Source organism: Mesocricetus auratus, unplaced genomic scaffold (genome assembly GCF_017639785.1).
Source record: "Mesocricetus auratus isolate SY011 unplaced genomic scaffold, BCM_Maur_2.0 Super-Scaffold_100003, whole genome shotgun sequence".
NCBI lineage: Eukaryota > Metazoa > Chordata > Mammalia > Rodentia > Cricetidae > Mesocricetus > Mesocricetus auratus.
Genome location: NW_024429188.1, coordinates 114,683,344 through 114,827,522, shown reverse-complemented (window position 1 = coordinate 114,827,522; position 144,179 = coordinate 114,683,344). Strand labels below are relative to the sequence as shown.

Below are 144,179 nucleotides of genomic sequence, written 5' to 3'. Positions count from 1 at the left end.
CCTTGTAAACTACCCTTGTTTAGCTGACTCTTGGGGATACAATACCTTGGACTACAGCTCACACCTTTAATCTCAGTGCTAGAGGGGTATAAAAGACAGCAGCAAGTAATCAGTAGGAGGCAGTTGTTCTCCAGCCACACTGAGGAGAGTCAGCTGTTTGAGTCTTGGTGAAGAGCTCGTGCATGGATCAGCCCTTTCAGCCTGAGCTAGAGGTAAAATAGTGGCCAGCTGCTTTGCTTCTCTGATCTTCAGATTGAAGTTTGAACCCCAATACCATTCTCTGGGTCTTTATTATTTCTTGTTACTTAGAACTCTTAAAAATCCAATAATGAAATAAATAAAAACAAAAATACTGTAAGGTTGTAGCCACCATGTCCCAACATTGCCAATGGAAAAATAAAGAAGAAAACCAAAGCATAAAATAAGCTGGAAACTACTGATAAGTTTAGAAATGTAATTTTCCCTCATTTACAGGTTGGGTGAATTTGATTGCCCTCTTTTCCATCAGGTCAGTATTTTCTGCTCTGGGTTTAATGGGAAGGTCTATAAGACCAGAATCATTGTCCCTTTCAAAATTCTAGTCTGTTTTTATTTTTGCTTTGTGTGTTTTCTAATGATTTTATTTACTGACCTTGTATTTCCTGTTTGGTGTTTAAGACATAATGGTTATCCAAAAAATTATCATTTTTCAATTTATTGTTAAGGTCATTTGATGCTGTTTAGGTACTCTTTCAATCTCAGCTCTGAGTTTGAGGCCATTCTGGTCTACAAAGTGAGTTCCAGGACATCCAGGGATGTTACAGTTATATCATTATAAAACGGTATATCGGTTAGATTAAGCTTGACAGAGACATATTTTTATTAAAAATAAACATTCACTTTATGACTCAGCTTCCTGATTAGAAGCCTGAAACACACTATACAAAATATAGGTAGTTACCTTGAGGAATGATAAAATTTTGTTTCTCATTGAAATTTTGTAAACTCAACAATCTTTTTAGTTTTTATTTTCATATACTTTTTGGTGACATACTTAAATTTTTGTTAATCTCCCTGTTTTGATTTTGGAACATCTTGATGTTAGAACGGAAATATATATATATATATATATATATGTATATATATATATATATGTCTGTTGCTGAGTGTTGGTGGAGCAAGACTTTAACCCCAGCACATGGGAGGTAGTGGTAGCTGGATCTCTATGAGTTTGAGGCCAGCCTAGTCTACAGAGCAAGTTCCAGGACAGCCTCCAAAACAATACAGAGAAACCCTGTCTAGAGAAACCAGAAAAATAAAACAGTCTGTTATCTAAAAACATTTTAAACATTTAAGACATAAAATCAATACTGTATTTGATGACCTAATTACATGCAGAAAATGTGTATTTGTATTAGATATCTAAGGTATTAATAAGGCAAATCAGGATTAATATACTAAATTTAGATTTTCTAGTTAATTTGTAACAAGCACATGGAAATTGCTTTTTATAGAAAACATTTATTCTCATTTGTGTGCATGAGGAAGGCAATGCAGGATAAAACTTCTATCGTTCTTGGTTTTGTTTTGTGTCTATTCCCTTCCTTTGTTTAAACTGAATCAGCAGGTGAGCATATTAGTTACCAAAAGAAAGCTGAGGGCACAGCAACAAGTTACTGTCTTAATCTTTAGGTTCTAAGAAGAGGTAGTCTTAGAGCACCATGCCCTAGAGGGTGACTTTGAAAGCCATCATTTCTTCGGAGCCAGCTTATTTCCCAAAGCAACAGGACTTTTTTAAACCTGTTGTAGCAGCATATTTGACACAAAACCAACCAGGTAATAACTTTACTAAGACATTTGGAAATATGTATTTAAATATTTTAGTTACATTATGAAGTAAAAGGAATTATTTAGGCCAATGTAGCTATGTAATTTATGTGACCATTTACTTGCAAGGCCAATTTTCTATATTGTAAACAACCTGTAAACAAAATCTGGGCTTATAGAAAGATGGCTTAGCTGTTAAGAGCATGTAATATTCTTTGGGGGGACTTGAGATCAATTCCTAGAACCCATGTCAGACAGCTCACTGCTGTCTGTCTGTAAAATCAGCTCCGTGGTATCCAGAATCCCAGAGCAAAACCACTCACATAGTATACAAGTTCACATAGATACACACACACACACACACACACACAACCAAACAAATTTTCAAGAAACATATAGACATAAATAGAATATATACATATGTATGCATATATGAAAATTTTTATAGCTTGCATTTAGATCAATCATCAGTTTTAAAGTTAGGCTGTTTGTTCATCTGTTAATTTTTCCTCTACAGAGTTAACAGATCGTTAATCTGGAAGGATAGCTCAGTGGTTAGGCATATTGGCTGCACTCCCAGAGGATCTGTATTCAAATCCCAGAAGCCATACAATTTTCTAATATCTCATGTTTGTAGTGATATAGATAACATCTTCTTCTGGCCTCTGCAGGTACTGTGCCTATGTCGTGCACAAATATACATGAAAGCAAAACACCCAAACACATAAAATAAATGTGAATAAGTCTTAAAAAAAGAAATCCCTACTATAAACTCTGTACTTCACACTTAGAATATTTGGGGTTTTTTGAAGAGCAACGAGTGATTTTTAACTGCTGAGCCATATATCTAACACCTAAACCCTAGAGTTTTTAAGGTACAGATTTCAATATAACTAAAACACTCTAGATCTCAAAGACAGAAGGCTTAAATAATTTTTGTTGAGATTCTAGGGCTTTAACATGTTTTTTAGTTACTATTAGACATAGGAATCTTGAAAAAGCTGTTTTTTTTTAAAGAGGAGTGCACTGCTATATAAGCCCTAGCTTTGTATTTTAATGTTACAAACATAGAGTAGACTTTTATCTTAAAATTTAAGATGTTAGCTATTATTATTAACAACCTAATGGCATACCTGTTTTTAGCACAGATGGGGTGGGTTTTCTTCAATTCTGGATGTTATTATTTCTTGAGATATTATTCTATGTACTTTTTTTTGGATTTACGAGACAGGGTTTCTCTGTATTGTTTTGGAGGCTGTCGGTCCAGCCTGGCCTCAAACTCACAGAGATCCTCCAGCCTCTGCCTCTCAAGTGCTGGGATTAAAGGCATGTGCCACCACCACATTTTATGTACTTCTGAAAATGAAATTTAACATAAGGTTATTTGAGAAAAATGTACCCTCATCATTTTACAATTATCAGTGCTTTAATTAAAAATTCAACATTTAATGCTGCACATTAATATTCTTGAAAATATACCCATTGTAATTATTCTAGTTATGTTAATGAAGGTTAAATATTTGTTATTAAAAATAAAATAAAACTAAATCATTATAGGAGGAAATCCTTATTAATATCTGGGTAGCCAATGTTAAATTTTGTGGGTTAATGTACTATGACTATAAGAAATGCTTTCTCCATATCTATAAGCAACAATTTTGATTTTATAAAACCTTAAAAGAACATTACATATCCTTTTAATAGGTTTTTCCTTTATAAATTCTTTGGGGGATTTCACATCATGCATTCTGATCCCACTTATCTCTCCATCTCCTTGAATCTGCTCTTTATCCTTGGAACCTTGCCCCTGTAGCTGGAGTTTCCTGTCCCAGTAGCCATTTCCCAAATAACAGACACTGAGATTTAATATTACTTATAAATGCATGTCCAATAGCTCAGGCTTCTTAGTAGCTAACTCTTACTTTTAAATTAACCCATAGTTGGTATTTAAGGCCTACCATGTGACTCAGTAACTTTTCTCAGTACTGCATGCTCACGTGGCTTCTCGTTGTGTCTACTGGCTATTCCACTGGCTCCTCCCCTCTTCATCCCACCATTCTCTCTGTCTCAGGTTGTCTTGCCCAATCTCTTCCTGCCCAGCTATCAGCCAAGCAGCTTTTTATTAAGAATGAGAGCAATACATATTTACAGTGTATAAAAGTATTATTCTATAGCACACCCCCAAATCAAAACCAAAGTTAACGAGAAAACGAAAATCTATACAAAGAAACAAAACAGAAAACAAAAGAAGAATGTTGTGGAAGCTGCAGTGTGACTCAGTAAGTCAGTCACACAGTTCACTCTTTAGTCCACTCATCATTTTTTCTCTTTTTGAATATTTAAATTAGAAACAAGCTTCTTTTACATGTCGATCCCAGTTCCCTCTCCTTCCCTTCCTGACCTGCTCCCCACCCCCTTTCTGCTACCCAGGGAAGGTGAGGCCTTCCATGGGGTAATCTTCAAAGTCTGTCATATTATTTAGAGCAGGGCCTAGGTCCTGCCCTGTGTGTCTAGACTGAGAGAGTATCCCTCCATGGGGGAGTGGGACTCCAAAGTCCATTCGGGTACTAGGGATAAATACCAATCCACTACCACAGGCCCCATGGAACTAACCAGTCCTCCAAACTGACATCCACATTCAGTGTGGTCTGCAACAGTCCTATGCTACTTCCCCAGATATCAGTCTGGGTTCCAGTAGCTCCACATTGTTCAGGCCAGGTGTTTCTGTGGATTTCTCCAAACTGGTCTTGACCCCTGTGCTCATCACTCCTTCCTCTCTGCAAATGGATTCCAGAGTTCAGCTCAATGTTTAGCCTTGGGTGTTTGCTTCTGCTTCCATCAGCTACTGGGTGAAGGCTCTAAGATGGCATATAAGGTAGACATCAATCTCATTATCTTGGAAGGGCATTTAAGGGAGCCTCTGGACTGTGGCTTAGATTATTATTTGAGGTAATCCTTGAAGATCTCTGGATATTTTCCTAGTGCCAGATTTCTCTTTAAACCTATAATTGCTCCCTCTATTATGTTCTCTATTCTTCCCCTGACTGGATCTTCCTGCTCTCTCCTGTCCTCCTCTCCCCATTTCTTCTACCCTCCTCTTTCTTTTAACTCCCCCTCCCCTCCCTCCATGTTCCCAATTAGCTCAGGAGATCTTATCTCGTTCCCCATCTCCAGGGCACCATGTTTATCTGTCTCTCTTCAGGTCATCCTTATTTCCTAGCTTCTGTGGTGGGGTGGATTTTAGGCTGGTACTCCTCCGTTCTATGTCTAAAATCCATATATGAGTGAGTACATACCATTTTTGTCTTTTTGTGAGTAGGTTACCTCACTCACAAAGGTTTCTTCTAGTACCATCCATTTGCCTGGAAATTTCAAGATTCTATTGTTGCTGATTTTTTCCCTGCTGATTAGTATTCCACTGTGTAAATGTACCACATTTTCTCTATCTACTCTTCAGCTGAGGGGCATCTAGGTTGATTCCAGGTTCTGGCTATTACAAATAATGCTGCTATGAACATAGTGGAACAGATGTCCTTGTTGTATGAACGTGCATCTTTTGGATATATGCCTAAGAGTGGAATTGCTGGGTCTTGTGGTAGACTGATTCCCATTTTCCTGAGGAATCTCCATACTGATTTCCAACATGGCTGTATGAGTTTGCACTCCCACCAGCAATGGAGGAGTGCTCCCCTTTCTACAATCCTCTCCAGCATAAATTGTCATTGTTGTTTTTTATTTTAGCCATTGTGACAGGTGTAAGATTGTAGGGATGTTTTGATTTGCATTTCCCTGATTTCTAAGGATGTTGAGTACTTTCTCAAGTGTCTCTCAGCCATTTTAGACTCCTCTATTGAGAATTCTCTATTTAGTTCTGTACCCCACATTTTAATTGGATTATTTGGTGTTTTGGCGACTTGCTTCTTGAGTTCTTTGTATATTTTGGAGATCAGCTCTCTGATAGACATAGGGGTTGGTGAAGATCTTTTCCCATTTTGTGGGCTGCCTTTTTGTCTTGTTGACTGTGTCCCTGCCTTACAGCAGCTTCTCAGTTTCATGAGGTCTCATTTATTAATTGTTGATCTCAGTGTCTGTGCTACTGGTGTTATGTTCAGGAAGCAGTCTCCTGTACCAATTCTTTCAAGGGTACCACCTACATTCTCTTCTAAGAGGTTTAGTGTGGCTGGATTGATGTTGAGGTCTTTGATCCATTTGTAGTTCACTCATCTTTACTTGCAAGTGTCCATTTCCAGAAGCAATTGATCTGGATTGCAGACTATGGTTTCTGCTAAACCACCAGCAATGAGCTCTCCCTGGGGCACCTCTTGGGTATCCTGTGTCATGGAGAACAAGCTGTTTTGGATCTGTAAGTTTGTCCCCTTCACATTCGTATATCCAGGCGATGTTGGAGTGGGCCAATTCATAGCCTGGTTCTGGGCCTGGGTAGTGACTGGATCTGCCAGCTCCCCAGCTTTGCCTCACCACTCACTACTCTGATGAGCTCTCCTCCCCTGTCATGGCTAGTTTACCCAATTTAGCCTACAGCAAGTACCAGGGAACAGTTCTCCTGCTCTAGGGCTCTAAGATCTGGGTCCCTGCACTCATATTGCGAGGACAGCGCTACTGTTTTGCCAAGACAAGGTGCAGATTCCTCTCTCTTGATTGCTATAGGAGAGCATGTGATGGGCAAAGGGTCAGCTATCCTGCTTTCCATGCCATGTGGGCTGGATCATCTGCAAACCCCCGACAACAAGATCGGCTCAAGTATGCGGCCCAGAGGGGGTACAGGGCCCATTCTTCTGTGTGCTGTAGCTGATGTAGGGCAGTTAGTTCTCACTCTCATGACCACTGGGCCAGTTTTCTCCCCTGCCACAGGTAGCAAAGGGGAGAATGTGGAGGGCATCTTTCTCTCACCCATGCCATGGCTTTGCAGATGGTGTGGGGGGGAGCGGAGGGGACTTGGGTCAGCTCTGTTGCTATCATGCACTCACGCCTGGTTTACCTGCACTCCTGACTACAGAGTCAGCTCTAATGTACTTCCCAGGTAAGGTGCACTCCTATGGTGTGGGGTGGAGCTGTCTTTCCCCAGTGTGGGGGTAAGCTATCCTTTGAGGGGTAGGACCAGCTTGTGATATCCAGCAATGGCCAGGCCAGCCATCCCAGGGCCAGTGAAGGGCAGGGCTGGCTCAGTACAACATGGTTCCAATGACCCTAATACTAACACAGGCAATGGACATCACCACAGATTCCAGCTGCATCAGGACCATGAACCCAGGCATGGCCCTCAAAAGCAGCTTGGGCCTGGATGCCACCATGAATTCGGTGGCAACATTGGCCACTCACTCAGATCAGCATGGCCCCTGTGGCAGCATGGTCCCCGGGAACCAAACTGGTCCCAGGTAGCTGACCAGACCCCAGTCATATGCATGGTCCTCAAGTAACAACAGGAACCATGGACATGAACTCAGATCCTGGCTGCTGTAGTGCCACAGCCCTAGACATTGTCCTCAGCCATATCCCTGATCCAGATGAGACCTTGGACACAGTTGAATACCATGGCTACCCAAAATTCACCTGGTCCCATGGACCCATGTTATGTGGGATTATGCTCTTGAGCATTATATAGATTTGTCAGTTGTATTACTTCAATAAAATGCTAATTGGCCAGTAACCTTGCAGGATATATAGGCGGGGCTACCAGACAAGAAGAATGCTGGGAAGAAGAAGGCAGAGAAGCAGTCACTGGCCAGACTCAGAAGAAGCAAGATGAGAATGCCTTACTTACAAAAGGTACTAAACCACGTGGGTAAACATAGATGAGAATTATGGGTTAATTGAAGTTGTAAGAGCTAGTTAGTAATAAGACTGAGAAATTGTCCAAACCCTTTATAATTAATATAAGCCTCTGTGTATTTATTTGGGACTGAATGGCTATAGGACTGGGTGGGACAGAAACTTCCATCTATACCCAGACATGCTTCTGCAGCATCCCTGGACCAGATGACACTATGGACCTGCATAACAGCACATGCCATTCAGAAAATTTTGTTCGTGGTGACAGCATGGCCTTCCAATGCTCTCATGGCCACAGATTGATTCCCAGACCCTGAATATCTGTGTGGACTTTAGTGGCAACATGGGCCACCTACATCAATGTAGAACCTGGATGTGGTAGGACCATGGACCCAGACATGGTCCTCGGCCGCAATCTAGGCATGAATGTCTCCATGGTACCAGGTGGCACCTCAGGCCTCCCAGACCTGCATGGCCTAAAGTCAGACTTTCTTTTGGCTGTTAGCTCCTGAATAATGACATGGAGACTTACTAAGTATGAAAGCTTAGCCTTAACTTAGGCTTGTTTTTAATTTGCTCTTTTAAATCAAATTGATTAATTTCCAGCTGCTACATTCTGTCATGTACATGTTCCTTGCATCTCTTTCATAAGCCTAGATTCCTCCTCACTCCTCTCTCTGCCTGGAAGTCCCGCCTACACCTCCTGCTCTGCTATTGCCCATTCAGCTTTTTATTACACCTATTGCAGAAATACTCCTCCACACAGTGTACAAATGTCCCATAACAATGGCCCCTGCAGCAGCATGCCACATGAACACTGTCATGGCCCCATGTGACAACGCAGACCCTCAGTATGGGCACAGCCTTCGATGGTCTCAGGAGCTATGGGCATTAACACAGACAGACAATGACTGGAGGAGGACCATGGACATAGACATGGCCCTCATCCACAGCCCTGCTCCCAGTGATATCATGGCCCCAGTTGACAGCCCATGGCCCCAGTGGTGGCACAGCCTTGGGATACCAACATAGTCACAGGTTGCAGCCCAGACCCTGGGCATCTGTGTGGTCCCAGGCAGCAACATTGTCCAGGGACATCAACCCAGACCCCAGCTGTGGTAGGATCACAGACCTAGACATGGTCCTGGGCAGCAGCCTGGGCCAGGTTGTCACTATGTCTCCAGGTGGCTGTGTGGGCCACCCAGATTGACATGGTCCCCATTGCAGTATCACTCTCAGACACGACTGTGGCCCCAGATGGGAATCCATATCACAGGCCCCTGCCTGACCACTGGTGACAACAGGAGCCACAGACATCAACATCATGGCCTTCCTCCACTGATCCAGGACCTAGGATCAAGACTTGGCCATTGGTCATAGCACAGGCCCAGGCATGTCTGATGGCTATCCGGCCATTCACATCTGCCCATTCCTCACCACCATCACCTCTACTTTTCCACCTCTCTTCCCTAGCCAATGAACCATTCCCCTCTCCCTCCCTTCCACCTCCCCAGCCTGTACTTTCTCACCAAAATGGTGCCCAGCCACCCCTTGCCAGGGCTCTTGGTTGGGTCACATGTGGTGTTTGGTTGAGTGCTGCCTGCCCCAGTATATGGGGTGACAGGAGCTGTCACCTTTCTCCTGGTTAAGTTCCCACACTCTAATAGGTTTTAAGAAATTTAAGAATATATTAGTTTATAACTACTTTTCAGGCATACATATATATGTATATATATACACATATGTATGTATTATATATGCATGCATACTGTATATTCACGTACACACACACACACATACTCGCAGACACAAAAAATATACTGCCGTGTTGTTTTGAATATAATTGCTCCCCATAAGCTCATTGTGAGTGGCATTATTAGGAGGTGTGGCTTTTTTGGAGTAGGTGTGGCCTTGTTCTAGAAAGTGTCGCTGTTACAGAGGGATTTGAGGTTTCCTATGCTCAAGAATCTCTGCCTCTCCCCCTCCAAATGTCTTGTTTTCTGGAGCATTTTCAGGATGACAGATTCATCTCACTAGAATGGAAATTACAGTTCCTTGTGAATCCAGCATTAATGAAGCCATCCTCCAATTCAACCCAGTTACTCCATAAGACTTTGTAAGTATATCTTATAAACTCCCATCCTGCCATGTGTCCCACTGCCCTGTCCCAGGTTACATAACAACACACATGGAAGATTTGTTATGATATATCATGAGAGGTGGGACCTTTGCAGATCCCATGGTGGGTGAGGAATGAGTACACCATACAGGCAGAACTTACATGGGAAGGAAGTTTTACTGGGGGAAGGGAAGGGAATTAGGAAAGGAGAGAGAGAGAGAGAGAGAGAGAGAGAGAGAGAGAGAGAGAGAGAGAGAGAGAGAGAGAAGAGAGAGAAAGAGATCTGTCTGCCTCAGAGAAATGACAGAAAGAGAGTGTGAATGGGCTGAGCTTTTTTCTTTTTTCTTTTCTTTTTTTAAAGATTAACTTATTTATTTTATGTATATGAACTCTATCTGCATATACAACTTTATGTGAGAAACGGGCACCAGATTTCATTATAGATGGTGGTGAGCCACCATGTGGTTGCTGGGAATTGAACTCAGAACCTCTAGAAGAGCAACCAGTGCTCTTAACCACTGAGTCATCTCTCCAGCCCACATGAGCTTTTTTCTTAAAGGGACCTTTGCACCTGTGTTCAGAGCCAGGATACTGCCTGCCATATGTGCAGGGTTGACACACTATGCCAGGTCCACAACGGGGTGGCCAAGATGTGCCTGGTTGATAACACAATCCACAATCCTACCTTAGCTCCAACATTCCAAATCTGTTGCTCTTTCTCCAGCCCAATGCCAAGTGCCTTACCTTAAGATCCACAGCTCTGCCCTGCACTTCTCCCAGGCCCACTCTGCTCTGGCACTGACAGCTTTGCTTTAGCTTTTGCTCATGTGGCAGCCTTGATAACGCCTTCCACCTCCTGGCTCAGCACACAGTGTTGGACCCGTCCCCCATAGGGACTGCTGACCAGCTTGTGACTAGGAGCTTATCCTGTTCCCCTCCTTCCTGTTTTCTGCCCATCCTTACTGTCTAAATTCCAGTTCCTGTTATCTGCCCATCCTTTGCCAGAGGGCCCTGGGAACGTGAGCTTCTCAACTGGTAGTTTTCCACCGTGCCTGCTGACTGGTTTATAATGCTGTGCTCTTGTTATAATAAATACCATTTTCCTTGCAAGCCTGAGCAGCTGTCTTTTGTTTTCCTTTAAATCCTCAGGCCTTCTCCCGGATCATTGGGAATTGTTGTAGCCAAAGATCACTACAAATGGAGGTCCAATCGAGATCAGGAAAGAAGGGCAAATGCTGAATTATCACACTTGAATGCTGGCCTGCAGGTGAGGTAGGAGGGTGTATTTGTATAGGGATACCAAGTTAGAGGTACTGAGTTAGACTCCAGCCCTTGACTGATGCGCAAGGTCTGCAAAGCTTGGGATTTACTGAGAGTCAGCACTGGCTTCTTGAAGGGTGGTTTGAGTTAGGCTCTAGCTCTGGAGTGACCTGCTGAAGTTGTGATTGTTATGGATTTATGCGATTTGAAAAGCCTTAGAATGGGCTCATTTTATTATATAGGCTATGGCCTGCCTCTACAATTGTTATTGTTTTGTTCTGCTCATGCTCCTACAGGAGTTTTTTGGCAAGAGAGTCCCACTCTTGGGTTCCTTCTCAAGACTCTGTCTAAATCAGTGGTGTCTTATCCTCAAGCTATAGTTGTGCTCCCATTTAAAGCACAAAAGTTTCGTTACAAGCCTTTGGCAAGGAGCCAGATTAGGTTAATTCACATTTGTCCTGTCGGCAAATAGAATGGCTACAAAGTAATAATTGTGATTGGATCATTTTACTCTCTGTTACCCAGAGTTATTTTGATAATTATTACCCATCTAATAATTTGGTTTCATTTTTTAAAAGGCATCCTTTGATTTTCCCCAAAATTGTAGTCTCTCAGCCTATTTCTGAGGGGCGAGTGGTTTTCACAGATGTTTCCTCTAAAGGTACAGCTGTAATCGTAACTTATCCCATCATTAAGACAGCCAGGATTCCTACAACTTCTGCCCAAATGGCTGAACTTTCGGCCCTGGCCCTGGCTCTACAACTATTCCCCACAAAAGCATTGAACATCTATACTGGTAGTCAATGTGTTGCTCATATTATCCATATCTTGGAGACTGCTGCCTATGTTGCTCCCATCTCCAGGATACAAGAAAGTTCATTACAGGTTCAAGGTCTGCTATGGCAATGGAGCGAACCTATATTTGTGGAACATCTTAGGACCTGCACCCCTTTGACAGCGCCCCACAGTGAAGGAAATCACATGGCTCACAGGTGTGCTCAAATCGGTGTGGTTTTATAAAGGCTCATTAGAGCACAATCCCTGCACAAGCACTTTCATCTCAGTGCAGGGTCTTTGCACTTTCATGCTGGGATTACCAAAGAACTGTCTGTTCAGATAGCTAAGGATTGCCCTCTTTGTGTAGAATTTCTTCCTGTACCTCACTTGGGAGTCAATCCCCGAGGACTTTTGCCCAACCATATTTGGCAAATGCATGTAACACATGTGCCATCCTTTGGTAAATTACAATTTGTCCGTGTTTCTGTAGATGCTTTTTCCCACCTGATATTCACCTCTGCCCACTCTGGTGAAAAAGTGAAAGATGTTAAGAGCCACTGTTTACAGGCGTTTACTTACATGGGGGTCCCAAAACAAATTAAGACCGATAATGGCTCCGCCTATATCAGCAGAGGTTTCAATCACCTTTGTCTAGATTTTGATATCTCCTCCAAAACTGGAATTCCTTACAACCCCCAAGGACAGGCTCTTGTGGAACACGCTCATCACACCCCCAAGGACAGGCTATTGTGGAACACGCTCATCACACCCCCAAGGACAGGCTATTGTGGAACACGCTCATCACACTCTGAAACCCTATTGAGCTAAAGTAAAAAGGGGGACTTTGGGGGTCACCTTGGCTCCCCTCACTCTACTCTATCACTTATCCTCTATATCTTAAATTTTTTAATTGTGGATGCTTCTGGCAACTCCTCAGCAGACCATCATTGGTGGTCTGCTGTACAGCAAACACCTCTGTTGAAATGGAGAGACCTGACCCCCGGCCTTTGGAAAGGGCCAGAGCTGGTTTTGGTTTAGGCCCCGGGGGTCTGTTTGTGTCTTTCCATGGGATGGTGAGTCCACAATTTGGCTTCCAGAGCATTGTGTGTGCTCTTTTCCTGCTGATACTCATCAGCTGTCAATAGACCCATTAGGCTTTAATGAGGAACTTGCCTATCCTGATTCTGGTGAGTCTTCTGAGTCAAGTATACCTAACTATACTCAGCCTCAGCCTTAGCCTAGGAAAGGCAGCTGTCAAGATGGATTTAGAAAAGGAAAATTTACTCCTGAGATACCTTGTGTTTTATCTTCTTATGAAACTTCCTCATATTTACATGGGTGCATAGTTTTAAGCAATTCATCCATTGCTGATTTTTTTCCAAATGCCACTGTTATTGGCCTTAAGATCACCCCCTTTTTGCCTGACCCTAGGTGTTGGCAGGATCTGCTTAATTGATCCTCTCTTGAGCTAGGTTACACCAACCTTCTCATTATGTCCTTTCGCAGGCCTTTTACCTGCTAAGACATTTGCTATATACAATAACACTCACTCAGGAGAAATGCTTAGTTATTTCCTCCAGGAATGCTGCTTGAGAAGATGTTGGAGTGAAGACATATCAGCCTTGGTGTTCCGTGTTCCTGGTATCATGTCTATGCTTGTTGAACACTCCAGAGAGAACCAGCTCATACTTACATGACACCGGAGAGACTTTGACACCATGGCAGCTGCAGTTTCTGGCTTCCCTATCTCTTAGCCAGTTGCCACAGAGGGCATGCTGGATAAATTCTCAGGGGATGTTACTTCTACCTTAAGTTCCCAAAATAATATTAATTCTCTAGTACAACTGGGCACTTTAAATCTTAATCAACAAATGGCAATTTTATAAATGACACAACTTAATTGTCTATTCTAATTTGGACCGAGATGCCTCCCTTTTCAGGAGACCCCATCTTAACGGGACTGAAGCTGATAGGTCAGTGACTTAAGGAATGGGGTTGGCCGATAGCCCTTGGGATTATGGCCATGGGCAGCACAGTCTTAGCCCTAGTCTGCCTTTGCCACATGGGAAGGCCACAAGCCCAGCACCGTTTTCATACAAAGCAGATCATGCTTTCCTTGGCAGCAGATACCCCTCAGTGCAGGCCTGTTTGAACCTGAAAGACAAATGAGCAATCAATGACAGGTAAGTCTTGGGGGACAACTGTTAACCTAAGACAGAGAGCCTGTCAGCCTGGGTAGGATTCTTGATGACAAGTACAACAGGTATTAATGTACCGGGCAACTTAAGCCAGATGCTCATTTGTATTTATATGAAAAATTTTGATTCATTGGACCCTTTCCCCATAGGGACTACTGACCAGCTTGTGACTAGGAGCTGTCATATCCTGTTCCCCTCCTTCCATTTAGACCAGTATGCAAGTTCCCGTTTACTGCCAATCCTTATTGTCTAAATTCAAGACCCTGTTATCCCCCCATGCTTTGCCAGAGGGCCCTGGGAACGTGAGCTTCTTTTTTTTTTTTTTTTTTTTTTTTTTTTTTAATCATTTTTTATTTTAATTTTAAATAGCTTGTTTCACATGTCAATCCCAGTTCCCTCTCCCTCCCCTCCTCCCGCACTCCCCTTCCACCCTCCCTCCCACCCTATTGCCAAATCCCTCCACATAGGGGATGTCTAGAGTCTATCATTTCACTCTTGGTAGGGTCAAGGCACTCCCCTAAGAGTCCAGGCTGAGAGAGCATCTCTCTTTGTGCCATAGGCACATGAAGACAGATTGTATACCAGGGATAGACACTGATCCACAGCTCAGAGCCCCATAGGTTGCCCAGGCCTTCTCACTGACACTCACATTTGGGGGGTCCAGATCAGTCCCATTCTGGCCTCCCCACTGTCGGTCTGGGGTCCAAGAGCACTCCCCTGTTCAGATCAGCCGTCTCTGCTGGTTTTGCCAGCCCATTCCTTGCCAATTTGCTCATCACTCCTCTCTCTCTGTCACTGGGTTCCTTGGGTTCAGTTCAGTGCTTAGTTGTGTGTTTGCCTCTGCTTCCATCAGTCCCAGGATGAAGGCTCCCGGATAGTTATAGACATCAAGTTCATTATCAGGAATGGGCATTCGAGGTGGTCCTTCCACTATTGCTTAGCTTGCCAATTGATGTTATACCTTTAGATCACTCGAGGTCACTCTGGTGCCTGATCTGTCTTCGATCCTATGATTCCAACGTGAGCTTCTTAACTTGGTAGTTTTCCACTGTGCCTGCTGACTGGTTTATAATGCTCTTCTCTATTTACAATAAATGCTATTCTCCTTGCAAGCCTGAGGCGCTGTCTTTTGTCTTCATTTAAATCCTCAGGCCTTCTCCCCAATCACTGGGAAGTGTTGTTGGCCTAGATCGATACAATATGGCACTAACTCTTCAAGTCTACCTGAGAAATCTCATCTAGGAGTTCCAACTCCTCCAGCAGTTCAGCTCCACGTTATAACCGAATTCAAAGCAAGGTTTACTCAAACTTTCTAAGTCCCATCCTTGCACTCCCTAGGTTTTGTCCACTAGATTAGTATTCACAACCCTACCTTGGGTTCCTATCTCACCCCTACAGCCCTAACCCCAGTCTGGCACCCCATGTGTCTGCCTACCTAGCTCAGGATTCACAGCTGTGCCTCCAATTCTTGCCTCAGAGCCCAGTTCTATTCTTTCCTCGGCCCTTCCAATTCTACTTTAGTACCCTCAGCCCCACCACTCACATCCTAGCTTTGCTATTCCTATCTCCTGGCCCCGCAGTGGCGACAGTCAGTGCCCCAACCCAGCTTCTTATGTGACCACTCAGAGCTCCACCTGTACTTTAACTCAACACACCTTTCAGGGCTAGTACTCCTGTTGTACCAGAACTTTTGGGAGCACTCATTGGTCTGCCTAGCTCCTTCCATAGCCCCACCTCCCAGCTCATTACGTCAGGCTCACATCTCTCTTCTGCATCTTTTCCAGGCCTTTCTCCAAGGCCTCATTACTTTCAGCCCCACTATTTCATGTCCTCACCCTGACCAGTTGAACCCTCTGATTCTTTTTCTCAGTTCTCTCCCCTTCCTGGCCCCGATCTCCCCAGCGTCTGAGGAATTCAACAGTGTCTCCTGGTGGCCAATGCAGATTACTGCATGATTTCATAAATGGCTTTCCAGTCCTTGATGCAGAAGTGGTAGCTTTGGGCCTGATTGACTGAGCTGGTATTGGCTTCATACATTCGCGTTGTGGATATGTATTTATATGTAGGTGCGGGTACATGTGTGACTGTGTGTCAGTGTATACCTCTTGTATAAGAGATGTCAGAGTATGGGTAACATTCAACTTGTGGAGGCTCCAGGAATCCACATCAGCAGTGTAACATGTAACCTGAACTTGGCTACATGTTCTCATCCATGGCCCTGAACTTTCCCTTACCTGGGTGAGGGAGCCACCCATCCTTGTACTGGAGATCTGACTCAGAAGCCTTGGGTGGAAGACCATATTGTTCATGGCCAAAGACTGACTGACCATACAATGTCCTCTTGGTAACTTTGTTTATAAATCTCTGTCCGATCTTGGTATTTCTCCCAAAACTCCACAGACAGACGCTAGTTATGTCGGTATCAGCCCGTTGCTTTGGACTCATCACCAAGCAGTTACCCATCGGCCTGTGACAAAGAGAGGCAGTGGAAGGTTAAGTTCAATGGAATTTCAAGTCACATGGAGAATGGCTATGAAACTGAAGTACCTAGTTGTGATGTGATTCTATGTTTGGGCCCAGGGTGTCTGAGGAAGATGGCGTTTGCTTGCCTCTCCTCCCAGCTGCTTTATGTTGCCTCTGTCTTAAAATGGATCAAACTGTGACTTGTGTTTGTGTTCTTTAGTGAATGCCTACCAGAAATGTACCATCAGCCATCACAATGTCCATGGCAAAAGCAACGCTATGAGAAAAGGTGTAGGAGGACATGCTGTGGATAGCCCCCAAGGAGAATGAGCCCTTGCCCTGGCAAGAGTGCAGACTTGACCGAGCAGTGACAGGGGCTCCATGAGGGTGTGCAGAACATGGTGCTGACAACTTAGAGAGGAGAACACATGATGATGCTCATTAAGCTGGCATTTCTGTTTTGGCATATGCTGGAGGATGTGTGCTGAACCTTCCTGAAACAGCGCTCCATCTAAACTCAACAGAAGTGCTGGACCAGGGTGCATTTACTCACACTCGAGTATTTACTGTTCTACTCTGGGTCTCTGTTTCTGTTTGTAGTCTGAGAGTCACTATCAGGAAAGAGTCTGTATACGGCATTGAAATGTGTTTGACCGATTATGTACAAATGGCAATGACTGCAACATGGACATTGAGTGACTGCAGTGGCTTCTAGAACTCATTCCCTTGGGGAGGAGGGTATTATTACTGTGGGCTCTGCAGCAGGGGTATAACGGTGCTGAGATGGCAGCTAAGTAATGCCCTCCCAACTCAACAATTGACCATCACAGTGCAGAATCTAAAGCCAAAGCAGCACTGAGCCACCATTGCAATGCTGAGGATGGCCCACTATGGGCTGTTCCCTGAACCACCCAGAATTCTACGCACTCATGAAGGACATGGCAGTGAGGGCATTCCTCCTGCAGAGCTTCCATGGCCTTGCTGAAACAGCCTCAAGTACCTTGACCTTCAGTGGAAAGGAGAGCTGCCCGAAAATTACTCCTGTGCTAAAGCTTATTTATCAGTAACAGCAATTGTTGTCTGGATTGCACAGATAAAAAGTCGTTAGTGTCTGGGGCCCTGTATGTGCTTTCCTGTGTCTGTGTTTCTGTGGAAACCCAGACAGTGCTTGAACAGTATCCAGGGGACTAGGTGGCAAGACTAGGGATAGGCATTGAGTGAACACCAATGCCCAGGCAAATCTGTGATGAAGAGGAATAGCTATAGAAGTAAACGGAGCTTTCTATTTCCCAACACATCCAGAAGTCACTTTTAAATAATGGCTCAGAGGCTTAACATTAATTACAAAATATTTGGCCAATAGTTCAGGCTTATTACTACCTATTTCTTACATTTAAATTACCCTACTTCTATTCATCCATTTATTGCCACGTGCCTGTTTCTTTTCTGGTCTTCTGGCATCTTGCTTCTTGGGTGGCTGGCTTGCATCTCTCTTGACTCCACCCTTGTTTCTCCAGGTGTCTCTGTTTGGCATTCCTGCCTAGATTTATTCCGCCTCCGCCTCCTCCTCCTCCTCCTCCTCCTCCTCCTCCTCCTCCTCTTTCTGCTCCTGGTCCTCTTCCTCCTCAGTGGACACACTTAGGGATATGGCTGAGAGAGCAGCTTTCAGGATGGAACAGCAAGTGTTGTATAGAGACATCACATACCCATACATGAGGTACCGTGAGGAGCTCCTGGGTGTATGCCCAGCCTCTCCCATGTTTACAGTAGCCAAAGGAGGGACAGTATCATTAACACATGTGCCCTTTCCACGTGAGCCACTGGTCTCCTGAGGTGGACAGTTGTCTGGGACACATACAGGCATGTTGCTCTGATTGAATTTACTAGAAGGCATATTGGAAATGTTGCCTGATGGTGACTGGTTGTTGGGACCCTCCTGCTGGGACTTCATGCCATCATCCTCTGTCTTGTGGAACCTTGGGGAATGTCTTGTAGGTAAAAGCTTTACCTTCTTTGAACTGGGCTCTTGTCCAACTTCACTTTTGACCGCAGACTGTCCCTTGCTCAGCAGAGCCAGATTTCTCTCTTGGTTCCTCCTAATACTCAGCAGGAGCTCTGGTTTGTCTCTCTGAAAGTAGAAGTCGTGGAAGATCTGAAACAAAATGGACTATGTTAGCCAATTGGTAATACAGAGACAGCGACCCCACCCCATTATACTGGTCATTTTTCTGATTGGGAAAATAACTGAAGCAGCCGGTGAGAGGAGTTAGGTGTAGATGCAGGACCCCAGGAAAGAGAAGTGATTCATGGGTGAAGTTGGTGACTATGTGTGTGACACTAACTGGCTGCTCAGGGACAGCCTGCCTGCCTGCTGACATCCAAGGGGCAGCTCCGAGTTGAATGTCAAAAGTCTGTTACTTTCACCAATCAGTGAACAGCATCCCCTGCTAAACGAGGAGTTTAAAGCACTTCACTCCTGGGGTGTGCAGATGGGAAGATGCTCTCATCAGCAAAAGTGGGAGACAAAGAACAACTTTGTACTTTACCATCATTTTACTGTTCTTTGCAGACTTGAACAAATCTTTCTGAACCCATACCTGTAGAGCTGGAGAATAAAACTTTCCGCATTTTCCGTTTCAAAAATCTTTCCTGTTGCCCTACGGTGAAGGATCTCTCCTGAAAGAGGTCTACCTTGATCATGATGCTGTCTCCGTTGTCACTCCAGTTCACAGACTAGAAGTCCTCCTTCTGTACCATGGTCCAGAGCTTCCTGGGAAAGGGCAGAGTGAGGAGGCCGGTATTACCTTCCTCCTTGGCCATAGGTTGGCTTTGTTCGTGGCTATCTTGGACGGCTTGACCTTGTGTCCTGACTTGGTCACCTTGCCTCACCAAATTTTCTCTTGTATACACCTGTGACTCAGAAGAAGAATTAGATGGGGTCTCTCTTGCTGGCTCTTGCCCAACAGATATGTCCACCTTGGAGCCAAAGTCCAAGCCCACAAAATGACTGGACATCAGAAGTCTTCTGGACTGAAGACCACTAAACTTCCCCCAAGATAGTCCAAGCTGCCTTTACTTCCACTAGGGATGTCCAACAAATAGTGGTCACTGAGTTCAAGCATTAGCAACAGTAGTCAGGCAACCATGTGCTGAAGTCATCATTACCTTTGTTTGTCATATGATGTCGCAGGTGGCCCACAGCCAGTGTAGGGAAGGAGTTTAGTCTCAGTGTAGGGGAGTTTTGAGAAAGTGTACAAAATTGTGCAGATTTCCAGAATAGTCTCCTGTGTCCTGGGTGGCACATTTGGCCCACCCTGCACCAGTTCAGAAACGGTTACCATTTATTTGTCACTCCTCGGGACAGGGATGCAGCAAGCTGTTTCTTAGGTCCCTGCCGGGTCTGTCCTGACTGTACCCCTGACTGTAACGATCTCTCTTGTGCTTAGGTTTATTATTGCTGTAATGACTCCCCATGACCAAAATCAACTTGGGGTGGAAATGGTTTATTTGACTTACACTTTCACATCCCTGTTCATCACCTAATGAAATCAGGGCAGGAACTCAAAACAGGCAGGAACCTAGAGGCAGTAACCTGGAGGAAGCAGCTGATGCAGAGGCCATGGAGAAGTGTGTAACACTTGCTCCCCATGACTTGCTCAGCATGTTTTCTTTCTTTTTATTTTAAATGTTTATTTATTTCATACACAGACATTGTACTGCATACAGGCAAGAAGAGGGCACCAGGTTGAATTGCAGATGGATGTGAGCCACCATGTGGTCGCTGGGAATTGAACTCAGGACCCCTGAAAGAGCAGTCAGTGATCTCAACCTCTAAGCCATCTCTCCAGCTGTATTCTTGTAGAACCCAGGTTTAACAGCCCAGGGATGGCACCGCTCACAGGGGATGGGCCCTCCAACATCAATCAGTAATTTAAAAAAATGCTCTACAGTCTTCCATGCAGTTGGACCATATGGAGACATTTTCTCAGTTGAGTTTCCCTTCTCTCAGGTGACTGGAGCCTGTGTACAAGTTGACTTAAAAGTAGCCAGCACAGGGCTCTATGGCTGCCTGCTGAGCTATTGGCAACTGTTGGATGGGCCATCATTGCTTTCAATGGTATATAAAAACACTGAGACCACCAGGCTCCATTGGATATTTCCAAACCTGTGACCACACAGAGGGGCCTGATTATGACCAGTAGGTCCCATAATAAAACCAAAGGGGCAGGAGTGTAGAAAAGGGACTCATAGGAAGGAGAGAGGGTGACAGAGATGAGAGGGAGATGAGGGAGTATACATGGGTGATGATCATCTGTAGAATATACATTATATGCACTTATGAAATTCCAGGACACATAAAATAAGCACTTCTTAAAATGGATGGCTGGAAGATATTTGACACCCAGAACATAGCACTATCTTTTTTCCCCCTGAGACAGGGTTTCTCCATGTAGCCGTCATTATCCTAGAACTTGCTTTGTAGTCCAGGCTGGCTTCATACTCAGAGATCCTACTGCCTCTACCTCCCAAGTGCTGGGATCAAAGGCATGTGTCAAGCCCATAGCACTGTCTTATGAACTCTGCTGACTACTCACATAGAAGGTTTAGTTTCTTGAGTAGGAAGGGATTGGTAGGGAAGAAAGGGATAGTGAAAATCACAGTTTATGAAGTGCCATTACCCATTTGGTGGATGTAGATGCATTTACAACTTGTCGGGACTGTGAATCTCTTGGTTTACATCCTCCCTGTTCTGAGGAGTCACTGAATGTACAGGGGACTAGGAATTGCAAACCACAACCCCCTTTACAATGTCTGACTTTGTTATGGAAATACTGATCCACAATGAAAAAGCTGGCACTTCCAGAATGAGAGAACTCAGCTTTATTCATGAGGTTTGAGGCCTAGGTAAAGTTTTCAGAAAAAAAATGTCCAGCGTCCACCTACAGTGTCTTACAGCTTTTGCAGCTTAGATAACAGTGTTCACTTCCCTGTCTATATGGCCTTCAGAGAGTGTCATCTCTGAGTCCCATGTCTTCCAAGGAAGATTTCTATCCCAATTAGCTATGTTTGCAGGAAAGAACATTGCAGGTAGCAGGTAAAACATCTCTTCCTTAGCAAATAGCATCTGTGATTTGCCCAGGTACCTGAGATAACTGTCTCTTAAGGCAGGTTCTAACATGTGTTTCCCATCCCAAGGTAAGAGGAGGGGGCTCTCGGCAATCTCTGGGGCCATGGGTAGTAAGTCATTGTTCACCATGGCATACAAATGAACTTTGGGAGCACATTCCACATGGAGGGATGCTCTCTCAGCCTGGACACATGGGGGAGGGCCTCGGTCATGCCCTGGATGAAATGACAGATTCTGGAGATCCCCTATGGAGGGCCTCCCCTTCCCTGGGGAATGGTGTGGGGGTTGGGTGGGGGCTGGAGGAGGGACAAGGGAGGAAGGGTGGAAGAGAGAGCTGGGATTGACATGTGAAAAAAGCTTCTTTCTAATTTAAATAAAAACATATATTGGAAAAGTAATGCCTAGGAAGACAAAAATAAGAAGAAGATGAGGAGGGAGCTCTAACAAGCTAGCTGATCTCAGCATACTTCCCTATTTCAGAAGTGCAATTTTACCTCCATTCCTACATAATCTTGTAGTTTCTGGGTAAGGAATACGAATTTGAATTTCTTAGGTACACAAATGCACCTAGGGTGGTATATATAAACAGACACACATTCATACACACACATACAGTGTCATTTTTATATGATAGTTTTGAACGTAATTAAGCAGAATGAGAGATTAAAGACAATGAGGCAACAAAATTTGTAAATTTGATTCATTTATTCATGTAAGTAACAAGTTCTTTCCTATTGCCTCTGTAATCCAATTAGAATTGCACAGTTTCTTCATACATATTACAAATTATACATAATCCTTCTCAACTATTTACAAAATGATAAAATTCTCCAAACCTGAATCAAAACAGTAGGTCAGTAACAAATTATATTCACAAAATTAAGGCATAGGCACTAGTGAACCTTGTGGTAAAAAAAAAAGTTGCACCATTTTGAAATAAGAAGAAAGCCCAAGCACCCAGTAAGAACAAGAAGAATGAAATGGTTCCTGCTGTCACTCCACCAGCACGCTGGTGAGGGTTCAAGTCCTTAGATCTCTGACTCTGCCTGATCTGGTGGTGTTGGTTGGAATCTGCCAGCTCCCTAGCATGTGTGCTGCTCAGGGCAGTAGTATCATCTGCTGGGCGATTCAGGCCTAGATCCTCTGCATCTCATCTCTCAAAGCTTCCGCATACCTGGAAGGGTAGGACCTCAGATCCTGCCTAACTATGCTGGCAAAAAAACTCAGTATTTTCATCTTGGTGGTTTCCGCATGGGCCCTGGGCCCCCACAGAAACTCGTAGCTAGCAGGATGGCTTTCTGGCACCTGCCTGTACTCCAGGTATCCTTCCTGTACAAAATGCTCAGTGATGAGTCTCCTGGGCTCCAGCCTTGGCTGCCACTGCAGATCTGATATCAATACTAGGAACAAGGTCCTCGTCACTCCAGGAAAAGTGTCACAACAAATCACACAGTCCCAGGAAGCCAGGCACCACAGCTCCCGACTCAGGGCTCCCTAAGGCATAGGAACAGGGGTCTCCATGCTTTCTACAGTCTTCTATTGGGGGAAGGGAGGCCTCTTCCGCCTTCATTTCTGACCCTGACAGCTTACCTGGATTCACCACGGAAAATGAATGCCTCCTATGGCGAGCAGGCTTGCTACCATCTGGGCTGTGATGGTTCCCTATGGTGTACAGGCTCACTGCCCTGAGAGAGGAGACAGAAGTGCACATGTGTGTATCTCTTCTGAGTCCCCTGGACCTGGGCTTCTGGAGACTGGCAAAAGGGGCAGGGCCCTGCGTTTTCTCACACATTCTGAAGCGTTCCTTCCTCTTCACTCCTCACAACACACTTGCTGGCTCTCAGATCTGTCTTTCAGGTCCAAGCCCACTCTGAGCCCCCTCCCTCCCCTTATCACCCCAGTCAAAGTCCCAGGTGACTCTCTGACTCGGGGTCTACAGTCGGCACCCCTAGACAGTCTACACTGACAGCAAGGGCCCTTGTGCTTGTCTTGGAACTGAGAACTCACTCTTCCCTCCTTGATGGCCCTGGGTCCTTACCACTACAAATCTGAGTGAGACCAGTCCCCCTCCTCCTACAAGCCATCCTACAGTCTGAAGCAAAGGCACATTGCACACGAGGAGAAGGAGGGGGAAACAGGTGAGCCCCTCCAAGTACACCACAGCAGAGAGAACCATTTGGGTGACTCCCAGACAGACCGGTGCTTCTTAAGTCCACTGGGTTCCCTTGCACATGCAGAACACAAAGCCCCTGACAGGTGCGACCACACCCCTTAAACATCTGCTCCTTGAGCAGGGTCATGGAGGTAGCCAGAGCTTTCCATCCCAGCACTAGGGCCTGGGCAGAGGCAGGGGGATCTCAGGGAGTTGGCAAGGCCATCCTGACCTGCAGAGTGAGTTCCGGGAATGCTGGATGTTACACAGAGTAACCCTGTGTCAAAAGGTCAAAACCAAAGGAAAGAAAAGCAGGGTGTTTGTCACACTGACCGACTGGGTTCCAAGTGCTGATTATGGCCACCGGGCAACCACTCGGCACAGGGCCCTGTGAAGACACACAGCGGAAACCCTGTGGGACCCTCCCTCTGGAGCGTCTTCCCCTGTCCACTCTCAGTTCTGACTGAGGCTGACCCTGGAGCTGACAGCAGCCTCTGTGTGGGATGCTCTAGATCCTGCTCCCAGCAAGAGGCTCGGGCCAGCTAGAGGATGAGCTGGGGAGATGCTAGGCAAAGGTGTCCACACCGGGGTGTCTGATGGCCTTGTATTCTGAAAGGGTCCCCTGACAACCCAGAAACCGGTCACCTCCTGCACTCAGAAAACGGGGAGACCCTGTCAGTGTGCCAGCCAGGCCTCCAACTGGCTCCTAGGGCCCTGGCACCCTGAAGCCGAAGAGCAGAGCTGGGACAGACTCCTAGGCTCCTCAGTTATGACTTGAGACCCCCAAGGCGGCCTGACCGCCATGGTTCCCCAAGCCTGAGGATCTCCATGGTGGGAACCCGCCACAGGGCTTAGATGGTTCTCAGGAGGCCTGGGCTTCGAGGCACCACAGGGAATGGCCCGAGGCCCCCAAGTGTCCAGATACAGAAAGGAGGGGGAGAAGGGCTGCGTCCCGGGAGCCCCCGCAGTGTCTCCAAGGCCCACAAGTCCTAGGCACAGGAGAACAGCCAGGCTCTCTCCCTTCAAGACCCTCACAGGACAGCCCCCAGCCCCCAAGTCCCGGATGTGGTGACCCTGAGGAAGCTTGAGGGCCTTCTTCCCAGAGTCAAGCTCAACTCTGGGGCAGGACCCTCAGAAACCTACAGACTAGCTTGAGTCGAGGCCTGTGCTCCTCAGCTTGTCTCCTGAGACCCTGTCCTTCCCAAGGACAGGAAAGCCGCATGTCCCCTCCTCTCTGGGCCGACCCCACCCCACGGCCCGCAGGGAGGGGCAGGGGCTGGTGTACACACAGAGACCGCGTCTGGGGGGCAGCGCGCACCCCCCGAGTGAAGGAACAACCCCCCCCCGGGACCCTGTCACCACAGCGACCTGCAGGGCCCTCTCTCCTCAGGGAAGGCTCTTACCCTGCTGCCTGAGAGAACTCCTTCCCTCGGGGAGGGAGGCCTGAGATGGAGCCTGGTCCCCAGTCAGCGAACCAGAAGAGGCTCCTGCCGACCCAGGGCCCTCAGGGAGGGGCAGGGGCTGGTGTACACACGGAGACCCCGTCTGGGGGGCAGCGCGCACCCCCTGAGGGAACGAACCCCCCCCGGGGACCCTGTCACCACAGCCGACCTGCAGGGTCCTCTCTCCTCAGGGAAGGCTCTCACCCTGCTGCCTGAGAGAACTCCTTCCCTCGGGGAGGGAGGCCTGAGATGGAGCCTGGTCTCCCCAGTCAGCGAACCAGAAGAGGCTCCTGCCGACCCAGGGCCCGCAGGGAGGGGCAGGGGCTGGTGTCCACACGGAGACCCCGTCTGAGGAGCAGCGCGCACCCCCTGAGGGAACGAACCCCCCCCCGGGACCTGTCACCACAGCCGACCTGCAGGGCCCTCTCTCCTCAGGGAAAGGCTCTTACCCTGCTGCCTGAGAGAACTCCTTCCCTCGGGGAGGGAGGCCTGAGATGGAGCCTGGTCCCCAGTCAGCGAACCAGAAGAGGCTCCTGCCGACCCAGGGCCCCCAGCCGCCCCTAGGCTGTCCTCAGAGGGCAAGAGCCTCCTCCTCAGAGGACCCCCGTCTCCTGAAAGGCTCCCTCTCTTTCCCCTGAAGGGCTCACCTCCACCCTGATGGGGCTGCGAGGCCACCTCCCTTCCAGGAGCCTCACAAAATGGCGCCGGGCCCCCTCAGTACCCGGATGTGGGAGGCTGGGAGAGCGCGTGCGGGTGCGCGGGGGGGGGGGTGGGGGGGTGGGGAGGAGGGGGTGCCCTTTCCTGCAAGTCTGCTCTGAGACATCCTTGATTCTCAAAGGAACCTCGCAAACAGGCTCACCTGGGAAGGCTGATGATGGCTCTGTGTGCAAGTCAGCACAGAGGAAGTGTCCTTAGAAGTCCATGACACTCCTAAAATGACCCTAGTCCCCTGCCTCCCTCCCTGATACCTGGGTATGGAAGTGTGTGGAGTGCTCCTTTTCACAAGTCAGCACTGAGGTCTCCTTTACACAAAAGGAGCCCCACCTAAGGCCTCTCATCCCCCCACCAACCCTGATACCTGGGTATGGAAGTCTGTGGAGGGCCTGCTTCTAACAGTCAGCACTGAGGTGTCCTTTACACAGAAGGAGTCCCATGTAAGGACTCTCATCCCCCAACCCAGGTACCCAGATGTGGAAATGTGTTGAGGAGCATTTCCTCAAAGTCCCATTAAGGCACACATTCAATGCTAGGAATCTCCCGAAATGGAGCCACTCCCACCCCAGGTCCCCAGATATGGAAGTTTTGTAAGTACTCTTTCCCTCAAGTCAACATCCAGGCAACCTTTAAACACAAGGATCCTCACTAAATGGTTCTGACATACACATGCCCCCTGATGTTAAATCTGGGACACCACATGGGGCTCCTAGGTTAGATGCAGGACCCCCAAAAGGAGAGAATGATATAGATGATAGTGTAGGAACAAACATCTACAGAGGTATCAGACTCAGAAATCAGCCCCTTGTGGGTGGAGGACCATCTGCGGGGGTTCTGCTGGGTCAGAACCTGCATTTCTCGGCCTTAGGCTTACAGAATCTACCATTTGCTCTGATCTTTTCAAGTCTGCCTCCCTCTTTTCCTTCTTTCTTTTTTGTTGTTGTCACAGAACGCTGTATAGTATGCAGATATTTTTTGAATCACATGTTTCTAATCCTCGGGTCTGTGTCTGCCATTGGATGCTCAAACTTTCCTTTCTCAACAAACCTGTGCCTAGCTTCTTTGCTGGGAGGAGGGGAATGTTCCAGGGTGAGAAGCAGTGTTTTTTTTAATTTTATTTTCCAGTTTGTAATAGCCTTTGGATGTGTGGCCGAATGTCTTCCCTAGCTTCCTTGTTCATAGGGCATTGTTGAATTATCACGGGGGAGGCAGATGGCTTTAAGTCTATAATCAGGGGCGGCTGATTGACAGCCAGCCCTATACCGGAGGTTTCTGCCCAGGCCTGAGGGAAGTCTGTTAACCATTTGAGGTCCAAGGAGGGTGTACCAGTCTGAGGATTCTCATGAAACCGATATTCATCTTCCAGGTGTCAATTGATTACCTGGAGTGGTTGCCCCTCTGAGCCGGTGACTGAGGCCCCTTCCTCCTGAAAATGGATCTGGGCTCCGACTTTTGAAAGGAGGTCCCTACTCAATAGGGGATAGGGACAGTCTGGTACTAACAGAAATGAATGGGTCACCTGCCCGGTGCTCAGGTGAACTTTTCGCTCAGTAGTCCATCGGTATTGTTTACCTCCTGTAGTCCCCTGGACCCAAAAGGTTTTGGAACATAAGAGTACCCTGATTGTGGTTAGGACTGAGTGTTGGGCCCCTGTGTCAACCAGGAAGGTCACCGGCTGCCCCCTATCTCAAGGCTTATCCTGGGCTCAGGGGGAGGCTCCTGGCACTGACTTGCCTATTCGTCCTCCAGTGACAAGACAGGAACAGGCTTTCATTTGGGGTTCCAGAGCCTCTTGGGACAGACTTTGACCCTGTGCCCTTTCTCCTTGCCGTACGTGGTCCACGTGGATTCTTCTCCAGCCTCCCGGGTCCCTATTCTGTCCTGCCCTGTTTGGCCCTGCACTCTGCACTATGGTGGCCAAGATTCTTGTTAATTCTTTCTGGCGCCTCTTATCTCTTTTATCATCTCTTTCTTCTTGTTCTTTTCTTAGCCTTTCTTCCTTTTCCTTGGGTGGGGTCTCTCTCTTGTTGAAAATCCTCTCTGCCTCTCTTACTAAGTCCTGTAAAGTGTAGCCTTACAGTCCCTCCAATTGCTGTAACTTATTGGAGATGTCAGGCGCAGATTGCCCGATGAAAGCCATGATTACTTTGTGCTCTCGCTCCTGGGGCTGGGGATCAAATGGGGTGTACATACTGTAACCCTCCATTAAGTGTTCGAGGAACCCGCTGGTGTCTCCTCCTTTCCCTGGTTTATTGCACGGGGTAACTTAGCCAAATTCGTTGAGTGTTTCCTTGATCCCTTGAGACCCGCTAGGAGAATCTGGCGATAGAAACAGTGTTGATCCCTACCAGCAAGTGTATTTTAGTTGAAGGCCGGGCAGGTCAAGGGGAACGTGTCCTTGATTGCATTTGGCAGCTGGGTCTGCCTGCCATCTGCTTCGAGGACATTTTTACGTGCCTCAAGGATGACACGCTGTTTTTCTTCATTGGTGAGGAGGACCCGTAAGAGTTTCTGACAATCATCCCAGTTGGGTTGATGAGTAATTAAGATAGATTCAATTAAGTTGATCAGGGCTTGGGGGTCCTGAGAAAAAGAGGGGTTGTGAGTCTTCTAGTTATATAAATCGGAGGCCACAAAAGGCCAATAATGTAATTAGCCGGCTACTGATTGGAGGGGAAAAACTTGCAATGTCCAAACGCCATCTGAACCTCCGGCTCTCTCCCTGCAGAGGCACAGGCAGCTGGACAGTGGGGAAGGTGCTGAAGATGCCTCCTCATGTGACTCAGTAAAGTTGGGAAAGGGGGGTGTAGGCTCTTTAGGGCCTCCGGTTGGCAACTGGAGATCCTGAGGGGGAGGGGGAGGAGGTTGTGGGTAAAGGGGAGGGGGATCGAGGAGTAAGAGGTCCTCCTGACAGCAACTGTTGTCTGGAAGGCACAGATAAAGAGTCATTAGTGTCTGGGGCCCTGTATGTGCTTTCCCGGATCTGTGTTTCTGTGGAAACCCAGACAGTGCATGAACAGCACGGGACCAGGTGGCAAGACTGGGACCAGGTACTGAGTCGGCACCAATACCCAGGCAAATCTGTGATGATGAGGAGAACTGAGATGGAGAAACCCAACAATGTCGAGTCCTGCAATAGTGCAAGAGCTCTCTGGACGATTTCCTCAGGAAAGGAAGGGTGTGTCTCCCTGAACCATTTCTTATTTTAAATGTCCTAATTCTATCTCTGATTACTTCAGATTGTTTAACGAAATGTTGGGTGGTAGACAATTTGTAGCAACTTTTTGCAGGTTATTTTGCAAAATTTCTAATGTCTGTCTTCTTTATGTGATGTACAGTCACCCCCCCCCACGAAGTGCTGATCAATGGCCTGTATCTCAGTTGCCAGAGAATAGCAGTGCTCATCTCTTTAAGATGTGCTTATACTTGCTTAATGGATACTTGGTAGAGACCTTCAGTTCATGCTCATATACTTCCTGTCAACACCTGCTGGGGGATAGAATCTTCTCCTTCAAGATACCTGAGTAGTGTGAGGTGACACCAGTAGCCGGTAGGCAAGTGTCAATGGAAGGAACAGATTTTCCCAGCCTTCCTCTCTACCCTACCTTTGCTGAGGGTATGGAAATGTAGCTGGTTCTCATGAAAGCACAAAGGGAATCCAAAGTTGGGGGAGCCAAGCATACAGAATGGTACAGATGGTCAGATAAGACACAGACTCCATTCTAGTTTAGATTATTTATTTGCTATCATTGGATTTATCTATTTTGATAGAAAAATTCGACTTAACCTTAAAACATTTTTTACTAGTTTTCATTGTCCTGTGATTTCATAAGTGAGGATTATTCTTTATGGGCTCACAGATTACACACTGTGGGAAGAGGAGAACCATTGGAGTACTGGACCTGCCTGCACTCACTGGAACAAAACCTTGGCCCCATGCGTACCAGGAGAGGGAGAGACCCCACCAGTATTCACTGCTAGAATGGATGGGAAGACGACAGTATAAGAACACAGTCAACAACAGAAAGATCAATATGACAACAGACTAGGGAATCCACAACAACAAGATCTGACCATTCCAATACAGATGACCTGAACATTGGGGAGCTCATGGACCCCAAACTGATAGCTGGGAAATCAACATAGGACTGATCTACAACCCCTGAACATGGGTGTCAGTTAGGAGGCCTGGGAAATCTATGGGGCCTCAGGTAGTGGATCAGTATTCAGCCCTAGTAGAGTAATAGAATTTCAGAGCCCATTCCACATAGAGGGATATTCTCTCAGCCAAGACACACAGGGGAGGTCCTAGGCATTGATCCAAATGATAAGGCAGGCTTTGAAGATCCCTATGAAGGTCTCACTCTCTCTGGGGGGCAGATAAGGGATGGGAAAAGGGGTCAGTGAGGGGCAGTAGAAGATGAGAGGGAGAGGGAATTGGGATTGTCATTTAAAACAAGCTCGTTTCTTTTTGTCTGAATTTGTCTTTACTGTGTATCTCTAATGCTTTGTGTTTGTATGAGGAAAAAGAAACGATATGGACTATGCAACTTCAGGCCATGCTCTGAAGCCCGAGGCTGACCTCTAAGGCCACAGGCAGTTACTAGCAGGAGTGTGTTTAATGTCATCCTTTGTAAGGGACTGTGAGAACCAGCCATGAGACTCAATTCATGGTGGTTGACAGCTGGATCCATCTCATGGGGAAGTTGTCTGGAGATATGTCTGTGTACTGTGGACAAGGCCCTGAGTCCACTCCCCAAAGTTAGATAGCTTAGCACACAGACTCCAGGCTCAAATTTTAGATGTTTATTTACCACTATGACATCTGTTTTTATTTAGTAAGAGCACACATTGGGCCCTTTCAGAAAAGTGGCGCATTTTCGGTCTTCAGTGGCCTGTGAGATTATGAACCTGTTTGTTTTTGAACAGTGCACAGATTATACACGTATTTTCTGAGTATTCCTCCTCCTCATCATCCCCTTCCTCTTCTTCCTCCTCCTCCTCCTCCTCCTCCTCTTGCTGCTCCTGGTCCTCTTCCTCCTCAGTGGACTCACTTAGGGATATGGCTGAGAGGGCAGCTATCAGGATGTAACAGCAAGTGTTGTACAGAGACATCACATACCCATACCCGAGGTACCCTGAGGAGCTCCTGGGAACGTGCCCAGCCTCTCCCATTTTTACAGTAGCCAAAGCAGGGACTGTATCGTTATCACATGTGCCCTCTCCACGTGGGCCACTGGTCTCCTGAGGTGGACAGTTGTCTGGGGCACATACAGGCATGCTGCTCTGATTGCATTTACTAGAAGGTACAGTGGAAATGTTGCCTGATGGTGACTTGTTGTTGGTACCCCTCTACTGGGGCTTCATGCCATCGTCTTCTGTCTTGTGGAACCTTGGGGAATGTCTTGTAGGTAAAAGCTTCACCTTTTTGAACTGGGTTGTTGTTCAACCGCAGTTGTGACTGGAGATTGTGCCTTGCTCAGCAGATCCGGGTTTTTCTGTTGGATCCTCCTAATACTCAGCAGGAGCTCTGGTTTGTCTCTCTGAAAATTAAAGTTGTGGAAGATCTGAAAGAAAATGGACTAGGTTAGCCAATTGGTAATATAGCAACAGCGACCTCACCCCATTATACTGGTCATTTTTGTGATGGAGTAAATGACTGAAGCAGCTGGTTTGAGGCTTTAGGTCCTGACCCAGGATCCCAGTAAAGAGACGTGATTCATAGGTGTGGTTGGTGAGTATGTGTGTGACACTAACTGGCTTCTCATGGACAGTCTGCCTGCCTGCTGACATCCAAGGGGCAGCTCCGAGTTGAATGTCAAAAGTCTGTTACTTTCACCAATCAGTGAACAGCATCCCCTGCTAAACTAGGAGCTTAAAGCACTTCGCTCCTGGGGTGTGCAGATGGGAAGATGCTCTCATCAGCAAAAGTGGGAGACAAAGAACAACTTTGTACTTTACCATCATTTTACTGTTCTTTGTAGACTTGAGTGCATACGCCTTTGCGTGAATCTTTCTGAAACCATACCGGTAGAGCTGGTGAACAAAACTCTCCAGGTTTTCCGTTTCAAAAATCTTTCCTGTGGACCTATGGTAAAGGATCTCTCTCTGAATCAGGTCTACCTTGATCATGATGCTGTCTCCATTGTCACTCCCGTTCACAGACTACAAGGCCTCCTTCTGTACCATGGTCCAGAGCTTCCTGGGAAAGGGCAGAGTGAGGAGGTCAGTGTTACCTTCCTCCTTGTCTGTCAGTTGACTTTGTTCGTGTGTCTCTTGGATGGCTTGATCTTGTGTCCCAACTTGGTGACCTTCCCTCACCAAATTCTCTCTTGTATACACCTGTGACTCAGAAGAAGAATTAGATGGTGTCTTTCTTCCTGGCTCTTGCCCAACAGGTAGGTCTACCTTGGTGTCATTGTCCATGCCCACAATCTGACTGGACATCAGAAGTCTTCTGGAATGAAGACTAATAAATAAACATCCCCAAAGATAGTCCAAACTGCTTTTGCTTTCACTAGTGGTCACTGAGTTCAAGCATTAGCATCAGTAGTCAGGCAACCATGTGCTGAAGTCATCATTCCCTTTGTCATATGATGTCACAGGTGGCCCACAGCCAGTCTAGGGAAGGAATTTAGTCTCAGTGTAGGGGACTTTTGAGAAAGTGTACAAAATTGTGCAGATTTCCAGAATAGTCTCCTGTGTTCTGGAAAGCACATTTGGCCCACCATGCACCAGTTCAGAAATAGTTACCATTTCTTTGTCACGCCTCAGGACGGGGATGCAGTGGGCTGTTTCTTAGGTCCCTGCTTTGCTCAGGTGTTTCACTACAACTTGAACAGCTTTTCCTGTGAGTAGCGCTGTGCCCAGTTAGGACTTGTGGGTCTACTATACTCTACACACTGTTATGTGATTGAGAGGTCACAGGTACTTTCAGATTCTGAGAGTGCCTAGGCTTGCCACCAATTCTCCTTGGCCTGGGAATCTATATAGAAGCGCCACTCTTTTCCATCTCTTCTCCAAATGTAACATTTTCATGTTCCAAGGCATGCCTGATTTTGAGGTCTGATTTAACCACATTCTGTAGCCAGGAAAGAACCCATTTGTTTAGCTATACATGACTATTGTAATTCAAACTTGAAAGAAACCAGGATGCATGTGTTGATTAGATATGTCTATGTGTATGAGGTAGGGTGCACAGGTTAACTGAAACTCACCTTCCAGAGGACTTGACAAACACAGTGGAGACATCTTGTCTTTAGTATCAATCTCCGAAGGAAGATATGGCGTACACTGCAAAGCCACAACCCAGACAGAAAGGGTCCTTTGTGCCTAGGCCCATTATGTGGTACACTTGGACCCCTCTGGAGGGCAGTCCATTGCTTCAAGATGGTGTGTGTGTGTGTGTGTGTGTGTGTGTGTGTGTGTGTGTGTGTGTGTGTGTGCGCGCGCACGCGCGCGCGTGCTCTGTTGGGGAATAGGGCAAAGAGGGCTCTTCTCTTTATCTCAAAGACTAGGATGAGAACTTGAAGAAGATCCTCTACAGATGTTCATCAGCCTAAGGTCTCTCTAGACATAAGGCATGCCCTGTGTCGAGATTCACACTAGCTCCATTGACTGTTACTTTCCCACACTTCCTAAGCCTGCATTCAAGAAGTGTGTACGGGGCTGTTGCCATGCGTCAGAAGGTGCAACGCAGTTTGGCCAACTCATGTTCTCTCAGACAGAACCAACTTGGTGAGAGTGGTGGGCAGAGTGTGTCAATGTACTGCCCTTTAATACCCTGCACTTGGAAGGTAGGAAATAAAGTGAGGGCCATCTGAATGTCTCTGAAGGTGGCTTCGTTCAATCTCTCCCCTCTTTCTCTTTCTCTTCCTCTCTCAACGAAACCTTGTCAATAAATTACAGAGCAATATCCTATTTCTTACACAAATTCTTGTTTCTTAATATATAAAAATGATTTACATTGAAATAGAATTACCTCATTTCTCTCCTCCCTCTAGCTGGTCTCAGTAACTCTCTTGATCTCATCCCAGCCCAACCACTCTCAAACTGATAAGCACTTTTTCTTGGATAATATTTCTACACACACACACACACACACACACACACACACACACACACACACACACTGAACAGGCACAAGTCCCCATGCAGTTGTATGTGCAGACATGCACACAAATATCCTAAAGACTGATAATCATATATTGTCCTGGCCTTACTGTCGGTGCTATTCTCCTTGTTGTCCCTGGAAGGAAATGCATGAGAGAGTGTCTGAGTACAATCACTTTATTTTGCTCCCATATTTGGTGTGCTATGTTGAGGGGTGACAAATCCTGACATACCTAACTACTCACAATTTAAAGCATGAAGGAAAAGACACACAATGGGCTGAGGGACCACAATTCCTCTCTTTAAAATCCCCATGTTTTAAAATATAAGGACGGCACCAAATTTCACTTTTGTATTTTTGTTTGTACCCATATGCAAACGCTACTCTCATCATTCTTAAGCAGAGAAGTTTCTCTTTGCAGGGAATGTCACTGAATATAGAGAGTCAATGCTCCTCAAGATGCCCAGAATAAATAGTTGTTGAATGTGCAGTCTTAAGCAGGACATTTATTCCATCCCAGCATTGGGGAGGTTGGGGTTGGGGGATTCCAGAATGGGATGGGACACTGAGGACCAGGGAAGACAAATGTCAGAGCCAGATGATGGTGGGAAGTACTGTCTTCAGCTTGTGACACAGCAATTGCAAAGAAGCAGCTGTGTTTGGCTGTCTTCCCTGGACCTGTATGAGACATGGCCTGTGAGCAGCCAACCTTGGATTGGGGTGGAGACCTGGGGCTTGTCTCCTTATGGTTAGGTTGCTACTGCTGGGATGAATTAGCAGGGAAAAGGCAACTGGTGGAGGAACGGGTTTATTTGGCTTAAGCTGCCACTGTTCATCATTTAAGAATGTCAGTGAAAGACCTGAGGTTATCAGGCTTCAGGTTGAATACCCCAGTGACGTCCCGAGCTCAATAACCAGACAGTTGGATGCAGACCGCAAGAGGTTTATTGTTCACACAGGCATCTGTGGGTGATTCAGCAGCCTTAGCTAACTGAGTGCGCTGGGCTTTAGGACAGTTTTCTTTTTATATACATAATTTTGGCAAGCAAAGCAATAGGGGTATTGTAAGAAGTGGAGCCACTGCAGGTGCAGATCTGGGCAAGCAATAGGGGATTGTAAGAAGCGTGGGCATAACTCATCCTTCCTGGAGAAACCACAAGGTCAAGATTAAACTTATCTTAACAGCCTGCTGGTGTCCTGTATCAGCACTCTGGACCAGATGTTCTTTTCAATTCGACCTTGTTCCCTGTCTAGGGAAAGGGGACCTTGGGGAATTTTTCACTGAGGCAACCTTCTGAGTCTCAAAAAAAGGGGGGGTGTTGAGGTTTTTCATCAGGACAGGAACTCAAGCAAGGCAGAATCCTGGAGTGGGAGCGGATTCTGAGGCCACAAAGGAATGCACCTGTCTTGCTCTCCTCTTAAATAAAAAAAAAGTTAAGTTCTTGTATTAGGTAGGGTTTCTTTGGGTGTGAAGAAACACCATGACCAAAGAAACTTGCGGAGGAAAAGGTTCATTTGGCTTTAGTTCTGTAGCACTGTTCATCATTGGAGGAAGTCAGGACAGGAACTCAAACAGGACAGGATACTGGAGGCAGGAGTTGATGCAGAGAACATTCAGAAGTGCTTGCTGCTTGCTGACTTTCTCCCCATGGCCTTCTCATCCTGTTTTTTTTTCCTTCCTTATTTTTTAGAAATTTTTATTTATTTCATACATATACAGTGTTCTTCATACAGGACAGAAGAGGGCACCAGATTGAATTGTAGATGGTTTTGAGCCATCATGTTGTTGCTGGGATTTGAACTCAGGACTCCTGGAAGAGCAGCCATTGCTCTTACCCTCTGAGCCATCTCTCCAGCTGTTTTCTTACAGAACCTAGGTGTAACAGCCCAGGGATGGCACCTCTTACAGTGGCTGGGACCGCCCACATCAATCAGTAATTAAGAAAGTGTCCTATAGGCTTCCATGCAGCTGGACCATATGGAGACATTTTGTCAGTTGAGGTTCTCATCTCTCAGGTGACTGGAGCCTGTGTACAAGTTGACTTAAAAGTAACCAGCACAGGGCTCTATGGCTTCCTGCTGAGGTATCTGGATGGGTTGGTTTGTGCTGACTGAGAGAAGAAATGGAAAGAGCAAACAGGTGATAGGCAGTTGCTTAAGAGGGAAAGCATGCACATGTGTACAGAGTCCTTATGAGTCCTTATGCAGCCAGGTAACACATGATGTAACCACCCAATGCAGGGCCCCTTGAGCTGTTTATGTATCTGCCTGAATACCAGTGTGTGTACCCAGCCAGTTGACAGGCGGCCTGGTCAGCATTATGCCAGGATATCAACAGGGTCATTCCCAGTGCTGGGAGCATCAGGGTTCCTGACCTGGTTAACGGGCTGCTTGTCAGCATGGCTAGAGTATGTGTCCTGTATGTAAAATCCCTGGAGCAAGTTCCTTGAATGAGGAAGAATATAGTGAAAGGTAGGACACAGGATAGCTAAGGAGCCAGAATGACATTTCATGAATAAACTTCACTGCACCCTCCCACTCACTGAACACATGTTGAAATCTGGGTTGCAACTGCACTAGAGATAAGTGAGCAAAATGAAATCTTATGACCGGTAGCTGAATCAGATGATGAAAGTGGTAGCTGCTCATGCCCGAGGATCTCATTTAGTTCCCTGCAAACCGCATACATGGGGGATGCAACAGGTGCACCTGTAATCCTAGCAATAGTTTGGTGAAATGGGAGGAGGCAAAATGGGCCAGAACCTCGAGGGCCAGCCAGCCTGGACGACACCACGCAGCAGCAATAACAAGGGAGATCCTGCCAACACAAGGTGGAAAGAAGGAGCAACTTGACTCATGCCCTCTGATATCTCTGTCAGCACTGAGGCATGCGTGCATCCACCCTAACTCTCATGTATACATAAAGGAATGACCATTTTTGTACCTAAATGTGTCTGGGGCTGGAGCTTTGACTAGGCACTTGCTGCTCTTGCAGTGGAAAAAGTTTCCGTTTCCAGCACTCACATGGAGACTTGTATCCATCTGAAACTCTGGTTCTGTGGAATCTGGTACTCTCTTCTGTCTTCTGGGGACACCAGGGTCAAGTGTGTTACACCTAACATGCAGGCACAACGCTAATACACATTATGAGCATTTAAATCTATCTTAGTAAGCAGTGCCCCCTCTCCTAACGAGAGATGCAAAAGAGGCCCTGTCTAGGAGTTCTAGGACTCACACTGCCATAATCCCACCACACGGGTCAGGAGTCCCTTGCAGAGGCTGGGGATAAACTATGCCCTGCATGTGCTGTGTTCATCTGTAACTCTAGTGCCAGCACAGGACTCCTCTCTGCACAGATGGTTTTTCTGTTTTGAGGTGATGAGGATCCAACCTCTGTAGTTGTGTTATCCAAGTGCTCAGTCACTGAGTGACACCCACCCTGAGTAAAGTATGATTGAACCTAAGGGCTCAATAGAATGAGAGGGTGGGGAGGGTCATTGGATTCTTTCCTAGTATCCAGCCATTTGTGTGCAAGTCCACCCTTACTGCATGTCACCTGAGAGGAATAGGGGTCTTGGCAATGGAGTACAAAGGCTTCCTAATCACGGATACATATAGTAAGAAATATATCTGAAACCAAGGTGGCTTCCCCAAGAGAAAATTGCAATAGAAAAATTAGTATGGAGCTGTCATGAATTTGCTGAGCCCTTTAGTGGGGCAGGGTCTTTATAAAGTAGGAGAGGCTTTGGCAGATCTAAGTGACTTCTACAAGCGTAGATATTGTGTCATTAAATGGAAGACTAACTTAGAGGAGTTCAGAAAAAGGCAAAGCAGAAAAGGATATGTCTGGGTGACTTAGAGGCAAATGTGGCAGGATTTGTGTCAAGCCCAAGTTCCTAAGTCTGAAGAGCAATTAGTTCCAAGAAAGTATCCATAATAAAACAGTGTAGATGAAAATGGCCAAGCCTGTCCCAGAGTGTGCCACTATCCATTCTGGGACTAAGCAGGGTATAGTTCCGTTGGCAAAAAGTTATGCTAGGAGTGGAGATAGTTTGACAAGCTAGGGTATTTCTCAGCAGCTGTATATGGTGAATTGAGAGGCAAGAGATGTAGGTAAAACTACAGTGTGAACACAGACCCTCTTGGACCCAGGGAACCAGTCTAAGCAGCAAATGAGGATGGGGCCCCATTTCCTCTTGGCCTTTGATGGAGCAGCATGGGCCAGCCCTACCAAGTTCATCGGGGTGGAAAAATGCAGGGAGGCTCCATGCTGGGTACATACTTTACAGAGTAGCTGCTTAGCTACCCCCTATCAGACACCTTCTGGTAATATTCTACCCATACATCAAAAACTCATTGTTACACAACTGTAACATATATGTAAAGGGCCTACGTCAGTCCCATGTAGGATCTCGGGTTGTCGGTTCAGTCTCTATGAGCTCCTATGAGCCCTGGTTAGTTGAGTCTATGGGTTTTCTTGTAATGTCCTTGACCCCGCTGACTTCTATAATCCCTTCTCTCCCTTTTCTGCTAAAAGTGGGAGCAAGGGTTATCTCTGACTCTCTTACTGGCTTTGGGGACCCTACTCTTCATACTGGATCACCTTGCCTATAATGAATATATGGGGAGGTACTTAGTCTTACTGCAACTTGAAATGCCCTGTTTTGTCGATATCCATGGGAGACCTGCCCTTTCCTGAATAGAAATGGAGGAGGAAGAGTGTGATGTGGGATGTCCTTCTGTATACTTCAAATGTGTGTTGCTTTTCTTGGTTGACAAATAAAGCTGATTTAGCCAATGGCCCAGCAGTAAATTCAAAGATACAGAGACAAAGAAGGCAGTCAGGATGCCACTGGGGAAACAAGATGCGAGGTAACAAGCTATGAACATCATGGTGGTAAAATATAAACTAAATGGGTTAATTTAATTGTGAGAGCTAGTCAGTAATATGCCTGAGCCATTGGCCAAATGATAATTAAATTAAGTCTCTGAGTGTTTATTTGGGAACTGGTGGGCCAAAGACAAATCTTTGTTTACAAGGAATGGATTGGGGGGCGAGGACAGTGGGATGGTGGGGGAAGGACTGGGAAGAGGAGGGAGGGAAAACTGTGGTTGGGATGTAAAATAAATAAATAAATTAAAAACAAAACAATACCTCATTATTGATCCAGGGTGAACTATGGTGGAATCACACTATGATTTGTGTTCAAACCTTATAAAGAAGAGGTAAATTTCCTTTTGCAACTCCCTGAGGAAGAAATTCTCACAGCTGCCTCTCTTCTGAGGTTCATGAAACGTATACACATGTACAACAACCTTCACTCCAGGGGGGGGCTAGATCGTGGGGGAATGTGGTGATGAATTAAAATCCCTAGCCTATAAAGAGGTATCCCCAATAATGCAACCCTGCCCACAAGGAAGACAGACTTGTAGGAAGGTACTCTGCTTACTTACACTTCAAAGGACTCTGGGATTCAGCCTTGTCTTGTAATCAGCAGAGCAATCCGGGTCTGGCTCAGTGAGTGGAAACCGTAATATCCTGAGTGTGGGCTGAGGAAGCCCTACTACACAAACTGCAAGCAATTCAGCCATGTCTCCTTTCTCAGTCCTGTACCATGAGGGAGATATCTAAGGCAAGATATCCCTTTCTAAATCCTTCCCACTCCTTTTGGACTGAGAGTACCCTGGGTAGGATCCAGCAATATCCCTGCTGAGCCCAGAAAAGTACTGTGCAGAGGTGATAAGTGACTCCTGACTTTTGCTCTGCATCGAGGTTGGAGAAAGCTTATGAGTTTGTCTACAAAGAACACTGCCTCAGTAGAGGAAAGGGTCTGGGTCCTGTGCAATGAGGGTCAAAAATGGAGGAGAGTCGTGGAGGAAGGGGGAGTTTGCACTTGAGATCACAAGGGAGCCTCTGCCCTCTCATTTAAATATAGGGGCACCCAATGTCGGATCACAATATTTTAATAAAATATAAATAGGCCTAACAAGGTAGGTTCTAGTGTAATACTAATAGAGGAAATGTGTGTGTGCACGTTCATGTGATTTGTGTCTGTGTGTCTGTTTGAATGAGTTCATGTGCAAGAACCAAAGAGGACAGAAGAGGACATTAGCTCTCCTAGAACTAGAGGTACAGATGTTTATGAGCCACCATGTTGGTGCTGGGAACCAAAGCCAGTTCCTCTGCAAGAGCAGTATTCATCCTTTAACTGCCAAGTTGTCTCTCCAGCCCGGCTAATAAGGTACTTTAAAGCCCTATTTTCAGCAATGCACATTAAATTCAGACAGAAATTCACAAAGCAAACATAGGGTTATCTTATACAGAAATTGATCTAATAGACACATATGTAACACTTCATGCAGGAAAGACACCAGTTATTCTGAAGCACAGTGAAGGTCTAACTGGAAGAGGGTCTTATCCTCTGGGGCAATATTTTTATGTTCATCCTGGGGCCCCATGTGTCTAGAGGTAAAGATACCTTTCCAAAACAGAAACTAGTGCCCAGCCTCTAAGGTCATCTTGTACATGTCTAGCCATATTTAATGATGTAGACATGAGAGTACAATGTGAGTTGTAGTACCTGGTGATCGGTATGTTGCCAAAGGCATCACAAAGTGACTCAGGTTTCCTGAGGGAGGGGCATCACGACATATCCAGCTAGCCACCTCATAAATGTGCTGCCTACACAAGTGATGTGTCAGCATATGAACTTCTGCTTCAGTTATCATCATAAAAATGACATCATTGCCCTTCTCTGTTTAACGTGTGTAACACAAAAAAAATAAAATCCAGAGACTGATATTGGGGTTCAAGCTTCAAGCTAAATATCAGAAAAGTAAAGCAGCCAGTCACTAGTTGTTACTACTACCCTGAGCTAAAAGGGCTGATCCTATCTCTACAAGCTCTCACCAAGCCTCAGACTGCTCTTCTCATCAGCATGACTGGAGAATCCAGTGCCTTCCTATCCTCAATATGGCTGGAGAATGAATCTCATAAAGCCAGCTCTGAGATACGGTTCCTGTCTTAAAATACCTCTCATGAGTCCTAGGATTAAAGGCATGATCTCTGTTGCTCTTTTAGACTGATTTCAGTCTCGTGTAGCCCTGGGTGGCCTTGAACTCTGAGAGATCCATCTGCCTTTGTCTCCTGAGTCCTGAGATTTAAAAGTGTGCGCCTCTACTGCTTGGCTTTTATGGCTAACTAGTTTGGCTGCTTTGTTATTTTGATGTCCAGTGGCTTTAATAAATCATAAACAATATATAACCATAAATGTGACATACCAAACTTTAAGCACAAGCCATGGAATGCCACCTTGCCTTAACACTCTTCAAGTCTGCAAGTATCATAGGAATGCAATACAAGGCTCTTGGTCAGAAACCATAGACCACATGTCCTTGCACACTGATGCTGGTCAAACCATAGTTAATTCAAGGATGGTGAATAATGATATAAACTAATGTGCTTCCTTTAAACATCACACAAATAGGAGGTGGCACGAAATCTTCCAAAAACTCTCTTAACAAAGCTGCTCATGCTGTTGGCCAGGAGACAAATGACAGATGCATGAGCATCTGCTATCTATTAGTGTCACAGCCTGTAGAAAAGTAGATGGTGGCCTGCTTCCTGCATCTCTTTAGCCTGCATATGTGCCCCTCCTAAATATAGACTACTACTGGGTCTTTGCAGTTATGGCAGCTGACCTTCACAGATAACTTCAATTCTCTTGACCAAGAAATATATCAATAAAGATGTAGGTTGTGTTTTGTATCTGTATGTGATCTATGCAACCATTTATTCAGTGTATGGTGCTGAGGGATGAGCAGAGATGTCTACGGAGCAGCTTTGATATTCCATTGTCCTCCCAATAGGACTACCTCTCTCCAGACACCACCCCCATTTCCATGGATAAATAAAATCTCCACAATGGAGACATAGTGATCCCAGAGTACCAGGCCTTTGGGAGCAGTAGGTTTAAGCAATAATAGCACAAATCTTAATTTTCCCACAGGGAGAAGAGAACTGATTGTGCGTAAAACAGGAGCAAAGCACCTGGCAGTTGAGTCTCAGCTACTGCTTCAACTTAACACATTTTATGAAACCCAGGGAGCTCACGAAAGAATTCTGGCTACATGTAGGGTATCTCTCACCAATAGCAACTGCTTGATTTTCCTGTCAGTTGCTGCCAAACATGATCTGAAAAATCACCCAGTAAAATTCCCCTTGAACTACAGAGACAGCTAAGAAAGCTAGACAAAACTGTGCACTGCAATTGCAGGCATATTTTAAAATCCTAAAACCAGTCTAGAAGGCCTCCAAGGCTTTCACAATGGCAGAAGTCCAACATGTAGCCACTATGGATGGATGGCAAGTGTTTTTCCTTTATATACCTTCTACTGCTGCTTGAAGAGACTCAGTAAAGGATGCTCACCCTGCCTGCCTCCTTTACTTGCTTGTGGCAGCCAGAGGATGTTCTTTGCAGAGGACAAGAATAATTCCAGTTTCTCTACAAAGTGAAATACACACAGTACACATGTAAAATGAACCATTTTATTGAACAACTACAGGAGCAAAAATAGTGGAATTAACCACATTTTTAACAAACCAATCAAAAAATGCTACACTGTATTCCCCCTTTCTCCTGAAACAGAACAGGCTTGCTGGAGGCCTGAGCCAGGGGTAGGATCAGGGTCATAGTAGACTTCAATTATGTTTGACTGAAGCCATTGATCAGGTGACCAAGAAAATCCACTGCACCTTCTGACCAGGAAGATCAATGCTCCCTTTACTTCCATCAGGAAATGAATCATTTGATTTAGACTAAAGGTTATTGTTTTTGTGTGATGGGTTTGGGGCTGGCTATACCAGCAGAACCTGGAGAAAGTGCTGACAGGCAATGGTATCTATATGTATAATTTTTCTTGCAGGTGGGCAGACCTTTCTGAACTTTGACAGAAATGCCTGGCTGTTTCTGACCAACCCTGGAAACCTTCTCCAGTGCCCTGTTCTCAAGGGGGCACTTCTTGGAATTTTAAGTTGATTCTCCCAACTCTGCCCACATGCTAGAAAAGCACACGCCTTTCCTCATTTTTATCTGTGCTACAAAGAGCAGCTAGTATGTAAGAGAAGGAGCTCTAGGGTGTTGGTGGTCACGGTAAGTAAAGGTGGGGCATCTGTCTGGGCCAAAGCATTTGAGCCATCTACTTTCACCATGGCTTAACCCATTCATCTCCAGCACAAGCTTGTAAAAAAATACTTTAACAGAGAATATGCTGTACAGAACTAGGATTGACACTGTATATTACAATGCTAAAATAGCTGTATAAATACTATACAGGCATGTAATCATGCCATTGGAAGGGCTCACTGATAAAGCCCTGCAAACCTGCTGCCATCCTGCCTAAAGCAAAATTTCTGTACAGCAGGGACAGGGAAAGCAAGGCTGGACTGTATTTGAACACAATAGGGACCTAGTTACAGTCCCCACTGGCTACCTAGAGCAACACAGTTGAGCCACAAATGGAAGTGGTCCCATAAGAACCACATCTTCCAATACTTTTATAGGAATTTAGCACTAGAAAATCTGCCAAGACCACAGATGTGCCTTCTGCAGGCCTAGGCAGCAGTCATCCCTGGGTGGGTACTACAGGAACAAGAACACACTTCAAGTACCCATATAGAAAGAAGTGGATTCTTCTCTGATGTGTTACTGGCATCCACATTGGTAGAAATCTTTAATTCCTGCCACTTATGTTCTGTTATGAGTGGCTGGTTGGCACTGGATGCAAATGAGGTTTCAGATGGAGGTTCGCAGTTCCAGGACTGGGTCGGGGGCAAGGGAAGTGGGAGTGTGTATTTCAGTGGACTCACACTCCAGCCCTGGAGGTGAGCTTTAGTCTGGCATTTCAATATTTAATTTGGGTGGAGGGAGGACATATTTTCCAGGGCTCTGGGTGATGACCACCCTGGCCTTCTTGCGAAACATAGGTGCAATTTTAGGAGGTTCTGGAATGGGAGTTTCTTCTGTTTCCTCATTATCTTCATGGTGGAGATCATATGAAATGTTTCCATATTCTCTCAAAAATGGGAATATTTCAAGCAGAAACTGGCAGAAATCTTTGCGAATACCAAACCACCCTGAAAAATAAGAATTTTTCCTTTCAAATACTGGGCTTTAAAGTCACATTTCGGTCCCGAACAATGAGTTTTACTGTCATTATGTATCACTTCAATCAGTTTCCCCAGAAGTGAAGGCTGGGCAGGATCTAATTGCCCAATAAGTAGAGGAATTTAGACCTCCAGCTTCGAAGTTGGCAGAATGGAACCCCTGGCCAGTGGTGGCAACATCCCCAGGTTCCTGCTGGGAGGTGATTCTCCAGACTCCAATCAAAGCTCAGTTCAAATACGGTGAGGTAGGCTAAAGAGTGCAGCTTTACCTGGCCCACCATTGATTCAGATGGAAGTTGGAGTTGCAGAGCCACTATGATGGCAATTCTCAAATACTGGCAAAACCTAGACCATACCACCTTCTTCCAATCTTCTAGACCCAGATTAAACTATTTGGTGACAGTGATATTTTAAAAAAGTATTCCTGTAGCCATATGAAATCTGAGTAGACATAAGAAGGAATTAGCCAGAGTAGAGTCTGAGGTCATGGAAATCCCTCAAAGGAGGTCACTGGGCTGTGCTCTCCCTGTTTCATAGAGGGCTATCAGTTTGGTGCTGGCTCTCCCAGGATACAAACAGCCCAGCCTGCACTACACTTTAGGCTTTCCCCCTCCAATGTTGTCAGATGGGTAATTCTCTGGGTCACACAGAGTAGAGCTTACAGCCTTATGAGGATGGTACCTTCCTCAAAGATCACCTTTAAAGTGCAAAGACCACCTCCAAAAGTAGCCAAGCTCCACAAAATGGAAAAGATTCTATTCCATTGAACACAATAGGTAGAAAGGGACCTGTGGTGACTCTTGAAATTTTGGTGTTACAGGTGGATCCAGAAAGGATCTAGAACCCATTTTAAAGGAGCACAGACTGGGAACTCAGATATCTGCCATGTTTGGCCCTGGGAATGAGGTATAACACAGACTAGCATCCCAAAGCAAATGTGATAGTATGCTCTTCCTGTGGAGCACCACTCCCCTTCATCATCTTTAAAGTACCCACAACAACTTCTAACAGGGGTCGAGATTTATCGTTTCATAAAGCACAGCACATAGACAGAGTGCGCGCACACACACACACACACATATACATACACACACAGAGTTTCTTAGTCTATGGACGTACAGTGGTTTCCTCCTTTCTGTCCAAATGTTGTTGCCATCAGTGTAATCAATGAGAGCCACAGTGGAACAAATATTGGAATACAGGAGAAAGCATTGTGGCCATCCAATTTGTGAACCAGCAGGATCTAGACAAAGACAAAGTCAAGGTGGTATTGATGTATCACTAGAAAATGGACCAAGTCTGTAGTTTTCCCCCTTGAAATCACTGCCTGTATCACCTTTGTCATAACTGAGAAGAGGGAAGGCCACCACAGGTAATGACAATAAACCATTTATCCAGGAAAAAGGACCATGGGATATTTTGCATCCTTCCCAAGGCCAAACAAAAGTCCACCCAGCTGAAAGATTACCACTGCCAGGAGTTTTATGAGAAACTCCTCTCAGGGTTTGTTCAAAAGAGTCAATAGTCTAGAATTCCCCACCAAACTCAATATAAAACCAGCATGTCCACTACTCACTTTTAGAAAGTAGAAGGTGGACATTGGCAGATGCCTTGTAGCTAGAGTTGTACTGCAGTCTATGAATTATTCAAGCACATTCTATTCATCCTAAATTCCCTCTGGACTTTCTGCTCCCACAAGGACAGCAGTGTATCTACCTAGTTATGCCAGATGCATCCCAGATAGGGGTGGGGTGTGGAAGCACAGAAGTTTCCTGTAAAAAGCTTACCTCAAAAGTAAGAAGAGGCACAACAATGGTCATCCAACTTAGTGCCATGGTTATATGTGTCCTGCGTTGTTCTGCAATCACATCCATAGAGCGCAGGAATAGAACAGACCAGACGATGTAATAGAGGACTACCAGGCACAAGAAGGACATGAGAATCCACAGAGGGACACATACAACCTGTGGAGGAGTAGAAACACAATGTCTTCAGAGCTTTCCTGCAGCCTCTGGTGGCTACCATTATCACTTTACTGGCTCTGTTCAGGTAGTCAAGGGGAAGCATGATTACAGACAGTCCTCCTGCCCAGGACTGCAATGGAGATAGCATGGGAAACATTACATTCACCATGGGATTTTCATCTACGAGATGATGTCATTAGGCCCTCTTCCCTTCAGGTGAGAACCTTCCATCTGGACCTCCAACTCAGCATATTTTAGTTTTTATAAGACACATTCCCTCACTCTTAAATCACCCATTTCATCATTCACCCACTCCCACGCTCCCTTCTGTCAATGACTCCCACGCTCCTTCACTCTCGGTTACTCCCACTTGCTCCCTCTCAGTCACTCATTCCCACATTCCCAGTCTCTTGCTCTCTGACTCCGTCACTAGTATGTTCAGTATTACACAATACTCCCAATCACTTATTCAACCATGCATGCACACCTGGTCTTTCTCTCATTCCCCCAGTCATTCACTCCATCATGCTCATTCATACTTCCTCACATACCCTCTTTGTTACTCCACACATTTTCTCTTATTCTTGGATAGTCCTATAATTATCTTTTACTCCCACTCATTCTCACTCATGCGCATACTGCACAATTCATCCAAAATTTAAAACACTGGTATAACCCCTTGAGATAATAAGTCTCATGTAGCACAGGTTAGCCACGAGCTTGCATGTTGTCAAGGCTGACCTTGAACTTCTGATCCTTCTGTCTACATCTCCCAAATGTTAGTGCCACCTGGCCTGGTTTATTCAGTAATGGGAATTGAACCCAGGGCTTTGTGCATGTTAGGCAGGCAAACGCTCTATCAAATGAGCTACAGACACCGCCTAATCTTCTTTTCTAAATTATTACTACTTGAAACAATACTGTATTCTCTAGTACATAGCTTTTGCGACTTATCAATGTACCTTATCCTCTCCACTCACTCAGTCACTTTTATTAACTGAAGCCATGGTTTAAAAGGATGACTTACATCAAAAGCACAGGTTTTCTGAAAAGCACATTGGAAGGCTATAAAATGTGGAGTTCCCACCCACCTACATTTTTCTTTTTTAAAAGATTTACTTTTATTTTATGTGTCTGGGGTGTTTTACCTGCATGCATGTCTGTGCACCATGTTTGTGCAGTGCCCATGGAGGCCCAGAAGAGTGTATCAGATCCCCTGGAACAGCAAGCCATCAATCCAGCCCCATATTTTAAAAAAGTATAGCTGGGCTCACGCCTTTAATCCCAGTGCTCGGGAGACAGAGGCAGGCGGATCTCTGTGAGTTCGAGGCTAGCCTGGTCTGGTCTACAGAGCGAGTTCCAGGACAGTCTCCAAAACAATACAGAGAAACCCTGTCTTGAAAAACCAAAAAAAAAAGTATGTGTATGGATTTGTGTGTATGAATGAATGAATGAATGAATGAATGACAGTAAAGTGAGGAATATGTTGGGAAGGGGTCTAAAGGCAGGGACAAGAGAAGGTAATACATGGTAAAAGAAAGACAAATATGTGTTTTCTCTTATATGTGGTATTTAGATTTAAAGATGTGTATGTGACATGAAAGTAGAAGGTGTCTGTTTGGAGAGGAGAAAGAGTTAGTAGGATGAGGGAACAAGTGAGGGGAATGGGGGCAAATGTAGGCAAACAACAGAGAATGATATACATACATGAAAATGTCAAAATTAATCCCATGATTTTGTACACTAACTAAACATACCAACAGGAAGTAAATTTGTTAAAAAGTTTCAATCTTGGGTTTGGAGAGATGGTTTAGTGAATTAGAGTGCTCACTGGTCTTGCAGTGGACATGGGTTCCATTCCAGGTACCCACACGATGCCTCACAACCATCGGCAACTACAGTCTCAGGAAATTTTATGCCCTCTTTTCTGGCATCCTCAGCCACTAAAGGTATACAGTACACTGACATACATCCAGGGAAATTGTCACATACATAAAAATAATAAAATCTCAAAGAATTCTTTAAAATTATTTTAAAAGTTTCTGTCTTATAACTCAGTAATGTCTTTTCCAGAATACTTTCTAAGAAGATAATAAAATACTAAAGATGGATTTTTGTACCCCAAAATACACCAGAGGTTTGAGATAAAAAATCTTGTAATGTTTATAGAACAGCAGGAAAACTATGTTTGATAATAATTAAATGGTTCAAAAGAGCTAAAAGAGGTCAGCATTTTGAACATTCCTTGCACAAATAAATGATAAATGTCTGAGGTAATAGTGTAATAAAACTGATTTAATTATTACAAATTTTAAATACACAATGAAAGGTCCAACTGTTCCCCATAAACAAATATAACTAGGGCATCAGCTAAAAATCAGAAAACTTAAGAATATACATACACATGGGAACATTTTGAAATCACAAATACTAGTGGCAAGTGAATTATCTAGAAACGAGGGGATGTTAAATAAATGCAACTTATGAATCAATGAAGCCTTAAATGTTATGTTTACAATGACATCTATTGATGTGAGCAAATACTTATCCTATACTAAAACACAAGAGCAGGATACAAAATCTTACACACAGAGTAACCTCAAAAGCTCGTGTGCAAGGGAATAAAACCCACTACGTTAGCTCCCAGTGTGATTATTATGTGTGATTTCTAGGCTGCTGCTCATACTTGCTTGTTCTTTACAAGTCTCCTGCAATAGATATGAATTACTTTTATAATAAAATGTTTGTTCAAGGGTTTAAAAAGCTACGTACAAGCCAGGGCCAGTGGATGATTTTGTCCAGTCTTAAGGCAATGAATATGAACTGGAGAATGTTGACCGAACACAGAATTTCTAGCTGAAAATGAAGAAAAGAAGCAGTTAAACAAGTTACATTTGACACAGTGGTTATCTGTTCACACTAGTAGGCAATGCAAATTATAATATGGTAAAACTTTAATACTACTGTACTGCTACTGCTCTTTTGCCATCAGAAAAGCACAATAGTATCATGCCTAGGGGAACTGCACAGGTCTTTTGTCTTGTCCTTATGGTCAGTAGGTGCCTTGGGCATTTTGTTGTTCAAGAAGTGAGTGCTGTTGGCCGAATAGTGACCTTTTTTAAAAAGAGAAAGAAAACAAAAGGCAATCTGCAGTAGATTTACTCAAAGCCTCCTTTTTGTCCCTACCGATAATCATCTATACTTATAACCACATTCACATTTCTTTTTACTTCTACCAGGACTCTGCCCTAAATCCCATGCCTTCTTTCCCAACCCATTGAGGATTTTTCTCACCTCAAGCCAACACTTACAGATTCAGTGTTGCATCTAAGTCTGACTATGCTACTGACCTTTCCCAAAAAGAAACTAGCTGCCAGTGGGGGTTTGAATGTAATTGACCCCCATAATGTCATAGGGAGAGACACTATTGGGAGGTGTGGCTTTGTTGGGGTGGGTATGGCCTTGTTGGGGGAAGTGTGTCACTTTGAGGTTTCATTTGCTCAGTATACCACCCAGTGTCATAGTCAACTTCCTGCTGCTTGCAAGATGTAGAACTCTCAGCTACTTCTCCAGTATCATGTCTGCCTGCATGCCACCATGCTCCCTGCTACGAATGATAATGAACTGAACCTCTAAAAGTGTAAGCGAGCGAGCCACCCCAGTTAAATGTTTTTCATGCAAGAGTTGCCATGGTTATGCTGCCTCTTCACAGTGGTAGGAACCCTACGACATTGCCAATTCTTGATTAAACCTAAAATGTCCAAATACAAGTAAGTTCACTTTTCCTATGATTCAGCACCCCCAGCCTAACTTCCTTTTCTACTATAGTCCAGCTTTGTGAGACAGGAATGGCTACATGTGGTCCTACTGTCTCATTCTCCATTGCAAGCTACTGACAACTCGCATCTTACAAAGAAACTGCCTTCACAAAGGCCCTTAGTACCAATAGGCAGAATATTTGTACCTGCATCTTACTGGACTATTTGAAGAATGTTTTATGGTTGGCCAATAGTTCTTTCTTGTACTACTATTTGAGTTTCCAGAATCCTACTGTACAGTTTTAACATTCTGTGAGTACTCAGAGATTTCTTCTTGGGGTCCCCTTCCAGTCCTTAAATGGTTACACTTCTAGTACCCCAAACTATATCCATACTAGTGAATCACACACAAACACTCATTCACACCACCTGGCTTACCATGTTACCTAGTGATTAGTCTGCCTGCAAGTAGCCTTACTGCTGTACAACAGGTCCAGTGTGTAGATGCCATACGGCTCTCCTAAAAACACCTGCCATTAAGCTGATCCTCAACTGAGCTCATTGTCTTCTGAACCCTGTCTCTACCCTTTGCATCACTGTAAGGCAACACGGCAGCCTGCTGTGGTCTCAAAATTCTCATAATCATTACATTCTGTCCATTCTCCCAGCCAGCCTTCTCTTGAAGGCCTTACTCATTCTTTATTAACATTATGGCTTCCTAAGTCTGACCCATTTTTTTTTCACCAACCCCACAAAAAACAATTCCACAATTCTGGTCCCTGGAAGGTAGATGACTCTTTGTACCCAGAGGTTCTAGGGCTGCTGTCATCTGCAGATAGACTTCATCCTTGTCTATAAACATATTTTTACTCTAGAGAACTGTCTACCAGCTCTTTACCTGCATCTTCCAATAAAATCAGCTTTTAATCATAACAACTGCCGAAAAACCTGCTTTAATATTGTTGCACCAACACAGGTAATGCAGTGCAAGACAAAGGGAAAAAAATTACAAACCATTTCAAGCTAGGAGTGTGCATGGCACAGATATTAGTTTTCCTGGTGCAATGAGTTTACTGGGGTGATGAGAGCACCTTAGTGCATATTTATATTATTTACTGTGTGTATGTGTGCATGTGCATGCATGTGTGCATGCCTCTGTGTGAGTGTGTGTGTGTGTGTGTGTGTGTGTGTGTGTGTGCTATACAGGACACACTCATGTAGGTATATATGGAGGCCAAAGGTTGACATTGGCTATCTTCCCCAATTACTAAATTTCTCCACCCAATTCATTTATTTATTTATTAACTTATTTGGAGACAGGGTCTCACTGTGTTGACATGGCTGGCCTGGAACTCACTATGTAGAACAGTCTGGCCTCAGAGATCTACCTGCCCTCTGCTTCCTGAGTACTGGGATTAAAGGCATGTGCCACCACTACTTTATTTTTTGATATAGGATCATTTATAAAACCTGTAACTTAACCTATTGCCTAGACTCGCTGACCAGCAAGGCCCTCAGGAGCTGCCTGTTTCTGTCTCCTTGCACTGGCATTTGCCTCTATGCCTGGCTTTTTCATGGATTCTATGACTCTGTGGAGGTTTGAATAAGAAGGCTCCCATAGGCTCATATATTTGAATGCTTAGTCACCAGGGAGTGGAACTATTTCAAAGGATTACAAGGATTGGGAGGTATGGGCTTCCTCCTTATTGGAAGAAGTATGTTACGGGGGGGGTAGGGTGGGATTTGAGGATTTTGGTTTTTTGTTTTATTTTGGTGTGTGTGTGTGTGTGGTGTTGACCAGACCCAGTCCATCTGTGTATCTGTCTCCCCACACGTCTGTGGATCTGCATGGAGAGCTCTCAGCTCCTTCTCCAGCATCACGCCTGCATGCCACCATACTCTTCACCATGATAATGGAATAAGCTCTGAACTGTTAGTGAGTCCCTAATTAAATGCTTTGCTTTATAAGAATTGCTTTGGTCATGGTGTCTCTTCACAGTAATAGAACACAGATTAAGACAGAATGTGAACTCAGGTCCTCATGCCTTTACAACAAGTACTTTAATTGGTCAGCCATCTCACAGTAGTGCAGTTTTGAGAGCTGAAGATGTAGTCCCTGTTCAGGTCATCTCTGTGCAAAGGCTCCTATTCCCTAGCTTCTACATGTCTCTCCTATTTCAACTCCAGGAACATCGTGACTACTCTGGGGTCCACTTGGTTGACCAGTTTTTCTTGCCTCTATTCTTTAGTATATCTGGAATATGCTCCCTTCTACTCTCAACATGTGGCACACTGGTAGGTTCTAGGTCTTCCTTTATATCTCTGTGAGAACTTCTCTTCTCACTTCCCATAGCTTTCTTTTACTGATAGTCCACATTCTTGGTATACCTAACATCTTGGGGGGTCTCCACTGAATCTTGGCTTCCCTCTCATAGCTTTGCACATTGTCCTATGAGGGGCTGTTTCCTGGAATTCTGACACTGGCACACTTCACCAGGCACCACAGGCTGTCTTTTGAAATATGAGTATAATCCTTTGTGATCTTATAACTACTGCATTCTGCCAGAAAAATTAGCAACATGAGGATGATAACAAGGTCCAGCACTGCTTACACCATGGCTACAACAGCCATTAAGTACCTGGATGGGAAAACACTTCCAGGTTTCCTTGTGCAAACTGAGGACCCTGGGTGCTCTTTTGTAAAGAGGGGAAATCTTTCAAATGAGTTTGCAATTTTACACTACTGAAACTGTAATTCCTGAAAAGTTCTTAGAGACACCTTCATATTGTCATGACATAAAATAGTTGACTTTTTAATGTATCTAATATTCTCAGATGCCATGCTTCTTTTAGCCGCAACTCCACATGGCCTTTTACACCCAAGGTAGTTTGAATGAGAAATTCCCCTCATAGTCACATATATTTGAACATTTTGTCTCCAGTTTGTGGTACTATCTTAGTAAGTTTAGAAGGTGCAGTTCTGCTGAAGGAAGGATGTCGATGGAGATATGATTTGAGATTAAGTCTCCTGCTTCAGCCAGGCGGTGGTGGAACACACCTTTAATCCCAGCACTCGGGAGGCAGGGGCAGGCGGATCTCTGTGAGTTGGAGGCCAGGCTGGACCGACAGCCTCCAAAACAATAGAGAACCCCTGTCTCGTAAAACCAAAAAAAAAAAAGTCTCCTGCTTCTTACGATTTTCTCTTTATGTTTCATGACTGAGGTCGATGATATGACATCTCAGCTTCCTACTGTTGCCATCATGCCTTCTGGCCCTGTCATCATGGATTCTTATCCATCTTAACAGAAAACCTACAATAAACTCTTCTATGAGTTTCCTTGGTCAGGGTGCTATCATAGCAACAGAAAAATAACTATTACAAAACCTAAATTGTAGGTTTTTTTAACCCGTTCTGTTCTGCTTTTTGCTCCAAATTCTTACTATAAATCCGACTAAAAGCTTCCAGCAGTATGTATTCTACAGACTGAATGCTGGACTACCTTGAAAGTTCTTATGGCAGGTTAGTTAGTTCATCACAATTTAATTTTTCTTCTTTTTAAAACTGTTTCTCTGAGGTATTTTGATCACTAACATACAAAAGCTAACATACAGTGGTCAGTAGTTTGAAAAGATAAATTACTGAAAGGAACCTACTGTACTGGGCCTCAGGCACTTGTGCCAAGTCCTGGAGAATGTGGTATAGAACTGAGTAAATATAGATTAGTAGAGATAAAGGAATATGACAATGAATAAGGTATTAGAAACATAGGGGTATGGAAGAGCTACTCTGTGAACAGAAAGAAAAAAATTTAACAACTATTTTCTCTTTCAGATGAGAGAGACACAGATGGAGACATAAACAGAGACAGAGAGAAAAGTTTCTGGGATAGGTGCGGCCAATTTCCAGAACAAATGCTGAGGAGATAGACCTGTAAAGAGATATAGAGAACATGGAGGTTTTTAAAAAGGGCAATGCCCTGGGAAATTAGAAGTCATGTGTACAGACTGATGGTACTAGTCTGCACCACCTAGATCTATTGCTTCCACATTGACTCCCTCAACTCTAAGAACCACTGTTACACATTTGTTTCCTAGTTGTAATTTTTAAAAAGCAGTGCAAGAGAGAAAGATGCCATGTGACAGAGTTCAAGTGGAGGTGTTTTTTTATTAGGGAAAAGGACCATAAAAAGGGGAAGTGGGAGGGAGAAGACTGGCCTCCAGGGACAGGAGCAGCGAGAGAGGGGAAAGAGATGCAGAAAAAGAGAGAGACAGAGACACAGAGACACAGAGACACAGACAGACAGAGCAAGGGAGAGAAAGAAAGAGAAGGATGGGAAGTGGGAGGGGCCCCTTTTAAAAGGGAACATAGTGAATGTCCACAGGCGGTGTTCTTAGTGGCTGCAGCTAAGGGCGTATCCTGTCAGAACCCCACGGGCAGTCCAGTACAGATGCCTGAATACTAATAGTACCTCTCATGAAATTTTAGTGCTGTATATATTTTGTGTGTGTACATTTGTGATTTCCTTACTTTGTTCTTTTTTTTTCAAGACAAGGTTTCTCTGTGTATTCTTGCCTGTCCTGGAACTAGCTCTGTACACCAGGCTGGTCTCGAATTCACAGAGCTTTGCCTACCTCTGCCTCCCATATGCTGGGATTAAAGGCGTGCGCCACCTTTGTCCAGCTATACCTGTATTTTACCCATACAGAGAACACAACTTTCCCCATTTCTAACCACAAATCAGTATTTACTCTTTGAGGTTGAGAATGTGCTGGCCCTGTTAACCCAATGTCTGACTGAAGCTACAGACCATAATTCTATTGTTGTTTTGTCCATCAATCAGGGGACTTTCAGCAGTCTCTGATAAGCAACCAGAGGGGAGTAGTACAAAAAAGAAATGGTTGGACTTTCTGAAGGATTTAGGAACTACAAATAATGTAAAAGTGGGCTGAGAAAGATACTCTCCATCCGCAGTATACCTGTCCCTATCAGGCACACTTACTCCATGGCTTTTCCCTGCTTCCATAATAGTAAGACTCCCCGTCCATCAAGACCAAGTCCTTTTTGATACTCTAGATCCTGTTACTGTGGCTTAGCACTATCACTATGCCTCTCTCTTGGGACTTTTCTTTTAAACCTACACCTAGGTTCAGCTTCCAATTCTATATATTCTTTCCAGATCAGCTGCAGTTTTCTCTTTATCTGAACAGGTTGAAACAAGACATTTGTAGCCACACTCTGTACTTTATTCATGGGGGATATGTTTGTTCTACAGTTCCCTATGATGTATGAAACTGCAGATAATATTAAATATTTTATATACTGTTTTATTCCCAATATACATATACCAATGAGGAAAGTTTAAACCATGCATTACTAAAAGTAAGATATTAACAACAACATCACTAAACAGAACAACTCTAACAAAATACTATAATCAAAGCAGCATGCATGTGATCATTCTCCCAAACATCTTATTTTATGATACAACATTTCAGACCATAGGTGAATACAAGTAACTAAAACCATGGAAAATGAAATATCAGATAAGAAGTTGGGGGTGGATTTCTACCACTTCCCATTGTTCTCTAACTCTATTAGTATATTGCTTTGGGCCCTCAGATCCTTTGTAGTTAAATGCTCTGACTTTGGATTTGGGCTGATTGAAATGGAATTCTGGCCCTTCTCCTTAATGTGTGGCCATGAATAAATTATCCTTTTCAAGAAAACAACTGCACCTCTTTCACAAGGTTGGTGCAAATATTTACTGAGTTGTTGCTAACTATTTCTGAGGTGACCATCCAAATGCTTGGCCCAGATTAAGAACACTATGAATATCATCTACAAGTGTTTTCACTAGTACTATTACTAGTCTTGGTATTTTATTTTATTTTTTGGGGTTAATAATTTATTTTAATTTTAATTTTAAATAGCTTGTTTTACATGTCAATCCCAGTTCCCTCTCCCTCCCCTCCTCCCGCACACCTCCCCCATCCCCCCTATCCTCCCACCCTATTGCCAATTCCTTCCATATAGGGGATATCTAGAGCCTATCATTTCACTCAGGGTAGGGTCCAGGCACTTCCCTAAGAGTCCAGGCAGAGAGAGCAACCCTCTTTGTGTTATGGACACATGATGTCTGTTAGTATTCGAGGGATAAACACTGATCCACTGCTCAGGACCCCATAGGTGGCCCAGGCCTCCTCATTGACTCTCACATTCAGGGGGTCTGGATCGGTCCCATGCTGGCCTCCCAGCTGTCGGTCTGGGGTCCAAGAGATCTCCCCTGTTTGGATCAGCTGTCTCTGCTGGTTTTGCCAGCCCATTCTTTGCCAATTTGCTCATCACTCCTCTCTGTCGCTGGGTTCCTTGGGTTCTGTTCAGTATTTAAATGTGGGTGTTTGCCTCTGCTTCCATCAGTCACTGGATGAAGGCTCCAGGATGGTTATAGACATCAAGTTCACTATCAGGAATGGTCATTCGAGGTGGTCTCTACACTATTGCTTAGCTTGCCAATTGGTGGCATCCGTTTAGATCACTAGAGGTCACAATGGTGCCTGATCTGTCTTCTAACCTATGATTCCCTCTTCCCCCTATCCTACCCCCCCATCAACCTTCCTGTTCCTCCACAACCTACTCTCTCTTCCACTTCTCCCCCTCTCTATTTCCCCCTTCCCCCCACCCCTCGCTGTGTTCCCCATCTGTTCAGAGGATCTTGCCTCATTTCTTTTCTCTTGGGTAACATGCATATCTTTTAGGTTCTTTCCTGTTTCCCAGACTCTCTGTCAGTGGAAGTGCAGACTTGCACTCTCCTGATCCATGTATAAAATCCATATATGAGTGAGTACATACCATGTTTGTCCTTTTGTGACTGGGTTACTCACTCAGGATGGTTTCTTCCAGTGCTATCCATTTACCTGCGAATTTCAAGATTCCATTGTTTTTTTTCTGCTGAGTAATACTCCATTGTGTAAATGTACCACATTTTCTCTATCCACTCTTCAGTTGAGGGGCATCTAGGTTGCTTCCAGGTTCTGGCTATTAAAAATAATGCTGCTATGAACATAGTGGAGCAGATCCCCTTGTTGTATGAATTTGCCTCCTTTGGATGTATGCCTAAGAGTGGAATTGCTGGGTCTTGTGGTAGATTGATTCCCATTTTCCTGAGGAATCTCCATACTACTTTCCAAAGTGGCTGTACCAGTTGGCACTCCCACCAGCAGTGGAGGAGTGTTCCCCTCTCTCCACATCCTCTCCAGCATAAATTGTCTTCGGTGTTTTTGATTTTAGCCATTCTGACAGGAGTAAGATTGTATCTCAAAGTTGTTTTGATTTGCATTTCCCTGATTGCTAAGGATATTGAGCACTTTCTTAAGTGTCTCATGGCCATTTTAGCCTCCTCTATTGAGAATTCTCTGTTTAGTTCTGTACCCCACCTACCTTTTAATTGTATCCTTTGTTGTTTTGGAGGCTTGCTTCTTGAGTTCTTTGTAAATTTTGGAGATTAGCCCTCTGTCAGATGTGGGGTCAGTGAATATCTTTTCCCACTCTGTGGACTGCCTTTCTGTCTTGTTGACTGTGTCCTTTGCCTTACAGAAGCTTTTTAGTTTCATGAGGTCCCATTTATTAATTGTCGATCTCAGTGTCTGTGCCACTGGTGTTATGTTTCTATCTGCAGTCTTCTGCATACCAGTACCGAGTTATGCCAGCACCATTTGTTCAAGATGCTTTCTTTTTTCCATTGTATAGTTTTAGCTTCTTTGTCAAAAATCAAGTGTTCACAGGTGTGTGTGTTAAAATCAGGGTTTTCAACTCGGTTCCATTGGTCTACCTGCCTATTTTTGTGCCAATACCAAGCTGTTTTCAGGACTATAGCTCTATAATAGAGCTTGAAGTCAGGTGTGGTGATGCCTCCTGAAGTTCCTTTATTGTATAGGGTTGTTTTGGCTATCCTGGGCCTTTTGTTTTTCCATATAAAGTTGATTAATGCTCTTTCCAGGTCTGTGAAGAATTGTGCCGGAATTTTGATAGGGATTGTATTGAATCTGTAGACTGCTTTTGGCAAGATTTACATTTTTATTATGTTGATCCTACCAATCCAAGAGCATGGGAGATCTTTCCATTTTCTGGTATCCTCTTTGATTTCTTTCTTTAAAGACTCAAAGTTCTTGATATCCAGGTCTTTCGCTTCCTTGGTTAATATTATCCCCAGATATTTGATGCTGCGGTATTTTAATTTAATTCTGTATCTCCTTTTCTAGGGCCCAAGCGGCTTGCATATATAGATGCTTGAAAAAATATTTGCCGAAAGAATGAATAACACATGGCATTATCAGGACAAGCTGACTAGAGGGCAATTAAAGAGTGACACCATAGGGGATGAGGTAGTGAGACAATTAAATTTTATGTATCAATTTAGAGGAATTACTGTACTGGTTATTTAATTAAACACTATACTATGTGTTCCTGTGACAGCATCAAGTTTTTAAAGATTATTCTCAATACTGTATGGTAAGTGGCCCTTATCCAAACAGTTGGAGGCTTTAAACACAAAGCTGAGGTTTCCTGGAAAGGAAGAAATTCAGCCTCCAATCTGGAGTGTCAACTCCTGCTGAGTCCCCAGCCCATCTGTCTCTTCTATAAGTATCATAGTTGCCAGCTCCACAATCGTGTGGATCCTCTCCTTAAAATCTCTCTCTTAATGTCTATATGTCTATCAATACTATTGGTTATTTAATAAGACTGACAAACACAGGTACCTTATAAGACAGGAAGCTAGGAGAAAGCTGAAGGCACTTCTTTTCTTGTAAATGACAATCTAGAGTTCAGGATTAGTCTGTTCCTCACATAGGGTAAGAGACTGACATTAGATTAACTATCTTAAAACCATGATGAAATACACAAATCTCACCTCTAGTGACCTGTCATGTCGAAAGCCCCAGACACATGCTGCAACAGACACCGGAGAAACAAAGAACAATGGCATGAAGACCAGAAGCCAGAAATGGTTTCCTCTCTCAATTCTGTCACAGACCAGAACTTCAAACATGAGCAGGAGCAAATGGATGCCCACAGCAATCAACATGGCTTTAAACTCCACACATGTTTCTCCTTCTGCTCTAAAAGGGGATGGAACAAAAGTAAAGGAAACAAACACAGTTCAGTACAAGGAAAAAGCAAATTAAATTAAAATTTAAAATGCTTATAATGCATTTGAAAGGCTTAAAATTTTCATTCAAAATACAGATGACCATTCCTGAGATAGTTGTCCTATAGGTGATTAATATTCTATAAATTAGGCCAAAGAGAAAAAAGGTCACAGGTAATTCCTGTAGGACTCACTAGCATAATCCTGATTAGGTGAATGACTGTAACGATACATAATATATTCTAGCCAGCCACAAACACAATTTCTTTTCTTACTTGAAAAATATCAAAACAGAGAAAAGGTGCATATAACTTTTGAGTATCAATTAGTTAATTTATTTTTGGGAAACAAATATTAGATCTCTGAATTCTTCTCATAAAAAGAGACAGATATACAACTACAGCTGGGAGCTTCACAGATGGTACGGTGCTTAAGAGCACTTGCTATTCTTCCAGAAGACTTAAGTTCAGTCCCTAGCACCCATATTGGGAGGCTCACAACTACCCATAGCAATGGCATGGATCTATTGCCCTTTTCTGGCTTGCATTGGTACCCTCATACATGGGGCATACATTCATACAGACAAATGATTAAAAAAGTAGTTTGGCAGTGGTGGCACACACCTTTAATCCCACAACTCGGGAGGCAGAAGCAGGTGGATCTCTGAGTTTGAGATCCAGTTTACAAAGTGAGTTCCAGGACAGTAAGGACTACACAGTGAAACCCTGTATCAAAAATTTAAAATAAAAAATAAAATATTGACAATTATATTTTAAAAAAGAAACATTCAGACAAGAGTGTCCTTCATTTGCTAAGATTCTTAGTGTGTAGCCTACATACCTATAGAATATGTATTTTACACAGTCTAAACTACAGCATGTTTTGTTTTGTTTTTTTCGAAACAGGGTTTCTCTGTGTAGCCCTGGCTGTCCTGGAACTCGCTCTGTAGACCAAGCTGGCCGTGAACTCACAGAGATCACCTGCCTCTGCCTCCCTAGTGCTGTGATTAAAGACATGTGCCACCACTGCCATTTTGTTTTCATAGCTACTTTCAAAAGTTGATAATCAAGAATTTTTAAAGCTGAAGTGACCCCATATTCTATATTTTTTCCCATGAGCAGTTGTTTGCCTTTCTGTCTACCTTTCTCTTTGTCCTACCATGAACTACTGCATTCTTCATCTTCCTAATAGAGGTTTATAATGGCCCTCACTCTCCATTTCCTTCCCTTGTCTCCTTTTTCACTGAGAAAGGAAAGGGAGAGACTTACATAGAATCCAGGCATACCAGGCTGCCTCCGTTTCCATGACCCTCAAAGCTCTGCCTTCTTTCTTAACATCTGATTTTCAATTTACCTCATTCCTGAGTTCCTATGTGAGAGACTCATGGCCTTTAGACCAAGCTCACTCCTTGACATCATTACCATTTACCCCTGGACTAGAAGAATAGGAGAAAGGTAACCCTCGTTCTAAAAGGAAACTAGAGAAGTCATACAGAGTGTTTCTGTGCTTCTTAATCTGCTATGGTATAACATTTCTATATTTGGAGTGTTTGGGGTTACATTGGTGGGCTATCTAGGCATAAAAGAATCCAAGTTAACATACTGTTATTATAAGAAAATTCATAACAAGCATATAAGTTTTTAAAACATTGATGAGAAATGTTTGCTAGACTGCAGTGCTCATAAACATTTAAATAGGAAAAAATTGTCCTTATGTTATCTCTGGTGAGACCCTCCAAAATTTTGTTCTCTCAAAATATAGACCAGTGGGTTTTATAAAGCAGTATTACCGGTACTGAGGATTCCGTGCCCAAACTCCAGTTCCAACTGATGCTCCAACAATGACCATTAGCTTCCACAACCATATTGGAGCAAAGACAGCCCAGTAGCTCCACTGAATGATGCCGTCCAAGCGTAGGGCCAGTAGCACAGAGAACAGCAACAGACAGGCATAGATGAGGAATTTACTAGGAGAAAAGCAAAATGATGAAAAAATTAATTTTTAATGAACAGCTGATAATGAAATGACAAATAGCAAAAACATTTTCAGCTCATTAATTTAGGGTCGGAAAGATGGTTCAACAGTTAAGACCACTGGCTGCATTTCCAGAAAGCAAGAGTTCAGATCCCAGTACTTTTAAGGCAGCTAACTGCTATCTATAACTCTAGTTTCATGGGTACAACCTCTTCTTCTGGCCTCCAAGGGCCCTGCACACACAGGGTACATACATGCAGGTAAAATATTCATACACATAAAAATAAAAGCACATTTTAAAGTCATTAATTCAACAATAATTTATTTAAAAGTTCTATGTAGAGGAGATATTGTGTTGAGAATGAGAAAACAAAAGTGAGTAATTAAGTCTCATACTTCTACTTCCAAAGAATTTCTGTTAGAAGTCTATACAGAAAGGTGCAATTAAAATACAACATAATATTTGTATAAATGGTGGCATGGACAAAGTGAGATGGGAGCTAGGAAAAGAAAGTATGGGATCTTATTGAGGTAGTAGGAAGAAGAGATGTGGTGACCACAGAGCTTCAGAAGCAACTGGAGGGTTGTCAGACAGAGAAACAAATTAGATGAGGAAGTATACCAAGCAGAAGGAGCTAGTTATAGCATAACACAGAGAGTGGAGAAAGTTGGTAGGGTCAAGTTCTGTCATTGACTATTTGATCCCACTTTAAAAAGGTATCCCTTCAGACATTAATATCCTAATAAAAATCCAAATAGCCTAGTATGGTAGTTCACATGTGCAATCCCAGCAGTTAGGTAGCTGAGGCAGGAGCATCATTGTGGCACTAGGCCATTTTGGGCTGAATAGTGAGTTCCAAGCCAGCCTGCAAAACAGCATGAAATCCTGTCTCAAAGACAAAACAAAGGGGGCCAGTGAGATGTTTCATCTTGCTTTTCTAGAGGACCTGAATTTGGTTCTTGGCATGGACACAAGGTGGGTCACAACTGCCTGTTACTCCAACTCCAGTGGACCTGACACCCTCTTTTGGCATAAGCACACTAGTAGCACGCATTCACAAAACATACACATATGCATAAATATAAAAATCTTTAAAACAAACAAGATATACACAAAAGGAAAAATGAGCAGTCATTTATCATATCCACATGGCACACACATTTAAATATATACATATAGAGTATATACTTTATATGACTGAGTAAATTCACACACATTTACATACACACACACTCATCTCACAAATAGCACTTCTACTTCTAGCATTGATATAAAAACAGGAATAAGATTTCCTTTTCATCTCCCTAGGACTTCATGAGGTTCCACCATTTGGTGACTATCTACAGATAGTTAGTGGTCCCTGGAGAAGGGAAAGATACTTTCTTCAGTGCCATAGTCACTGGTAAGGAGTCCTGAAAATAATCCCTTGCCCAGGAGTCTGTAAGCAACCCTAATGAAAGTGGTACATTAAAAAAACAGAGATATGAAAATGGGGGACGAAGTAGGTGGAAAGAGGAAGGAGATATGTGAGGGTGGGAAATGATAGGAAAGTGTAATGGGGAGTGAATATGAATTTTTAAAAACTGCATTATTGATGGGGAATGTTCGGTGTATATGTTTGCCTTATTGGTTGATGAATAAAGCACTGTTGGCCAAGAGGGAAACAAGATAGGTGGGACAAGGAGTTGAGGAGGATTCTGGGAAATGTAGGAAAGAGGAATCACCATGTGATCCCAAGAGGAGAGGACACATGTGAGCCTGGCGTTCTTAGTAAGATAAGTCCTTATAGAAATATATACATATTAGTAGTTATGGGTTAATACTTAAGGCAGAACTAGCCAATGAGAAGCCCTGGACATTGGCCAACAGCATTGTAACTAATAGAGTCTCTGTGTTATTTAGGGTTGATGCGACACTGGGACCAGACTGACGGGAAGAGTTATCGTAACACATTATATATTTGTGAAAAGGTCTTGAAGAAACCCATTATTTAGTATAATCAATATAGCTAATACAATTTAAAATTATCTCCTCACCATAAAAATGGAACTGGATAAAATATACAATGGTTTGGCAACCGACAGTGAAGAACAGAAGGGTATAGGAAACAAAGAGGACAAAACCAGTATTGCCCCATTTTACTAACAGAAGATAGTTTCTAGGCTGTAGCAAGTAGTCATTTAAAAGTCTGACTTCATTTGTGTTTAAAAACAAGCTAGGCTATGGTGGCACACCCCTTTAATCCCAGCACTCGTGAGGCAGAGGCAGGCAGATCTCTGTGAGTTTGAGTTCACCCTGGTCTACAAAGTGAGTTCTAGGACATCCAGGTTTGTTACACAAAGAAACACTGTCTCAAAAAACCAAAATATCTAGGTAGGTAGACAGATAGATAGCTAGAAGATAGAGAGACAGATATATAGCTAAACAAAAGTAACATTAAATATAGTCTAAATGCCAATACAAAGACAAAGATGATCACGTCGGATAAATAAGAAACAATATACTATACTATGTGTAAGAAATCTATATAAAGGCTGCCTTGTCCTGGGTGCCAAGGAGAAAACGCAACCCTGCCCAGAGCCATTACAACTGAGTGGGAGAAGTCAATTCACATGCCTGTTGGTCAGCCTGCCCTGGAAGCCTAGGAGAACACACAGCAAATGCTAAGCAAATATATGGTGTGACATGGGAGCAAGAGAAACAGAATGGTTCATGTCCTGTAGAGAGAGCAGATGTGAAGAAGTGAAGGTGGTAAGGAGTGGGCTGAAGTGGGTGGCTTTTGCCACTCAGAGCCATGGTGATGTCCTGTCCTAGGCTGCTGTCAAGACCCATGTCTGAATCCATGACCCTGGAGCAGCAGTGGTCTGTGCTGATGTCTGCAGTTCCTGATACCACCAAAGGCTGAAAGAATAGGACTTCACAGAGTTGTGTCAACCACTCACTGGTTGCAACACTAAGGAGAATTAGCCCTAACTCTCACAGGCTGCAGCACTTCAGAGAACAGGTTCTGTACCTCACCTAGGCAGCATAATAGAGCTGACCCTGTTGATGGGGGTGGAGGTAGGGATGGGGATGAGCAGCTGAGAATGTTAGCATGCGAGTTCTGGCCCCACTCCTTCTGATACATGGTGATGAGGGTGAGGGACAGATGACCCCCCCCTCCTTGCCCCTGATACCTGAGACAGGCAATGAAACCAACCTTCCTCCTCACCATCTGCAGCACTTAGGAAAGTGGACCATGTACCTACCTGGGCAGCCCAATAGAACCAACCCTGTTGACAGGGGTGCAGGTGAGCTGCCCAGAGAATATGAGTGTGGGAGATTTGGCCCTGCCCCTCATTTGCCATATGGTGGGGTGGTGAGCTAGGGAGATGCTCCCCACCCTATACTCCTCACCGTCTGTGGAAGTTGGGAAAGCTGTCCCTACTCCTCACCTGCTGCAGCACTTGGGAGAGTGGCCCCTGCACCCCTCCTAGGCAACACAGTAGATCTGGCCCTGATGTTATAGATGTGGGTTAGCCAACCAAGAGGGCATGAAAACAGGAGAACTGGCCCTGCCCCTTTGCTGCCTGCAACATTGGGTAAGGTCTCTGGGGCAGTGCTGTGAGCTCACCCTGGTGCTGAGGATGGGGGAGAGCAGATGGGCTGACCAACTCAGATAACACCCAAGTGCAAACGCAGGGCTATTAATTGGCCCACACCAACATCCACCCCATCTATGATCTGCTGGAGCATACGAAGGGGACAGTCCTGCAGACCCAAACCAAAGCTGAAGAATCTTCATGACACACGGCAACAACAGGATACCCAAGAGAAGTCCCAGTGAGAGCCCAGCATCAATAGTGTAGCAGAAACCAGAGGCTTTGAATCAGATCAATGACTCATTGCAAAGAATATTTGCAAGTAAAGATATATGGACAAACAAAACAAAACAAAACAAGATATATGGACAAAAGGATAAACTGTGGAATTCACTATGTCCTACTACAGCTTCCACAATGAGATTTTTCTCTTTTATTTTATTTTGGGGGGCACTCAAGGGCAGAGATGGGGAGATGAATTGGATCAAGATGCATGATGTGAAATCTACAAAGAATAATAAAGTTAAAAAAAGAAACCCATATAAAGTATGAAGTTAAATTAAAAGCAAGAGGATGGAGACGGCTATACCAAACAAATACCAACCAAAAGAATGCTAGAGTGACTTCATTAGTATGTTTTATAGTCTCTACTACCTCACTCTTTATGACAAATGTCCAAATGGTCATAGTTGGGTTTTAGAATTTCACCAGACCAAAATCATGTCTTTTTCCCCTTTTATTAAACATAAGTTCTTTTCTCATACAATATAATCTGAATACAATTTTCCCTCCCAATACTCCTCCCAGTTTCGTCTCACCTCCTCTCCTATCTGTATCGACTCCCTTTCTGTCTCTCTTTAGAAAGAATAGGCTTCTATGAGATAACAACAAAACATAACAAAATAAAATATAATAAGATAAGAGAAAAAACATCATATTGAAGTTGGACAGGCCAAGCCAACAGAAAAGTAAAGGAGCCCCAAGATAAGACTCAAGAATCAGAAACCCATTCATTCCCACATTCAGGAGTTCCATAAAGGAACTAATCCAAAAGCTATAGTATATAAGCAGAGGACCTAGTGCAGACCCATGCTTGCCTCTGTGATTGCTGCTTCAGTCTCTGTGAGTACATATGAGATTTGCTCAGCTGCAAAATCAAGTTGTTTATCATCAAGAAATTCTGGACGAAATCTGAATCCAAGTTCATTTCCAGTTGTTGGAACACCCAAGTGCAACTAAGGTCTCTATTTCTTTGTTGTCACCTGGGAACTGTCCTTAGATACTACAATCTTAGATCATATGTTTCAGTATCTCAAAGACAACAACAACATATTGAAACTTTCTCATTATTTGATTTTTTTAATTTCTCTTTCTACCATATTTCTCCTGATACCAGTAAAAGAAATTTCTTTGTCAGAATTCATATGATTAGATAGGGTTCACTTAGATAAATTAGGCTAATAATTCCCTCCCTGTTGTTAAAGTTACAGGGACTAACTCCAGGGCCTCATACATGATAGTTAAATACTCAATCACTAAGCCACATCCTGGACTAATATCCCTATTATAATTCCATGGCATTCCAAAGACTTTTTTCCTTTGGTTATACAATAGAACACAAATCTAGATTCTACTGTTAAGAAACTTTCAGATAGAATTAAGGCTCTTAATCAGCTCACCTTAAAATAGGGAAGCTATTCTGAAATTTTCAGGTAGGTTCAAGGCAATCATGTGAGTTCCTAAAAGAACAACAGGAATGGGCTGGGAAAATGGCTCAGTGGGTTAAAGCATGAATACAAACAAGCCTAACAACCTGATATGGGGGTGCAAATGTGCAATCCCAGCACTCTTATAGAGAGATGGGAGGTAGAAACGGGAGACTTAGTCAAAGTTCCCAGGCCAGCTATCTTGAAGTACACTGAATAGTATCGGAACCATGAGAGACCCTGTCTCGACAAGGTGGGAGGTGAGAACTATCTGCTGAACTCTGTCTTTTGACTTTGATGGTGGAAGCTACATACCTGAAATCTCCCTGCTCCTTCCTCCCTCCCTCCCTCCCTCCCTCCCTCCCTCCCTCCCTCCCTCCCTCCCTCCCCCTCCCCCCTCACACACACACACACACACACACACACGCACGCATGCATGCACACTCACACAAATTAATTTTTAAAAACCAGAAAGAAAAGTCAGAGTGATAACAAAAGGTGGGGGGATATCAGACACATTCCAGATGTGAAGAGTTCAATCTGCCATTGCCTACTGCTGACTTTGAAGGAAAAATGAGCCACAGAATGGAAATAGGCTCTGAAAGCTGAGAATAAGTTTTGACAGACAACAGAAAGGGCAACTTGAGCCCTATAACTGCAAGGAAATATATTCTATGTTTTTATTATCAGAATGAATTTTGTAATTTTTTCCATTCAAGGAGATAAACTTTCACAACAGCCAAAATTACTTTGGAAATGGATTAATACCCCTCAGATGACTTGATTTTAATAGTGTCAGCCTCAAAACAAAAGACCCAAATAATATACTTTATTCCTAGCCTCAAGAAACTAGTCATCAAACTACCAAATAATACAATTAAAAATGGGGTACTGATCTAAACAGAGAATTCTCAACAGAGCAAACTCAAATGGCAGAAAGACACTTAAGGAAATGCTCAACATCCTTATTCATGCAAATCAAAACAACTTTGAGATTCCATCTTACACTGATCAGAACGGTTAAGATCAAAAACACCAATGACAGCAGATGCTGGAGAGGATGTGGGGAAAAGGAAACACTCCTTCATTGCTGGTAGGAATGCAAACTTGTACAGTCACTGTGGAAATCAGTATAGAGATTTCTCAAAAAATTAGGACTCAACCTACCTCAAGACCCTACAATATCATTTTTGGCATATTCTCAAAGGAGGAATATTCATACCACAAGGACATTTGCACAACTATGTTCATAGCAACATTATTCATAATAGCCAGATGTTGGAAACAGAATAGATAAAGTGTAGGAGGAAGCCTGTATTCCGCCATTAACCATGTGACTCACTAGAGGTGCATACAGATGAGGTAATAAAAGAGCGGTTTACCACACCACTAACCACACCCACTTTAGGCATGACTAAAGATGTATACGGACGGACATAAAGACATACACGTACATAGGTGGTGAACTACGTCACTAGCGAGGCCCACTTTTGGGCATGGCTAGGGGGCGTTACGGGGGGAAGGCATAAAAGACAGCACAAAGGAAGTCTTGGTCTCTTTTCCCGGATTTCGGCTTCCGGTTCGGCAGCGGGAAAACTACTGGGCTCATCTGGGTTACTTGTTTGGTATCTTGTGAGTAATTTCTACAATAAATACTTAGTTTTACTTTCAGTAAGTGTGCCTTTTATTGTTACAGCATCAATAAAGAAAATGTGGTATATTTACACACTGGAGTACTAATCAGCAGTAAGAAACAGTGACATCTTAAAATTTGCAGGTAAGTAGATAGAACTAGAAAAAAGCATCCTCTGTGAGGTAACCCAGACCCAGAAAGACAAATGTAGTATGTACTCACTCATAAGTGGGTACCAGAAATTAAAAAAAAGGATACAGCCTACAATCCACAACCTCAGAGGAGCTAGAACCCCCCCTTCAGAAACAGATGGAAGCAGATATAGAAATCCACAAGCCCCTGAAGTACAATCAAAGTAAGGGATGAGTGATAATATGAACAAAGGAGCCAACACTATGATGGGTAAATCAAGAGAACCGGCTACTGAGATATCACTGACTCCTGTCTGACAGATGGGGACCCTGCATAAGATCGAACTAGTCTCCCTTAATATAGGTGACAATGGTGTGGTTGGGACAATATATGAGGCCACGGGCAGTGGGTTCAAGATCTAACTCTAATGCACAAACTGACTTGGTGGAGCCCATTCTATATGGAGAAATACCTTGCTCAGCCTAGATACAGGGGTGTGGAGGGTGGGGAGGTACCTTGGTCCTGCCTCAAAGAGATGATGGGACAGACTTAGTAGACTTCCTAGGGGAGGCCTTACCCTCTCCAAGGAGCAGATGGGAGGTGGGATGGGGAGTGAGGGGAGCAGGAGAAAAGAAGGGAGGGGGAACTGGGATTGGAATGCAAAAAAAATTAATAAAAGTAAAAAAAAGTCCTTTTGGTATATAAAATTGTAAAATAAGTCTGTGTAGAGCTATGCCACTAAGTCTGTGGCAACAGAACCTAATACTGTAAGTTTAAATATATCCATAAAGTCTTTTTTGACATATCATATATTCCAGGTTCCTAAAATTAGGACATGGATATCTCTGGGAAACCATTGTGCCAAACATATTACAATGGAACTATGGAAGGCACTAGATGATGGAAAGACCTCTAATGTTTATGACTTTGCAGATTTCCTATTGTCAAAACATCCATGTTACTAAATACAATCTCTATATACAATGCTCAATGCCCATAAAAATTCTAATAACATTCCTCATAGAAATAGAAAAAAAGAATCCTAACATTTATATGAGATAGAAAAGGCCCAAAACAGACAAAGTAAATCCTAGGCAATATTAGAAATGCTGGAAGTATCACAATACCTCACTTCAAACCATATTATAGAACCACATGTAACAAATATAACATGATCCTAGAACAACAGCAGACATGAGGACCAATGCAATAGAACCGAGGACTCAGAAATAAGTCCATAAAACTAGTGCTGTCTGATTCTTGAAAAAGATGCCAAATACATGAACTGGATATAAGATAGTCTGTTATATAACTGGATAGACATATGGAGAAAACTGAAACTATATCCTTATCTCTTGTCCTGTACAAAAATAAACTTCAAATAGCTGAGTCCTCAACAAAAGAGCTGAAACTTCGAGATTACTAAAAGAAAACTTATGGAACAGTTCAAGATGTAGTCAGAGGCAATGACTTCCTAAAAAGCAATCCAATAGTCTAGGAAGCTGTAACAAGGATAAAAATAAGATTGAATTAAATTTAAAAGTTTCTGCACAGTAAAAAAAGATATATATCTAAGTGAACAGGAAGATACAAAATGTGAGAAAATATTTGCCAGCTATTCACTTTCTGGTATTCATATCCAAAATGTCAGGAGTATATAAGTCAATTAATACATAAACCAATAAACTAAACCAATAATTTCAAATTAAGAAATACGAACAGCTTATGAATATATGATAAAAGGGTAAAACAAATCAAAACTACATTGAGATTTTATCTCATCCCCAACAGAATGGATATCATCAATAAAACCATAACAAATTCAAACAAATAAAAATAAATCTTGGTTAGGATGCAGTGAGTGGGATCTTATTTACTGCTACTGGTAATGTAGCAGACCAGCCAATAAGGAAATTAGTATATTTAAAAATAGAACTTCCATATGATCCAACTTACTATGGAGTATAAAATCAAAAGAATGGGAAGTTAGCTTCTAATAAGATAGCTAAAGAACTAAGTTTATTGTAGCAGTTAGTATTCACATTAGCAAGATTATAGAATCAGCCAAGGTACCCATCAAAAGAATTAATAAAGAAAATGTGGAATATATACACAATGCAGTCTTAGTTGGCCACAACGAAGAATAAAATGACGTCATTTGCAAGGAAATTAGATTATCCTGTTAGGTGAAACAAGCAAGACTCCAAAAGACTACTGTTATATGTTTTCTGTCATTTGTGGAAAGAAGAAGAAAAGACACGAAAGGGATATGGAATGGGAAAGGGGAGAATAAGGGACAGCAAAAACAAAAGCAAAATGGCTAAATGTGAACAAAGTATACTCTACACATGCATGAAGCCGCTTACAGGAAAAATTCACATAAACAATATACTTTATAGTGGTATCTGAGTCTGAGGAATGTGAATGAGTCCTAATGATTATGAGGTGAATAATGAAAGATCTTCAACTTATGCAGTATTGAAGGCTGTACAATTTTATGGGACTATTTAAAAGACACTGACTTTCCAACTTGAAGAGTGACTCTTGGGGTTGGAGGGATAGCTCAGTGGTGAAGAATACTGGCTGCTTTTCCAGTGGTCCTCAGTTTAGTTCCCAGAATTCACATGGTAACCCACACAATCTGTAATTGTAGCCTCATGGGATCTGATGCCCTCTTCTGTTGTGAAGATGTACACACACACACACACACACACACACACACACACACACAGTCTTTAAAAAGAGTGAATCTTATATGCAAATTGGAAATCAACAAAGTTTTTATGTTAAAAGTATAATAATAAACACATTACATACTGTATAACTACAATTTTATAAAAATCTTATTCTCCAAAATCACCTATTTCTAAAACTGCATTCTAAAACCTCACATATTTAGTATGTAGCATCAATTCTATAGGTTTACAAAATGTGAAGTGTCTAGATTCACAGAAGTCACCCCAAATTATGAGATCCATATTTCATTTATCCTACGGGAGTATGCTGTTTTAATTCAAGTATATGAAGAATACCTGGCTTTCCAGAAATACACAGTTCAAAAATAAATGAGTATTTTAATAGGTCCTTCAGATAATGGTGGGAATTCAATATCATATTTCAACTCAATGCATGGTGGTTACTTTTCTATTCTGAAAACGTTTATTTATTTTAAATTATGTGTGTCACAGGTAGTTGTGAGCCACCTTGATAGGGTACTGGGTATTGAAATATGGTCCTCTACAAAAGCAGTAGAACTATCTCTGAACCATCTTTCCAGCCACAGTGGTTCTCTCTCTCTCTCTCTCTCTCTCTCTCTCTCTCTCTCTCTCTCTCTCTCTCTCTCTCTCTCTCTCTCTCTCCCTCTCTCCCTCCCTCCCTCCCTCCCTCCCTCTCTCTCTCCCTCTCCCTCTCCCTCCCTCTCTCTCTCTCTCTCTCTCTCTCTCTCTCTCTCTCTCTCTCTCTCTCTCTCTCTCTCTCTCTCTCTTCCAAGACAGGGTTTCTTAACAGTCCTGGCTGTCCTGGGACTCACTTTGTAGACCAGGCTTGCCACGAACTCACAGAGATCCACCTTCCTCTGCCTACAGAGATTAAAGGCATGAGCCACCACCACCCAGCTAAAAGTGGTGGTTTCTTAGAGGAGAAAGGAGAACTTCAATAAGTCTGAAATCTCATCAGGGAACTATTTGTACTCTGCTATGTTAAAATCCATTGGTCTTTCTTCTACGTTGAGTATCTCTTTAATTCCTGCATAGCTGTACAATACTATGAAAGTTGATAGGAAATATCTGTTCACTACATTATGAAGATTTTTCCTATAGTATATATTTCACTATACAAGAGCAAACACACGAATTATAACTACCTACTTTATTCAATTGGTTTAAATGCTGAGAGGGTGTCCAAGCTTTTTAAATAGCTTTTGACAAAAATCTCATTTTCCTATAAAATTCAGAGTTTACCTATTTTTAAAAGTATCATGAGCTGTTTTTCCTTGAAATGTCAGGTACACCTCTAGCATTTTCAACATGATGTTTTCCAAAGACACTATCACATCTTCTAAATGAAGTATCCCATGTATAAAATAGCTTTAAAATCAGGCACACCATTGTGTTTTTCTCCATTCAATCACTGTTGTATCTACTACAGACTTAATGTTCTTCTCAACTCATCACATGAAGAATCAAACTAGTTTTATACCCAAGTGCCAAGATAAAATGAAATTATTGTGTTTTTTCATTCTTCTGAAGCTGGCATTTTAAAATACAAGTATGTAGTATCCTAATAATCTCTCAGTTACCTCTAAATGCTATCAAATTTTCATTTAAAGGGCTAGAGAGATGGCTCAGTAGTTAAGAGCACTTTCTGTTCTCATACAGGGCTCACATTTGGTTTCCAGCACCCACATGACAACTGACAGCTTTCTATAACTCCAGTTCCAGGGCATCAAATGCCCTCTTCTGTCCTTTGTGGGTACTGCATGCATGCGGTGCATAGACTTAAATGCAGGCAAGATACTCATACTGATAAAATAAAAATAGTAAAAATTTTCAAGATGCTAATTTGAGGATTAACTTTCCAAAACACAAAAGTTTGGTGCTACATTCAAACCAAACAAATGCCTTTAAAATGGAGTTATATCACCCACGTCTGAATTAGTAACATTAGTGTCTTAACACTGGGCCTGGCCACAAAAGCTAATGTCCTTTCAGAAATGTATAAGGAACTTACTGGTCAGGTTCATGAATAGACACCGAAGAGCTGACTCTAAGTATCAAAGTTTTAAATATTGTTTTCTTCAAATTAAAAGAATGACACTGGACTCTTTTTAGACCCACTGGGTTTCACCTGTAAAATCTCCTAGCTTAAGTAAAGTATGAATACAGGTATATAAGGGTGCAAGTAAACTACTCCCTATCCACACACATATACATGCATACACACCATACTCTAGGTTACATATTCCTGCTTATGGCTTGAGAAACTGGCTCCAACGGACAAACTATTGATATTTTCACAAACTATTAAAAGGACTAAAAACTTTATTACCAAACTAGGAATGTTTTTGTGGAAATTTTAAGTAATTTTATTAAGATGAAAAATGTTTAATAGCACCTAACTAGTATGTATGTATGTATATATTTATGTATGTATATGTATGTACAAAATGCAGAGGAAAACAAATCTTTCTTAATACTAGAAAGAGTCCAGGCCAGTTAGAAAATGGGAACTCAAGTTTCTTACTTCCAACTTATCTCATCTAATTTATTAGACATCAATTCATTAAGATAAAGGTAAGTGAAAACATTGTGCAAATAGTTATTTCATATATTGGTTTTGTAATTTTATTGAAGAGACACATTATAAAAACCACATTTGGTAATAATTTTCCTGACTATCGGTTCATAGTTTAACTATCAGTTATAAATGCTCATATATTATTAGTTATGCAGCATCTACACCTAAAATTCAGTAAAGATCTCTACCTGAAATTTTTAGTTACTTTGTACACTTATGACCCATCACTAAGCAAAGCAATCAGGAAGTCATAGCATAATATTAGTAAACTTAATTCCCAATAAACTGCATCCTTCCTACAACAGAATTTTCCAATAGTTTATGCCAGTTTGTACTTAACATATATTCATTCAGCACATTTATTCAGTGGCTTAAAATCCTGACCCTCAAAGAAATCACAGCCAATAAAAACTATGTATGTAAGTTATCAATTAATGGCAATATTTCTTTTTTTGGTTGTTGTTTTTTTACGAGACAGGGTTACTCTGTATTGTTTTGGAGGCTGTCGGTCCAGCCCAGCCTCGAACTCAGAGATCCGGCTAATGGCAATATTTCTAAAACCACAAATTATACATGCAAATAGAACATACATCCTTTGATTGTTCCCATTGAAGTAAAACATTAATTCCACTATGTCATTGCTCAAATCACCTTGAGAACATTCCTCTCAGAAGTGCCTTAAGAACCTGAAGTACATTATTTTGGAAATAATAAATAGTGCCAAATCTTTGCTGAGAGTGGATTTGAGTTCTGGAAACTGGAAAAATGCAACAGAGGCAAATTTGGTGAATATGTGGTCAAATGAGGTGGCAGTATTTTGGTTCAAAAATGATTACTATAATGCACCATTACAGATTTTCTTAAATGATTTGTAAAACTGACTCTAAAGGGCATTCTAGAATATTAACAAAGGCTCTGGGCAATGGAATGGGTATAGTTTATTTTCCTAACTTCTTTGAATGATAATGTTTATTTGGATATATAAATACCAAGATAAGGTCTGCTTTGTATAATCATTTTACAACTCCTAAATAAAAGCTCTCTGTTTTAGTGTTCAGTTGCTGTAATAAAACATGGCCCTTCAGTATACTGGACATACTCTGTCATAGAAGGAAGTGGCATGTAGGGTGGATCAGAAAGCTTCAGAAGAAACCCGATCTGCTTTAGAAACCTGATTTGGTTTGTAACTGCTCGTCTGACTTTAGAGAAGTCCAGACTCTCTAAAATAAAACTCTTTGGGGCCAGAGAGAGACACTTGCCACTGTCCTGATGACTTGAATTTAGTCCCTATGATCCACATGCTGGAAGAAGAGAACTGACTACTACAAGTTTTTCTCTGACATCCATTTGCACCTGTGTCATATGTGTACCCCCCCAAAAGAATCAATAAACAAAAAATGTATTAAACTTAGAAAATAAAATAACATGAGGCTGTTATCTGATATGTGGGGGTATTGTAAAGAATAAGGATAATGAAAAATAAAGTGCCAATACTGTGTTGGCACATGCAGGATGCTCATAAATCATAGTATTATTAACAACTATTAATCAGTAAAAGTCAAGATAATATTATATCAGTGGCTTTATATGCCCCAACAACAGATGTGCAGGCATTCAGGCAGTAATCCATTATCAATAATGACAATACACTCATACTGAGAGATCACTGACTTGTATTTTAAAAATGCAATCTGTAAGGATTATCTGGAGTAACTAACACTATGTACTCTTTTTTTCACAGTGCTGGAGAGAATCAAGCCTAAAGTCCTGCACATGTTAGATAAGTGGTCTACTGCTGAACTATAGCCTAACTCCAACAGCATGTATTTTCCCTCTTTTTGAAATTTAAATTAGAAACAATCTTCTTTTACATGTCAATCTCAGTTTCCTCTCCCTCCCTCCTCCCTTGCCCCCCACTGGACACCTATCCCATCCCCCTTTCTGCTCCCTAGGGAGGGGAAGGCCTTCCATGGGGAATCTTCAAAATCTGTCATATCATTTGGAGCAGGGCCTAGACCCTCCTCCATGTGTCTAGGCTGAGAGAGTATCCCTCTATGTGGATTGGGCTCCCAAAGTACATTCGTATACTAGGGATAAATACTGATCCACTACCAGAGGCCCCATAGATTAACCAGACCTCCAAACTGACATCCTCATTCAGGGGGTCTGGAACACACACATTATCTGCAGTGACCATACTATGCTGCCCTCTATTTTTAAATAATTCTTTTAAAAACTGTTTTGTATGAATGGGGTGTTGCCTGCATACATATCTGTACACCATGTGAATACCTGGTGCCTGCAGAGGCCTTTAGTGAACTTCCACCAGCAATCATATTCATTTTTTCCTGATTTCCAATGAAAGACAATGTACAAAGACTAAGGAATAGTTTTAAAAGATGAAGTACACAAGAAGTTTACAAAGATAATGTACTTCATTATTATTACATGTCCAAATAAAGGAACACTCCCCACAAAAGGTATTTTTCAGTCTTTGTTCCAGTCTAGGATACCCAAGGGATACACCACACTTCTATCAGGAGCCAATAGGCCAAGTAGAGTTTTCACAGCCTTCTATTGCTGTATGACTACCAGGGCTGAAGGGCCTTCTCTAACAAATAACTCTAACTAAAGAATAGACAACTCTGAGGCCTTGTGATGATGCTCACTTAAAGCCACATACACCCAAATCTCTACCTCCAAGGGACATTCTGGAATCAGTCTTCCATTTTTGTATACTTCTAATAGTCTGCTTAATATATAAAGGTATTAGAGGCTTCAGGCAGTAAAGAAGGATTTTTGGTAAACATAGTATGTTTCAAGAAGTTTAACTCATGTAACTAAAAGGCAATTATGAAAAGATGTTCATGATCAACCAGTTCTGTGGCAGATGGAAACAGGTAGAGGGACAGCTGTCAGCTCTTCACAGCTAGGTGCTAAACACTTTTGAATCATTCTTTGTTCCTACCATTTCTAGAAAATTTGCAATATTCAATTCTAAGACTTGCAGGGTAGGAACCACCAAGCCATAACAGTGGCTATTTCTGTGATACACAATTAATCTCCTGAGCAATTCGCTTTTACTGTCAATGGAACAGTTGCACTCTGAAGGGACATACAGAAAAGAAAAAATATTAAGTCTATACAACCAGCAAGAAAGCAGTCATTGAAAGTAGTCCTAGACTGTTCCTAAGAGCTCTGGTGAGTTATCATTCATTTCACAAATACTTACAGAGCCAGCTATTATCTCGTGCATATAAACAACAGTAATAAAAGGCATGGCTTTGGTCCCACACAGCTTGAGTTTCAGTAGGGGAGAGACAAATGTGAGGGCACTGATAAGTGCTCTAAAGGGGTACTATAGTGTTCTATAGAGTCTGTGCAAACAAAGAGTAGTGGACCGGGGTGGAGAAGCCAGAACAACTTCTTTCAGCAACTACCAAGTGAACAGAGATTTCAATGATAAATAAGAGTTAACCAAGACAAGGAGAGAAGGAATCATCCCTATTAAATAAGTAGGTATAATGAAGTCATGGAGTAAGGAGAACATACATAAATTAGTTTAGAATTAGAAGACAGAGAACAAGACAGCAGCACAAAGATGTAAGATCATTAGCACAGTGTGTTTTCCTGTCAACACCCCTCAGTTTGCTCTTCAGATGTCTGAACAGCTTTTGCCAGAATGGAGCAAGATTAAAACACAATGTCAGAAACCAGATTATCCACAATACACGAAACTCCACCAGGTGATAATATGCCTGGCCATTGTATTCTTGAAACATCTGTAAGCTAACACTGTTCCTTCCCACTAATAACATTGAATTATGACAATGGTGGGCTACAAAAAAAACTTTAATTTTTTTTCAGAGAGAGATGCATTTTACTCCACTTAGAATTCAATCACTAATAAGTGTGGTGCTGATCATTATAAATCTCTTCAAAGTATTTCATTATAACTTTCAGACTTATTTTCAGAAGGAAAAAACACACTACAGGAAAAACTGTTTAAGAGAATTATCAGTGGACCACTATTTGCTTTCACAGTTCTTGGGTAACTTGGAACGTCACCTTGCAGCTTCTGGACTAGCTCATCCATAATAAACAAGCCACAGAACTTCCTGTTTGTAACACTACAATCAGTCATTAATTCAGTTTCAATAACCTTGTGAAAAATTATACTTATTCTACAGATGAAACTGACAGACAAGTGAGTTGCCCAAGGACACAAAACAATTCAGCCTTTATTTCTTTCTTTTCATCCTCTCCAAACAATGAAAATACACAAGATGTGCCGAGCTTCAATAACATCACAGTTGTCCTACAGACAAACCCTAGCTCCTAGGAGCAGCAGAGGGAAAAACTACAGTTTACTTACTCTAAATGAACTCCTCTCTGCAGAATATCTTCAAGGCCAACAGGGATGACAACAGACCAAGGCAAGAATATGAACACAAAGACAAATAAGAGCACCTAGTCACTACCAGTGGCTTAATAATTTCAAATGTTACCACCCTCAAGGAGACTGAACTCCAAATAGTTCCCTCTCCCTCTCACTCCAGTTCCTTTCTTGTCCAACAAACAGCCATGAAAGTGATTCCACTGGGATGGAAAAGTTCAGGAATGCACAATAAAGTAAATCATCTATCAACCCTCCCTTCACTTCCAGGCTGGGACTGACAAGCATCTTAGATACCTAGCATAGGACCTAGAACCTGCAGCAAGACTAGCTTACTTAAGTGCCTGTCTTCCTACGTGCAAATAAATGCACAGATACTCCTTTTACATAGTAATGGACTTAAAGAGATCAGTGAACTCATCTCACAGCTTATTAAAGAAGAGCAAAGAATCACTTGGTTACCTACAGCCTGGTCTCCAATCTAGGTCTTGACTCAGTTTACTTGCAATGACGTTTTGTAAGTGTTTACTATATGTCAGATGGGGTGGGTGGGAGGTGCTATGGAAGGGGACAATCAGGAAATGATTTCTGCTTTGGGAGCTCACAGCCCCGCTGAGGGAACACCTTTACAACAGTTTGGCAAGTGCAGAGACAGAGATTTATACTTTAGCCAGTGTTTTCTCCACCCATTGGGTACTTCAAGTCTGGGAAATAAGAATGGCAGTATCTACTACTTGAGAATAAACTTACAGTGAAGGCTAAGAAACTGCGTATGGAAACGATCAGGTTCACCCCCAAATGTATTATGTAAGATTTACCATACCCTGGCAACGACTCTAAAATTTCAGTATCTCAGTTATCAGTTCGATAAATAAGCAAAGAAACGGCGGACAGGCATAAATCCAAGGAAAACCCCAAGGGCTGGAATTAGAGGAAACATCTGGGAACGTGGCTGAGGGGTTGTCAGGGTCAAGTGAGATGGCCCTGACACAGAGAATGGGGGCAGGAAGAGCGGTGAGGGAAAAAGAGAAATCGAGACGGAGAAGTTGGAATACTAAGGAAAGAGGACGGATGGAGAGAAATGGGCTTCCCTCCAAGAGGACACAGCTCCAAGCTGGGCAACTTGGGCCACGACTGATTGGCTCCAGTTGGTGTGGGAGGAAGAAGCGGAGAAACCGACTCTGAGGCCGACACTGCTTTCCCGAGAGCAGCTGGCAGCCGAGAGGAGCCTCAGGCCAGTGCCTGAGTCCTCAGGCTGCAGCACCGCGACCGCATCGCCTCTCCCAGCCGCTGCCCAAACCTAAGCCCCCGCTTGGCACCGCCAACATAAGCGCCTCACCTCGGGTTGAAGTCCTGAAAGAGGCCCCTCAGGTTCATGGCGGAGAACTTCACCAAGGCGTCCTCCTCTTCCCCCCGCCCCCCACGACGCGAAGCCTGCGCCTCACAGCGGGTTCATGCTGCCAAAGCCAGCCGCGTTGCCAACGCCTCCGCCGGCAGAAACCGGAGCAACCAACCGCCTCTGACACTCCTTCCGGCTTCCGTAGCTGGGGCGCGCATGCGCTCTAAGCCGCGTCCGCGAGCTCGCCAGACAGGCAGGTTACAGGCTGACTGGCTGTGCTTTTCTTTGCTCCCCAGTACCGGCCTGCCAGGCAGACAGACTGCAAAAAGAGGAGGGAAGGGATGGAGAACTTCGAGGGTGGGGAGCGCTGACTAGGTGGAAGGAAGCCCTTAAGGAGGGAGAACGCCAAACTGGAGTCCTGAAGTGGGATCATCACAGACACCTGTCACCTTGGCTACCTGTCACCCAGACCTGTAACAAGGTTTGGGGGTTTCCCCCAAATTGACTGAGACTTGCCAGGTTATCAGGAAATCCAGTTTGCATATTAACTTCCTTCCCATGCCCCAAGCCTACCCAGATATGCAGACAATTCCAAATTCACATTACCCTACTCCAAAGTCATCTACCCTGTAACCATCTCCCCATCCTGGATCCCCACTGACTAGCAACAGGTCTATTCATCGGGGTGCCCAAACTGGAGATGTGAAACTAATCCTTATCCTAATCTAGTTCAGAGTCTCTTTAGCTCCTGTTTGGACTGTGGTGGATTCAAATAGGGCATTCCCACTCCCAGCCATACTATTTATAACTTCTAGGTTCATCTTATTAAGCAAGTTAACATCTTGGAGGCTCAGATTTTCTCCTCTGCAAAATGGAGATGCAAAATAAAACCTACTTTTCCACCTAGGTTAGGAAATTTCAGAGAGCTCATGCATAATGCATATAGCCTACTGTATGTTAGATGTCTAAAGAATGGTTTTGTTATTTTAAGTGCCAACCTTTTTAAAGGATTCAATTTGCTTTCCAAATCCAAGAATGGTACAACCTCATAACAGAGGACTTAGTCTACCATCTTTACTTCTAGCCAATTTAAGAGTTGTTGTTCTTGTTTTCATGAGCACAGCAATACCTTAAGATTAATCTGGAGTCATTATGGGTAATAGTCATACTTTTTCCTACAATAGCTGAATTTCATGAATGACAATTTTATGTTGGTTAGCACCAGGGGAAGCTACTTTGCCATGATGTGTCATCTTCTGGAAACTTGAAAACAGTCCCCGAGTGGTAATTATGTTCCATAACACCCACTGAAAAATAGATATTATTATATGAGTAGTTCATGAGTGAGCAACATGAATGAAACATCCAGTTGCTGAAGCACCATGACTCTCTCTCAGAAATTTTGATTCACTCTGATGTGGAATATTTCTTTACACCGTGTGAAGATATGTCACTGTGATTGATTTAATAAAAAGCTGAGCGGTCAATAGCTAGGAAGAATTTTCAGATAAAGAAGACAATGGAAGAGGAAGAGCTGAGAAGCCAGTCAGATACAGAATGAGTCAGACACACAAAATGGGATAGAGGTAAAAGCCACATGGTAGCCGGGTGGTGGTGGCACACATCTTTAATCCCAGCACTCGGGAGGCAGAGGCAGACGGATCACTGTGAGTTCGAGGCAGGGCTGGACGGAGAGCCTCCAAAACAATACAGAGAAACCCTGTCTTGTAAAAACCAAAAAAAAAGCCACATGGTAGAATGTAGTTTAATAAAAAATATGGGTTAATTTAAGTTATAAGAGCTAGTTAGAAAGAAACAAGCCTAAACCATCTGCCAAGTTTTCATAACTAATAAGGAGTCTCCACGTAGTTATTTGTGAGTGGTTATTTGTGAGCTGGCTAGCCAGACAAAAAAGAACTACACCACCTTCTCTGGCCATCCTCCAGATGATGCCCAGTGTTTATTCCTGATGACTCTCCCAGTGAGTAGAAAAGTACAGAAAAGCTGAAGCATAGAGAAGCTTGCATAATGTGCCCTGTAAAAACTTGCTAGTGAAGATGGAGGAACAAAGATGGAACAACATTCCAGCAAACCAGAGGTTACACTGTTAACAAAAGTTAACTGCCAATGTACAGAATAGCCAGCATCATCTTATTTCCTGATGGTTTCACCTCAAGCAGACATCAAGAAAACAGCTTGTCAGCTGTTTGAATAGATTGTATCACAGTTTTCTCAAAATCTTCATGGGAAGTGGCCAGGCAAATTGCTTAGAGTCCAAATGCTACTTTTGGTGAATTCTTTGGTACTCCTGCAACTGAGACACTTTTCTATCGGCTCATAAATTCAATTTTTGTAGTTCCCTCTAGGTAGGCCACGAGGACATCTATCCTGCCCTGAATACCATGACAAAAATATACCAACTGTTGTCATTATGTTCTTTTACTTAGACAAGCCAAGTTACATGAGAAAATAATTAAAATACTGAAATAATTGGACTACACAAAGCTTTGATATTCAGTCTTCAAGAGGGGAAAAATTGCCTTGCCTGCCTCAAATGTGCTAGATACCCAGTCCTCCATGACAAACTTATGAAGATCAGAGACCTAAAGAAGAGAGTCATATTGCATTATGACACTTAAGAGACCTGGATTGGTGGAAGGAAGCTTTTGTTTGTGGCTTTGATATCCATGCTACCAGGGGTTCTTCCCTGGGATCCATTAGTAGAATGGAAAGTGTATAGATGTAGAAGACTTGGGTTAAACACTAGTTTTGCCACGAAATTCAGTGGGAAAAGTGACAGATGGAACCAATTCTCGGACCTATTAAAGATGGTTGATTTATCCTGGGGGATAAGTTGACAAATTCTTTCAGACAAGGACACAGAGATACCAGTGCCCAAGACAGATCTATCCTATGTTCCCTAAAGTCCCACCGTAAGTGCTACTGACTAGAGAATTGCTGCAGACACTAGGACTTTGTCCGTTTACAAAAAGCAACCTAGGCCAGATGTGGTGGCACACACCTTTAATATCAGCACTCAAGAGGCAGAGATGGGTAGATCTCTTGAGAGTTCAGAGTCAGTCTGGCCTACATATCAAGTTACAGAACAGCATGAGATGCATAGAGAGACTTTGTTTTTAGAAGTGCAACATACATTTTCCTAAGAGAACCTTTTGTTCCTGAGTTTAGTGTGATTTTCATAACCTGTAAATTTTCTTGTTTTGAGACCTCCCTGTGAGGTGGTTGTGTCTGGGGTCTGGACAACAGAAGTTTGATAGACCACAGAACTCTATTCGAAAACTTGACAATCTGGAAGAGGAGTTGGGAGGTCAGTGGAAGGGATGAAAGTACCTATAGTTGTGATGGCATCTGCAACTATTCCTTTGTCTTCTCCCAGAGATTATAAGTAGCAACCAACTTAGGGAAACTTCTTTTAGGACTTGTAACCAGAAGATCCTTAGAGAGGACAAGAGAGTTCTTAAGAGCCAGTGGACATTTTTCTACCCAGAACAACACCAAAAGAAGGTAGATCACCAACTGCTATGATCATCAACCCTCAATAGGTAGGATTTCCTACTTACTGAAGGATCAGAGGCTGTTTTTCTATTGGGAATAATAGTGGACCTGGACCTTCAGAGCCAACATGGCCCTCCTTGTGTCCTCTCTAAACTTTCTTTCCCAGCTGCCAAAGGTTTTAGAAAGCCTTCTCAAGTAGATGGGGAGGATAGGATCTAGGGAACTTCTATTCTTGGGCTCTGTCTCTGTAATGCCAAGGTCAAATGAACATACCCAAACATAAAGGGAAGACTGCTACATCCAGCACTGCTTGGGCTCTGAAATCTTGACTAGGGGCTGAAAGGGAATGATGAAAAGGACCGACACGTGTGCACTCTGATGTAGGGCACTTACTATGGTATAGCATAGGGGTAGGGTTATACAGTCCCAGGTCTCTGTTGGTGAGCAGTCACAGGCTGTAAACAGCTAGAAAAGAAGAATCTGTAGTTGCTAGAGTTTGTACATACTGCTCAGTAGTTTGCTAGAAAACCTTCAAGAAAGCTTTACAATCCCTCTGAGCCACACCCGGGGAAGGCTTTGCCACTCCCATGAGGCTGAGGCATTGAAGTCATTGACGTGATTGTGCCCATGGTATTTACTCAGGGCTTCCACTACTTTCTACAGAAAACAGGATGAACAGGGCTACCAGAGGTCTTTGACTAGATTCACATACAACTTGCTTTTGTTCTCATCCCCATCTTGATCTCATTTCTCAGTATCCCTTTAACCACCCCCACTGTCATATTCTTTTGGGACCTTCTGCCTAGAATTAGATTTATGTCCCCTCCTCCCCTTTATTTTCTGTAAGCATTCTTTAAGGAAGGTTATCCTATAACCTTTATTCCTTCAGTCTGTTTCATCCATAATATGGTTTCTAAACCATCTGCAATATGCCAGATGCTGTAGGAGGCAGTGGGAACAAACAGAAATGAATAATCAAAAACAGCATTGTGGCTGAGCTTCCAGAACTTGAGAACTGATGAGTTGAATATGAAAGGACAAATGAGATTTCAGGCTGGGAAAAGTAAAAAGGAAACTAAAAACAGAGGAAACAATTATCTGCACCTACCCTAGGTTTTCCTATGTTTATTAGGTCAGAAAATAATTCTGAGCAGCAATAGCTGAACATCAGCCACATGGACAGGGGCACTTGAATGAACAACAACCTTTAGCCACAAGCCTAAACAGTTCCTAAAACAGCTTGAGGAAATAATCGTGGGGGAAAGGTGTCTGCAACATCTTTTCCAGCAAGCCACCAAGTCTGGAATCTGAGTGCTTATCACAAAATTGTTTTCCTCTTATGATTATCCATAATTAAGCTATGCTAAATTCAGTGTACAAACACAGGCACAGAAGAATTTGTAATTCAAGTAAATCATTTAGTTACTGTATCCATTATATCTATACTGGAGTCCTTTGATGTCCTGGACTTGGTTTCTTTTTTTTCTGTCCCCTAGAGCAGCCAGCTCCTACCCAAAATAACCCACATGAAGTCTTGCTTGTACTGTGCTAGGTCTCTGTTCCTTGAAGACTCAGCTCAGGAAATCTGATGCCTCCTGCCACATCCTTGCAGCTCTGAAGCTTTTCCACACAATTGATACTCAAGAATTCTGTGAAATGAATTGGGTGTCACACCTCTTCTTTTCTTCCATAGTTTCTAGAAGCTGTAGACTTTATGTCTAGGCACACCCACTCCTGTTTTTCTACCAGGTTCTTTCAGGCCATGGACACAAAGCAGCTTTTTATTTTTACTATAGGATAGCTTACTTTTAAAGTGTCTGTGGTGTATGCATGGGCATATATGTATTTGGTATGTACACATGTGTGTGAGTGTGTATACATTTATGTGGTCACACATATGAAGGCCAAAGGTCAATATCAGATGTTTTCCCCTACTACTCTCCACCTTATTTATTGATAAAGGATGTCTGAATTAACCTGGAACTCATTGAATAGGAATGACTAGCTGGTCAGCAAATTTCAGGGCTCTTCCCATATTTGCCTACATAAAACTAGCATTATAAGCACACACCACCATGCCTAGCTTTCTTCTTACATGGATGCAGAGGGTCCAAACCAGGTCATCATGCTGTGCAGCAAGCATTTTCCTGATGGACCTATTTCCCTCGGTATAGAACAACTTATAACATGTTTGCACAATTCTGAGATGGGAGATGAGCCATCAATTTAATAACATATTTTGAATGGTAAAAACAACTGCCTCCATTAATGTACATATGAACTGTATGATACATACTGACTCAGTCCCAGTCATATTACAGTCTTGGAGAGAAGGCTAGTATTAGTCACCTACTGTGTATAAACTTGGATAATATTACAGGATGAAAATGTTCCTTCTAAACAGATTAATTGAAGTCTTAATTCCAGCTCATAATACTTGTGAAAGCAACCTTATTTGACAGTAGGTACTTTGCAGTTGAGATGAGGTCATGAGAATGGATCTTTAATCCAATATGACCATATTCTGAGAAAAGGGAAATCTGGGCACATACACAAAGGAAAACCATCTATATGCATTTTAAATGCACATGGTTATGGTTTCAAGGTGTCACATAACTGCCCTGGGGCACCCAGAGAGTCTCGGCATCTTTCTTTGGTGGTCATGAAGGAAGGAGGCTCTTACCTGCTCTACTCTGAGCAGGTCATTCCTGGATGGTACAGGTCCATCCAGGAAATTGATGTGCATGACACTAGATGCTGGAAATGTCCCCCAAAGACAGTGGGCCACAGTGAGCATCCTGGCTATTATAGCTCTGGCAACCCTAGCCTTCTTAATGAGCATTTTCTGTAACTGTTGTCTAAATATCATGTGATATATTTTTATCTACCAGGGTCCTTACTTCAATCCTGGAGTCATATAGGGACCTGACCTTATTTTTCTATGATCACTTCATTTATCCTTCTCCAAAGCTCCAGCTTACCTCTGGTCCTCACATCCCTCCCCAGACCAGCCAAGGAAAATTGATATGGATCTGGCAAATGTTCCTCCTGACCCTCTTGGCATTCTTCAGGGCCATTTTAGGATATTAAAGTCCTGTCCTGTCTAGCTCCTGTCTAATTCCTAAATTGTATCTGGGAGAGTGTTCTACTGTTACAGGGCTAGTGACCACTACTCCATTATTTGCTACGTCTTTAGTCTACTTGAAGCTCCCATATGGGAATGTCATGGTCTTATGGGAACACTATAGATGGTGCTAGCAGGCTCTCTGGGTGGCTGACAAGATACTCCTATTCCATCTTTCTCATCAACCACAGAAAGCAAAGCTTCATAGTCACCCCGGGAAGGTGACATTAATGGTTTAACCCTCAGCATGACCACCAAAAGCATGGCCTCAGCATGTTAACATTAGCAGAAATCTTAGCTTGTGCTTAGTGTGGAGGCTGACTGTGATCACAACAGTGGGGAACTTCGGTTACAGCAGGGATTTGGTCTATCTGGGCCATTGTGTTCTATTGACACTAAGGAGGAAATCATGAATGGTTATGTAGTAGTTGATCAACAAAAAGCAACTAATATGATTTGCTATGATAAAATATTCATTTCTCAGAGGAATATATGCCTGGAAATTCCTCTCTTTCCCAAATGCCTACTTTCCAGCTAGGTGACAGATACTTCAAATAGAAGATACCTAATTTTCAAATCACTCTAATGCTGAATGCAGTGGTACACATTTGTTTTTTGTTGTTGTTGTTGTTTTTTCTTTTCTTTTCTTTTTTTAAATTTATTTTTCAGTTTAAATTTAGATTAGAAACAAAGTTGCTTCACAAGTCAGTTCCAGGTCCCTCTCCCTTTCCCTCCCCTCTTCCCGGGCCCTCCCCCAACCCCCCCCAATATCCCCTCATTTCCCCAGGGAGGGTGAGGCCCTCCATGGGGGTGTCCATAGTCTGCCATTTCATCCAGGGCAGGGCCTAGACCCTCCCCCAAGAGTTCAGGGTGAGAGTGCATCTCACATTGTTGGATGGGAATCAAAAGTCCGTGTGTATACTTGGGATGAGTACTGATCTACTGTCCAAGGCTCAATAGATTACCTAGGCCTCCTCACTGACACCCACATTCAGGGGGGGTCTTGATCAGTCCCATGCTGGATTCCCAGGCTGATGCCTGGGATTTTGGCACACGCCTGTAGTCCCAGCTACTCAGGAGGCTGAGACAGGAGGATCGCTTGAGTCCAGGAGTTCTGGGCTGTAGTGCACTATGCCGATCGGGTGTCCGCACTGAGTTAGGCATCAATATGGTGACCTCCCAGGAGCAGGGGGCCACCAGGTTGCCTAAGGAGGGGTGAAATGGCCCAGGTCGGAAACGGAGCAGATCAAAACTCCCGTGCTGATCAGTGGTACACATTTGTAATCTCAATACTTGGAGGTAGAGGCAGGAGAATCAGACATTCAAGGCCATCCTCCAGTTTGAGGCCAGCCTGAACTACATGGCACCTTGTCGTAAAATAACAAAAACAACTAACAAGAACAATCAAAAGGTAAAAACCAAAAAGAAACCCATGGAATTATTCTAGAAACATCTATAGGAAGGTTCATCTTCATTCAATGATACTTTTTTGTGATTTTACAATAAACTCTCATCTCAGCACATTGTTTTCTCATTGATTCATGGTTGTGAACTATGCTGAAGTTATTACAAGGCTGATTTATTGATTGGTGGATAGATTGATTGATTGATTAGGGCTTATGACATTTGGAATGTTGCAAATACATTACAAAATTACCTTGGGCTATCTTGTGTCCCCTAGGTAGCCATACATTTATACTTCTGTGTCTGACCTACCATGTTTTCAAATGGCAGATAAAACCCTTGGAATGTAGTAACAGGTCACTAGCTTTCATCAACCTCAACAACTAAGAATGTCATCCAACAGCATCTAAAACCTACAGCAGACATTTCTCTGTGGTATATCCTGCTTACTTAAGAGTTCCTACTAGTGTATTTGAAAAGCACTTTGGTTAATGACTTTCTTTTCTTCTGTAATTATAGAGGTTCACATGACTATGTCCATGTTAGAACATTTTACTGAGCAATTTAATCCATATTACTGGGTCATGGTCACTCATTTGACTCAGAATAAATGACCTTTTATTTCCTTTAAGGTGAAATCTGTGGTGTTATTGGTGAAATCTGTGGTGTTATTTTGTTTGTTTTGTTTTCTTTTTGTCTGGATGGCCAATATATACCTGTGAGTCGCGTATATGCTTTACATGACAGGTCTTTCATGAATACCTATATCATTGCCATTAGGCATAGTACAAATGTGGAGAGGTACACAGAATAATAGCAGCAAAGGAATGATCTTTAAAGCTTCTTTATAAAATTAGAGTTAGAACATGCAACATGAAAGTAATTTTTCACATGTTCCTAGAACATATCACCACATACCTAAATATGGTGTTTCAAAGTGAACTTTATGTCAAAACTCCTATTGCTGCTAAAAGGGTTTCATGGTGAGCAAAAAATTTCATGAACGTCAGGGAGAGAGCAGTTGATTCTGGATGGTTCCACTGGGTATGGTACAGTCACCAGATTCTTTTCACATTGTTATTTAGGCTGTCTTATAGTGCAGTAGACTCACAACGGATCACTCTATTCCCTGGGAGACATTATACAGTACTTGAGAGAGAATTAAATTGAGACACGACACAGGTTTGCCTTGGGCAGGGAAGAATGGGAACAATAGAGTGTTTAGATAAATCTTTGTTGTTTACTAGGTAACAATCCTGGAAAACTATTAAAACCTGTGTGATGAGTTGCTTTTTCATGTGTAAAATGTGTCGTATAGGCATTTTTATCTGGATGGGAGGTATAATGTACAAATGCATTAAAACACCAGACACAATAACTGGTGTATGGAATATTTGTTGACTGTCAGGTGTTTCTAGTAGCTTCTCCTATAAAAATGTATTTTATGTTCCTTGGGACATTTCAGGTCCGTCTCAGCTCATTAACAGAAGCTAATAGAGATTAGATAAAAATTTTGCTCAGTAACATTTACCTCCAAAATATTTGTGGAGTTTCTCTTGTTGAGTGCATTGCATTCATCTGGCATGTCCTTTCTGACAGGCTCCCCTTAAACTACAACTCATCTTCCCAAAGACCCCAGCCTTCCTACCTGAAGAAATTCAAGCAAGTTTGCTATTCAGTTCCTCTAAGGGCTGGTCCCAGGCACAGCCAGACAACACAGTCCTTGTTTCTGGGCTATGGACACACGCAGTCAGCATGAGAGGTCCATGTCTGGGATCTGACTCCTTCTGGGACTCTTCCATTTACGCACCCTGTGAAGACCTTGCTACCAGGGTTGTCACATCACTGAGACCTCCTATACCCAGTCCTGGGGCAGAAAGGAGAGCCAGTCATTCTTACAGGGCTTGCCAGGCATAAGAAGCAAGGCACATGGGTTCTATGTGGCCCCTTGTTTGAGGGGGTGTTAGGCTCCACCACACATTATCTTCTTATCATGGTAGTTCATCTGGATTGCTGGAAAATAACAGACACCCACTCTGATAACAGTAATGGGCTCCCTGTGTGCTCTGCCAATAATACGTCACATCATAACTCACCTTCCTGAGAGAAGAGACAACTGTAAAATTGGAGCACACCTGGATACACCTAGGATGTATATTAAAAATGATGCATCTCAGGTTTAGCAGGTGCCTTGAGAGAGTAGTTAATACAAAACTCTTCAGTATGATAAAAAGTTTCAGTGAGTCTGGTTACTCTCTTCCAAGGTCTGCGAGGACTGACAGGAGTGTAGAGGTCCTAGTGTTATCTCAAGTCCAACAATGTGATTGCAAGGTAGTCCCCAATTGTGACCAGGGTGCATTCATTAGGAAACCTCTCTCAAGAAATAGTCTGTAGACCTCCTTCAGAAAGGTGCATGGATGACTGTATCATGGGGCTGTATGCTGGGAGGGATTATTTCATATACAGGGAGCCCAGGAGACTCATCACTGAGCATTTTGTGCAGGAAGGATACCTGGAGTACAGGCAGGTGCCAGACAGCCATCCTGCTAGCTACGACTTTCTGTGGGGGCCCAGGGCCCATGCGGAAACCACCAAGATGAAAATCTTGAGGTTTTTTTGCCAGCATAGTTAGGTGGGATCCCAGATCCTACCCTTCCAGGTATGTGGACGCTTTGAGAGATGAGATGCAGAGGATCTAGGCCTGAATCGCCCAGCAGATGATACTACTGCCCTGAGCAGCACACCTTCTAGGGCGCTGGCAGTTTCCAACCAACACCACCAGATCAGGCAGAGTCAGAGATCTAAGGACTTGAACCCTCATCAGAGTGCTGGTGGGACTACAGTATGAACCATTAAATTCTTCTTGCGCTCATGGGTGACTTGGGAATTCTTGTTATTTCAAAATGTTGATGGTTTTTCTACTACAGGATTCAATAGTGCCAATGTCTTAAATTTGTGATTATAATTTGTAACTGACCAACTGTGTTGGTCCATGTTAGAAGAATTTTATCATTTTGTAAACAGTTGAGAATGATGATGTCTAATTTGCAATTACTCTGGCAATGGGAAAGAACTTGTCATTTTCATGAAAAAACAATAAAATTTTAAAAATTCTTTCTAGTTTTAGTCTCCTTTTCTGTTTAACTAGTGAAAATGGAAGCTATAGGGAGGTGAATGCAAGGTCTTCCCCAAACCTCCACTGAGCATGTGAGCTCCAGCTCTGTGGAAGGACCTGTGGTAGCAGACAGATGTAAGAAAAGGGTTATCCACCCTTTTTCCATGACAACATCAAGTTCAAGAGATAGCCCTGTATGGATGAAAGTGAGAATTCCCTTTAGATCACAAATATAAGCACAGGAAGTCTGCAGAGCAGTCCCCTAGGATGATTAGTTTCACGTCAGTGGTGTAAGGCAAGGCTCTTACAGGTGTTAGAAATTATTAACCAGGACCAGGCAGGCCCTTTGGAGGTGTGAACGACTTATGACTGAGAGAAGGGAAAACCGCTCTGAGCCATTGCTGTGTCTGGTGGACTTAGCATGGAGGACTCAGGCTGGGATGTCAATGATTGAGCACTTGGATAACACAACTACGGAGGTTGGATCCTCATCACCTCAAAACAGAAAAACCATCTGTGCAGAGAGGAGTCCTGTGCTGGCACTAGAGTTACAGATGAACACAGCACATGCAGGGCATAGTTTATCCCCAGCCTCTGCAAGGGACTCCTGACCCGTGTGGTGGGATTATGGCAGTGTGAGTCCTAGAACTCCTAGACAGGGCCTCTTTTGCATCTCTCGTTAGGAGAGGGGGCACTGCTTACTAAGATAGATTTAAATGCTCATAATGTGTATTAGCGTTGTGCCTGCATGTTAGGTGTAACACACTTGACCCTGGTGTCCCCAGAAGACAGAAGAGAGTACCAGATTCCACGGAACCAGAGTTTCAGATGGATACAAGTCTCCATGTGAGTGCTGGAAACGGAAACTTTTTCCACTGCAAGAGCAGCAAGTGCCTAGTCAAAGCTCCAGCCCCAGACACATTTAGGTACAAAAATGGTCATTCCTCTATGTATACATGAGAGTTAGGGTGGATGCACGCATGCCTCAGTGCTGACAGAGATATCAGAGGGCATGAGTCAAGTTGCTCCTTCTTTTCACCTTGTGTTGGCAGGATCTCCCTTGTTATTGCTGCTGCGTGGTGTCGTCCAGGCTGGCTGGCCCTCGAGGTTCTGGCCCATTTTGCCTCCTCCCATTTCACCAAACTATTGCTAGGATTACAGGTGCACCTGTTGCATCCCCCATGTATGCGGTTTGCAGGGAACTAAATGAGATCCTCGGGCATGAGCAGCTACCACTTTCATCATCTGATTCAGCTACCGGTCATAAGATTTCATTTTGCTCACTTATCTCTAGTGCAGTTGCAACCCAGATTTCAACATGTGTTCAGTGAGTGGGAGGGTGCAGTGAAGTTTATTCATGAAATGTCATTCTGGCTCCTTAGCTATCCTGTGTCCTACCTTTCACTATATTCCTCCTCAGTCAAGTAACTTGCTCCAGGGATTTTACATACAGGACACATACTCTAGTCATGCTGACAAGCAGCCCTTTAACCAGGTCAGGAACCCTGATGCTCCCAGCGTTGGGAATGACCCTGATTCCTGCCTCACAAATGGCAGGCCTGAGAGGAGGCCAGAGGTCTGCATGAACCCATAATTCAGGGTGTTCACCCCTTCCAGACCAAGGGCATACCTCTGAAAAAGATAGGGCTATTCCTGGGTCTCCATAATGTTCCATCTGTTGTGTTATCATCAGCATAGCATCTGGACCTGAATCTACTGCAGTTTCATCTACGGAGTGAGGGCCTGCCATCACTGCCCTGCAACATCTTGGACCAAGGCCTGGCAGTGAACCACCACTTGGTGAAAAAAACGTGGGGGCTTGTATATCCAAGCATAAAGCCCGAGAAAACTGAGAACGTTTCCAGACATGGAGCCAGACTCCTGAGGCTCGACCCTTACAGAAGAGAAAATGGGCTATAGTCCAGCTCCAGTGGGAAAGCCTGCTGGATAGACCTGAGAGGCCTGAACTAGTCCGCAGCATAACATGCTGGGCAGAACCACTGAAAGAGACTGCAGTTGCACAGAAAGAAAAGAGTAACATTTTCCTGGAGCCATGGTGGGAAGATGCCTCAGTCTCTAATAATGATAAACTGGCAGGAAAAATTCATTCCTTGAAACACGGAAATGATAAATTGATAAAAGATAAAACTATCCCAAAAATCACCAAGGAAGGAAAAGTCTGACCTATGCAATAATATTCTCTCAGGGTTAAAATATCAATACTTAAACATCTATATCTCTTTACTTCTCAGAAAAGTTTTACTCCGGGCTCAATTAAGAATCAAACTTGGCTTTGGAGTTGGAGTGTGTTTCTCTCCTTCTGTAAATCCAAGCATGCTGTTTGAAGAAAAATTCAGAGTTTCTGTCTCATATCAGATGAGACACCTGGTGTAGGACACGAGATTGAAAAAAATGTAGGGGCTATTGTTGAAACTCTGTTATCTCCCTAAAATTCTATTTCTCCCCAAACTTAACTTTCTTTGCATAAATATCTATCTTAAAATTTAACTTTCATTTTTATATTAATAATGTTTAAGCTTTCTACATTGTACAATAAATTTTCCAAGCAGTGATCTCTGAAGTCTCCAGAAAGACGGTGGAGCCCCACAACAAGGATTCCACCTGGTTCCTAATGATGCCATGGAGCAGATAAACGCCACTCAAGGATAATGTGATTTGTACTACAAACTGCTCATAACAATTGAAGATGGCTAACTGAGATGGTTCACCTTCTTACAACACTCCAGACAGAACTTCAGATAAGAATTTCAGATAAGCCTTGCCCCCTGCTCAGAGACTGGCTACAAATGTTACAGCTAGTCCTCTTGAGACTTAACCATGCTGTTAATTTTTTTGCATGATACTGTAGAGATGCTCTTGCCTCCTAGACAGCTGCAAATAATTCGAAGGAAACAAAGGTACCTTTCTCAACAGATGGAATGGGTGTTTTTGTTTGTTTGTTTTTCTCACTGTTGGTCATAAATTACTATAGGGTTGGGGCAGAATAATAATAATTAGACTTGGGAATCTCATTTGGTAAAGAAAAAAGTGAAATTCAATAGGATAATATGGTAGATTAGTGTTTCTGTTTGTAAACTAAGTTTTAGACAATTTACATTGGTATGGATTCTTGTATATTGATACATATAGAAAATTATTTTTGTATTCCTCTCTATGTTAATTTATACAGTGATAGGAATTCAAAATTATATTTGTCATGTTGTGTATATTCACATATCTCTTTACATTATGTTTGTACACAAATGTAAAATTATTCTGTCATATTGTGTGTATATTTCTGCTTCTGCTTAAGATATTTTGTATATTGATACAAATTAAGGGTAATTTTGCCATATTGCACTATAGATTTTTATCTCTGATTAAGACAATACTATATATTGTTATATTTGTGATCACTGTCCTCATGCTGTACATGTGTAAAGATTGTTTATTTTTAATGTGGAGCTTCAGGCTTTGAGCTAGATAGGTTATTAAAAATTGCAAGTGAATAGTCATCCATGTTTGTCATACTTATAGTTATGTTAGTTAGGTTCTCTTAATGCACAGATATGTACTCTGCATGGATATGCAATCTTCAAACACTTCAGAGAACTACAAAATATTGCATTTAAATGTTTTAATAATTTAGAATTCTGGTGATGTGAGACATGTTCTCTCCAGTCATCACCTGAGAGAATGACAGACACTGAACACACTCCATATGGAGCTCGATTTCCTCTTGGCAAAACTGGCTTATTGGTCAAAGAGCTGCCCTTGCCTCGACTGCTTACAGTAATTATGCTGTCCAAACTGGACAAGCAGGATACAAGGAAAAACAACTGCTGAACCATGACAAGACAGGGTAGGACAGTATTTTGAACCTTCCTGCTTCTGAAAATGGCCTGTCAGATACTCTAAGCCAATAGCCAAAATTGGTTGCCTCAACGTTGCAGAGAGACTTGGGGAGACTGTCTAGGTAGCCAGCGGTTTGTCATATTTTGCACCTTTTGCAAGTCACTTGCTTGCACTTCCTGCTTACTCAAGTAATAACATTTTCCTTCTTAGGTTTTGATGGGGTTGAACACTAGATGATCCCAGTACAATCCTCATATCTTAGTTAAGGCATATTACGTTAAAGACTCTTCAGGATAAGACAGCTGCTAAGAGGCCTGAAGTTGAAAGAGGGACTGTTGGCAAAACGCAGCCTACGTGCTTTAGGTGTATCTTAATTGTAAAATGTAAGTAAAACATATTTGTTAAATGGAAACATAAAATTGTTTGGAGGAACAGGATAAGGAGGAGGGCTCCAGAGTTCTGCCACCCAGTTGTACAGCAAGCCACGACTAAGAAGTAAAGACAGGTATACAGAAAGAGAAAAAGGTAAAAGCCTAGGGGCAAAATATAGATGGGATAATTAAGCTAAGAAAAACTGCCTAGAAATAAACCAAGCTAAGGTTGGGTGTTTATAAGTAAAAATATACCTGCATGTGTGAATTATTTGGTAACTGGATGGCAGAATCCACAAAAAGTAATGAGAAAAAAAAACATTGACTTTTCTAGTATCACTACACTAGCAGAGCCTTGAAAGGAGCAGGTGCTCCGTTAAGGTTTGGCAAGAAAACCTGAAATCCCTTTTACAGCACGTTACTTTTGACTTCAATAAGTTACCAATATCCTATTATATATCATTTATTTTCTCAGAAAATATACTAACAACATGAGGTTTAAAAGATATTTTCATTATTTTCTCTCCATGGTCACTCATTCACAATTCCAGGAAGATGTCAGTTGTTCAGCACCACCATATCTTGTAAGGCATTACAAGTAGAGTGGGAGACATCAAATTTGATTTTTAAACTAGCAAAATTTTCTTAAGTACATAACAATAGAGACATTACTAATGCAATCTGTAAATTGAATATCTTAACCAAACAAACCTTCTAGTAAAAGTAACAACAACTTGGAATACGATGAAGACATTTCTCTGAGTAACCCAAACAGAACATCAATGATAGAATGGTTCCTGATGTTGTCAGTGAGGGTAGAAATCCTTAGAACTCTGACTTTGTATGATGAATCTGATTGAGGTCAATGGGCAGGATCATCATGGTGTAGACCCAGAGAAGACCCAGAGACCTAGGGGAGAAGAGGAAAGTGAAAGCGTTCATTGTTGACAGTCATCCCACTGGAAGTGCTCACAAAAGGCAACAACAGGCTTTCTCTTATGTGACACTCTAAAGGCACAAGGACTCCTGTCTCCCTGTCAAGTATGTCTCTTGAGAGACTGAAGGGAGTAGGCAGCGACATGTTTACTCTGAATGCAACTGGGCCAGAGTAGAGGCTCCAGGATTGCCAGGATAATGTATGGAGCTAAGCAGAGTAGGACTTCTGTGTTTGTGGCACATGTGACATAATCACAGTGTGTGCCTCAGCTTTCGCCACACCTTGCCTGGGCTTTCCCCAATGTCTGGCCTGAAGAAGCCATCTTAGACCAAGACCCTCATGTCCTAGTTTCTATGAGAGAGGATGAGGCAACCCAAGCCATAGACTGCAAGGCCACTACTTGGTCCCCATTCCTGACAGAAGCCTGAACTGAACTGTAAAGAGCTACCCCACTTTTATGTGTGTGGTTCCCTCTGTGTGCTCACTCTGGTTTCTTCCATTTGCTGGCCTGGAGCAGACTCCTGGACTTCACCCATTTGCTGGCCTGGGGCATACTGCTGGACTTCAGCCATCTGCTGTCCTGGGCAAACCCCTGGAACAACTGCTCACCTCTCTGAAAAAGAACAGAATGCATTGAAGTTGCCTTCATCTGTTAACAACTACTCAAGGGTGATGAAAAAAGGTGTCCTAGTTGTAATTTTAAAACATATGCTTTGAAGAGATGTCACCCCATGCAACAAAGTTCAAGAAGGTGTTTTATTTGAAGAAGAGAGACATTGGGACAGAAAAGGGCAGAGATGGGCACAGTGACCTGTCCCTGGGGACAAGAGTGGGGGAAGAAAGAGAGAGAGACAAAGACAGAGACAGAGAGAGAGACAGATTTAAGCCCATGATTTTTTTTGCCGTTAAATACTCCTGCAGTAGACTAGGTGGCCACTCCCTCTGGAGGTTGCTGTGTCACCTTGCTAGATGGATCCTTGTAGGATTGAGCAATAAAGCCCTGTTATTGCAGTTCGGTGAGTCTGCCCCCCTGGTGGTCTCTGAGGGTCTTTGTGACTTGGGCATAACAATATCTTCATGCAAAAATGCATTCAGTCCAACTTCAAAAGTCCCCATAGCCCATGACAATCTCAAACTTATTTAAAATTCCCTTAAGTTGAAAGTCTCTTCTGACATCCTTGCAATCGTTTCACTGTAATCCCCTGTGATCAAAACCCAAAAGCATATAATATACTTCTGATACATAATAGCAACAGGATATACATTATCATTCCAATACATAGGGAAGGAAACATACTGAGGAAATATTGGACCAAAGCAAGACCAAAACCAGCTGGGCAAACAACAAGAGCTGCATCTCAATGTCTGATGTCAAAAGGCTCATCAGCTCTGTTCAGCTCACTTGACTACAACACAGATCTTCTCTTGAGCTGGCTGCACTCCCTGTTAGCAGCTCCACTTGCCAGGTAAGCCATGGTTTAGGCATCCATGATATCTTGGGGTCTCCAAGGCAATCGAAGCTTCACCTTCATAGCTTCGTGCAATGGCCTCTTTTAAGTCTCCATTCAGTGACACCCCTGGCACATGACTGGCCTCAGCAGCTTTCCTAAGTCGAAGAGGCAAATTCCATAGCCCCTTAATTTTATCCTTAACTCCAGAACCATGTTGTTGAAGCTGCCAAGTTTTGCTGCTTACTGGGTCTGAACATGGCCCCCTCGTTCATTCACTGATAGGGGAAGTCCTGTGTATATGTCAATAAAGCACTGGTGGCCAATAGGGAACCAAGATAGGTGGGACTAGGAGTCCAGGAGGACTCTGGGAAGGAGAAACACAGGAGTCAAGATGTAACGTCATGGGGTAGGAAGCCCGGAAACTTCTCTGGTAAGAGATATACTTAGATTAACAATTATGGGGTAATTACTTAAGTCAGAGCTAGCCAGTAAGAAACAAGCAAGGCCAACAGCTTCATAATTAATATAGCCTCCTGTGTGTTTATTTGAGACTGATGCGGCTCTAGAACCAGGCTGGCGGGAAGGCTTCTCTCAAGGAAAAGGCTTCCGTTTACAACTCACCTCTTCACCAACTTTCTGTCTTTGTTGGTTTCCTTCACTGCCTAAAGCTTCGATGTTCTTAAACTTGCTCTGTAGACCAGGCTGGCCTCAAACTCAGAGATCCACCAGACTCTGCCTTCCAAGTGATGGGATTAAGGGTGTATACCACCCCACCAGTTGCTATGTTTTTTTTAAAATTCCTGTTCACATATTGGAAACTTAGCTGGGTGTGATCTTGCCCTGAGGTCTTCACTCCCTTTATCCCATTTCTTACTCCTTACCCAGCTTTTTCCTTTTCATTATAAATCTTCATTAGAGTATTACTACTAATTACCACACGACTGAGTATATGCTGTACTGCATTGAGACTTCCTGTGCCAATTGAATTAATTCAAAATCCTTCATTCAGCCTCAGTAAATCTTTTCAAATGAGGGCAAATGGCAGCCATATTCTTCACCAGGATATAACAGGAAAGGATTTTAGGCAACATGTTTAAAATCTTCCATGTACTGGTATGGCCCATTAGCCATCACTTTAAAGCATTCCACTGCTTTCCTAACCAAAATTCTCCAATCCAAATTCCTCTAAACAAAAGCATGAGCAGGCCTTTCACAGAAATACCCCAGTCCCTGGTACCAACTTCTGTCTTAGGATGTGTGTTGCTGTCTAGAGACAACATGACCAGCGCAAATCTTGTAGAGGAAAACATAAAATTGGCTTGGCTCACTTCAGAGGTTTAGTCGCTTATGATAACAGGGGAAAGCAGGCAGTATGCACGCTGATGTGTGGTGCTGGAAAAGGAGCTGACAATTCTAAAATCTTGATCTGAAGGCAGCAGGAAGTGAATTTTCTCTCTGCCCATGGCTTGGGCATGTATGAGACCTCAAAGCCTGCATCCACAGTGACACACTTCTTCCAACAAGATCTCATCTTCTTCTAGAAGGCCACAACTTCTAATAATGCCACTCCCTGTGGGGGCTGTTTTCTTATAAACAGCACACCCCCCTTTGGCCCAACTTATGAACATACTCAATTATGTTAAACTTAGTTACGTTTAGCTAAAATCCTAACACAAATTTTGCACATTAACCTTCATAAATCTTAATTTTCATATGCGATGTGTCTGTCTCCTCTCTTTGCATAGGCAGTTCGATTGTACTCCTGGGACAAATATCCCTGCCCTCTCCTTGTTTCTGACAACTACTCCCTAATCCTCTATCACCTGTATGTTTCTTGTTCTGTGTTCTATCTCCCACTGGTGCAAATGAATCTCTCGGGCTGAGAACTTGGTCAAGTGTCCTAAAACAATACTGATCATTTCAGCGATCATTTTTGGAAAAGAGAATGTAAGCTGAAAGTGACCTTATAGAATAAAGATCCACAATAAATGCTGAAGTCAGCATTCACATATTATTTGATAAACAATGATGTTTGTACCACCGATTGCTATCTGGGTCAGCTGGGGTCAGTGACTTATTCACTCTATAAAACTAACCATAATAGATTCCCCATGTACTGCTTTCTCTGCTGTTCTATAAAAGGGAGAGCAAGGCCCTTTGCTAGGAACAATCACAGCAGAAAAACACACACAGTCAATGGTCAAGACATCATTCAAGCAGGCATAGGTTAACTCCCATACAACTGATAGAGAGGACAGATGACAGTTGCAGTGGCAACTTCTTTGGACATCTAAATTTTGGTGGTGGAAACAGCCTATGTGTGTGGCTTCAGGTTTTCATGTTTGACCCATCATAAGGTAGAGGAGGGGCTGTCTTGCTCTCTTGGGTTGTGGTGAGAGCATCAGAAGATTAGAGGCTGAATGTTCTAAACCAGGAAGACTGCAGTCGGTATTTACTATAACGTCTGTTTAAAGATTGTTTAAACTATATTTGGAAAGCTTCAGTCAACAAACAATATATGAGTCTGAGAATTACAGATTGTGTTTACCCATGCTGCTTATACCTAATGATATCAGCCAGGTTATCTATGTGCTTAGCAATGTTCCCAACCTAGATATTGATCTTCAAACACAGAATATGGCTATCAAATACTTAATAATTTAGAACTCCATTGACATGAGACACAATTGCTCCTGACACCACAGAGTTATTCCCAAGAGTACTATGGTAACTGATGACAATCCATTTGGAGATCATTGACTTCATGCTGCAACGATAAACAGCACACTTACTGAAAGTAAAAATGAGTATTTATTGTAGAAATTACTCACAAGAGACAAACAAGTAACCCAGATGAGCTGAGTAGTTTTCTGCAGCCCAACTGGAAGCCAGAAAGCCAGAAAAAGAGAGTGAGACTTCCCTTGTTCAGTCTTTTATACCTTCCTTTGTAATGCCCCTAGGCATGCCCAAAAGTGGGCCTGGATAATGACATAGTTCACCGCATACTTCCGTATACATTTTTAGTCATACCTAAAGTGGGTTAGGTTAGCGGTGTGGAAAACCATCCATTTATTACCTCATCTGTATGTGCCTCTAATAAGTCACATGGCTAATGGCGGAGTTCTGTTTTCCTCCTGCAATTTACTTTTTTGCGGTACTGGCCTTTTGGGAAAAAAAAAACTGTCCCTGACTCGAACACTGACTTTAGAAACTCCATCCTAACTGGGCTAGCAAAAGATAAACATAAAAAGAATGCTGAACCATGCCAAGTCAGGGCAGGAAAATTTGAAGCGAGCTAGGATTTCAAATTCTCCTGCTTCTGAGATGTTCTGTCAGATGCTCTAGACCTTAGCCAAAGTTGGTTGCCCTGCCATTACTGTGAGACCTAGCATGACTGTCCAGGTGGTCTGATGTTTCTGTCAATTCTTGCACCTTTAGGAATTTTTCCCATTGCAATTCCAACTTACCCAAGTAATGTTATTTTCCTTCTCAAGTATTTGGTGATGTTGAAGACTAGATAGTCACAGCTAATATCCTCTCTTATCCTAGCTAGTACATATCAGATCCATGACTTAGACTTTCCAGAATAGCATAGCTATCAGAGTAACTCTGTTGCATGCCATTTCCCTGGGAATGGATATCCAGTATGTGTTTCTTGCTCTAATTTGCTCTTGCTGTTTGTAGTTCTAAATTTGTGTATGTTTTTACCTTTCCTTCTCCTGAACTACACTTGATATTTGTTAGCATTGTGTATAGGTTTTGTATCAGGCTTAAAATCCTCTTATTTAGACAAAAAGTTGGAGATGCAGTGACATCTTCTTTGCCAGTGAACTTTCTGTATTTGTCATACCCAGTGGGCATGGGTATGGCCTCTGGTGTTCAGAAGTGGCCCCTTGTCGGGTAGAGAAGGGGCTGGCTCACTCTCGTGGCTTTCAGTGAGATCATCAGAAGGGCACAGACTGCATCATCTGGAGCAGGATAACTGGGGAGGAGGGAAGCGCTCTGAATTCTTTCCTTAATGCCACACAGACAAAACACTGGTGATTCTGGGTTAATACCTATGCTCTAATCTGCATAATATATCCTATGCAGCATCTCACTGAGACTCTACCATGGCTACTAATACAGCCTTTACCTTCTTTTAGGGGTGGGATAGGTGGGAGAGCAGACCATGCTGAGGGGTTCCCTGACAGGTGGAGGCCAAGGAAATCCCTGAACTCCTGGCACATTTTCAGATTACCTCATTACAGAAAAGAAAGTCAGTGGAGAGGTCTCAAAATCAGGTTTGCTGAGCAAGGAAAGTTTGAGCACCCAATGACAGACAAAGACCCGAGGATTAGCAACACGTGATTCAAAAAATGTCTGTATACTATACAGCTTTCTGTGTCAACAATAAAAAATAAAAGAAGGAAAAGAGGGAGGCAGACTTGAAAAGATCAGAGCAAATGGTAGATTCTGTAAGCCTAAAGCCGAGAAATGCAGGTCCTGACCCAGCAGAACCCCCGCAGATGGTCCTCCACCCACAAGGGGCTGATTTCTGAGTCTGATACCTCTGTAGATGTTTGTTCCTACACTATCATATATATCCTTTTCTCCTTTTGGGGGTCCTGCATCTAACCTAGGAGCCCCATGTGGTGTCCCCAATTTAACATTGGGGGCAGGTGCATGTCAGAACCGTTTAGTGAGGGTCCTCGTGTTTAAAGGATGCCTGGATGTTGACTTGAGGGAAAGAGTCCTCACCAACCTTCCATATCTGGGGACCTGGGGTGGGAGTGGCTCCATTTTGGGAGATTCCTTGCATTGAATCCATGCCTTAATGGGACTTTGAGGAAATGCTCCTCAACACATTTCCACATCTGGGTACCTGGGTTGGGGAATGAGAGCCCTTATATGGGACTCCTTTTGTGTAAAAGAGGCCTCAGTGCTCACTGTGAGAAGCAAACCTTTGACACAGGGTTACTCTGTGTAACATCCTGCATTCCCGGAACTCACTCTGCAGGTCAGGATGGCCTTGCCAACTCCCTGAGATCTCTGCCTTGCCTCTGCCCAGGCCCTAGTGCTGGGATGGAAGGCTCTGGCTACCTCCACGACCCTGCTCAAGGAACAGATGTTTAAGGGGTGCGGTCGCACCTGTCAGGGGCTTTGGGTCCAGCATGTACGTGGGAACCCAGTGGACTTAAGAAGCACCGCTCTGTCTGGGAGTCACCCAAATGGTTCTCTCTGCTGTGGTGTACTTGGAGGGGCTCACCTGCTTCCCCCTCCTTCTCCTCGTGTGCACTGTGCCTTTGCTTCAGACTGTAGGATGGCGAGGAGGAGGAGGGGGACTGGTCTCACTCAGATTTGTAGTGGTAAGGACCCAGGGCCACCAAGGAGGGAAGAGTGAGTTCTCAGTTCCAAGACAAGCACAAGGGCCCTTGCTGTCAGTGTAGACTGTCTATGGGTGCCGACTGTGGACCCCAACTCAGAGGGTCACCTACAACTTTGACTGGGCTGATAAGGGGAAGGAGGGGGCTTAGAGTGGGCTTGGACCTGAAAGACAGATCTGAGAGCCAGCAAGGGTGTTGTGAAGAGTGAAGAGTAAGGAACACTTCAGAATGTGTGAGAAAATGCAGGGCCCTGCCCCTTTTGCCAGTCTGCAGAAGCCCGGGTCTAGGGGACTCAGAGGAGATACATACATGTGCACTTCTGTCTCCTCTCTCAGGGCAGTGAGCCTGTACACCATAGGGAACCATCACAGCCCAGAGGGTAGCAAGCCTGCTCGCCATAGGAGGCATCCATTTTCCGTGGTGAATCCAGGTGAGCTGTCAGGGTCAGAAATGAAGGCGGAAGAGGGCTCCTTTCCCTCAGTAGAAGACTGTAGAAAGCATAGATACCACTGTTCCTATGCCTTAGGGAGCCCTGAGTCGGGAGCTGTGGTGCCTGGCTTCCTGGGACTGTGTAATTTGTTGTGACACTTTTCCTGGAGTGACGAGGACCTTGTTCCTAGGGTTGATATCAGATCTGCAGTGGCAGCCAAGGCTGGAGAGCAGGGGGAGTCTGCAGGGTGTGGACCTCCCCTGAGGACTGACTCTGCAGCATGGAGCAAAAGGACTGCACAGTTACTGTTGGGGAAGTCTTATGCTAATAAAGCACTGTCTGGCCAATAGGAATCTAGATAGGTGGGGCTAGGAATCCAGGAGAACTCTGGGAAGGAGAAACACAAGAGAGTCGACATGTAACACCGGGTAGGAGCCCAGAAACTTCTCCGGTAAGAGACATACTTAGATTAACAATTATGAGGTAACTACTTAAGTCAGAGCTAGCCAGTAAGAGACAAGCAAGGCCAACAGCTTCATAACTAATACAGCGTCTTGTGTGTTATTTGGGGACTACAATGTGGCAGAGCCCAGGCGACTGGCGGGTGATATACCAAAGCAGCTAGCAAAGAAAAAGCTTCTCTTAACAGAATGGTGTCAGAAGTCTGGGTGTGACCAGGAGTCAGTGCTCGGGGGGGCACCAAGGGCTTTGCTTCCTTCAGCTACCCCTGGGGAAATACGTGGGTGTCTCTGTGGAGATGGGGTCTGGTGGGAAGTACAGGACTCAGAAGGAAGCAAAGGTGCACTCAGGGTGGACTTAGGGACTCCTGTCTCAACAGAGATGAGCCCAGCACACGGGGCCATCACTGCTGCTCCCCCCACAGGGGTGGATGGGGCTGTGCCACCACCTCCTTTCTCCTGAGAGGTCATAGAGCCGGGTGTGGAACTTCTCCAGACTGGGAGACCAGGTCAGAGCACAGTTGATTTTGTGTCTTTTTCCTCATACAAACACAAAGCGTTATTGATACACAGTACTGACAAATTCAGACAAAAAGGAACAAGTTTGTTTTACATGTCAATCCCAGTTCCCTCTCTTTCCCGTCGTCCTTGCCCCTCACCGACCCCCTATCCTATCCCTTTTCTGCCCCCCAGAGACTGTGATATCTTCATGGGGGTCTTCACAACTGGCCTTATCATCTGTATCAGTGACTAGGACCTCCCCATGGTGTCTTGGCTGAGAAAATATCCCTCTATGTGGAATGGGCTCTGAAATTCTATTACTATACAAGGGCTGAATACTGATCCACTACCAGAGGCCCATAGATTGCCCAGGCCTCCTAACTGACACCCACATTTATAGATCAGTCCTATGCAGGTTTCCCAGCTATCAGTTTGGGGTCCATGAGCTCCCCAATGTTCAGATAATCTGTATTGGAATGTTCACATCTGATTGGTATGTAGGCCCTAGTCACTGTGGTTCACAGAACAGCCCATAGAGCGCCATGCTCAGCATGACAATGGTAGCGCAGTGTTGCTTTGGCTTTAGAGTATGCACTGTGATGGTGAATTGTTGAGTTGGGAGAGCATTACTTAGCTGCCATCTCAGCATCATTATTAGTCTGCTCCAGAGCCCACAGTGATCACACCATCCCCCAAGGGATTGAGTTCTAGAAGCCACTGCATTCACTCAGTGTCCATGTCACCTGTCACAGTCATTGCCATTTGTACACAATCGGTCAAACACATTTCAATGCAGTAAACAGACTCTTTCCTGATAGTGACTCTCAGACTACAAACAGAAACAGAGACCCAGAGTAGAACAGTAAATACTCGAGTGTGAGTAAATGCACCCTGGTCCAGCACTTCTGTTGAATTTAGATGGAGCGCTGTTTCAGGAAGGTTCAGCACACATCCTCCAGCATATGCCAAAACAGAAATGCCAGCTTAATGAGCATCATCGTGTGTTCTCCTCTCTAAGTTGTCAGCACCATGTTCTGCACACCCTCATGGAGCTCCTGTCACTGCTCAGTCAAGTCTGCACTCTTGCCAGGGCAAGGCCTCATTCTCCTTGGGGGCTATCCACAGCATGTCCTCCTACACCTTTTCTCATAGCGTTGCTGTCTCTATGGGCATTGTGATGGCTGATGGTACATTTCTGGTAGGTATTCAGTAAGAACACCAACACAAGTCACATTTTGATCCATTTGAAGACAAACTCAATATAAAGCAGCTGGGAGGAGAGGCAAACAATCCCTATCTTCCTCAGATTCCCTGGGTCTAGAGTAACACATCACAACTAAGTCCTTCAGTTTCATAGCCAATTTCCATGTGACCTGATATTCCCTTGAACTTAACCTTCTACTGCCTCTCTTTGTAACAGCTCGATGGGTATGTGCTTGGTGATAAGTTCAAAGCAATCTCTGAGACAGAGATAATTAGCGTCTGCATGTGGAGATTTGGGAGAACTACCAAGAATGGACAAAGATTTATAGACAAAGTTACCAAGAGGACAATGTGTGGCCAGCCAGTCTTTGGCCATGAACATCATGGTCTTCCACCCACGGCTTCCCAGTCAGATCTCCAGTACAAGGATGGGTGGCTCCCTCACCCACATAAGGGAGAATCAGGGCCATGGATGAGAACATGTGGCCAAGTTCAGGCCACATGGTACACTGAGGATACGGATTCCTGGAGCCTCATCCAGTTGACTGGTGCCCAAACACTGACGTCTCTCATGAAAGAGGTATACATTGACATACAGACACACATGTACCCATACCTACATATAAGTACATATCAACCACCCAAATGTATGAAGCCAATACATGCTAAGTCAATGAGGCCCAAAGCTACCACTGCTGCACCAAGGACTGGAAAGCCATTTATGAAATCATGCACTAATTTGCATTGGCCACCAGGAGACACTGTTGAATTCCTCAGACTCTGGGGAGATCGGGGCCAGGAAGGGGAGAGAACTGAGAAAAAGAATCAGAGGGTTCAACTGGTCAGGGTGAGGCCATGCAATAGTGGGGCTGAATGTAATGAGGGCTTGGAGAAAGGCCTGGAAGAGATGCAGATGAGACATGTGAGCCTGATGTAATGAGCTATGAGGTGGGGCTATGGAAGGAGATAGGCAGACCAATGAGTGCTCCCAAAAGTTCTGGTACAACAGGAGTACTAGCCCTGAAAGGTGTGTTGAGTTAAAGTACAGGTGGAGCTCTGAGTGGTCACATAAGAAGCTGGGTTGGGGCACTGACTGTCGCCATTGCTAGGCCAGGAGATAGGAATAGCAAAGCTAGGATGTGAGTGGTGGGGCTAAGGGTACTAAAGTAGAGTTGGAATGGCTGAGGAAAGAATAGAACTGGGCTCTGAGTCAAGAATTGGAGGCACAGCTGTGAATCCTGAAATAGGTAGGCGGACACATGGAGTGCCAGACTGGGGTTGGAGCTGTAGGGGTGAGGTAGGAACTGAAAGTAGGGTTGTGAATACTAATCTACTGGAGTAAATCTAGGGAGTGCAAGGATGGAACTTAGAAAGTTTGAGTAAACCTTGCTTTGAATTCTGTTACAATGTGGAGATGAACTGCTGGAAGAGTTGGAACACCTTGCTGAGAATTCTGAGGTAGACTGGAGGAGTTGGATTTGTTAAAGCCCTAGAATCTCAACAAAACATCAGTATAGATGTTCAATGCTTCCGTGGGGAAGAGTTGTAGAGCCAGGGCCAGGGCTGAAATTTCAGCCATTTGGGCAGAAGTTGTAGGAATCCTGGCTATCTTAATGATGGGATAAGATACAACTACAGCTGTTCCTTTAGAGGAAACATCTGTGAAAACCACTCGCCCCTTAGAAATAGGCTGAGAGACTACAATTTTTGGGAAAGTCAAAGAATGCATTTTAAAAAAGGAAACCAAATTACCGGATGGGTAATAATTATCAAAATAACTCTAGGTAGAAGTGAGAAAAATGATCCAATCACAATTATTATTTTGTAGCCACTCTATTTGTTGATAGAACAAAGGTGTAATAACCTGATCTGGCTCCTTGCCAAAGGCTTGTAAGGCAAACTTTTGCACTTTAAATAGGAGCACATCTAAAGGTTAGAGATAGGACACCACAGATTGAGACGGGGAGGCTCGAAAATGAACCCAAAGAGTGGGACTCTCTTGCCAAAAACCTCCTGTAGGAGCATGAGCAGAACAAACCAGTATTTTACAGGCAGGGCATAGTCTATATAATACAAATGAGCCCATTCTAAGGCTTTTCAAATCACATAAATACACTCCCATCTTGCCATAATAAGGGGTCGAGGAGAGTTGGGATCCAAATCACCTTGTAATACATCAAAAAGAGGTTTAAGTTGCCCAGTAGTAAATTTTAAGATAGGTCTGATTCAATTGATATCTCCCAGAAGCTTTTGAAAATCATTTAAAGTTTGAAGGGTGTCCAGGCAAAGACTGACTTTTTGAGGGTGCACCCCCATTATGAAGCTAGTGATGCCCCAGACAATGACATGGAAACTCCTCCTGTATCTTTTCTGGTGCCCTCCACAAGCCAGCCAATCCCAAGGTGGTCTGAAGATCCCCAAATGTGCGGCCAACAGCCCCAGAGATCTGCGCACAAACAGCCAGGTTGCAAAGAACTTCCTGGCCCGGTAGATGAATAGGCTCCCGTGCAAGCAAGCACCTCCAAATTCCGAACAGGGAAATCAGCAACCATGCCATGCTGTGCCTTCTGGCCATAGAGTTCTAGGCACTCACCCCTCCAGATCAAACAATCTCCCCCCAACAGTGCAGCATTTCATAATCGCTGCCAGTCTTCAGGGGCACTAATTAAGGCTGCAAAAGATCCAAAGATGGCCAGAGTGAAAAGGGCATGAGGCCCATATGCCACTACCTCCTACTTTAACTGTTCCATATCCCCAAATCCAAGAGTGGAATGTTCTCTCCACTCTGCCCCAAGGATCAATGGTCCCCACAACCGGAAAACTCATTCTGCACCTTCAGCAAGGACTGACCCTCAGTAAATCCCTGTCAGAGGAAGGCTGGAGCCTAACTCAAGCCACCCTTCAAGAAGCCAGTGCTGACTCTCAGTAAATCCCAAGCTTTGCAGACCTTGCGCATCAGTCAAGGGCTGGAGTCTAACTCAGTACCTCTAACTTGGTATCCCTATACAAATACACCCTCCTACCTCACCTGCAGGCCAGCACTCAAGTGTGATAATTCAGCATTTGCCCTTCTTTCCTGATCTCGATGGGACCTCCATTTGTAGCGATATCGGGCTACAACAATTAGCAATGATCCAGGAGAGGACCTGAGGATTCAAATGACAACAAAAGACAGCTGCTCAGGCTTGCAAGGAGAATAGCATTTATTGTAACTAGAGAAGAGAATTATAAACCAGTCAGCAGGCACAATGGAAAACTACCAGTTAAGAAGCTCACGTTCCCAGGGCCCTCTGGCAAAGGATGGGCAGATAACAGGAACTGGAATTTAGACAGTAAGGATGGGCAGAAAACAGGAAGGAGGGGAACAGGATAAGCTTGCTCCAAGTCACAAGCTGGTCAGGAGTCCCTATGGGGGACGGGTCCAACACTGTGTGCTGAGCCAGGAGGTGGAAGGTGTTATCAAGGCTGCCACATGATGTAGGAGTGAACCCCACAAAGCTACCCGCCCAAAAGGGCGGGGTCAAGGTAGAGATAAAAGGTAGTGAAAGGAAAAAGGTGATTTAGTTACCAAAACAGATAATTTGGAATTTGATCAGAACAATCTTCGAGGCTACATTTAATTCAATGTCCGCTAAGACTGACTCTAACCAGGTGGAACTTTCCAATTTGGCAGAGTCAATTAAAAAATTAGAGTCAAAAATTCAGGAACAAGTGGATTTGGCTACATTTAATTCAATGTCTGCTAAGACTGACTCTAACCAGGTGGAACTTTCCAATTTAGCAGAGTCAATTAAAAAATTAGAGTCAAAAATTCAGGAACAAGTGGATTTGGTTACGTTTAATTCAATGTCTACTTCATTTATGGTTAAGACTGAGTCTAATCAGGTGGAACTTTCCAAATTATCAGAGTCAATTCAAAAGTTAGAGTTAAAAATTCAGGAACAAGTGGATTTGGTTAAATTTGACCAGGACAACCTTCGAGACACATTCAATTCGATGTCCACTACATTTATGGCTAAGATGGAATCTAACCAGGAGGAATTTTCAAAATTAGCAGGGTCGATTCAATCTATGTCTGATAATAATGGCAATCTAGCGGATCGAATGTGTTTTCTGGAAGGAAAAATAGATGCCTTTGGAGTTTTTAGGGAGGATGGTATGAAAAGCTTGGAATTTCGTTTAACTGAACAATCCAAAGAGTTAAAACAATCTTTAATGCAGAAAATCCAAGACCTTAATGAACAATCTGAGGACTTGGGACAATTTTTAATGGAGGAAATAGAAGATCTCAATGAACAGTCCAAGGAATTGGAACAGTTTTTAATGCAGGAAATACGAGACTTAAAGGATGACATAGTTGCAAAATTTCAATCTTTAGAAGATACATCCTCTGAAATATCAGAAGTGGAGTCAATGGATGCTAGGCCACTAGGAAATAAACGAAATATGGCTACTAGACATCCTAAGGTGGCCTTTCCAGTAACTGTAGTAGAAAGGTCATCATCATGGAGGCACCAATCTGTTTCCACTACACAGAAATGGGAACCTATTCCCATGAAAGATATGAAATCTATTAAAAATGCGATAATGACATTTGGGGTCCACAGCCCTTATGGGAAACAGTTACTAAGTACATGGGCTACGACCAATAAGATAACTCCCTCAGATTGGAATGATTTAATATCTGCAGTGTTGGACCAGTCTACTCAAATACAGTGGAAAGCTTTGTGGAGACAGGAAGCCAAGGCCCTTGAACTTCAAGGTTTGAGAGATGGATTTGATGCTTCTGAAAGTAAGATTATGGGGGAGAAACAATTTTCTGACCCGCAGGTCCAAGCTGGTTATGATGAGCGTACATTTGATTTATGCAAAACAGCAGCACTAAATGCTTTGGATAAGGTTCGTGAACCAGGGGAAAGAGTTGAAGCATATTCAAAAGTGATACAGGGTCGGAGAGAAAGATTCTCTGAATTCTTACAAAGATTATCCAGAGCAGTAGATTTACAAATAACTGACCCTAATATTAGGTGACTTCTTACAGAATCGTTGGCTTATGAGAATGCAAACCCACATTACAAACAGATACTGTGGCCATTAAAGGTAAGATCAGCACCGTTGGAGGAATGGGTCTTATATACAACTAATGTTGAGTATGACAATCCAGAGGCAGGAACTTGGATGGGAGAAGCCATTTCTAAAGGATTTAGGAGGAATCAGGACGAAATATGGCCTACCCAAGAGGAGATACCAAATTGGGTTGGGGAAGCAATCTCTAGAAGTTTCAAAAGACATCAAAACTTTAGATGTTTTAATTGTGGTAAAATGGGACATCTGAGTAGGAACTCTAGACAACGCATTCCTAGAAATAATGCTTCTACCAGGAATGTGTCAAACAGAAGGCCTCAACCTCCTGGTCTCTGCAGGAGGTGTGGAAAAGGCCGGCATTGGACAAATGAATGCAGATCCACAACAGATAGACAAGGTAGATCTTTAAAGCCAAAAAACGGATCTCAGGGGGCTCAACCGAGCCCCAAAAAGAGAGATTATCCGGTCATTCCCAGTGACAGTGGAGGACAGCCTCTCCCAGGACAATTAGAAGATCCACTGCCCATTGTAAATTATACGGCATGGGACAATACATTAGCTTCAGAGGATGAATCTATTACATCAGGAGGAGATACAAAACATATATTTTGGCAAACTTCTATACAATATCATAGACCCAAGCTGTCAGTTAAGGTAAATAATAGGGTAATTTACGGTCTACTGGACACAGGTAGTGATGCCACTATCCTTAATCAGCAGTCCTGGCCACACGACTGGGCTTTAAAAGAGGCTGATGTTCAATTCTTAGGGATTGGAACCCTATCTGAAGTTAAACAGAGCATTAGATGGATTGACTTTATTGGGCCAGAAGGACAGAGAGGAAGGTTAAAGCCATACGTTGCAGATATTGCTATAAACCTCTGGGGTCGTGATCTACTCCAGCAATGGAATACACAGATTAACATTCCTCCTGTATCAGCTAGGAATTATAGACAAGCTTTTAGTGGTACAAGGAATATAGTAAGGCAGTACAAAAAACAGATGCCAAATGTACAGGCTGTACAGATGCAAGATGCTAGTGCCAAACCAACAGAGCAACCAAAAGCTCTACCCTTAAAATGGCTGACAGATGAACCCGTCTGGGTGGGTCAATGGCCTATGACATCTGAGAAGTTAGAGGCTTTGGAGAAGTTAGTTCAGGAACAGTTAGATGCTGGACATATTGAGGAATCAACTAGTGCATGGAATTCACCTGTTTTTGTTGTCAAGAAGAAGTCTGGTAAGTGGAGAATGGTTACTGATCTTAGAGCCATCAACAAGGTAATTCAGCCTATGGGGTCTCTACAACCTGGGATGCCGTTACCTTCTCTAATTCCTAAGGATTGGCCAATTATAGTTATAGACTTAAAAGATTGTTTCTTCACCATACCGTTACAAGAAAACGACAGAGAAAAGTTCGCCTTCACGGTTCCTACCTATAATAATTCCCGTCCAGTACAGAGATTCCAGTGGAAGGTACTACCTCAAGGTATGTTAAACAGTCCAACTTTGTGTCAATATTTTGTGAATAAACCTCTAGAAATAATTTGTAAAAAATTTCCACATTCATTAATATATCATTATATGGATGACATATTATTGTCTGATCCAAATAAGGATACTTTGGAAAAGATGTTTGAAGCAGTAAAAGAAACTTTGCCTCGCTGGGGATTACAAATTTCCCCAGAAAAAATACAAAGAGGAGATTCTATTAACTATTTAGGTTATAAAATAGATGCTCAGAAAATTAGACCACAGAAAGTACGGATTAGAAGAGATCGTTACCGGACTCTTAATGATCTGCAAAAACTATTAGGAGAAATCTCTCAATTACAGACAATTATCGGTGTAGAAGGGCATGATTTGAAACACTTGAAACTGGCTTTAAAAGGAGATAAAGATCTAAACAGCCCACGAGTACTATCAGCTGAGGCTGAAAAAGAATTAGAATGGGTAGAAAAGAGAATATTAGAAGCACATGTGGACCGTGTGGATCCAAACCTGGATTGTATTCTAGTTGTTTTACCATCTAGAGAATACCCCTCAGGAATATTAATGCAGAGGGAAGACATCATACTAGAATGGGTATTTCTGCCACATAAACAGAATAAAAAATTGAAAACATATATAGAAAAGATCTCTGACTTGATATTAAAAGGTAAGTTAAGGTTTCGTCAACTGACTGGGAAAGATCCAGCTGAAATTATTGTACCTTTAACAAATGATGAAATTTCCTCCTTATGGAAAGATAATGAGTATTGGCAAATAGCTTGCAGTGACTTTTTGGGAACTATTAGTAATAACTATCCCAAAACAGAGAGAATCAAATTCATAAAGAAAACAATTTGGATTCTTCCACGTATCGTGAGACAAACACCTATTTCTGGAGTTCTTACCTTCTACACGGATGCAAACAAATCAGGTAAGGCAGGGTATAAATCAGGAAATATAAGTAAAATAGTTCAAAGCCCTTACAACTCCGTACAAAAGGCAGAGTTATATGCCATTCTCATGGTACTTAAAGACTTTACAGAGCCTCTCAATATAGTCACAGATTCTCAGTATGCGGAAAGAGTTGTCTTGCATGTTGGGACTGCAGAATTTGTTCCTGATAGTACAGAATTAACCTCATTATTTTTACAATTACAGGAAACCATCAGAAACAGGACTCATCCTATATATATAACACACATCAGGTCCCATACAGGTTTGCCAGGTCCTCTAGCACAAGGCAATGATGAAATTGATCATTTGTTAGTGGGTAATGTGTTGGAAGCTTCAGAATTTCATAAGAAACACCATGTCAACAGCAAAGGCTTAAAGAAGGATTTTTCTATCACCTGGCAACAAGCCAAAGAAATAGTAAAAAATTGCCCCAGTTGCTCATTCTACAATCAAACTCCATTACCAGCAGGTTGTAATCCTAAAGGTATTCATAGAAATGAACTTTGGCAAATGGATGTATTTCACTTCCCAGAATTTGGCAGTTTAAAATATGTACACCATACCATAGACACGTTCTCAGGATTCCAATGGGCTACTGCCCTCAGCTCTGAAAAGGCTGACTCTGTTATTACACACCTCTTAGAGGTGATGGCTGTTATAGGTATACCTAAAACGATAAAAACTGACAATGCTCCAGCATATGTCTCCAGTAAGTTGGAACAATTCTTCAAATATTATAATATAAAACATGTAACTGGTATACCTTACAATCCCACAGGACAAGCAGTGATTGAAAGATCTAACCGAACCTTAAAAGAAATGCTTCATAAGCAGCCGGGGAGAACAAAGACCCCTAAACACAGGTTACATAATGCTTTACTAACATTGAATTTTCTTAATGCTGGTGAAAAAGGACAAACTGCAGCAGAAAGACACTGGACTACAGAGAAGACTTCTGAATTGAACCAACCAGTGTATTTTAAGGATGTTATGACCTCAGTCTGGAAACCAGGATATGTGTTACGTTGGGGAAGGGGCTATGCTTTTGTTTCCACAGGAGAAGAAAAGCTTTGGATCCCATCTAAATTAATTAAGATTCGATCAGAACAGAAAACGTCTCAGGAGGAGGAAGGATGACAGCTCATCTACAAGGTCTGCTAAGCATAAGGAGACCTCATAAAAGGAAAAAGAAGTATTCTGTTTGTGTCTTTACAGGACAATTAGTTATGAACAGTGAAAAAATCCTAGGTATATGGATACCTAAAGAAGAAAGGATAGCTACTCAGAGGACCAACAAACATGAAATAATGTGATGTGTTATCAATGTCTACATCTCTGTATTGTGTTATTATAATTTCTATTTCTTCCACTTCTTAATATGCCTGAGTCCCAATTCATCTAATTATTGCTGGCTTTGGAGTTGGATTGGCTCTCCTGCTTTAAACCCAAGCATATTGTTAAAATGCAATTCAGACATTCTGTATTATATCAAAGAGCCATTGATATAAGACAGAAACAACATCAAAAGATATACATATATGGGGACGGTCATCTGTGTATATTTGATTTTTCTAAAACTCTAATCTCCTTCATGTGTATTATCTTCCTCAGGGTTGCCTTTTCCAGTATTCATACACATAGAAGTTAAGAATTTCTGTGCTAACATTAATATTTCAGTTTTCTAGAGACAAAGGGATTTCTTGACAGTGATCTTCAACTGCTTCAGAAAGAGAATGTGGATTCACTTTCCCAAATCTGCTTGATTCGACTGGATACATCTAAACTGCCCCGCATCATCGACCCCACCTGACAGGCACCATCCTGAAACCAGCTTGGAACTACATCACCCGACACATTGTCAGGCCAAGGAACTGATACAGTGCATCTTCTACAATCTGATCAGAGCTTCAGACAAGAGCTTCAATCAAAATCAGAAATCTAATCCGGAACTTCAGTCAAGCCTCTCCTGCAAAACGACCTATTTAAGACTCTTGTTATACTAACATTTTTTTCCCACAGGTCCCCATGATTGTCATCGTCCCACTTCAGCAGGAAGTAACTTTGAGAATTCCACGTCCCCTCTCCCTACTATTGACATAAAAGGATAGTTTACCCCTGTTAGTGTAATTTGCAATTATTTAGGGTTGGAACTGGAAGGAGGTGTTCAGACTTAGGCATCCCTTTCGGATAAGTTTAGAATTTAGGTGGAATGGATATGTTTAGTTTAGGATAAGTAGATTATAACTTAATTATCACCCTCTATGTATATATGTTGTATATATTTGAGTTTGTATCAAATTTAAATCTTCTATTTAGACTAAAAGGGGAATTGTAGGAGTGAACCCCACAAAGCTACCCGCCCAACAGGGCGGGGTCAAGGTAGAGATAAAAGGTAGTGAAAGGAAAAGGGGCCTCCTCTTTTTTCTCCTGGAAGCCAGCCAAGCTTCTAACTCCTGGTATGTGCGACTCTCTCTCTCCCTGATAAATAAATATATTGTTTTTCCCTATAGCCTTGATTATCATTATAACATGAGCAAAAGCTAAAGCAAAGCTGTCAGTGCCAGAGCAGAGTGGGCCTGGGAGAAGTGCAGGGGAAAGCTGTGGATCTTAAGGTAAGGTACTTGGCATTGGGCTGGAGAAAGAGCAACAGATTTGGAATGTTTGAGCTAAGGTAGGATTGTGGATTGTGTTATCAACCAGGCACATCTTGGCCACCCCATTGTGGACCTGGCATAGTGTGTCAACCCTGCACATATGGCAGGCAGTATCCTGGCTCTGAACACAGGTGCAAAGGTCCCTTTAAGAAAAAAAGCCTTTGACAAAATCCAACACCCCTTCATGATAAAGGTCTTGGAGAGATCTGGGATAACAGGAACATACCTAAACATAATAAAAGCTATATACAGCAAACCAACAGCCAACATCAAACTAAAAGGACAGAAACTCAACGCAATTCCTCTAAAATCAGGAACAGGACAAGGCTGTCCACTCTCTCCATACCTTTTCAACATTGTACGTGAAGTTCTAGCCAGAGCCATATGACAACAAAAGGGGATCAACGGGATACAAATTGGGAAGGAAGAGGTCAAACTTTCACTATTTGCAGATGATATGATAGTTTACATAAATGACCCAAAGAACTCTACCAGGGAACTCTTACAGCTGATTAACACCTTCAGCAAAGTGGCAGGCTACAAGATCAACTCAAGAAAATCAGTAGCCCTACTATATAAAGATGATAAAAGGGCTGAAAGAGAAATCAGAGAAACATCACCCTTTACAATTGCCACAAACAACATAAAATACCTTGGGGTAATGCTAACCAAACAAGTGAAAGACCTGTATTGTAAGAACTTTGAATCTTTAAAGAAAGAAATTAAAGAAGCCCTCAGAAAATGGAAAGATCTCCCATGCTCTTGGATAGGTAGGATCAATGTAGTAAAAATGGCAATCCTGCCAAAAGCAATCTACAGATTCAATGCAATCCCCATTAAAATCCCAGCACAATTCTTCACAGACCTTGAAAGAACAATAATCAATTTTGTATGGAAAAACAAAAGACCCAGGATAGCCAAAACAACACTGTTCAACAAGGCAACGTCCAGAGGCATCACCATCCCTGACCTCAAGCTCTATTATGGAGCTATAGTCCTGAAAACAGCTTGGTATTGGCACAAAAATAGACAGGTAGACCATGGAATCGAATTGAAAACCCGGGTATTAACCCACACACATACGAACATCTGATCTTTGACAAAGAAGCTAAAAATATACAATGGAATAAAGAAAGCATCTTCAACAAATGGTGCTGGCATAACTGGAGACTGGCATGTAGAAGAATGCGGATCGATCCATGTTTATCGCCATGCACAAAACTTAAGTCCAAATGGATCAAAGACCTCAATATATATCCAGCCACACTGAACCTCTTAGAAGAGAAAGTGGGTGGTACCCTTGAACAAATTGGTACAGGAGACAGCTTCCTGAACATAACACCAGCAGCACAGACAGTGAGATCAACTATTAATAAATGGGACCTACTGAAACTGAGAAGTTTCTGTAAGGCAAAGGACACAGTCAGCAAGACAAAAAGGCAGCCCACAGAATGGGAAAAAATATTCACTAATCCCACATCTGACAGAGGTTTGATCTCCAAAATTTACAAAGAACTCAAGAAGCAAGTCTCCAAAACATCAAAGGACCCAATTAAAAAGTGGGCTGCAGAACTAAATAGAGAGTTTTCAATAGAGGAGTCTAAAATGGCTGAGAGGCACTTGAGAAAGTGCTCAACATCCTTAGCCATCTGGGAAATGCAAATCAAACAACTCTGAGATATCATCTCACTCCTGTCAGAATGGCTAAAATCAAAAACACCAATGACAATTTATGCTGGAGAGGATGTGGTGAATGGGGGACACTCCTCCATTGCTGGTGGGAGTGCCAACTGGTTCAGCCATTTTGGAAATCAGTATGGAGATTCCTCAGAAAAATGGGAATAAACCTACCACAAGACCCAGCAACTCCACTCTTAGGCATATATCCAAAAGATGCCCATTCATACAACAAAGATGTCTGTTCCACTATGTTCATAGCAGCTTTATTTGTAATAGCCAGAATTTGGAAGCAACCTAGATGTCCCTCAACCGAAGAGTGGATAGAGAAAATGTGGTACATCTACACAATGGAGTACTATTCAGCAGAAAAAAGTAATGGAATCATGAGATGCGCAGGCAAATGGATGACACTAGAAGAAACCATCCTGAGTGAGGTAACCCAGTCATAAAAAGAGAAACATGGCATGTACTCTCTCATATATGGATTTTAGACATAGATCTGGGGAGTGCCAGCCTACAATCCTATGGCCAGAGAGTCTGGGAAACAGAAACTTCATTTAGTGGCTAATCGAAGAAGAGGCAGACTCCCTTGGTTAAATACTGAGCTGAACTCAAGAAAGCCAGTAACAGAGAGGGAGGACTGATGATCAAAGGGATTAAGTCTGGGCTGGTGTAACCCCCAGAAACAGCTGACCAGACAAAGGTTAACTCTTGAATCCCAGGCATCAGCCTGGGAATCCAGCATGGGACTGATCAAGACCCCCTGAATCTGGGTGTCAGTGAGGAGGCCTAGGTAATCTATTGAGCCTTGGGCAGCAGATCAGTACCCATCCCAAGTATACACATGGACTTTGGACTCCCATAGAACAACGTGAGGTGCACTCTCACCCTGAACTCTTGGGGAAGGGTCTAGGCCCTGCCCTATATGAAATGACAGACTATGGACACCCCCATGGAGGGCCTCACCCTCCCTGGGGGAATGAGGGGATAACGGGGGGGGGGGGGGTTGTTGGGGGGAGGGCACGGGAGGAGGGGAGGGAAAGGGAGAGGGACCTGGAACTGACTTGTTTACCAACCTTGTTTCTTATACAAATTTAAACTGGAAAATAAAATAAAATAAAATCAAAAAGAAAATGTCAGCAGAAAAAAAAGATAAAAAAAATTAAAGAGCCAGTCATGGTGGCAAATGCCTTTATTCCCAATATTTGGGAAGCAGAGGCAATCAGATCTCTAACCTCCAAAACAGTGTAAAAAAATAAAGTTTAATAAGCTCTTCCCTTAATGGTACCATGTGCAGCACGTAATAAAAGTTCTAAGGTACTTGCTGATTAAAAAAAAAATCAAACATGTCTTTGGAGTTGGAGTGTGTCTCTCTCCTTCTGTAAATCCAAGCATGCTCTTAGAAGAAAATTTCAGAGTTTCTATCTCATATCAGGAGAGACACCTAGTATGGGACAGAAGATTAAAAAAAATCTAGGGGCTATTGTCGAATTTCTGTTATCTCCCTAAAATTCTATTTCTCCCCAAACTTAACTTTCTTTGCATAAATCTCTATCTTAAATTTGAACTTTCATTTTCATATTAATAATGTTTAAGTTTTCTACAGTGAACAATAAATTTTCCAAGAAGTGATCTCTGAAGTCTCCAAAAAGACAGTGGAGCCCCACAACAAAGATTCCACCTAGTTCCTAATGATGCCATGGAGCAGATAAATGCCACTCAAGGATAATGTGATTTGTACTACAAACTGCTCATAACAATTGAAGGTGGCTAACTGTGATGGTCCACCTTCTTACAACACTCCAGACAGAACTTCAGATAAGAATTTCAGATAAGCCTTGCCCCCTGCTCAGAGACTGGCTACAAATGTTACAGCTAGTCCTCTTGAGACTTAACCATAGTTTTAGTTTTTTTGCATGATACTGTAGTGATACTCTTGCCTCATAGACAGCTGGAAGTAATTCGAAGGAAACAAAGGTACCTTTCTCAACAGATGGAATGGGTGTTTTTGTTTGTTTTTCTCACTGTTGGTTATAAATTACTATAAGGTTGGGGCAGAATAATAATAATTAGACTAAGAAATCTCGTTTGGTCGAGAAAATAGTGGAATACGATAGGACAGTATGGTAGTTTTCTGCTTGCAAACTTAGTTTAGACATTGTACATTGGTATGTATTCTTGTATACAGAAAATTATGTTTGTATTCCTCTCTAGGTTAATTTATATAGTGATATGAATTAAAAATTATAATTGTCAAGTTGTGTATAATCATATACCTGTTTATGATATTTTCTACACTAATGTAAAATTATTTTGTTATATTGTGTGTATATTTCTGCTTCTGCTTAAGATATTTTGTATATTGATACAAATTAAGGATAATTTTCTCATATTGCACTATAGATTTTTATCTCTGATTAAGACAATACTATATATTGCTTTAATTGTGAGATCACTGTCCTCATGCTGTACATGTTTGAAGATTGTTTACTTTTAATGTGGAGCTTCAGGCTTTGAGCTATATAGGTTATTAAAAATTGCAAGTGTGTTTGTCATACTTATGTTAGTTAGGTTCTCTTGATGCACAGAGATGTACTCTGCATGGATATGCAATCTTTAAACACTTCAAAGAACTACAAAATATTGCATTTAAATGTTTTATTAATTTGGAATTCTGGTGATGTGAGACATGTCTGCTCCTGTCAGCACCAATTTACAACTGAGAGAATGATGGGCACTGAACACACTCCCTATGGAGCTCGATTTCCTCTTGGCAAAGCTGTCTTATTGGTCAAAAAACTGCCCTTGCATCGACTGCTGACAGTAAGCATGAAAAACAACCATTGGTGCCAAATGTTTCACGGCTCCTTTAAGAGTTTGGGCTTTAGCAAGCACTTCATCAAAGGGTACAAAAAAAAAACCCACACAAATTTAAAAAAAACATGCTTGCAGCAGCACAAGCATCAGCTTCCTACAGCTAAGAAGGTTGAATTGCAGTTCCCAAAATGTACCTCTAACCCAGGTGTGAACTTAACTCTTGGCTTTCATGACTGGAGAAGCAGGAGGAGCCAGCAGCCAAAGCCACAGGGAGAGAGTCATGCTTCTTAGCAGTTTAACATCTCACTGGTTCAACAGGCCAAATGATACAAAGTAAGACAGGTTCAGTCTGAAAAAAAAAACCCTGTAAAAAGGTTCCTGGCTTAAAAAGAAAAGAAAATGGATATACACGGTCATAGAAAAAAATTAACAGATTAAAAATAATTGTCTTTAAAGAGACAGTGAAAGTAAAATTAAAATGCCATGTAAAGATGAGAAATACACAATCCTGTATAGTATTGTGTTGATTTTGAATGTTTGATTGCTGTTAAGCAAAGGACAGCTGCTAAGAGGCCTGAAGTTGAAAGAGGGACTGTTGACATAAACCATCCTACGTGCTTTAGGAATGGCTTAATTGTAAAATGTAAGTAAAACATATATTTGTCAAACGGAAACATAAAATCATTTGGAGGAACAGGATAAGGAGGAGGACTCCAGGGTTCTGCCACCCAGTTATACAGCAAGCCACGAAGTAAGAAGTAAAGACAGGATACAGAAAGAGAAAACGGTGAAAGCCCAGAGGCAAAATATAGAAGGGATAATTAAGTTAAGAAAAACTGCCTAGAACTAAGCCAAGCTAAGGCCAGGTGTTTATAAGTAAAAATATGCCTGTCTGCATGTGTGAATTATTTGGGAGCTGGGTAGCAGGACCCACAAAAAGTAAAGAGCAATGAGAAACAAAAACATTGACTTTTCCTAGTATCACTACACTAACAGAGCATTGAAAGGAACAGGTGCTCCATGAAGGTTAGGCAAGAAAATCTGAAATCCCTTTTACTACACTTTAGTTTTGACTTCAATATGTTACCAATATCCCATTGTATATCCTCTATTTTCTCAGAAAATATACTAATAACATGGGGTTTAAAAGTAATAATTTAATATTTTCATTATTATCTCTCCATGGTCACTCTTTCACAATTCCAGGAAGATGTCAGTTGTTCAGCACCACCATATCTTGTAAGACATTACAAGTAGAGTGGGAGACATCAAATTTGATTTTCAAACTAGCAAAACATTCTTAAGTACACAGCAATAGAGACATTACTAATGCAATCTGTAAATTGAATATCTCAACCAAACAAACCGTCTAGTAAAAGTAACACCAACTTGGAATATGATTAAGACATTTCTCTGAATAAACCAAACAGATCAGCAATGCTAGAATGATTCATGCTGTCATCCCACCAGCACTCCAGTGAGGGTACAAGTCCTTAGATTTCTGACTCTGCCTGATCTGGTGCTGGTTGGAAACTGCCAGCGCCCTAGAATGTGTGCTGTTCAGGGCAGTAGCATCATCTGCTGGGGGATTCAGGCCTAGATCCTCTGTTTCTCATCTCTCAAAGCGTCCGCATACCTGAAGGGGTAGGATCTGGGATCCTGCCTAAGTATACTGGCAAAAAAATAATCTCAAGATTTTCATCTTGGTTTCTGCATGGGCCCTGGGGCCCCAGAGGAACTCGTGGCTAGGGGGATGGCTGTCTGGCACCTGCCTCTAATCCAGATATCCTTGATGCACAAAATGCTCAGTGATGAATTTCCTGGGTCTCCCAGAATACAGCCCCATGACATTCAGCACATGCCAGACTATGTCTCATTGACACAGTTGCCATCTATGAAGATGATGAAGAGGACTTTACGACCAGCCCTGTGTTGGATGTTCAGGGAAATCTGTAAAGCATCCCTACATATGTGATTCCCCAACAAGTGTCAAAGATGTGGAAGTGGGCAAACAGGTCCACTTCATTCTTGTCAATACCAAAGACCAGACTCATTTTGTCAGAGGCTTTGCTAAAGACTACAGAGACGTAATTCTCATAATGTTTCATGTCCCAAACAGACATTCCTGCCTTTATGGTTGGCTCATTCTTTTTTTTGGAATAGTTTATTCTCCTCTGATACTGAAAGAAAGAGAAACTTCACCAACACATATGCTGCTATACCTGTCTCTTGCTGTGCAGGGATCTAATATTTGATAGACTGTATGATTGTCACATCTGTCCTCACATTGAATGCTAGAGTATTCATGGGATTACCTTCATGTAAAAGAAGCTATAGAAGTGGGAAGGAAAAGGCAATCTGAGGACTTGGTTTCTATTGCTGTGAAGAGACAACATGACCACAGCAACTATTATAAAGGAAAGCGTTTAATTGGGGGATGGCTTACAGTTCAGGGGTTTATACCATGTTCATCATCGAGGAAACAATGGTGACACACAGGTAGGTGTGGTGCTGGAGAGTTAGCTGAGAGTTCTACATCTGGATCTGCAGGCAGTAGGAAGAGAGTGAGCCATGGGCCTAGCTTGAGCATCTAAGACCCCCAAAGCCCACCCTAGTGACTCACTTCCTTCAAAAAAAGTCACACCTACCCTATAGCATGAACTCTAATTGATATTAACAGTAAAAACCAAGAGACAGATATTAGTGTTAATGCTGAAGATCAGAGAGGTAAAGTGGTCAGCCTCTAGAGAGTTCTAACCTCTACCAATTCTCACACCAAAGGGATGTTCCTCTACTCTAATTGCATCTCCAGACTACATCTGTCTGCACCAAATCTCAGACTTCCCTGAGCACCTGTCTCCTCCAACCTTATATTTCTCTCTAGTGCTGGGATTAGAGGTGTGGGATCCCAAGTGCTGACATCCCTTTTGTGTGAGCTCTGATTCTCTTTAGGCTGGATTAATTTTGTGTAGCTCATGATGAACTCTGGGGGCAAATTCCCTGCCCTCTCCTGGTTCCCTCCCCCTACTCCCTCATCCACTATCCCCTGTATGTCCCGTGTTCTGTGTTCTATATCCAACTGGGGCAAATGAATCTCTTGGGCTGAGAACTTGGTCAAGTGTCCTAAAAATTACTGATCAATTCAACAATCATTTTTAGGAAAGAGAATGTAAGCTGAAAGTGGCCTTATAGAATAAAGATTCACAATAAGTGCTGAAGGCAGCATTCACATATTGTTTGGTAAACAATACTGTTTGTAACACAGTTTGCTATCTGGGTCAGCTGGGGTCAGTGACTTATTTACTCATTAAACGTAACCATCATCACTTCTCCATGTATTGATTTCTGTGCTGTTCTATAAATGGGAGAACAAGGCCCTTTGTTAGGAACAAACACAGCAGGATGACGCACACAGACACATGGTCAAGACAGCATTTGGGCTGATAGAGAGGACAGAAGACAGTTGCAATGACATCTTGTTTGGCCAGATGACTTGGTGGTGGCCACACCCTAGGAGTGTGGCTTCAGGTTTTCATGTTTGACCCCTTATAAGGTAGAGGAGGGGCTGGCTTGCTGTCTTGGATTGTGGTGAGAGCATCAGAAGATTAGAGACTGCATGTTCTAGAGCAGGAAGACTGCAGTAATATACTATTACATCTATATTTGGGAAGCTTCAGTCAGCAAGCAACATATGAGTTTGAGAATTACAGATTGTACTTACCCATGCTGCTTATACCTAATGATGTTAATAAGGTTTTCTATGTGCCCAGAGATGTACCCAACCTAGATATTTGATCTTCAAACACAGAATATGGCATTCAAATGTTTAATAATTTAGAACTTCATTGACATGAGACACAATTGCTCCTAACACCACAGAGCTATTCCCTAGAGTACTATGGACACTGATTACACTCCATTTGGAGTTCATTTTCTTCTTGGCAATACTAGCCTTTTGGGCAAAAAACTGTCCCTGCCTCGAACACTGACTTTAGAAACACCATCCTAATTGGGCTAGCAAGAGATAAACATAAAGAGACTGCTGAACCTTGCCAAGTAAGGGTACGACAGTTTTTCAGATTTTCTTGCTTCTGAGATGGACTGTCAGATGCACTAGGCATTTGCCAAAGTTGGTTGCCCTGCCATGACTGTGAAACCTAGGATGACAGTCCAGGTAGCCTGATGTTTCTGTCATTTCGTGCACCTTCAGAAAGTTGCCCAATTGCAATTCCCAATTACCCAAGTAAGGTTATTTTCCAGCCAGGATGCGCTCCAGGCATCCTGGAGTCGGGACACTGAATCAGGTCTCAGGTGCCTATAATGTTATAGCCCAGGGGCTTCTTGAATCCCGGCCTCCTCAGATCCTTCGAAGTCCTGAGCCCGGTTCCTGCCAGGGAGATACTGAGGCTTGGCAATCCAAGTCGTGCAGGCTGCCTTGTGGTCTCAAGTCATAATTGTGGAGCCTAGGAGTCTGTCCCACTGCTGCTCTTCGTCTTTTGGTTGCCGGGGCGCTAGGAACCAGATGGAGGCCTGGCTGGCACACTGACAGGGGTGCCCCGTTTTCTGAGTGAAGGTGACCTGTTTCTGGCTTGACAGGGGCCCCTTTCAGAATACAAGGCCATCAGACATCCCAGTGTGGACACATTTGCCTAGCATCATTCCACCTCATCTTCTAGCTGGCCGGAGCCTCTTGCTGGGAGCAGGATCTAGAGCATCCCACACAGAGGCTGCTGTCAGCTGCAGGGTGAGCCTCAGTCAGAACTGAGAGTGGACAGGGGAAGACGCTCCAGAGGGAGGGTCCCACAGGGTTTCCACTGTGTGCCTTCACAGGACCCTGTGCCGAGTGGTTGTCTGGTGGCCGTATTCACCTCTGTCACCCCTCTTTCCTTCCTATGAGTCCCTGTTCTACACTCGTGCCCTTTTTTTTTTTTGTTATGGGACCTACTGGTCATAATCAGGCCCCTCTGTGTGGTCACCGGTTTGGAAATATCCAATGGAGCCTGGTGGTCTCAGTGTTTTTAATACCATTGAAAGCAATGACTGCCCTTCCAACAGTTGCCAATAGCTCAGCAGGCAGCCATAGAACCCGGTGCTGGCTACTTTTAAGTCAACTTGTACACGGGCTCCAGTCACCTGAGAGAAGGGAACCTCAACTGAGAAAATGCCTCCATATGATTCAGCTGCATGGAAGCCTGTAACTCACTTTCTTAATTACTGATTGATGTGGGAGGGCCCATCCCCTGTGGACAGGGCCATCCCAGGGTTGTTACACCTGGGTTCTACAAGAAAACAGCTGGAGTGATGCAACAGAGGTTGAGATCACTGACTGCTCCTAAAGGGGTCCTGAGTTCAATTCCCAGCAAACACATTGCGGCTCACAACCATCTACAATTCAATCTGGTGCCCTCTTCTGGCCTGTAGACAGAACACTGAAGATGTATGAAATAAATAAATCTTTAAAAATAAAAAGAAAGAAAACAGGCTGAGCAAGTCATGGGGAGCAAGTGGTACACACTTCTCCATGGCTTCTGCATCAGCTGCTGCCTCCAGGTTCCTGCCTGTTTTGAGGTTCCTGCCCTGATTTCATTCGATGATGAGCAGGGATGTGAAAGTGTAAGTCAAATAAACCTTTTCCACCCCAAGTTGATTTTGGTCATGGGGAGTCATTACAGCAATAACAAACCTAAGCACAACAGAGATTGGTACAAAGAGTGGGGTACAGCCAGGACAGACCCAGCCATGTTGTTTTGAAGGAGATTGTGGAAGGATTTGGGAACTTTGGTCATCGAATGTTCTAAGCATGGTGAGGTATTTTGTGGGAGCTTGGAAGACAAAAATGTATGAGGACTCCTGAGAGCTCCTAGAGAATGACCAGCCCATTCAGCCTGAGGTAGAGGTAAGAAGCTAGTGGCCAGCTGTTTTGCTTTTTCTGATCTTCATCTTGGATCCCAGTATCAATCTCTGGGTCTTTTATTTATTTGTGTAACCAACAGCCCTGGACTGATGCTCCTGGATGGTATAGGAAAGCAGGCTGAGTGAGCCAGGGGAAGCAAGCTAGTACGCAGCACCTGTTTGTATTTGGAAGTTTCTGTCCTGCCCTGCCTCTTTGCAAATCACTGTCAGGAACGTATCAAATAAGTGACATGGGTATGGAGACTCAATATAAATTACAAATGCTTAGGTGGTAGCCCAGGCTTGTTGCTACCTAATTGTTACATTTTAAATTAACGTGTATATGTCTTATCTATGCTTTGGCATGGGGCTCATGGCTTGTTCTCCCATTTTCTACATGTCCTGCTTCCTTGGATGTTGGCTGGCATCTCCCTTGACTCTACCTTTCTTCTTCCCATTGCTCTCCTAATTTGATTTTCCTACCTCTAATGCCTGCCTGAGTACAGGCCAATTAGCTTTTTATGAAATCAATGCGAGTGAAAACTTTGAACAACAGCTCTCCATGGTTGCTACATCAGATCCTGCCTCCAGGATCCTGCCCTGTTTTTGTTCCTGTCCTGACTTCCTTCAATGATGAACAGTGCTGTGGAAGTATAAGCCATATGAACCCTTTCCACCCCAAGTTTCTTTGGTCATGGTGTTTCATCACAGCCACCGAAACCCTACCTAATACACACACTTAACTTTTTTTGATTTAAGAGAAGAGCAAGACAGTTTGTGGCATTCCTTTGTGGCCTCTGAATCAGCTCCCACTCCAGGTTTCTCCCTTGCTTGAGTTTCCGTCCTGATGTCCTTAAATGATGAAGAGTAGCAGCTTAATGCAAATAAACCCTTTTCTCCACAAGTTGCTCTTTTACATGCTATTTCATCCCAACAGTAGTAACATAACCATAAAGTGAAAATCACCATGTACTCGCCCCAATCCAAGGTTGGCTGCTCACAGGTCCTGTCTCACACAGGCCCAGGGAAGACAGCCAAACACGGCTGCTTGTTTGTAATTGCTGTGTCACAAGCTGAAGATAGTACTTCCATCATCATCTCGCTCTGACATTTCTCTGTCCCAGTATTCAGTGTCCCATCCAATCTCCCAACCCCCCAACCCCAGCCTCCCCAATGCTTTAGGTGGGATGGAAAAAATGTCCTGCTTAAGATTGAGCTTTCAACCATTATTTATTCTGGGCAACTTGAGGAGCAGTGACTCTATATTCAGCGACATTCCCTACAAAGACAAGCTTCTCTGATTAAGGATGATGAGAGTAGCATTTGCCTATGGGTACACACAAAGATACAAAGTGACATTTGGTGCCATCCTTATATTTTAAATCATGGAATTTTAAAGAGAGGGATTGTGGTCCCTCAGCCCACTGTGTCTCTGCTCCTTCCTGCTTTGAATTATGAGTAGTTACTTTCGTCAGAATTTGTCACCCTCACCAGAGGCCCCCAAACATAGGAACAAAATAAAGTGATTGTACAGAGATACGCCCTCAGGCATTTCTTTCCAAGGACAACAAGAAGAGTAGCACAGACAGTAAGGCCAGGACAAAATAGCAAATTATCACTCTTAAGGATATTTGTGCGCATATAACTTCATGGGGACTTGTGCTTGTGCAGTGTGTGTGTGTGTGAGTGTGTGTGTAGAAATATTATCCAAGAGAAAGTGCATATCATTTTGAGAGTTGTTGTGCTGGGATGGTTTCAAGGAAGAGTTACTGAGAGCACTGAGAGGGAGGAGTGAAATGAGATAATTCTATTTCAATTTAAATCATTTGTATAAATTAAGAAACAAGAATTTGTGTAAGAAATAGAATAATGCTCGGTAACTAATCCACAAAGTTTGGTGGAGAGAGAGAGACAGACAGACAGAGAAGGATAGAGAGACACAGACAGAGACAGAGAGAGAGAGAGAGAGAGGGAGAGAGAGAGAGAGAGAGAGAGAGAGAGAGAGAGAGAGAGAGAGGGAAAGGAGAGAGAGGGGGGGAGATTGAACGAAGCCACCTTCAGAGACATTCAGATGGCCCTCACTTTATTTCCTACCTTCCAAGTGCAGGGTATTCAAGGGCAGTACATTGATACACTCTGCCCACCACTCCCACCAAGGTGGTTCTGTCTGAGAGAACATGAGTTGGCCAAACTGCGTTGCATATTCTGAGGCATGCCAACAGCCCCGGACACACTTCTTGAATACAGGCTTAGGAAGTGTGGGAAAGTAACAGTCAAAGTAACAGTCAATGGAGCTAGTGTGAATCTCGACACAGGGCATGCCTTATGTCTCGAGAGACCTTAGGCTGATGAACATCTGTAGAGGATCTTCTTCAAGCTCCACAGGACAATAACATGGCGTCTGAGCACGGGGGTCCCAACAACCAGTCACCATCAGGCAACATTTCCACTGTACCTTCTAGTAAATGCAATCAGAGCAGCATGCCTGTATGTGCCCCAGACAACTGTCCACCTCATGAGACCAGTGGCCCACGTGGAGAGGGCACATGTGATAACGATACAGTCCCTGCTTTGGCTAATGTAAAAATGGGAGAGGCTGGGCATATGCCCAGGAGCTCCTCAGGGTACCTCGGGTATGGGTATGTGATGTCTCTGTACAACACTTGCTGTTACATCCTGATAGCTGCCCTCTCAGCCATATCCCTAAGTGAGTCCACTGAGGAGGAAGAGGACCAGGAGAAAGAAGAGGAGAAAGAGGAGGAGGGGGGAGGAGGAGGAGGAATATTGAGAAAACAGGTGTATAATCTGTGCACTGTTCAAAAACAAAACAGCTTTATAAACTCACAGGTCACTGGAGACAGAAAGTTAGCCATGTTTCTGAAATGACCCAATGTGTGCTCTTATTAAATAAAAAGAGATGTCGCGGTGGTAAATAAACATCTTAAGTTTGAGCCCGGAGTCTGTGTGCTAAGCTATGTAACCTTCGGCAGTGGACTCAGGGCCTTGGCTTCGACACCATTGCGTCCTCCTTGCCCTTTCATGGACAGAAGCAGCATGTTTATGCCCTCAGCAAACCGGGTGCAGAAGGGTGTGGGAACTGAACTGCTGTTGTCACCTCATACTATTCTGGTATCTGGAAGCAGGAGATTCTTTCCCCTGGTTCTGCACCCCCAATAGCGGTCACCAGAAAGTTTCTGAGCAGGAGCTCAGGGTCACTATCAAGCATCCATTAGCCCTGTATGAGCACACCTTAAATTAGCTGCCTGTCTGCTAGGGGCAGACACTACTGTGAGAGACAAAGCTGTAAGTTTTACTTACTCTGCCTAGGAGATCACTAAAACAAATCAACAAGAGAAATGCCTCTAACATGCAAGCCCTTGTCCAAGGACAGGTAATTTCTTAGCTACTGGAGGCTGTTGTTCAGGCAAGATAGCAAGTCACCTGTTTCCAATCCCCTAAACAAGGCTGTTTGACTCAACTGCAGAGGATGTATACTTGGATCAAAAACTGTGGTAGTGGTGTCACTGTCTCCTGGTGGGATGATCCACTACTATCCCCTTTACACTGAGATACAGGCAATTCTTCTCAGCAGTTTGAGGGTGGGGTCTGCTGATTCCTTAAGGAAGACAGACACTAGAGGCTTTGCAGCAGAGCTGGCAAAATATTGCTACAAAATATCCACCACCTACCTCTTGTCAAGCAAACTCAAGGAATCATTGCTGGATTTAGGACTTTTAAAATAAGGAATGGCTGGGTGAGAGACACCCTTCCTTGCCCTGGGGAACCTCTCCAGAGGGATCTTGTACTGTGGAAGTACCCGACATTCTTGGGCTTCACAATCTGCTGAAGGATGATCCTTATGTATGCTGTGAATACATATCGTTCTCATTGGTTGACAGTGAAAGCTAAGTTGGCCTATAGCCAGGCAGAATAAAGCTAGGCAGGAAAGCCAAATGGAGATACAGGGGAAAAAGAAGGGCTTATTTCAGAGAGACATGAGCCAGCTGCCCAAGATTCAAGATGCCTGAGGATCACAAATATGATGGCCATGTGGCAATACACAAATAGAAGTGGGTTAATTGAAATGTAAGAGCTAGTTAGTAATAAGCCTGAGATATAGGTCAAATATTTTTTAATTAGTATTCTGCCTCTGATTATTATGTAAAAGCAGCTGGAGGAGGGGGCAGAACAGAGAAACGTCTGTTTAAATATGGTGCCCACCATTGGACACTGATCCCCATGAGACCTAGAAAAGCTTTAAGAAAGTTCCAAGTTCTGAGAAATGGTGCCCCAATTGGTTTTCCTGGTTTCTCATGCCAGCCCTGGTTTTCCTTTTTATCAATGGCAGCTTCGTGCACTGCTCTAGAAAATTGTGTTATTGTCTCTGGAGGGTAACAATAGTCTCTTTCCTTCAGACAGTGAACTTCATCCGTGAGTCCCCACTGTGCTACTAAACACAGCAACATGTGCATTGTCCCATGGGAAAGAGTCACAGGGAGCACGGGGTATCCTTCTGGCCTGCTGAGGAAACATCAGCTACACTGATGATTAGGTAAGGATGCCGAGGTGTAACAACAGGCACATAAGGCACGACCAAAGGAGAGTCCTGGGACTGTACAGACACTTTCACATTGGAGCCCTCGGGTTCCAGATGTACTCAGGGACATTCCACAAATTCTGTTTGATTCATGCACTTGTGCCTTTCATTCAAAGCTGTTTTCTGTAAGCGACATTGGAGGATGACTCTGTCTGAAGCCTGATCAGACAGTATGGATACCCAAGAAGCACCTTGTCCTTAAGAGAGGGAGGGTCAACCATAGTCTGAGAAGAGTTAGAACCATCTGAGATATGGGTGCATGCAGACACCTGGCCAGTGGTGTCACTAGTGAGGCCGGAATCAGGAATATTTCCAATGTTGTGGGCCTCACGGCTCATCACCTGGGAAGTGTGTATGATAAACCCTGTCCATCACGATAGCTGGAGTATGTGTGCTGCGTGAAAAGTCCCTGTTGCAGGTGCCCTGAGTGAGGAGAGCTATATTGGGAATGAGATTGCTAAGGAGACAAAATAGAATCTCATGTGCAAACATCAATAAATCCTGCTCCTTGTTAGAAAATTGGGTGTTTCTCTCTCCCTCTCTCTCTCCCTCCCTCCCTCCCTCTCTCTCTCAAAATGGAGGAGTTCTCTTCCAGAGGGAGGGGTCAAGCCATGCAGTGCACGTGGGGTGTTGAGCTACAACTCCAGTTCAGCTCAAGAATACTGTTACTGCCAGGATTGGTTTTTCTGTTTACATCTTACAATGCAGGAGATGCTCGTGCTGTGCAAATGTTTAATTCATGATAGACTCTTCAGCCTGATTCATCACTCCTCACCATGTCCCCAAACAACAGGGCACCCTCCAGGGTCCTGGTACCAGCTACACTTCCATACTGACAGCTGCATTGGTTGCAGCACTGACAATTGGCTGCTATGTTTGGAGACCACAGTGTAACCTTCCCCACCCCAGAGGTCTGCTGTGCCTTTCTGGCTTAAAGGGCTTCTCATTCTTCCTAGCAGCTAGCACTCTTCTGTACTCACACTTCCTGTGATGCTCCTGCCAAGTCACACCAACACAGAGCCTGGGATATGGCTCCTACTGATTTAATTTGGGGGGGGCACTGCTTTTACCTTACTTTACTCTTCATTTTAATTACTTAGACAGATGAGCGAATGAACCTGATGATGCACCCAAAATTTTTATTCTGTTCTTCATGCTAATGTACAAACTTGAAATGTTCCAGGAAATTCCATTTGAAGGTCATTGTATCCAGTGACATGTTGCAAGCTGGATAGAAGAGGACACTACAGCTTCTTGTACAAAATAATAAAATACACCTAATTTTCATAAACAACAACTACATTGCAAATTCTATTGTTAAATTTAAAACATCTCCACTAGGGAACCTTTTAGTAAAAATATAGCAACATTTTGAAATAAGAAGAAAGCCCAAGTTACCCAATAAGAACAAGAAGAATGAAATGGTTCCTGCTGTCACTCCACCAGCATTCTGGTGAGGGTTCAAGTCCTTAGATCTCTGACTCTGCCTGATCTGGTGGTGTTGGTTGGAATCTGCCAGCTCCCTAGCATGTGTGCCACTCAGGGCAGTAGTGTCATCTGCTGGGCGATTCAGGCCTAGATCCTCTGCATCTCATCTCTCAAAGCCTCCGCATACCTGGAAGTGTAGGACCTGGGATCCCGCCTAACTATACTGGCAAAAAAACACAAGATTTTCATCTTGGTGGTTTCTGCATGGGCCCTGGGACCCCACAGGAACTCATAGCTAGGAGGATGGCTGTCTGGAACCTGCCTGTACTCCAGGTACCCTTCCTGCACAAAATGCTCAGTGATGAGTCTCCTGGGCTCCCCAAATATGAAATGATCCCTCCCAGCATACAGCCCCATGGCATTCAGGATATGCCAAATATCCTGCTCGCTGACACAATTTTCCCCTATGAAAATTATGCACAGCATGATTATCACCAGGCCTGTCTTTGGTATGCCCAGAGCACCATGCAGCATCCCATCATAGGTGATCCCTAGAGCACGGACAAGAGCATAGGAGTGGACATGAGGGTCCACTTCCATAACTTCAATGCCAAACAGCAGCCACATGCAATCAATGGCCTTTGCAGAGATCACATGGAAGTACATCTCATAATCACGAGTAACCCTCTCCTGCATTTCTGCCTTAGTTGTCAGCTGGTTCATGCGATACTTGAGGAGCAGGAACCTCACCAATATAACTACTTTTCTATTTATTACATCCTGTGAGATGAATGTTGAGTTGGACATTCTTCTTAATGGGTTGTGAGAGGCCTCAGCAGATGGCGCCCCTGCAATGGAGCCCAGGGCAGTGGGAGGAGAGGAGGCTCTCACAGCATTCTGGGGAGAACGGAACATTGTCCCAACAGACACACCCCCTGAGGGGGTGGCAGTGGCCTCAGCCTCCCCCACCTCAGCTAAGGGGACCTGGACACCCTCGGGTCCCCTTGCCTCCCTTTGGGACTGAGTGCTGTCAGGGAGGTTGGAGCTCTGGCTGTTCTCAGTAGGATCCATGATGACTTTCCTTGGGAACACAGTCAGGACGAGGTACAGGACACAGAGATAGGACTCACAGGCCTGGAGGAGAAAGCAAGAGGGTGTGTAGTGGACTCTGACAGCCACTGCTCAGGAGGCTCTCAAAGAGCTCCTGTGGGAGGATTTTCGTGGGGAGTGCTCCAAGGACAAAGGACTCTGGTACTGCAGGTGCCTCTGAGAGGTTCAAAGAAGAAGAGACCACCTCCCAGGGTGCATGCCTCTTCTTGTCTGAGGGCAAGTCTCAGAACAAGTTTCCTTGTCTCCAAGAGGGCAGAGAGGTCACCTCACAGCTCCTGACACCTGTTTGCAGGTGGGGGCAGGGGAGGGGGGACTGAAAGAGCTACCTCAATTCAGTGTTGTTCATTTGGGCTAGCACAGGACAGCAACCCGATTCTCACCTTGCTGAATGGCTGGTTGAGGGGCTTCCCAGTGATCCCTGGGTCCAAGGTCTTTAAGGCAAGAGACTACTTCTGTGAGAACGAAAGGAAGAATAGGAGAGGGGAAGGAATGCACTCTTCTGTTTTCCCACCCCCCACAGACAGGCAGGGAGGTAGTCAGTACTCTCCACTCTCACCAGGAGTCCTCACAGGCCCAAGGCTCCCTCAGATGACCCAGGTCCAGGTGCTCTAAGCAGGCCCTTCAGAGCCTTTAGACTACTGCCTGGAACCAGGGCAGGGGACTCAGCCCTGCAGGCCTGTCCTGGACTGTTTGTGACACAGTGCTTGAGGCAGCTGTCTGTGCTCTGGAGTGGAGTCTCTTGCACTAAGTCCCTGGCATCCTTTCCTGGAATTTTCCAGGCCCCACTTAACCATTGACTGTGCTCAGACATGGTCTCCCACTGTGGAGAAGTTCCACACCCGGCTCTATGACTTCTCTGGAGAAAGGAGGTGGTGGCACAGCCCCATCCAACCCTGTGGGGGAGCAGCAGTGATGGCCCCGTGAGCTGGGCTCATCACTGTTGAGACAGGAGTCCCTAAGTCCACCCTGAGTGCACCTTTGCCTTCCTTCTGAGTCCTGTACTTCCCAGCAGACCCCATCTCCACAGAGACACCCACGTATTTCCCCAGGGGTAGCTGAAGGAAGCAAAGCCCTTGGTGCCCCTGAGCACTGACTCCTGGTCACACCCACACTGTAACTGTGCAGTCCTTTTGCTCCATGCTGCAGAGTCAGTCCTCAGGGGAGGTCCACACCCTGCAGACTCCCCCTGCTCTCCAGCCTTGGCTGCCACTGCAGATCTGATATCAACCCTAGGAACAAGGTCCTCGTCACTCCAGGAAAAGTGTCACAACAAATCACACAGTCCCAGGAAGCCAGGCACCACAGCTCCCGACTCAGGGCTCCCTAAGGCATAGGAACAGTGGTATCTATGCTTTCTACAGTCTTCTATTGGGGGAAGGGAGGCCTCTTCTGCCTTCATTTCTGACCCTGACCGCTCACCTGGATTCACCATGGAAAATGGATGCCTCCTCTGGCGAGCAGGCGTGGTACCCTCTGGGCTGTGATGGTTCCCTATGGTGTACAGGCTCACTGCCCTGACAGAGGAGACAGAAGTGCACATGTATGTATCTCCTCTGAGTCCCCTGGACCCGGGCTTCTGGAGACTGGCAAAAGGGGCAGGGCCCTGCGTTTTCTCACACATTCTGAAGTGTTCCTTCCTCTTCACTCCTCACAACACCCTTGCTGGCTCTCAGATCTGTCTTTCAGGTCCAAGCCCACTCTGAGCCCCCTCCTTCCCCTTATCAGCCCAGTCAAAGTTGCAGGTGACTCTCTGACTCGGGGTCTACAGTCGGCACCCCTAGACAGTCTACACTGACAGCAAGGGCCCTTGTGCTTGTCTTGGAACTGAGAACTCACTCTTCCCTCCTTGATGGCCCTGGGTCCTTACCACTACAAATCTGAGTGAGACCAGTCCCCCTCCTCCTCCTCGCCATCCTACAGTCTGAAGCAAAGGCACAGTGCACACGAGGAGAAGGAGGGGGAAGCAGGTGAGCCCCTCCAAGTACACCACAGCAGAGAGAACCATTTGGGTGACTCCCAGACAGAGCGGTGCTTCTTAAGTCCACTGGGTTCCCTTGCACATGCAGAACACAAAGCCCCTGACAGGTGCGACCACACCCCTTAAACATCTGCTCCTTGAGCAGAGTCATGGAGGTAGCCAGAGCCTTCTATCCCAGCACTAGGGCCTGGGCAGAGGCAGGGGGATCTCAGGGAGTTGGCAAGGCCATCCTGACCTGCAGAGTGAGTTCCGGGAATGCTGGATGTTACACAGAGTAACCCTGTGTCAAAAGGTCAAAACCAAAGGAAAGAAAAGCAGGGTGTTTGTCACACTGACCGACTGGGTTCCAAGTGCTGGTTATGGCCACCGGGCAATCACTCGGCACAGGGTCCTGTGCAGGCACACAGTGGAAACCCTGTGGGACCCTCGCTCTGGAGCGTCTTCCCCTGTCCACTCTCAGTTCTGACTGAGGCTCACCCTGGAGCTGACAGCAGCCTCTGTGTGGGATGCTCTAGATCCTGCTCCCAGCAAGAGGCTCGGGCCAGCTAGAGGATGAGCTGGGGAGATGCTAGGCAAAGGTGTCCACACCGGGGTGTCTGATGGCCTTGTATTCTGAAAGGGTCCCCTGACAACCCAGAAACCGGTCACCTCCTGCACTCAGAAAACGGGGAGACCCTGTCAGTGTGCCAGCCAGGCCTCCAACTGGCTCCTAGGGCCCTGGCACCCTGAAGCCGAAGAGCAGAGCTGGGACAGACTCCTAGGCTCCTCAGTCATGACTTGAGACCCCAAGGTGGCCTGACCACCATGGTTCCCCAAGCTTGAGGATCTCCATGGTGGGAACCCGCCACAGGGCTTAGATGGTTCTCAGGAGGCCCGGGCTTCCAGGCACCACAGGGAATGGCCCGAGGCCCCCAAGTGTCCAGATACAGAAAGGAGGGGGAGAAGGGCTGCGTCCCGGAAGCCCCCGCAGTGTCTCCAAGGCCCACAAGTCCTAGGCACAGGAGAACAGCCCGGCTCTCTCCCTTCAAGACCATCCCAGGACAGCCCCCAGCCCCCAATTCCCGGATGTGGTGACCCTCAGGAAGCTTGAGGGCCTTCTTCCCAGAGTCAAGCTCAACTCTGGGCAGGACCCTCAGAAACCTACAGACTAGCTTGACTCGAGGCCTGTGCTCCTCAGCTTGTCTCCTGAGACCCTGTCCTTCCTAAGGACTGGAAACCCGCGTGTCCCCTCCTCTCTGGGCCGACCCCACCCCACGGCCCGCAGGGAGGGGCAGAGGCTGGTGTCCACACGGAGACCCCGTCTGGGGGGCAGCCGACCTGCAGGGCCCTCTCTCCTCAGGGAAAGGCTCTTACCCTGCTGCCTGAGAGAACTCCTTCCCTCGGGGAGGGAGGCCTGAGATGGAGCCTGGTCCCCAGTCAGCGAACCAGAAGAGGCTCCTGCCGACCCAGGGCCCCCAGCCGCCTCTAGGCTGTCCTCAGAGGGCAAGAGCCTCCCCCTCAGAGGACCCCCGTCTCCTGAAAGGCTCCCTCTCTTTCCCCTGAAGGGCTCACCTCCACCCTGACGGGGCTGCGAGTCCACCTCCCTTCCAGGAGCCTCATAAAATGGCGCCGGGCCCCCTCAGTACCCGGATGTGGGAGGCTGGGAGAGCGCGTGCGGGTGCGGGGGGGGGAAGGGGGTACCCTTTCCTGCAAGTCCGCTCTGAGACATCCTTGATTCTCAAAGGAACCTCGCAAACAGGCTCACCTGGGAAGGCTGATGATGGCTCTGTGTGCTGGACAGTCACCCGAAGTTCCTCTGTAACGTTGGGATATCCATCTTCAGCCCATAGGCGACAATGTGTCCAGAAGATTTCTCAGCAAAGCAGGAAATTTCAAACTGTCCATCTGCATTGGCAGTCTGTCAGTCATTTTTCTGTGTCCTGCAGAAAGTCTGGCAGACTCTTCCATGAAGCAGGAACCCTGTAAGACTGAGTTCAGCAGTCACTTTTCTGTGGGTCCTGCATGTCCAGTTTATACAACAACAGTCAAGCAGTACAGGCAAGAGCAGTTTCTTGCCCAAATGGCTAATCTTGCCATGTTGAAAGCAAACTCCATAACAAGTTTCTTCCATGCCCTTCTTCCTCTCAGACTTAATTGGTGCTGCCAGGAGCAGACATTTCTCATTGTCAAGAAAAACCCTAAACCATTTTAAATGCCATGTTCTGAAGGTCTTTGAGAGGTTTGTAGACTGTCTATCTCAAATATATTTCTGTATATCTAGATAACCTAACTTACCTAACTATAAATTCTATTATAAGTAACTATCTATAGTCTGTATTCAATTATGCATTACGTTTTGAAAGATCAGTATAAGCACAATACTTAATCAAGAGGAGAAATATACACATCACAAAATTGACCTTGAATTTGTATCAATAAATGAGAAACAATACCCATACCATAATGCCCCTTTTTACCATTAAAAAGCGATTGGTTGTGATCATTAACCAATTATAAACAATCCCATTTAAATAAAAACAAAGATTTATAAACAAGATGGGAATTAGGACGTCGCTCATTCCAAACTGCTTCATGCTGGAATGGGGGCGCTGTTCATACCATGGGCATCATGACAATAACTCAGAAACCTGTATAAGTCCATATTTTTGGGGTCTGTAAGACTGCATCATCTTAGCTGTTTCAGTTGTTGTAACACCTGGTCCACTGCTTCCGGGGGTCTTGGTTCATCAAACCACAGAAGCCTGGAAGGAATCCTCAGCTTTTCATTTTCTGTAGAAACATAAGTAAAATCTCCTTTTCCAAGTAACATATCCTTATACTTAAATTTTGAAGTCAAGGCATTTTCAAAAGATAGAAGTTGAATTAATTCAGCAGCATTTATAATCAAGTGTACTTTAGTTGTTCCTTCCTTAGCAATGAAAAAACTGAAAAACATAATAGCGTACAGTATCCAGACTCTCTGCGTATTTTCCATCGTTACGTGGCTTATTTATTTACCTATTATTATTTTATTTATTTTACTTTTATTAATTTTTCTTTGAGATAGGGTTTCTCTTTGGAAATCCGCCTGCCTCTGCCTCTGGAGTAAATCCTACCGGCGTGTGCCACAACGCCGGCTTTTGTATTTATTTACCACTTTGCCGTTTCATTTTCTCTCTCAATCTCATGCATATTTTTAAACACATTGTAAACCTTTAGAGGTTTTTCTTCATCCAAGTCTGACTTTACTGTAAATCTTTATGTTTTTCTGGCCACGTGTCTTATCTGTTAAACCCGTGGCTGTTTTAAACTGAGGGTTTTTTTTTCTTCAGGATGGCGGGCGTAAGCGTGACTTCAGCTTACCGCCTCAGTCCATGCTGACATCCAGCAAATGCTGCCACTTCCAGATGTACGCACACACCTTTCAATCGTTAGCAGAGTCTCTTAAAACAACCTTGCTGTTGATTTTTTTTTAATGCCGAGTCAGGAAGACTCCGGTAAGTGAGCTGGGTGAATCGCGGCTTGTCGATAGCAAAACAGAGCTACCAAAAATCTGTGCTTCTCTCTGTTCTTCTGTTTCTAAAATTCCTTTAAAGCTTTTGTTGTTTTGCGTGGAAATTCAGTCCTGCTTCTGATCACCATACTGTTAAGAGAAGCTTTTTCTTGTGAGAAGCCTTCCTGCCAGCCTGATTCCAGAGCCGCATCAGTCCCAAATAAACACACAGGAGGCTATATTAATTATGAAGCTGTTGGCCTTGCTTGTTTCTTACTGGCTAGCTCTGACTTAAGTAATTACCCCATAATTGCTAATCTAAGTATTTCTCTTACCGGAGAATAGTTCCGGCTTCCTACCCTATGGCGGTTACATCTCGAACTCTCCTGTGTTTCTCCTTCCCAGAATCCTCCTGGACTCCTAGTCCCACCTATCTAGATACCTATTGGCCAACAGTGCTTTATTAATAAATGTACAGGACTTCCCCCATCAGTCATCTAAAGACATTTTAAACATTTAAAACATAAGATCAATACTGTATTTGATGACTTAATTATATGCAGAAATGTGTATTTGTATTAGATTATCTAAGTTATTAATAAGGCAATTCAGGATTAATATACTAAATTTAGATTTTCTAGTTATTTTGTAACAAGCACATGGAAATTGCTTTTTATAGAAAACATTTATTCTCATTTTTGTGTATTTTTTGAGAAAAAATAAAACTCCCAGCCGAGCAGTACTGTTGCATGCCTTTAATCCCAACACTCAGAAGGCAGAGGCATGTGGATCCCTGTGAGTTCAAGACCAGCCTGGACTACAAGAGCTAGTTCCTGGACAGCCTTCAAAACCACAGAGAAACCCTGTCGTCTCAAAAAAAACCTAAATAAATAAATAAAACTCCCAGTAATGTGAGAGATGACTGCAAAATTTGGGTTCATTTTCAGGGTAAGGCAGAAACCTTAAACAATGGAAAGTCCCTAGCAAACACTCCTAGTAATGGGGGATAGGGAGCCTGAACCTGCCATCATCTCTAACCAGGCAAGGCTTCCAGTGGAGGGACTGGGACATCAACCCAGCCACAAAACCTTCAACCTTTAGTCTGTCCTGTGTATAAGAAATGCTGGGGGTACAGGTTGCACGGAACTTGCAGGGATGGCTTACCAATGACTGGTACTGTGGGGACAACAGACCTTGGCCAGAAACCCACTTCTCTATCAGCCTGAGACCAGGCAGCTGTAAAACAATGTTTACTAAAAACAATACAATGCCCAGGGCAATAAGTTCCTGAAAAGGGCTTGCCCAAGGGAACTGCCTGGCCTCAACCTTTTCCAAAGACTAACTTCCTCTTTCTAGCCAGCCACTTCCACCTCTGGTGTCAGGGTTTATAATAACCAGACAGAGTACGAATAAAGCAGAGCCTTCTTGAGGAGCATTCTGAGTTTGTATCATCAATCCCGACACCCTCCACACATTCTCGGATACAGGCTGCAGAGCAGGCACGGCATGTTACAACGTGGACCCCATGCCACAAGAGGGAGCCCATGCCTGACACTGTCTGGATAGCCAGAAACCATAGTCTAGATAGACCACAGGACTAGGATCGGAACAAATACGACTACCAAAACAAAAATGTCAATGATGTGATTGCTAATGATATTCTACTATACTTATAGATCGGTCCCTAGCCCAGTTGTCATACAAGATGTTTCATCCAGCAACTGATAGGAGCAGATGCAGAGAACCACAGTCAAACATTAGGAGACGCTCAGGGAACACCACAGAAGAGGAGGAGGAAGGCCTGTAGGAGCCAGAGGGGTCAAGAACACCAGCAGAACACAGCCCATATAATCAACTAACCAGGTCCCATAGGGGTTCACAGAGACTAAACAACAATCACAGAGCCTGTGTAGGTCTGTCCTGGGTCCTCTGCGTCTATGCTATGGGTGAGTAGCTTGGTGTTCTCCTAATAGTGGGAGCAGGAACTCTGACTTTTTTTTGCTTGCTTTTGGGATCATTGTCCTCCTATTGGGTTGCCTCATCCAGCCTTGGTATGAGAGTATGTGCCTAGCCTCATTATAACTTGTTACACTGTGTTTGGTTGATATCTCTGGGAGGCCTGCTCTTTCCTGAAGGGCAACAGGGGGAAGTGGATCTGGGGAAGAGAGGAGAAATGGGGGGGCTGGAAGGAGAAGAGGGAGGGGAGGGGAAACTGTGGTCAGAATGAAATACAAAAATAAATAAATAAACAAACGGACAGACAGACAAACAGAGAAATCTCTCCTAACTCTGAGAGGACTCTTTATGCTGAAGTAATTAAGGAATATGTATGGGATATTTAAAGGATCTTTGCATTAAATGATATGTGAGATTGGACTTTGATGGGAGATGTTATTCTGTATATGTTTCTGTTGTTGGTTGATGAATGAAACACTACTTGGTCAGGCAGGAAGATAGGAGAGGAGAGGAGAAGAGTTCTGGTAAACGTAGGCAGAGTAAGCCCAACAGCCAGAGTCATGATGCTGCCGGAGGAATAACACCATGCCAAGCAGTATCAGGTAAGCTGCAATCTTGTGACAATACATAGATTGATAGAAATGGGTTAATAATTAAAACAGAGATAGCCAATAAGAAGCCCTAGTTATCGGCCACTAGTAAAATAATAATTAATATAAGTCTCTGAGTGTTCATTTGGGGATGATACTGCTGTGGGACTGGGCTGGCAGAAGGAAAACAGTGCTCTTTACAGGACTGCTTGCATACTGGGACCTAGGAGCATTGGTAACAATGAAATTGTGGCCACAATGGTACCTGGCCAGTATGCCAAACTTTGACATTCACCAGGGACTTTTACAGTTGATCCTCCCATGCACCAGGTAAAGCCAATGTTGCTGAGATGATATGTCCCCGGGGAATTTATATATGAATAGTTGAGTGGCCCATGTTATGCAATTGGTGAATTTCAAATACTTCTTTACATGGCAATATAAAGCCTGAGGCAAAAGACAAGTTTTACTTTTTCTATTTCTCTATCACCCTTTCTAGTGAGCCTCAATATGCAAACATTGCAGAAAAACACAATGTAACTCCTTGAAAACCCGTGGAATATAAGGTATTTTGGCATTCTGACAGAAAGCATGATAATCAATAGATTTAACTGTTGTCTCAAGAGACATCCACTTCTCTGTTGATTCCACACACACAAAAAAAATTGGTTCTTAATGTACCAAGAACACCTATGTTTGACTTCTCAAAGTAAATCTATGATTATTTGTGTGTTAATAGAACAATCGACCTCAAAATAGGAAATAATTCTGCTTTCATCTGGAATTTTACACTTCAACATTATCCCAGGGTAGTAGTGCTTCATTCATCCAGATTGTGTACATGCATAAATTAGGACTAATTTGTTTTTAAATTACCTAAAATCAGATTTTAAAACCTATTTAATTTAGTTTTATATTATTCCTTACCTATCATAACCTGAGACAGAGTTCAGAGAAGTAATCTATTATATACCATAGCTTCCCTCATTCTTGGTCATGTTTGTTTCCTATAAGAGTAATTCTTTCTGAAGGGTTGTAATGAGTTCACATGAAAGAGAATATCTATTTTTAATTGGATTGCTTCATGTTAGTGTAGAAATTAATGGGTTTTATCATGGCATCTTCCTATATTTTGTCATTATACTTTGTTCTCATGTGTTCTCACTTTTTGTGATTGTACTTTATCTTCATATGTTTCCCTCCCCCACTGCCCTCCTCCTGCCCCTCCTGCCTTTCACCTAGTTCCCTTTCTTCTCTCAGTATCCTACTTTCATTTCATTGCTTAGAGGTTCAGGGGTTTAGTGCATTATCATCATGCTCCCTGCCATGATGATAACGCACTAAACCCCTGAACCTCTAAGCAAGTTCCAATTAAATGCTTCCTTTATAAGAGTTGCTGTGTTCATGGTGTCTTTCACAGCAATAGAAACCCTAAGACATTCTCCTACTCCCTCACCTCAACTCCCCCAAGCCTCCCAATGCATGTCCCTCTTAACTTCATGTCCTTTCCTTTTCATAACCCACTGGTGGTAATTAATGCTACCCCTCTGCACTGGGTGAGGAGTCATCCACTGGATATAGGCAGCCTACCTGTGGTTACTTCCTCAAAGAAAGTGACTCTCCCTCCTCTAGTAGCCACTTAGTTCATCAGTTAGTGTTTGGGTCTGAGAATCACTCAACCTCCATGCTGGAAATTTTATCTGGCTTGAATAATCTGGTGCAGGACCTGAACACATAAACATAGCCTCTGTGAATTCATATGTGCAGCAGTAAAGGCATGTCCAAAGGACAGCATTTTATAGCCCTTATCATCTTCCCATTCTTCAGTTCTTATATTCTTACTTCCACACACTCAACATTAGTGGGATATATCTATAAATATATAGATATACATCCCATCTATGGCTGAGAACTCACCATTGCTTATGCTTATTCTCAACACTTTTAACAATTATGATTCTTCATTAGTCACTACCCACTGCAATAAGAAACATCTCTGAACAAGGTTGAGAACAGCTCAAACCTATGAATAAGACATAAACATTTAGAAGGCAGTTTGATGATATAACCATTTACTAAAACATCAATAGGTTTTCCCATTGGGCCTATGACCTCTCCAGCTTTGTGTTCTGAACATACTTAGAGTACCAAGAATGAATTTCCTCTTGGGGAACACACCTCATATTCAATCAATAGACTGGCTGGTTGTCCCCGTAAACAATCTTTTCACTATTGCATCAGCGGGCACATCTTACCTGGTATGTTTGTTTCATAGCATTCAGGATCCAGTACTAGGTAAGTCAATTGATGTCTTTTCTTATATTTTTATTTGTGAGCCTAGTCTTTAAGAGCTGAGCCATCTCTCCAGCCCAATTGATGTCTTTTCTATCCCAGTACCCTGCACAGTATTTTCCAACACTATGAATGCTAGCCAGTAGGGTATTTCCTGCTCAGTTCAAGATAGATTACCTTATGTTCTACAACCAAAGTATGTGGTATCTTTATCACTTGGGTCTTAAAATCTAGTCATAGTGGGGGAAGGGGAGCAATGGAAATAGCCTATACTGTTTGGGAATTCTCTATGCTCTCCCTGACCAACAACTCCCATAGTAAGGTAACCCAAGTTTCAATCTGTTGTTGTGATAAGATACACTGACCAAAAGCAACTTGCAAAGAAAAGGATGACAAGCTGGTAATCACAGCTAAGTAAGAAGCCCAGTTTTTCCTGACTCTGCTTTCCCAATACATGTATTTGCTTACCTTATTAGTCACCTCATTTAAGGTCTATTCTCCTCCTCTATCATGATTCCCATTCTAATTTTATAAATTACAAATACATATAGGTACATACATACATACATTATTTAAAACCCAAGTTCTGAATAGAAGAAAAATATGCAGTACTTGTCCTTCCGAGTCTGGCCTATTCTTTGTTTAACATAAAGATATCCAGTTGCATCCCTATTTCATGCAAATTTCATTTCGATTTTCTTAATGTATGCATAGAATTTCACTGTGCATATGTAGTATATTCTCTTTGTGTATTCATCTGTTGACGGTTATCTTGCCTGTTTCTACATCCTGCTATGGTGAACATTACAATAAAGCATGGATATACAAGTATCCCTGTGTGGTCGTTTGAATAAGAATGGCCCTCATAAGCTCATATATTTAAATGCTTGTTCTGCAGTTGGTAGAATGTTTACGAAGGATTGGGAGGTATGGCCTTGTTGGAGCAGTATCACTGGAGGAGGGATTTGAAGTTTCAAAAGCCCATGGCATTCCCAGTTGGTGATAGGGTTCTCCCCACCCCAGCCCCCTCTGTGATTGTGCATGTGTGCGCCTGTGCATGTGCATGTGTGCTTTTTGCTTGTAGATCATATGTAAACTCTCACCTATAGCTCCAGCACCATGCCTGCCTTCTTCCACCATCATGATCATGGACACACTCTCTGAAACTGTAAATAAGCCCCTGTAACGTGAGTTTTTCGGTCCTGGCAGAGTCCCACCACCCTTCTCTGGCCCAAATGAACACGCAGACGCTATATTAGTTATGAAAGTGTTGGTCGGTGACTAGGATTTCTTATTGGCTTTCTCTGTTTAAATTATTAAGCCATCTGTATTAATCTACATATATCCATATGAACCTGCAACTCCTTTTCCTGCTACATTTTGATAGATCAGCAAATCTG

The 144,179-nt window shown here is 43.5% G+C and overlaps 2 protein-coding genes and 1 pseudogene across 2 annotated transcripts in view; all 3 read right to left on the bottom strand.

Annotated features, from left to right (window-relative positions):
* Positions 1–42,496: 42,496 nt before the first annotated feature.
* On the bottom strand, positions 42,497–79,234 carry Tmem185a (transmembrane protein 185A). The gene is made up of 7 exons (XM_005086275.4): positions 79,053–79,234; positions 60,785–60,961; positions 58,759–58,966; positions 48,864–48,947; positions 45,915–46,091; positions 45,247–45,370; positions 42,497–44,097 (listed from the first exon to the last, which is right to left on the bottom strand). Exons 1-7 carry the CDS (start codon positions 79,088–79,090, stop codon positions 43,853–43,855), a joined length of 1,053 nt encoding a protein of 350 aa, XP_005086332.1. The 5' UTR covers positions 79,091–79,234; the 3' UTR covers positions 42,497–43,852.
* A 41,826-nt stretch (positions 79,235–121,060) lies between these two features.
* On the bottom strand, positions 121,061–121,572 carry LOC101829854 (annotated as a pseudogene).
* A 9,510-nt stretch (positions 121,573–131,082) lies between these two features.
* Positions 131,083–144,179, bottom strand: part of LOC121140041 (melanoma-associated antigen 10-like) — a 490,319-nt gene continuing 477,222 nt past the window's right edge. The window contains exons 2-3 of the mRNA XM_040744700.1: positions 132,872–132,943; positions 131,083–132,515 (exon numbers count right to left, since the gene is read on the bottom strand). Coding sequence (XP_040600634.1) covers positions 131,529–132,452 — 924 coding nt within the window. The 5' untranslated portion in view covers positions 132,453–132,515; positions 132,872–132,943 and the 3' untranslated portion in view covers positions 131,083–131,528. The remainder of the gene's footprint in view (positions 132,516–132,871; positions 132,944–144,179) is intronic.

Bases quoted from the DNA above. Each gene is read 5' to 3' on its own strand.
- Tmem185a (XM_005086275.4), bottom strand. From the start codon at position 79,090: ATGAACCTGAGGGGCCTCTTTCAGGACTTCAACCCGAG. The intron at 48,948-58,758 runs GTGAGATTTGTG...CTTCATTTTCAG, and splicing joins GACATGACAGGTCACTAGAG to CTAGAAATTCTGTGTTCGGT. The intron at 46,092-48,863 runs GTACGTAGCTTT...ACTCCTCCACAG, and splicing joins TCATCCACTGGCCCTGGCTT to GTTGTATGTGTCCCTCTGTG.